The sequence below is a fragment of the Kogia breviceps genome, chromosome 12 (assembly GCF_026419965.1).
Source record: "Kogia breviceps isolate mKogBre1 chromosome 12, mKogBre1 haplotype 1, whole genome shotgun sequence".
NCBI classification, from domain to species: Eukaryota; Metazoa; Chordata; class Mammalia; order Artiodactyla; family Physeteridae; genus Kogia; species Kogia breviceps.
The window spans coordinates 40,856,592-40,964,076 of NC_081321.1; the positions used below are offsets into that span (position 1 = coordinate 40,856,592).

Below are 107,485 nucleotides of genomic sequence, written 5' to 3' on the forward strand. Positions count from 1 at the left end.
CTGAGCATGAAGACAACACTGAGAAAGCAAAGAATAAAGGTAAAGCATGAGAGGACCTAATGTTATATTTTGTACTCCTGGATCCTGCTATACCTGAAGTCATTTATTCCTAGATTTCTCCCTTCTTCCACTTTCTCTTTTTCTCCTTTTCTTTTCTATTTTCCCCTTCCTTTACTGTCTCCCTCCCTCCTCCCTCTATTCTTTTTTCTCCTCTCTTCCTTCCTTCCTTCTTTCTTGTTTTGGTTGAAATTTGTTTGTGTTTTTGTTACTTGCAATCCAAAGAATCTGACCAATAAACAATATGATGCACTGAGTTAACTTACTGCTATAGGAGAGAGGTAAAAGGGCTATCTGTGTTCATTTAAAACCAGGCCTGGCAGAGAGAAAGCAGAGAGAAACTCCTAAGAAAAACTTAGGAAAGGACACTTCTGACTCTCCAAGGAGCAGAGAGAGTTGAGTGGTAACTCATAGTGTGGCAGGGTATGGGGGGCACTTACAGATTGGGAGGGATGGACCACCCATCCTTTTAGGCTTTAACCTGTGAGATATGCTTGAACCAGACAATTTCCCAGGTAGGACTTGGAGATAGCTGGGAGATCAGGGAACTGGAGGGCTTCTGCTTGGGAGACATCCCCAAGTCTAGAGAGGCAAGAGGCTGTTTCAGGGTCTGGCCTATCCCTAAGCCCCTCAGGACATGGTGTGCCTCAGACCCTGTTCGTGCTGGGTGAGCAGAGAGTTCACCATTTCTCCACTTCGCTACTACATTAGATTCATGCCTGTTGACGTTCTGTGGCCAACGATGTCCCCCATGTTTGCTTTGGAGAGATTGTACAGAGTTCCCTAGCGAGGTCTTCCCTGTTGCATATAAAGAGTGCCTCTGTAACCTTCCTTTGTGCAAATCTTTGGCCATTTTCCTAGGGTTACCTGCTAGAAGTGGAACTTGCTGGGTCAAAGGCTATGAACATTATTAAGGTTTTTGATTATTATTCCAGGAGGCACTATTATCCATTACGAGAAAAGAGATGTAAAAAGTCCCCACCCTTGTCGGCTAGGAGAGGGCTGATGGCTAAATAACTAGAGTAAGAGGTGACCTGTTTTTCAGAAAAACAGAGTCACATCACAATAATAAATGGAATTAAGACCATAAAATGTGGTGTGGGTGCAGCAGATCACATAGCATTAAACAAATTGGACTGCCTGGTTCCCTGAAGATACATGGGTCAGAAAGCACCAGAAAGACCTAATGGGATTATCAGGGTGCTTCCTTGAATGTGGGAAGTGTCAGGACAGGAACAGCTGAAGTTGCATTTACTGAAGGCGACTTTTGTGTAAATGGGGTTAGGACCGGAAGAGGGTAAAGAACTAGCAATTCTCTCTCAGGGAGCTCTTTGTTTAATGAGAGAGATCACCAGCTACAAATCCAATTATCCCAGGAAGGAAAGTCTGTCCTGGCGTAAGCAAGAACGTCCTAACAGGCTATCCACAGTTGGAATGGTTAATGCACATGGAAGCTCCGTGGAAGCTGTAAAGTGTCGCTGGCTTGGGGTGCAGTGGTAGGCACTAGGGAATCAGAGATGAAAACTCAGTCCCTATCTGTGAGGAGATATCAGTCTACTGCACAAACCTTCTAGAATGAGATAAGAGCCGTAATGTAATAGAGGGATGTATGCAGGAGGTCCAGGATGGCACAAAGGAGGGAATGATGAACTTCCCTGCTGGAGGAAGAGGCGAGGTGACCTGGTTTGAGAAGAATGAGTAGAAGTTTGCCAGGTGGGCAAGTGGGGGAGACACAAATGGAGGGGCATACGTGTGACCTGGGTGGCCCCCAGAATGTGGAGTGCAAATAACATGCCCCAGCTTGTCCCCAGGATTTAGTGCTCTAGGTCCCTTGGCCTGCCAGAGCAGATCCAGAAGCTTAGCCTGGGGCCCTCTGAGGCTCCATTCTCTCCTCAGCATCCCTGTGGTCACTAGTGTTCGGTAGCAGCAGAGCTAGAGGGGTGCGGGGTAGGTGGGCTTGTTGCAGAAGGGGGCCAAAGTTAATGAGGAGGAGCCAGCCTCAGCCAGCTTGTCCTCAGGGCAAAGTTGGAGGCATGTGAAAGGACGAGGGTGCTGCAGCGATGTCTTGCCCTGAGAGTGTGTCATTCTTGCACTCCTGGCTGGACCGGTCCGAATTCCCTGTTTAAAACTCTTTTGGTTTTTCCACCAGGCCACTTCTAGCCCGTAAGCAGCCTCCTGCCCTAGTGGTGTGGAGTGCACAGATTCTAATCGTAGACGTATGTATTCGTTTCTTATGACTGCTATGACAAAGTACCACAAACTGGGTGGCTTAAAACAGAAACTTATCGTCTTACAATTCTGGAGAAATCTGCAGGGTCATGCTCCCTCTAAAACCTGTAGGGGAACCCTTCCTTGACTCTTCCTCGCTTCTGGTGGTTTGCCATCCATCTTTGCCATTCCCTGGACTGGAGACACATCCTTCCACTCCTCCGTCTTCACGTGGTGTTCTCCCTGTGTCTCTCCGTGTCTTCACATGGCTGTCACTTTATAAGGACACCAGTCATATTGGATTAGGGACCTCCTCTACTCCAGTGTAACCTCATCTTAATTAATTCAGCCTGCAGTGATCACCTATTTCCAAATAAAGTCCCATTCTGAGGTCCTGGGGTTTAGGACTTCAACATATCTTTTTGTTGCTGTTGGTTGGGTGGAGGCATAATTTAACCCATAGCAGCATCTCTCAGACACACGGCAGAGCTTGCAGATGGTAAGGAAAGTCTGGCAGCTCCCAGGGCTCTGAAGTGCAGCTCAGGGGTGACAGCCCGGGAACACAGTGTTTACATCTTTTTTTTTTTTTTTTTTTTTTTTTTTGCGGTACGCGGGCCTCTCACTGTTGTGGCCTCTCCTGTTGCGGAGCACAGGCTCCAGACGCGCAGGCTCAGCGGCCATGGCTCACGGGCCCAGCCGCGGACGCGGGATCCTCCCGGACCGGGGCACGAACCCGTGTCCCCTGCATCGGCAGGCGGACTCTCAACCACTGCGCCACCAGGGAAGCCCTACATTTTTATGCTTGCAGACCCAAGGATGCCTGCAGTTGTGGCTACAGGAAGGTGTGGGCTCCAGGGAGCTGGGGCTCTACCACACCTCAATGATGCTGGGTCTGGAGGAGGTTGTAGAGTTGAGTCCCTGTCAAGGGAGCCGTTTGGGGGCTCTTTCACAGCCATTCTTCAGGGAAAGAGGCCCCCAGTGTAATACTCACTCCAGAGCGTTTTCCTTCCAGAACAGATAAGGAGTGAAAAGGGATCTAGCTAGAGACCCAGTTTTTTTTTTTTCCCAGAGTTTTCCTAGATATTTTTGTTTGCCCATTAAAAAACTAAACCTTGGGCTTCCCTGGTGGCGCAGTGGTTGGGAGTCCGCCTGCCGGTGCAGGGGACACGGGTTCGTGCCCCGGTCCGGGAAGATCCCACGTGCCGCAGAGCGGCTGGGCCCGTGAGCCGTGGCCGCTGGGCCTGCGCGTCCGGAGCCTGTGCTCCACAATGGGAGAGGCCACAACAGTGAGAGGCCCACGTACCACCAAAACAAAACAAAACAAAAAACTAAACCTTGTTGGTAATTTTATTGTGATATCCTGTAATTTATAGATGAATAAGAAGAGGATTAGCAGCTTTAATAAAATTGAGTTTTTTCTACCAGATGCAGCGTGTGCCTTTCAATTTACTCAAGACTTCTTTTGTGCCACTCAGTAGTTTTCATATTCTTGCATGTTACTTTTCTGCTTGATCTCTTCATCTCTTCATTATGACTGTAATGGGAATCTTTTCTCTCATTCTATTACCTAATCAGTTGTGCTCTGTGTTATAGGGAAGCTATTGATTTTTGCATAATAATCTTGGACCCAGCCACTTCTCTGATGCCTCTTGTTTGCAGAAGTTTTCAATTGATTCCCTTAGGTTTTCCAGGTTTAGAATGATATAATTTAGTCTATTCCATTCTGATCTATTTTATTTTTTTCTGTCGTCAAGTTCTGTTGGCTAATTCTCGCCCTATCCATTAATACTGGTGATTGTGGTCATCTTTAACTACTTTCTGACTTTACTGGGAATACTTCTATTGTTTCCCTATTAAGAATGGTGCTGGCTTTGATCGTTCCAGTCAGAGTCACCCACAAATGCATCTGCGCTTGAATTTATTCATCTTTTTTTCTTTTTTAAAATAAATTTATTTATTTAATTTTGTTTGAGTTGGGTCTTCGTTGCTGCGCAGGCTTTCTGTAGCTATGGTGAGCGGGGGCTACTCTTCGTTGTGGTGCGCAGGCTTCTCATTGCGGTGGCTTCTCTTTGTTGTGGAGCACGGGCTCTAGGTGCGCAGGCTTCAGTAGTTGTGGCTCGTGGGCTCTAGAGCGCAGGCTCAGCATTTGTGGCACATGGGCTTAGTTGCTCCGCGGCATGTGGGATCTTCCCGGACCAGGGCTCGAACCGATGTGCCCTGCATTGGCAGGCGGATTCTTAACCACTGCGCCACCAGGGAAGTCCTATTCATCTTTTTTAACGAAAGGTATTTGTTTGAAACTTTCTTGTCTTTCCTTCCCGCACCCATGGTTTGGATTTTCTATCTCTTCTAACAATCTTTCTTTTTATAGAGCATTTGCCATTTAATTGAGTTTTTCAGTTACTTACATAGAATTGAGTACATTTTCTTTGCATCAGTGAGGTTATTTATATCATCTCTTATTTTTCACATTTATGCTTTTTTCACTTACCTGCCCCTCCCCACACTATGATTTGGTTAGCTGATGGTTTATCTTTTTTTTTCTCTAAAGAATTAGTTTTGAAGATACATTTTCCCAGATTTATTGAGATATATTATTATATTGACATGTAACATTGTGTAAGTTTAAGGTATACAACATGATGATTTGATACATATGTATATTGTGAAATGATTACAATAAGGTAATCCATTACATCACATAACTTTCAAGTATATAGTGCAATATTTTTAACTATAGTCACCAGCTTTACATTAGATCCCCAGAACTTATTCATCTTATGACTGGAAGTTTCCTTCTTTCTTTTTTTTTTTTTTTTTTTAAAGAGAATTTTATTTTATTTTATTTTATTTATTTATTTATTTTTGCAGTACGCGGGCCTCTCACTGTTGTGGCCTCTCCCGTTGCGGAGCACAGGCTCCGGACGCGCAGGCTCAGCGGCCGTGGCTCACGGGCCCAGCCGCTCCGCGGCATGTGGGATCTTCCCGGACCGGGGCACGAACGCGTGTCCCCTGCATCGGCAGGCGGACTCTCAACCACTGCGCCACCAGGGAAGCCCTCCTTCTTTCTTATGACTATGTAATATTCTTCTGTGTGTGTACATATCACTTTTTAAAAAACTGAAGTATAGTTGATTTATAACGTTTCAGGGGTACAGCAAAGTGATTCAGTACTATATATATACATTTATATATATATGTATATATATATATATTTTTCAGGTTCTTTTCCATGATAGGTTATTATATGATATTGAATACAGTTCCTTGTGCTATACAGTAGGTCCTTGTTGTTTGTATTTTTATATACAGTAGTGTATATCTGTCAATCCCAAACTCCCAGTTTATCCCTTCCCCCCTTTTCCCCTTTGGTAACCATAAATTTGTTTATGTCTGTGAGTCTATTTCTGTTTTGTAAATAAGTTCACTTGTATCATTTTTTAGATTCCACATATAAGTGATATATGATATTTGTTTTTCTCTGTCTGACTTACTTCACTTAGTATGATAATCTCTAAGTCCATCCGTGTTGCTGTAAGTGGCATTATTTCATTCTCTTTTATGGCTGAGTAATATTCCACTGTATTTATATACCACATTTTCTTTATGCATTCATCTGTTGATGGACATTTAGGTTGCTTCCATGTCTTGGCTGTTGTAAATAGCGCTGCTATGAACACTGGGTGCATGTATCTTTCCAAATTGGAGTTTTTGTCTTTTCTGGATATATGTCCAGGAGTGGGATTGCTGGATCATATGGTAACTTTATTTTAAGGAAACTCCATACTGTTTTCCATAGTGGCTGCACCAATTTATTGTACATTCCCACCAACAGTGTAGGAAGTTTCCCTTTTCTCCCCACCCTTGCCAGCATTTATTATTTGTAGACTTTTAGATGATGGCCATTCTGACTCCTGTGAGGTGATACCTTGCTGTAGTTTTGATTTGCATTTCTCCAATAATTAATGATGTTGAGCATTTTTCACATGCCTGTTGGCCTGTCTCCTTTGGAGAAGTGTCTATTTAAGTCTTCTGCCCAATTTTTGATTGGGTGGTTTGGTGTTTTTTGATATTGAGATATATGAGCTGTTTGTATATTTGGAAATTAATCCCTTGTTGGTCGCATTTTTTGCAAGTATTTTCTCCCATTCGGTAGGTTGTCTTTTCGTTTTGTTTATGGTTTCCATTGTTGTGCAAAAGCTTTTAAGTTTAATTAGGTCCCATTTGTTTATTTTTGCTTTTATTTCCATTGCTCTAGAAGGTGGATCAAAAAAATATAGCTGCGGTTTATGTCAAAGAGTGTTCTGCCTATGTTTTCCTCTAGGAGTTTTATAGTATCCGGTCTTACATTTAGGTCTTTCATCCATTTTGAGTTTATTTTTGTATATGGTGTTGGAATATAGGACTTTTATGTCCCTTCCAACAATATTCAGAGAACAGGGACAAGAAGTTCTGGAGAGATGCCAACAGATATCTAGATTATAATCAAATTGTTGGGACTTTCCTGGCGGCCCAGTGGTTAAGAATCCACCTTCCAATGCAGGGGACGCAGGTTTGATCCCTGGTCAGGGCACTAAGATCCCACATGCTGCGGGGTGACTTAACCTGTGCGATGCAACTCCTGAGCACTCGAGCCACAACTACAGAGCCCGTGTGCTGCAACTACAGAGCCCATGTGCCACAACTACAGAACCCATGTGCTCTGGAGCCTGAGCACCACAGCTACTGAGCCCGCTTGCCACAACTAGAGAGAAGCCTGCATGCTGCAACGAAAAGATCCTGCATGCCGCAACAGATTCCACATGCTGCAACTAAGACCCGATGCAGCCAAAAATAAAATAAATAAATATTAAAAACAAAACAAAACAAAAACCAAATTCTAACGGCCCTTGTTCAGTTTGCCAACCCCAAACAAAGCTGAGTGTTTCTATATCTGCTTCAAGGCTGGATTTTTTTTCTCTGCTATTCATTGACCATCTCATAGTCCTCGTTGTTTGTGGTAAATCTAGCAAATACTCTTTCTTTCTTATATTGTATAAGAAAGGACCAGAGAAACTCTACCTTCTTTTAAAAGGAGGCTGGCCTTTTCAATTTGGCAAAAGATTAGAGGTAGAAAAAGGTAAAACCATGAGATACATTCAAATTCTATGTCTAGTCCCTTTTGCCCCAGCCCAAATGCTGAATAGGTCTCTTTTCTTTTTTATTAACTGCAAAATAAAAGGCCTCAAGGGGTGTTTCAATTTGAGTAGAAGTAGCTCAGGTTGAATTTATATCTATGTCAGATAATATGTTTCTAGAGATAAGAGGCAGTAATAGTTATTTTCAGAACTTCATGAGAGTTTGTTCAGTAAACTAATGAATGGGTATCACTGACAAGCTTTCCAAAGTGGAAATTATATGAAACTGTAATCTGATGGGAAAGGGTAACAGAGGGGAAGCCCTTGGTTTCTGCTATGGGGAGTTCATGTCAATTCTAAAGGAGATTCACAATTCACTGTTCAATTGAAGGCAATTCAACTTTATGCAGGAAACGGCTGAATGGAATTATATTTCTAAGAATCCACACAATGAAGTGGAAAGCCTGAGTAGTTCTTGACCCAGCTCTGCTACTAACTGGCTTGGGCAAGTCCCTATTTTAGGCTCATTTCAGCTTTCTAGTCTGTGAAGTGTTCTGTATACATTTACAGACACGTTGGAGACAAATGAGATAAGGTGATAAAAACACTGAGCATATAGAATTATACAGATGTGGGGTATTGAATTTGCAGCCACCTTAAGGATATACTAGGCCTACTGGCTACAAGTGAAATAAGAACTTCCCTACTTAGCATAACAAGCTCAAGAGGTCTTATCCCCAAGAAGGTAAGATATGGAGTGAAACCACTGTAAACAGGCTTGATTTCTAAGGTTTGGTTAGAAACGGATAAGATAAATGTATTTAATGAATACAAATGTGTTCAAATCTGATATCAAGGACTTGGCAAGTGGTCCTTCATTAACACCTGTTTCTCCTAAATTCCTGAATGACTTCCTTCCTATGTGGATCTGGAAATCCCAAAGTTTTTTTCTTCAAGGCCTGCTTTTCTGTTTTGTTCTGATCCCTCTAGAAGTCCTTTCCTTCTGCCTGTGTCCAAATATCTCAACTGTAATTCCAGAGAAAGCAGAACGTAGGTTTCTGCCAGTTTACGTGGGTTCCGTCTAGCAGAACCTTACTTTAGTCTGGAGCAAGGTGTAAATGAGTACAGTATAGGAAATTTTTTAAATTCTTTCTTCTTTTTTTTCTTTTTTTTTTTTTGGCTGTGTGACTTTCAGGATCTTAGTTACCCGACAAGGGATTGAACCTGGGCCCATGGCTATGAAAGCACCCCCGACTGGACCGCCAGGGAAGTCCCCAGTATAGGCAGTTTCTAGGATGATGATGACAAGACATATGGAGGGAGAGTGATTTTCCCAGTCAAGAGTCAGTTTTTGTGGCGCTTCATTGTTCTTGCCTATGATGTGTGGTGTCCCAGGATGGCAGCGTGCTGTGAACAAAGAAAATCGTATTCCGTAGTCTCTTTTTAGATATGCTGTGACTTGGTAAGAGCTGAAGGCATATCATGCACCTGCGTACCTTTTCAGCTTGACAAAGAATAGTGTCTCTCTCCCGCTCACCACTCCCTTCACAGGAAATGCTCCCAGACAAACGCACAGCAAGCCCTAATTAAGTCTTTCCTCGGATCCTGATGTCTTTTCCTCCAACATTTCCTTGGGTGTAGATGTATAAGTAAGAGGAAGCAGGAGAAAGCAAATCAGGTATAAGATGCACCCGGGAATTGGGAGCTACCTAACGGTAAGCAAAGACTAGAACCTCTGCCCTGGTGGCTCTTTTGACAGTTTAAACAGGGCAAGAAATATGATAAGTTGATGGAGAAATTAAGATGCTTTAGATGGAAAAGTTGGTTGCAATGATGTGAGAACACTTTTCTCAGACCTTCTGAGTTTCTTGTGTTTTCGCCTTTTTCGTCTCTGAATAAGAGAATTTCAATGTTTTCCAGCCAATATTTAAAAATAACATAGGCGCTCTTTCCCTGCTTCACGCGGAGGGGAAGCTCGGGTGCATTCAAGATTCGGCTCTACCTGTAACCCACCGCCATGGCCGAAGGAGGCGTTGCTGCTGGAGGTGTAATGGATGTTAATACTGCTTTGCAAGAGGTGCTAAACACCGCCCTCATCCACGATGGCCTAGCATGCGGAATTCGCGAGGCAGCTAAAGCCTTAGACGAGCGCGCCAAGCCCATCTTTATGTGCTTGCATCCAACTGTGATAAGCCTATGTATGTCAAGTTCATGGAGGCCCTTTGTGCTGAGCACCAAATCAACCTGATTAAGGTTGATGACGACAGGAAACTAGGGGAATGGGTAGGCCTCTGTAAAACTGACAGAGAGGGAAAACCCTGTGAAGTGATCGCTTGCAGTTGTGTGGTGGTTAAGGGCTATGGCAGAGTCTCAGGCCAAGGATGTCATCGAGGAGTACTTCAAATGCAAGAAATGATCAAATAAAAAAACTGGGCTCTTGTTTCATAAATTAAAAAAAATAATAATATAGGTAAGGTGCCTAGTGGAAAATTTGGGTTTTTTTTTTACTTACCTGAAAAGAGAGTCCCACAGATTTTACCATGTCCCCAGGGGTTCAAGACCTAACCTCTCCTCACCAGTCTAAGAACACTGGTATTAGAGAAGGAAAGATCTAGAGACAAAGTTGGAAGGATAGCCACCTTTGGAAGCCATGAAGAGAGGGTGGGAAGCTACAAAAGTTAGGGAAGGACAAAAGCCCAGGCAGGCAGCCCCATGGGAGGCAGTAGGTGGTTAAGCATGTGCACTCTGCAATCAGATATATCTGAGCTGAGAGCTCAGTGTCTCCATGTATTAACTGTGCTTGCTGCATGAACTGGGGCAACTTACATCTCTAAGCCTCAGTCTTCAGTGTTCTCATCTGTAAAATGGGATGATGGAACCTACCTCATAGAGTTGCTGCAAGCCTCCTTGCTTCCCTGTGGGGTGTGTGTGTGTGTGTGTGTGTGTGTGTGTGTGTGTGTGGTCTCTGTCTTTACCCATATTTTGTATTTTCCTGTCCATTTTATGACTCGTAGGCCAAGAATTCTGTGCAGCCCTCAGAAGTTTCTGAGTTCTGTTTTGATGTTCTTTCTGCTTTCTTTAGAAGAATAATCAGTGTGAGGTGGTGTCCTTGGCTGAAAACCCTCCTTCTAGCTCCTCCCACGCCTCTTTGCTGGCCAGGTTGAGAGCAGCGTATCTGCACTTTTCCAAGCAGTATAGGGAGCAGTAGTGGCTGGGAGCCTAGAACCTGGAGCCTGGAGCCAAGTGAGCTAGCCTCCTTTGGGAAGGAGAGACCAAAACAGCCCTGGGAGGGGAGAGCCTATCTTCAGCTCCCCAGAGAGCAGCAGCCTCAGGGCAGCCTAGTTCCTTTTGTAATTTGCACAATAGACCAGAAGATGGGGCTCTTGACCCTGAGTCAAGGGCCAGAGGCTCTGACTTTTTCTACATTTGAACTGGAGGAAAATCAGACCCACTAGAGCTCCCAGGAATCTTCTACTTCCTCATTCTCCCTGCCCTGACCACTCATGCCCACTCTCATGAGAGCACCATGGGAGCTGGCTTTCTAGGGAGTGGGGAATGGAGGACACATCTTCCCTTTGGTCGCCATCCTTGGCCCCTCCTGAATTACCACGTTACCAGAGTCAGTATAAATGACCCCCTGCCTCACGTTTCCCCCTCTAACCCATCTTGCCCCCAGTGGCGGATTTCAGCAATGGTACCATTTATATAGGACAGTGTTGCATTGTGGCCAAGAACTCTAGAATCAGATTCATCCTTGACTCATCTCATCAGATGAGACTCTCCTCACCTCCTCAGAGAAGCCCCCCTGACCACCCCATCTAATGTAGCTCTCCCCACCCCCGTGCCCGTTACTCTTTCACATAACTTTGCAATTTACTTCACAGCAGCTCATATAACCTGTAATTGTCTTGTTTTTTTTTTACTTGTTTGCTGTCTCCCCACTAGACTGTAAGGCTCAAGAAGTCAAGACCCTGTTTGTTTTATTGCTGTTTCCCTAACGCTCGATGCTGAATACATAGATTCTCAGTAAATATGTTCTGAATTAATAAATGATCAAATCCCAGCTTAATGACTGCTTAACCTTGAGAAAGCTGCTAAACTTCTCAGCCTCAGTTTTCTTACCAGTGAAATGGAGAAATAATGGAGAGTTAGGAATATTAAATGACACAGTGCATTTAAACCCTGGGCCTGGTGCATGGAAGTGTCCTTTAAAATTTTCAGCAGCGTCCTACTCTCTATCACATGAGAGAAAAAAAAAGTCTGAACTAATTAGCTGGCTCTCTATAATTTGGCCATAGTTTTTTCTTTACCACAATTTTTCCTTCCTACTGTTCTTCTCTATAACTTTCTGCTTTGGTCCAAGTTGTGGCTATCCTGAATGGGTCATGTGCATTCCTATTGTTAAATCTTTGCCCAAGAATTGAGATGCTTGCTCTCCTTACCTTGGCTCGACCGTTTTCAGATTTAGCCCAAACCCATGTCCTCTGTGTCATGTCCCTAAAGTGTCCCAAGTCATAAAGATCATTTTCTCTTCTGAATTTTTATAAACTTTGTTGTCTATATTACTCATATGGCTCTTGTTTTATGTTCTATTATCTTGTCCTCATATTAACATATATCCTATTTCCCTGATTAGACTGTAAGCCCTTTGGAGATATGTATTTTATTTTATTTTTTAATTAATTAATTACTTTTTATTTATTTATTCTTGGCTGCATTGGGTCTTCGCTGATATGCACGGGCTTTCTCTAGCTGCGACGAGCAGGGACCACTCTTTGCTGCGGTGCACAGGCCTCTCATTGTGGTGGCCTCTCTTGTTTCGGAGCATGGGCTCTAGGTGTGTGGGCTTCAGTGGTTGTGGCACTTGGGCTCAGTAGTTGTGGCTCGTGGGCTCCAGAGCACAGGCTCAGTAGTTGTGGCTCACGGGCCTAGTTGCTCCACGGTATGTGGGATCCTCCCGGATCAGGGCTTGAACCAGTGTCCCCTGTATTGGCAGGCGGACTCCCAACCACTGTGCCACCAGGGAACTCCCTGTATTTTATTTTAGATTGCTCTGCATCTTCAGTGCCATTTGGGCTTGTACTTAGTAGGTGTTCAATATGTTTTTGGTTAGACTGAATTAAAAGCACATATATTCACTTATGTATTTATAAATTATGTATATATATTTGTACAACTTGTATAACTTACATATTTATAGCTATGTTCTATGTGCCCAGCATTCTTTTGAGGCTCTGTGGAGTACACAGAAGGGCATAAGAAAAATAATTTTGCCTTCAAAAACTTACAATATTATAGTAAGCTAAAGTCAACATTTAATGAAAGTACTTAACCACAGCATGGTAACTGCTATAAGAAAGTTATGAGGTGCTATGAAGATTCAGAGGAGGGAGTGATAACATCTCCTAGGGGTGTTGGGGAGAGTTGAGGTTTCTTGGAAGAGGTAGCCTTTGAGACTAACTTTGAAGGATGATTAAGATTCTGATGGGCAAAAATGGGGGTGAATTCCAGATTCAAGGGACAGGATTAGTGAAGTGATGAATTAGGGAAGAGACTGTGGTAATGAACACTAAGAAACAGAACCAACACCTTAAACCAGAGACCAGAAACATGATTTTGCCTCAGGGACACTGAAGCACAACCTTGTTTCAGATTTTAGGGCCAACACAAAGAGTGGTATGCAGGAGTTGAAACTTTAACATGCACCAACCATACTATTTTCCCCAAGTGTAGCTTCTTTGGAGGCTGAGGATGATTTGCAACTGTTCTTTTTCCTATAATAATGTGGACTCACCTACAGTCTGATAGTGGACATAAAGCAAAAACCCCGTTCCTCCTCTTGGGGACAGAGGATTGGCTGGATTATGGCCAGCCTCTCTTTTCTTTTAAACCCAAATCAAACTGAATGTGTTACTCATGGGTTTCTAACCTTGCCTTAGATCAGTAGTTCTTCTGTTGTTAAATAATTTGCCTTAGATCATTTCTCGGAAAAGCTGGAAGCATTTCTGTGGAATTATTTCAACAATCATCCTTAGCTCAACTCTGTGCTTGTACTGCCAACCTGAGACCCAGGGAGAAGACCTAAACTGCAGTGAGTCCATGGAGGGGATCGCATCACTGCCTGCCTGCTTCTCCTTAATACTCTTTAAGCTGGTCACTAGCTCGAGGATTAACAAGTAATTTTAGAAGGCCCTTCCCCCTCACCCTCAGTTCCTTCCTTCTGCAACCCCAAGGGATGGTTCCCCATAATTAAAAAATCAACACCCAAGGAACAAAATCACGATAGACAAAACCGACACTTTCTCAGTTTTCAAGGGTCAGGTGCATCCACAAATAAAACCACGAAATTTTCAATCTCTAGCAAGCAGTCGGAAGGACCTTCAAACCCAGAGGCCCCTGAAGGGAGGGAGGCGGTTTCCAAGGCAACCGGGCCCCGGAACGGTTGGCTCTCCCGGCTCCCTCCTCCTCCTCTTGGTAGTCCAGGGTACCGCCGGACAGCGTCCTCCGGTGCTCCGCGCCCTGATTGGCCGCACAGGCCGCGCGTTGATTGGCTGCGGCGAGGCCTCGCGGGCCGGCGGCTATGGAGGAGACAGCGGCGGTTGATGGTTGACTGTTGGCTCCAGGGTAGGGGTCGCCGCTCGGGCGATCTCCTCAGACCCGACCAGAGTGCGTGGACTGGTGACGTTCGGCCTGGAGCCCGCGGGCGAGACCTAGTTGGGCTCTGCCATGCGGGCCGGGAGTAACGAGCCGGACGGCGTCCTCAGCTATCAGGTAGGGCCCCGCCTCCCGCCCCTCCCCGGGGCTCAGCCTCCTCATCCTCTGCCCACCCTCCTTTCTCTGGCCCCGAGTCGGGGCTCCGCAGGCCACTCCCTGAGGGCGAGGGGAGGCCAGCTCGGGACACCAGGGGGCGCTCCGGGCGGTCGGGGATCGGGCCCGGGCTGCGAATGGGTGACCTTGGGCCAAAAGGGGGAACCGCATCCTTTGCGTGGCCGTCTGAGGAGACCTGGCGGCCCGCCGCCGGTGACCTCTGTTCTCCTCGTATCCTCCTTGCTGGGAAAGAGGCTGGCTTCTGGCCTTGCCGTGTCCTGCTGGAACGTGGGAGAAAGGGTAGCCAGGGACCTTGCTCTGGTGAGGCATGTCTCCTCGTTGTGTTTTTATTTCTGGGGGTTTCTGGTTCCTCACTAGCTCAGAGGAAGAGCTGGAAAGACTTGAGGCTGAGACCAAACCCTAAACCTTGTCAGTGTGGTCAGCTTTATGACTCCCTCCATCCAGTTGCACAGCCAGCTGTCAAGTTCTGGATAGGGAAGTGGAAATGGGCTGGGGAAGTGTTAAGGGGTCAGGAACAGGTGTTTATTTAAAGGAATGAGGAAACTAGGTTTAAGTAGTTGATAACCCAACTGTTGGGGTGGCTAATGTAAGGTGAAGCATTGGACTAGGGGTCAGAGACTGTTCAAATCCTACATCTGCCTCTCACAGACTTTGTGAACTTGAGTAAGTCACTTGCCTCTTTGAACCACAGTTTCCCCATCTAGCAAAATGGGAATGATAATATCAGCTTTGCTTACCTCACAGGGTGATTTTGAGGATGAAATGAGGTGCTGTTTGTGAAAGAGCTCTGTAAAATGATGTTTATTGTGTGGCAACCAGTATAGGAGTTGGGAGTTCATTGAATTCTCACTCCCCCCTTTCCTGTGCCCATCACGTGACGATGTGGTTACTGCTCTGGAAAGAGGTGTTGAAGGGAGGTCAAGTCTGAAGTGGAAGGCTGTGAAGAGAATGATGGGCCTTCTCAGAAGGATGACAGGTCTTGAAACAAGGACCATGTTGACGTCAGGATGGTTTCTGTAAAGAGGCAGAGAAAACTTGAGTTTGTAGCAAAAGGGGTATCACTGACTCACTCCTCTTCTTCCTGGTAGTAGTTTACTACTAGTTGATCCCATTGAATGTGTCTGTGTGTGTGTGTGTGTGTCTATGTGTGTGTGTGAATAACCATTTTAATCAGTCACACGAATAAATGTATTATGTATAAACTGTGATGTGTGCTTAGAAAGGAAGATATGCAGTGCTGTGAGTGTATATCACAATGGTTCCAGCTTTGGTCTCAGATCACATATTTTGCTAAGGAAGAAAATTTGGGCAAAGATCTAAAGAATAAGTGTCAACTGAGGGAAGAGGGAGATCAAAGGGCTTTGGAGACAAAGAACAGCAGAGGGGGCACATCTGGTTAGAAGACCTGAAAGAAGGCCATTGTGGATGGAGCCATAGGGAGAAATGAGGGGAATGGTGTGAGATGTACTCTGGGGTCATAACATACAGAGAGAGAGAGAGAAAGAGAGAGGAGCCAGAGAGAGAATGAGAGCTAATGAGATCATGATTACATTCTCCTCCTGAAAGATTTCTCTGGCTGCAGTGGGGAGAACAGGCTGGAATGAATGTGAGGAGACAGTGTCCTTAACATGCAGAATGTGTTCCAGTTGTATTGTCAAGATCATAATAACCCCCCGGCTTCTGTTAGTGCTCTGTGAAAACGATAATTCCTGAGTGCTTCTGGGATAGGACAGAAAATAATTATCTCTTTTATACCTAGTTCATGAAACTTTTTGTGGGCAGTGGGGCAACGAGAGAGCAAAGAATAGGGTGGGAACCGCAGGACCTCGAAAAGACTGAGTCAGGTGATGGGCAAATGGGTACTTGAGATATAGGGTGGAAAAGAAGCAAGGGTAGAAGGTGGAAAGGAAATGGGGGGGACTTGGGGGGGACACAGTCAATCGATTGAAAATTACCAACTAAGCCTCCTATGTGCCAACTGAGCTGTGTGGAAGGGAGCGGGTGTTGCAAAGTGAGCAGACTGTGTAACTTGTTGTAAACTGAGATTCCAGGCATCACATCTAAATAACCTAAGTCTAGGCTGTTTTCTCTGGTTTGGACTACTGTGCTGGCTCCTAACAGTTTCCTTCTGCTCTTCCTTCTACAGTCCACTTGCCCCATGGCAGCCAGGGAGAGTTTTTTTTTTTTTTTTGACTGCGTTGGGTCTTCGTTGCTGCGTGCAGGCTTTCTCTACTTGCGGCGAGCGGGGGCTAGTCTTTGTTGCAGTGCGTGGGCTTCTCATTGCAGTGGCTTCTCTTGTTGTGGAGCATGGGCTCTAGGTGCACGGGCTTCAGTAGTTGCAGTACATGGGCTCGGTAGTTGTGACATGCAAGCCCTAGAGCACGCAGGCTTCAGTAGTTGTGGCTCACGGGCTCTAGAGCACAGGCTTATTAGTTGTGGCACAAGGGCTTAGTTGCTTCATGGCATGTGGGATCTTCTCGGACCAGGGGTTGAACCCGTGTCCCCTGCATTGGCAGGCAGATTCTTAACCATTGCGCCACCAGGGAAGTCCCAGAGAGAGCTTTTTTTAAAATTAATTAATTAATTAATTAATTTTTGGCTGCGTTTGGGTCTTCGTTGCTGCCCGCGGGCTTTCTCTAGTTGCATTGAGCAGGGACTGCTCTTCCTTGCAGTGTGCGGGCTTCTCATTGGGGTGGGTTCTCTTGTTGTGGAGCACAGGCTCTAGGTGTGTGGGCTTAGTAGTTGGGGTTCGCGGGCTCTAGAGCTCAGACTCAGTGGTTGTGGCACATGGGCTTAGTTGCTCTGTGGCATGTGGGATCTTCCCGGACCAGGGGTCGGACCCATGTCCCCTGCACTGGCAGGTAGATTCTTAACCACTGCGCCACCAGGGAAGTCCCCCAGAGAGAGCTTTTAAAAACACAAATCAGATGTCATATCCTATCTGGAAACCCTTCAGTGGCTTCCCAGTGCACTTTAGAATAAAATCCAAACTCCCTATTGTGGCCTACCAAGCTTCACTGTGACCAGGGCCTTGCCCACCCTCCCTGATGACCTCTCATCCACTCTCTCACCACGCACCCCTGCACTGGCTATCTTTCTGTTCCTTCAATATGACCAGCTCCTTCACGCCTCAAGAGTGTTGTTCTTGTCATTCCTGTGGACATTCTTCTACCTGGGCCTTCTCGTGACTCAACTCAGATGCCCCCTCCTCAGGGTGGCTTTCCTTGGCCTCGACTCACAGTTAATCTCTTTCATATGATTCTGCTTTCTTTTCTTAATAACATATATAAGTTACCTGGAGTGTTCTTGTTTTGATTTCTTGATTACTATCTTTTCAAATAGAAGCTTCATGAGGGCAGGGACCGGGTTGAAAATCTTGTCATTTGCACAGTGCCTGGTATAAAATCTGTGCTCAGTTGCTGAGTGAATGAACGACTCTCTTGTGTCCAAAGTCAATGTACTTCTCTTTAAGGAGCTCCTGGTCTTGTCAGTATCAACCCAGAGCCTCAGATGGCCATTGCTTTATTACACAAAAGCTCTCCTTTCTCTGCTGCTGTGCCTTCGCTCAGGTATTCTAGCTGGAAAACTTTTCCCCTCCTCTCCACCTAGAATATTCCATTTGAATCTTTAACGTCTGGCTCGACATCACCATCAGAATTTATCACTCCATCTTTTTTGCTCACAAACCACCACCACGTGCTATAACTTCTTCCATCCCTTCCTTGTGGAATCTACATGTTCATCTCTGCTGCTAACCTGCCAGCTCCCTTTCATATTGTTGGTTATGTAAGTTAACTTGTATTGAGTGCTTGCCATGTGCCAGGTACTCTGCCAAGTGCTTTCCGTGCATTGTCTCCTTTAATTCTCTCAATAACCCTGAAACTTACATGTCCTGATTATGCTTATGTTCCAAATGAGGAAACCAAGATGTAGAGTGGTTAAGTAACTTCTAAGAAGCGGCAGAGCTGGCCGTCTCTAAAGAAGTGTCCTTAATCCCTCTACATTCCCGTGGCTTGTGTCTCTGACACCTAGACCGGTGACTGATTAAAAATGAGCGCTTAAACGTCTGTGGGAAGATACGTGTGGCAAGGTGTACAAAGGATGTATTAGAATGGGAAGAGCTGGAATGAAGGAGGCCAGCTAGGCGGCTGTTGGTGGAGTTTAGGATGAGTTAATGAAGGCCTGAATTATTGAATTTTGGTGAGATCTCTGGAGGTGGTTATTGCAAATTTAGGAGTCGGTGAGCTCTTAAAAGGGATAGTAAGAGTGGAAGATCATAAATCTTGAGGGAGAGCTCCTAGTTTGGACTGGAACTAGGGACAACTTGTAGCTTCAAAATTCTCCCGATCAGCACTTTCAGAACTGAGCAGAAAGAATTTTTGGAAGAGAAGGCTGGAGAGGTTGAAACCAGCAGCACTTGAGCCAAGTGGTGCTGGGAACCACAGGGAGGTTCAGAGAGGGTGCAAGTGGCGGAGAGGGGAGCAAATGAATTTGGGCAATTACCAAGGCTTTTGTGTGAATCAGGCTGGCTCAGAATGGGAAATTTTGAAGAAATCTTCAGAATAACAAACCCTGGTGAATGGCTGATAACTGGGAAGCTTGGCGGATGGAAAGAGAGTCACACTTTATGTTTTAAAGTAGACCTGAGAAACTCTCCAGTGCTAGTGCTCAGCGGCCCTGGCACGCGTTTGTGCTCCATAAATATTTGCTGAGCGAATGAATGGCTCTGTAGAGAGCGGATAACTTTTCTGAGGGTCATGGTCAGTTCATGGGAAGCAGTCAGTATGTATTTGCTGAATGTTACTGAACAAAAGTATCAACCATAGCAGCTTCTCCTCTTACTGCCTTGCAATGTACAATCCATAGGCCTCCAGCCCCTCCCCCCACACTAGGTGTTCCTTTCCTGTGTGGGAATTGGGCAACATGTGAGCATTCTCTTTATCTGGCATCACCAGCTCTACTGGGGAGCTTCAGTAGGAGAGGTGTGGACTTTCCTGCCAAGCAGAGAATTGAGGCAGGCTGGGGGGACAATTCAGTTTGCAAATTTACTTCCTTTTGAACCTGTAGATAATTGTCTTAGCTCATGGTTTACCTTGGCAGGGTAGACAGGGCTCTCAGTTAAGCCTGCCACAGCGGTTATCAGGACACAGAAAAGCAATGTGTTCTAAATCTGCTGCTAGGTAACAGCAGCAAATCTGAGATAATGGAGAGGTTGGTTGTTTCCTGTAAGGCAGTAACACGTTTACTCTGGTTTTGCTAGTTAGAAAGCCACTAATGTATGTATTAATGTCTATTGCTGCCCTAACAAATGACCACACATTTACTGGCTTAAAGCAACACAAATTGATTATCTTAACAGTTCTGTAGTTCAGAAGTTCAGCACAAGTCTCATTGCGCTAAAATCAACGTGTTGGATGGGGCTGTTTCTTTCTGGAGCTTCTAGGGGAGAATCTATTTCCTTAACTTCTTCAGCTTCGTGAGGCTGCCTGCATTCCTTGGCTCACAGTTCCCTTCCTCCACAGTCAAAACCGGCAATACAGCATCTCTCAGACTCTGCTTTTGTCATCAAACCTCGTTCTCCAGCTGCACTCTTCTGCCTCATTCTTCCCCTTTTAGGGATCCTTGTGATTACATTCATCCCACTGGATAATCCAGATAGTGTCCTTATTTTAAGGTCCACTGATAAGCATCCCTGTTTCCATCTGCAACCTTAATTCCCCATTGCCATGTAAGGTAACATATTCATAGGTTCCAGGGATTAAGATGTGCAAGTCCTTTGGGGGCTATTATTCTGCCAACCACGATGTGCTAGCTAGTAAGTTGTATGGAACAGGAGTGACTACAAGTGGGGTTCAATAAAAAAGTCATGAGAAACCAGAGCCACTTTGGAATTTTAGGCCCCTAGCAGGCTGCTGAAGAGTCAGAATAGGAAGCTCATGGGTGTTCAGGAGCTCACGGCCACTGAGAGGGGGTCTAGAACAGCTGCATACATCCTCATGGAACCCCTTTTTCTTGCTATAGGTTGTCTGCATTCATTGAGGAAGTCAAATTGAGGGCATTAGAGAGTTGGGGATCTGTGGGTCAGATTCAGTGATGGGCTCTACAGGGGGTCAGAATTCATGGGCTTTCTGGATGAAGAGGGAGTTGGAAGTAAATAAGGAGATGGAGAAGCATTGGAATTCTGGTCAGTAAAGGCAGTGTGAAGTACAAGGATTTAAGAAGGTAATAATATGTCAATCTTGAGCTGTTTTCACTGTGGACATTAATCCATGATTAGGTGACCAGAGCTCTCTAAAATGACCAGGTTCTCTGCTTTTGGCAATGTTAGTGTATGATGTTAATGCATTGTAGTATATAATGTTAATACAGAGAGACTTGAGTTGACATTCCTCCTATCTCACTTAACTCTTGTGAGATCTTACTTAGCCTTGATTTAGGACTGTTGTGCAGATTAAGTGAGGTAAGATGTGTAAAGCACAATGCTAGGTATACAGAAAGTGCTCAGTAAATATTTGTTCCTAGTACTAATTGTGGTGACTCAGTTTGTTGATTAGAAACCCTGGAAGTCACTTCTGTATTTGTTGATTTAAAAATGATTGTGTATCAGAACTCAATAAATACTTGACTCGTTGTTGTTGCTGTTGTTGTTGTTGTTGGGTGGGGGGGGTAGGAGGGTGTTATCTGAAAACATTGGATAAAAGATGAAAGGGGGGGACTTCCCTGGTGGCGCAGTGATTAAGAACCTGCCGGCCAGTGCAGGGGACACAGTTCGAGCCCTGGTCCGGGAAGATCCCACATGCTGTGGAGCAACTAAGCCCGTGTGCCACAACTACTGAGCCTGCGCTCTAGAGCCTGTGAGACACAGCTACTGAAGCCTGCGCACCTAGAGCCTGTGCTCCACAACAAGAGAAGCCACCGCAATGAGAAGCCCGTGCACCACAATGGAGAGTAGCCCCCGCTTGCCACAACTAGACAAAGCCCCTGCGCAGTAACGAAGACCCAGCGCAGCCAAAAAATAATTAATTAATTAATTAAAAAAAAAAAAGATGAAAGGGGCTTTGGAGGTGAAAGAGTTGGAGACTGATTGCAGGAAAGGAGGCCGAGCTGAGTCTGGCAGTACTAATACCCTGCAGGTTCAGAGTGGAGCCGCAGTGAGGGGTCAGGGAGAGGGCTCAAGGTGGGCTCCACTGCCTGCTGCTTCCCCCTCGCCTGCAGCCTCTGTGTCTGCTTCAAGGATCTGGGGCCATTGTGTAAGACTCAGCCCCACCCCTGCCTTTTAATTTGTCCATTAACTGTAAGTGAGAATCTGATCTGCTACTCAGCTATAATTCATTCATTTGTCGAGGCTTATAACAGTGCTTTCTTTCTCACGATGTGCCTTGCAATTTCAATGTTTTAATGTGTATTTAACCCTCTTAGTTCTTTTTGTCTTACTTAGTCCTTCAGGTAGGCACCCAAGTCAATTCACATTTACATAGTGGGTCATTCTTATGAGCCAGTAAGACATACAGAAACAGGGTCTTTTCTCTAGTTCATCCTTCTTTCCCTCCCTCCCTCCCTCCCTCCCTCCCTCCCTCCCTCCCTCCCTCCCTCCCTCCCTCCCTTTCTCCCTTTTTTTTTTTTTTTTTTTTTTTTTTGCGGTATGCGGGCCTCTCACTGTTGTGGCCTCTCCCGTTGCGGAGCACAGGCTCCGGACACGCAGGCCTAGCGGCCATGGCTCACGGGCCCAGCCGCTCCGCGGCATGTGGGATCTTCCCGGACCAGGGCACGAACCCGTGTCTCCTGCATCGGCAGGCGGATTCTCAACCACTGCGCCACCAGGGAAGCCCCCCTCCTTTCCTTTTTCTCCTAAACTTATACAGTGTGGTTCTCATGATTCTAATATTTTCTGAGTCACAAGCTCCCCTGAGAATCTGATGGAAATTATGGACCCTCTCCCAAGAAAAATGCACCCTCACACATAATCCTCTGAAGCCCATTCATAAGAGCCCTGGAAATCCATGGTTAAGAAATCCTCCCAGCCATAAATAATGACGGTATCAGAGGAAGTAATAATCAACTGGTGAGGAATCTGCAGCAAGCACAGACCAATGAGACTTGATGTTCCTTTCTTTTCATTTTTTATGATTTTAAGCAAACTTTAATAAATAGTAGAGAGACTTGAAGTACCCCACGGCCTGGCTCCAACAATGAACAACCTATCTTGTTTCATTTATGGGTCTACCCATTCTCCAGATCCCAGACATCATATAATTAAGTATGTATCACTTAAGATTAAGGGCCCTTTTTAAAAAAAATGACATAAGGGCTTCCCTGGTGGCGCAGTGGTTGAGAATCCGCCTGCCGATGCAGGAGACACGGGTTCGTGCCCTGGTCCGGGAAGATCCCACATGCCGCGGAGCAACTAAGTCCGTGAGCCATGGCCGCTAGGCCTGCGCATCCGGAGCCTGTGCTCCGCAACGGGAGAGGCCGAAACAGTGAGAGGCCCGCATACCGCAAAAAAAAAAAAATAAAATAAAAAAATAAAAAAAATAAAATAAAAAAATGACATAATCACCATATCACAATACAGGCATACCTTGGAGATATTGCAGGTTCAATTCCAGACCACCACAATAAAGTGAATATTGCAATAAAGCAAGTTGCACAAATTTGCTGGTTTCTCAGTACATATAAAAACTATGTTTATACTGTACTGTAATGTATTAAGTGTGCGATAGCATTATATCTAAAAATGTACATACCTTAATTAAAAAATACTTCATTGCTAAAAAATGCTAACCATCATCTGAGCCTTTAGCAAGTCATAATCTTTTTGCTGGTGGAGGATCTTGCCTTGATGCTGAGGGCTACTGATGGATCAGGATGGTGGTTGCTGAAGGCTGGGCTGGCTGTTGCAGTTTTTTTTTTTTTTTGCGGTACGTGGGCCTCTCACCGTTGTGGCCTCTCCCGTTGCGGAGCACAGGCTCCGGACGCGCAGGCTCAGCGGCCATGGCTCACGGGCCCAGCCGCTCCGCGGCATGTGGGATCTTCCCGGACCGGGGCACGAACCCGCGTCCCCTGCATCGGCAGGCGGACTCTCAACCACTGCGCCACCAGGGAAGCCCCGACAGTAATTCTTTAATATAATCATCTACCCATCCAGTTAATTAAATTTATGTTAGCACCTTATAGTTTTTTTAAATAGTTGGCTTATTTGAACAGGATCCAATCGAGGGCCACACATTCACATTCAAGCGTGACCTTTCAAATACTCTGGCTGATGGTGTTTGACAATGGCTCTGTTTTCTTTGGCAGGACAAAGAGAGTGGATGAACATTTATTCAGTGACTTTAGACTGTGATTAACCAATCTAAACTAGGGAAACAACAAGTTGATTTTCAACCTGAATATTTTAGATGATTGGCCTTGCTCTTTATATTTTGCTTTTCTAGTCTTAGAGTCAAGAAATCAGTCATCCCTCCCGCTGCATCACAGCCCTGCTCCAGATTCCTGCTGTGTTCTATGCTGTGTGAGGTGTCTGTGGACAGTACTAAGCCTTGTAATTAATTGGTCCCTGCCCTCCAGATATACAAACCTGTGGGGAAGCCAACATGAAAAATTACTCGTATATATGTATATGGGTATACATATATATGAAGTTTTATGAGGAAATATATATCATATGAGAGTTAAAAAAACTAATAAATATTTACTCATCAAAATGTGTCGGATACCCACCACATACTGGACATTGTACTAGGGGCTAGGTACATAGCGGTGAACATAAGACACAGTGCCTACCCTCCTGTAACTTACAGGAGCACAGGTTACTTACAATGGTAAGCTACTGTATTAGGCTCTGGGAGAACAAAAAGATGAAAATCTGTGACTCCTGCTGTCAGGAAATTCACAGATAACAAATAACTCTAAAATAAAGGTAAGTTTTTTCCACCTAAAAGTTACTCTTCAGAAAGGACTTGACTTATTTTATGAGAGTCTTTACAACTTAGCTGGAAGTGAAACTGACATGCTCTGGGAAATTGACTCAAAGCATCTATGGTAATGAGGAAAACACTGATGTTAAAGATGTATCTGAAGATTTTGAATAACATTACTTTATAAAATGTGAGAAAAGTAGTATTTCTACGTTAACATATTATTTTACGTATCTGTAATCGTTTGTAAATATTTCAGTATGAATACTAAAAGATAAGGATTCTTTAAAAAGTAAGCATAGTACCACCTAAAGAGAAAATAATTTCTTTAATATCATAAAAGATAAAAGTTTCTGATTGTCTCAAATGTCATAACTTTAAAAATTATTTTATAACTAACTAAAAATTATTTTAGTTAGTTTAAATCAGTATTCAAATTAAGTCCACATATTGAGATTGGTTTGTTGTCTCTTTTAAACTATTGGTTTTGCCTTCCTCTCTCTCATTCTCTTCTTGCAATTATTTATTTTAAAAAAGATAGCAGGGAGAGGATTTGTTCTATAGCTATAGAGTTTTCCATTGTCTGGATTTTGCTGATTATATTCCTGTGGTATTTTTTCCCCACTGAACTCTGTTTCTTTGTATTTTTGGTAAATTGGTATTTGGATTTAGAGTCTTGATCAGATTCAGGGACAATTTATTTGGTGAGATTACTTCATGGGTGGTGATAAGGTCTCCCATTAGGAGGCACACAGTGTCTGGTTGTCTCTCTTTCTGTGATATTAGTGGCCTTGAAAATCAGTGCAGTCCATGAGGGATTGCAAAATGGCGATGTCCTAATTCTAACATTCCTTCTTCATTCTTTTCTATAATAAGAAACTTCTCTCATCTACTCTATGGTACCACTCTACAGTACAATTTAAATAGGAAAGCCGGGATAAATTTTTATCATTTTGCAAAATAATGAGTTGGTTTGCTAGTATTATCCTCCAGTGTTGACCAATTAGCTAATTTTTAAAGTGACATGGTGAACTCATGGATTTACACATATTTGATATATTCAATATGTTACAGTTGTTACCCTTACTGATGTTCAAATTGTCCTGTTTTTGGCAAGGCACCTCTCTAAGTTGGATCCTGAGTCCTTTTGACACAACCCTCGTTGTCTTTTAAGAGAAAATGGCATTTTAAGAGACCACAATCTAGGTGCTAATGATACTTATTACTATTGGCTGATCATTTTTTCTAGGCCTTTAGTCTGGACAGAGCTAGGAAATATAAATTTACAAATTTTAAAGCATTTAAAGATATATCATTGTTGATACTAACAGTGCTTCCAATTCAAATTCAGGACTATGTGTCCTGCAACTGTATCTGCTTTCACACCTGAGAACCCCAGGTCTCAATCACACTGAGAATGCCAGAGAAAGTTCACATAATCACTCATTTATTTTATCTCACAATACACAACAGTCTCAGAAAAATAACACCAACACTACAACCAACAATATGACAACTAAAAAGCAGTTTAAGATCGTTTCAAATTCTTTTTGTCCTTAGGATATATGTCACTAAGAACGTTCAGTCAGTTATAACATTATGGTATAAAGTTACTTGGAATAAGTTCTCTTGGAATAGTTATGCCATCACTTTGGCACTTGTTTTCAATTTGTGGGAATTGCTTTTTAAAATGTAAAATTTTGGTTTTTAAAAAATTAATTTTGTTCTAAAATTACGTAAAAAATGTGCAAAATAAGTTATCTTCAAAGAAATTTAGTTTCTATCCTTATCTTCTTTACCCCATTCCCTCCCTCCTCTGTAGGTAACTATTTAAAAACATCTTTTACGGATCATTCTTCCTTTGTACGTTTTTAAGTGTAAGCAGATGTTTTTGTTCCAACACCCTTTCTTAGATAAAAGTTAGCAAATTAAACAGTTTCCTCCACCTTGCTTTTTATTTATCTTTTTTATTTTTTATTTTTTTAAAGATACGAGTTTGTATTAAAATTACAAAAATGTAACATTATTAAGGTATGATTCATGCAAAGTGCCATGTTTCTGAACTAAAATAAATGGATAAGGATGGAACCTAACAAGTATTAGACATGTAATTCAATACTTAAGACAATTACAAGTGATTCAGATTTAGTTTAATTTTTAAAAAAGATCATGAAATCCTTTTTGCAAGACTCTTGAAAATGACTCCTACTGAACAAAACGATAGAGAGAAAACATTTCAACAAAACATTTAACAACCACAATGCTCAAGTATTTAAAGACAGAGATCTAGAAAGTAATACATATTGATTTACTTTGCATATTGTAATTACCTCTGACATTAGTGATTCTTACTATCATGGAACCTCTCCCACAATAAGCATACATCACAAACATTTTGTACATATTTCACAAGTTCACAGCCCTCCTGAGAGCCTATTCATGGACTTCATTTTGAAAAGTGGTAACGATTTCCAGAAATTGACTCATTTTCTCATATACATCCTAGAAATGCCACCTTCTCACTATCTTCCATTTATTTTGGGAGCAAATCAATGTTACCAGTTAAAAACTACCTAGAATACCAACGAGCACTAACATATCTGGCTTGAAAACATTTTATTAAACATTTTTGGACGTGGCTTCCTACCTTTTAAGTATAAAAAAGACATTTCAATAAAAACAGATATATAATGAAGTCATCTTCCTTTGTGTGAAGAAATATGAATGAACTGTGCATTAATATTTAAAAGCAAAGTAGTTCACTGCCAAAACTTTAAATGTCTCAAGAGCACAACAAATTCTGAACACACTAAGATCATGGTGCTACTTCAATATTCTTGGGAATGGTGAGTGGTTAGTTGGTCTATGGTTTAGGATCAGTTTTCATGCTTTTTTCTTGAGCTGCTTCTACCTTTGAGAGCTTTTCATCATTGTCCAGTGTTTGCTTAAGTTCATGGAGGATACTAAGAAGAACGTAAAACTGTTTCTTTCTCAATTCCAGCGTATATTCAACACTTTCTTTAATATGTGAAAGATGCTCTAATTCTTTTCCCAGAGCCTCTAGTTTCTTTAATGTCTCACGTCTGCTTGGAAGACGGTGGATCACTTTTGCCAATGCATCATATTCTTGGTGATTTTTTCGTATTCGTTTTGCTTGAAGAATTTGCTTTTTGCACTCAGCAATTTTTTTACGTGCTCCAGCAATGCTACATTCTGTTTCTTTGTAAATTTTTTCATAATTTGCCATTTCTCTGAGATTCATATTATATACCAGCAAAGTTTTGCCCATTGAAAATTCACATTGGGACAGTGTGCTCAGCATACATTGGTACTGGCTGTATTCCTCTTCCTGGGATCCAGAGTTGCACCATTTAATGAAACTTTTCACTAGCAGATTAATTCTCCGATCATCTCCAGCGCCCTCTCCATCAATTAGGAGACGCTTCCGTATGATTTCGTTGTCGGTCACGGGTCCCATGGCGTGGGCGGCGGCGGCGGCGGCGGCGCAAGCTCAGGCGGCGGTTGGCGGCGACTGAGTTCAAACTCCCACAATGCAGCCGGGTAAACAGCTATGGAGGCGGTGGCGCCTGAGGCCGTCCGCGCCGCCGCCGCCGCCGCCGGACCTGCGCTCCCCGAACTCCCCGGGGGCGGCCGCTCCACCTTGCTTTTCAAACTTAATATTATATCTTGGAGATTATTCCATGGTAGTAATAATATATAATTTAAAATATGCCTATAAAACTAAATTCATAAATAAAATACTGTAAATTGACATTTGACTATTTTAAATACTTCCCTAAAAGTTTGGCCTCGAAAACTGTTTTTGAATCTTTTCATTGGGAAAATGGATTGCTTTATATTCAGGCTTGCCTTATTTGGGAGCATAGGTGGTCAAGTATAAAACATTAGAACCGGAAGCTGGAAATTTGAGCAGGATCTACAAAGATGGTGAGGATTTGGTGTGCTGGAGAGATGGGGAAGGACCTGCTAGATGACCAGACAGTGTGGAATGTGTATGGTGCCTACAGGATCAGAGAGCCTGGCTAGAGCTGCAGGTTTGGTAAAGGAAATTGTCAGGGAAATAATTATTTGAAATAATTCAGGATCTGGTGAGGGTCTTGATAAGGTAGATGCCATTATCTTTGTTCTTTCAACAAAGATTTATTGAGCACCTACTATGTGAAAAGTCCGCAGGGTGCTGGGGAAACGGGAAGCAAGATATGGTCCCTCCCTTAAGGAGCAGAGACATTTCATTACCAAGGAGAAATACAGTGTGCTATGGGGGCATACTAATGGGTAGTCAGGGAAGCCTTCTAAGGAAGTGCATTTAGGCTGAGATCTATGGGATGATGAATAAGTGTTAGCTGCTGGTGATGGATGTGGGAGTAGCAGGGAGAGGGTGATAGTTCTAGGCCTAGGGGCAGCCCTCAGGGAAGAAAATGAGTGTGGTTCCATAACTGAAAAAATGTCCTCTATGTTTGAAAGGGCTGGACAGTGGAGGATAGAGAGGATGAGAGATGAGAGTGAATTCGAGAGAAATTGCAAATGAGGACTTGATAAGAAAAAAGAACTGATTCCTGGAAGGCATATGATAGGCACTCAATACATGGAATAGATGAATAAATAATTTTGAGATTTCAAATGTGTACTAAGAAATGATGGAGTCATGGGTAGGAGTAAATAAATGCATACAGGGTACTAGTTTGGAAGGCAGATTAGTTGGGTTTTAGACACATGGATATTGAGGCGTGACATTCTGGCGGTTTGTCAAATACTAATCTTCACAGCTTCAGGCTACTGTTGAAATTGTAAGGCTCAAGCGTGGGAAACAAAAGATAGAGTGCTTTTCCTTGGGAATTATGGTTAGAAGAAGGAGATGAGACTTAGGATGGGACAGAAGAGCAGGGTGGAGAATTTCAAGGACAGAGTGGTAAACAGAGAGGTCAAGGAGACCAGCTTGTACCAAATGAGACAATGTGGTTGACACCACTTGCAAAATGCCAACATGTTATACAGATGTATGGGTGGAGTGGGGAAGGGTGGGAAAGGCACAGGATCTGTAGTCACAAGACCTGGACTCGGTCCTTGCTCTGCCTTTTACCATATTTCTGACCTTGGGCAGTAATTACTTAAAATTTTCTGAGTATCGGGCTGCTTATTTATGAAATGAGAAAGAATGGTTGCCATGTTTGCATCTCAGAGATATTGTGAGATTGAAATTAAAAATATCTGTAAACCATTGGGTTTTCCCCCTCAGTGTTGCATAAAGGGTGTGGCATACACACAGTACTTGAGTGAGTGTTTGTTTTTTTTGGGGGGGCCGCACAGCATGCAGGATCTTAGTTCCCCAACCAGGGGTCGAACCTATGCCCCCTGCAGTGGAAGCGTGGAACCCTAACCACTGGATCACCAGGGGATTCACTTGAATGAGTGTTTGAATGAATGTATGGGTATTACTGTGGCTACTAACTTATGTTTCAACAGAGACCAGATGAAGAAGCTGTGGTGGATCAGGGTGGGACTAGTACAATTCTCAACATCCACTATGAGAAAGAAGAGTTGGAAGGTAAGCACTGCTGTTCTATGTACCGAGGGAAATCAGCAAGAGGCAGCCTGGTTTGGGAGGAGCAGCTTTGCCATCAGGAGACCTGGGCTGGAGTCCTAACTCGTCTTCACTAGCTGTGAGACCTTGGGGAAAAATCACGTAATTTCACTTAGCCTCATTTTCCTCATCTGTTAATAAAAGTAGGGATAATAATACCTGTCTTACTGTTAGGATCTAGTAGACAGCTTGTCAGACAGTGCTTTCAGCACAGTAAAGTCCAATATAAATATTAATAAATGACCTATTCCTTGAGAATGTGAAGCATTCAGATCAGTTTATTGATCCTTGACAACTAACTGCTTGGAAATATAGATACAAATTTATACAAAAGAAAAGAAAATACAAATAGTTTTAAAAACTCAGTTTGGCCATAAAACCCTGTTTTTACCCCATTTCCAGTGTATGCTCTTCCCATTCCAACTATACCCATTTCTGCCTGGTGTTTTCATCTAAACAAGAAAAGGGAAAACTTACACATGCACCTATAACATATTTGCTGAGAGTTCACAGCATAGAGTTGTACAAAAACCCACTGAAGCGGAAGGGAAGGAAGAGGCCTTTTAATTGAACTGCTCTATCTAGTTTACCTTATCAAGGCTCTTCTTCCTTTCTCTCCTCGCCCCCCCCCCCCCGCACTCCCCCCATGACCCTTTTGTGCTGTCCTTCTGCTTTCCTTTTCCCCACGGAGCCTAGTTTCCTGATAATGATGGCAATGCTCAGTTTTACTAAAGAAAGGCTCGCGCCCACTATAGCTTGAACGAGAACCCACATTTGGCTCAAAAGCCTTTGTGCAATCTCTGCAGCATCTCCTGCAACATTGAAGGCTATGATACAGCAACTTTCTAATGACTGAGACAGCACGTGAAGTGTTCTCTCTGTACTGCTTGTTCCTGTGCTGTTGGTTTTTTTTTCCATCAAAGTTGTACAGTCCCCAGAGAAAACTTGTCCTTTGGATGGGAGAGCCAAAGCTGTAGAGGCTGACTCATCCTCTGGGTCTGTTACCATGAGAACTTATGTGTGTGGCTCTGTGGAGGTCAGTGGAGTTCAGACATATCAAGGTCAAGCTTTCGAAGTTATTTTGACCAGATGGAAGAGGAGCCAGTGTGGGTTTCAGCAGTTGGGAGAAAGGGGAAGAAGGAAGGGTGTGGAGGTGGGAGGCTAACATTTGTTGCATGGCGCAGTGTGACAGGCATTTGATTAGGCACTTTGTGCAAGTTGTCTTTTTAATCTTCACAGCAACCCAGGCAGGTAGGCATCATCCCTATTTTACTTGATGGGGAAACTGCTCAGGGTCATCTAGCCTAACAGCAGGTGAGGCTGGGATGGAATTCTGCTCTTTCCACTTGCCACACTGCCTGCAAGGGAGGACGGTACCCAGCGTTAACCACCCAACCTCAACTTCTTGCTCCATCATATGAACATTTTTATGTGTTGCCCCACCCCTCCTTCTGCCCTGATAATCCTATTGCCTCCCTACCGTCTCACTGTACCGTGGGGGTACTTTTACTTTTAGTTTAGTTGTCTGGGCCCACTAGACCTTTGCCCTCAGCAAAAAGGTAACCATTTATGAACACTCTTATCTACTTGGGAGTAGAATAATAAGCCCGGGCAAACACTCTTGGATCCCGAGGACTGGATTCCATTACAGAGGTCAGCTGAGTAATTGGCAGTAGAAGCATCTTCTCAATATGACATCATCTATTCCTTACGTAATATCCAAAAGAAGGCCGTCTGTGATGATGGCATTGCTAGGGGAAAACAGTCCTTTATACATAGACCTTTTGGAAAACTAGAATCTTATTTATGTTAGCACTTAAAAAAAAAAAAAGCGCTACAGGTAATGGAGGACAAATAGTGCCCACTCCTCACGCCTGATGTGGTTCTCAAGTAGCTCTGGAGAGAAGAAGAGGAAGTTGGGATTTGCTGTGGGATGGGCTATGCTCTGGGCCCCGCCCTGACTCACTCCGAGGGCAGCCCTAGGGCTCAGTGAGGCTGCACTCAGGGAAGTGCTGTCTCTTGAAGGCGTGGAATAAAATCAGTCCCACTCTGATGGAAGACAAGTAAATTGTTCTAACTGTGTTCTAATTTGCCATGTGTGACATGATACAAGGTTCTGCGGCTGCAGATAAAGCTCTGGGTCTTCCTTCCCCTTTGTTCTATACCCTCCACACCACGTGACATAAACCATTTTCAGAACTACTTATGAAATGTAGTCTCTGGACATTGTTAGAGACTTGTAAACGTGTTTTTTTTTTGCAAAAATTAACTCCATCAGCAGGAGAAGGTTAAAGCAAACAGTAGGACAGATTTCCGAAGAGAAACTCACAAAGAGCAATAGTCCATGATTGCTTCAGTGGACTCTCCCAGTCCCGGAAGAACACCGAGCAGTGGCTTTAATTAGAGGAATGGCTTTTTCTGTCTTTTCTGGCAGATCATTATTCCTGATTAACTACTAGACTAATGAATCCTAGAGTAAGTTTGGTACCTTCTAATAAGTTTTTAACAGAGGTAAGGGCCATTTGGCCTCAGTTATAAGTTGAAAAAAAAAGGCTTGAATGTGCTCCACATGTTAGACTCCCCCCGCGGTTACTGACTTTGTGTCAACCTGAAGCCCAGGGGATGGGACACCCGTCCGTGTGAGCTAACGAGTTCTGTGCGCATGCTTGATAAACAGTGTGCTCGGAATGTACTAGACCTCGGAAGGCCCAGGTTCCATCTGCAGGGTGGGCTCCCCCTGTGATTTCTGTCCTGCTCTACAAGGTTCCATCCCAGTTCACTAATGATTGCTCTCTGTACGTGTGTACATACTTATTTAAAAAATAAATTCTAAAATTTCATCTTCTAATAAATTTTTACTAAATGAATACTTGTATTTGCACACAGTCCCCAGAGAGTAGGTTTGACAATAACTGGAAAAAAGACTGGAAAGAAGGCAGAATTTAGGTGAGTAGGTAGGTAGATGAGGGGGATGAATGAAGGCTGTGGGTAGGAGAGCAGTTGAAAGGCCAGCAAAGTGACCACAGGATTGGTTTAGTAAAGTCGCTGGGCTGCAGAATCCCATTAGATGGACTGGATTTTATTGGTGCTGTATTCATTTCCCAGTGTCTATTTGTTTGTCTTCTTTTCTGATTTCACTCAGAATATCCAAGTCCCTGCTTCCAAGTCTCCAGCCTAGAAACTGATGCCTAGTTTTCTGCTAACCACTCGGTCGTTCTTAGCTCTGTGTCCTGCTGGGGCTTGTTTTCATTTTTGTCTGTCTCTCTGTCTCTGGTGTTTTCAAAAGTCAGGTGCTGTGGTTGGCTAATGTTTGTGGGAACTGATTGGACCAAAAACATTTCTTAGAGAAGGAAAAGTCTTCCTTGGTAACTCTTTCCAAAAGTCCCCTTATCCAGGAACTCTTCCTGGAATAAGCTGTCCATCCTCAGGCTGGCTAGGACCTTCTCGATCATCCCATGCCCTGGTGAGTATTTCATCCACTCGAAACACATTCACTTTGGTTACACGTTCCTGTTGTGACCCCTTTCAGATCAGAGGCCTTCTTAGTTCAGGTTGTGTACTCCTGAGGGGATCCTAAGGGGTTATGTTCCTGGGAGGCACCTAGGAGGTATTCCATTTTCTGAATATTTGTGGAGGGATGACCGTGTGGAAGATACCGTGCTTCGTTATGTGAGGGATTCCAGGAGGAAGAAGGTCTGACCTGGGACTTTGAGGAGCTTGCAGATGAATAGCGGGAGAAAGACTGATAGATGCTTAACTTTAATACAAGGCCTAAGATAAGTTCATAATAGAATGCTAGCCAAGGACTCAGGGTTTACAGGAAGGAGGCAACATCTCTGATCAGGGGGATCAGCAAGAATAGCAAGAAGGAAGGTGCATTTGCAATGAATCTTGAAGGAGTGAGGCAAGTCAGCGTCTGGAAAGCATTGGTACATCTGTGGAAGAGCAGTTTGGTTGAGGTGTAGGAGAGTGTAAGGTGAGGGTGGGAGCATCGGCTGAGGCCATGAGGAGGAGACGGAGTCAAAACCAGGCTGTTGGGCTTCCCTGGTGGCGCAGTGGTTGAGAGCCCGCCTGCCAATGCAGGGGACATGGGTTCGAGCCCTGGTCTGGGAAGATCCCACATGCCGCGGAGCAGCTGGGCCCGTGCGCCATGGCTGCTGAGTCTGCTCTCTGGAGCCTGCAAGGCACAGCTACTGAGCCCACGTGCCACAACTACAGAAGCCTGTGTGCCTAGAGCCCGTGCTCCGCAGCAGGAGAGGCCACCGCAATGAGAAGCCCGCGCACCACAACGAAGAGTAGCCCCTGCTTGCTGCAACTAGAGAAAGCCTGAGAGCAGCAATGAAGACCCAGTGCAGCCGAAAATAAATAAATAAAATAAAATAATTTATTAAAAAAAAAAACCAGGCTGTTCTGTTGTTGGGGTAGATGCAGAAGGTGTACATCTCTAGATTTTTTTTCTCGCAGAACATTTATTTGGTGTGAGCATGTGTGGGATTTCCACTTTGATCTCTCTTGAGATGATCACTCAGTTCTTTTAGAGAGCTTTCCCTTTGTTTCCCTGTTGAATGTATAATTTGTTCTAGAGGAAGAAAAAACTAGAAAGGAGAGGCTGGGGCCCGAGCATGCTGGAGCATGAAGGATCCTGACTGTAAGAGTGAGCCGTGATCAGAGCAGTGCTTCCGGAGGATTTGTTTGTAGGATCGAATTGGTGGGGGAGGCAGGAAGGAGGCCACTGCTGTTGTCAAAGTGGGAGGAGAGAAGGTCTTGACATCTCTAATCTATGGGATGGAGTGCTGAGGGGCAAGGTGGAAATCCAAGGTAATGCTGAGATTTCAAGCCTGGAAAGTTGAGAGAATTCCATGAACAGAAACATAGAAGAAGTGAGTATGAGTGATTTGAGATGAGGATGGTGAGTTTGCTTTGGAACATACTGAGTCACTGGAGATAAAGATTTGGGGATCATTTGCAGAAGTAAACTTTGAAATCAGGAGAGCAAATATCACTAAAAAGAGAGAAGAAAGGGACCAAGGACAGAAACCTGGGGAACCTTCCTTTGGTGGATTGTGCTAAGGCTGGAGAAGCAGTCAGAGTAGTGCAAGTGAGCCAGGGAAGGCAGTGGTACAGATATGGGAGAAGCCCAGACCACCAAGGGGAGGAAGTAGTCAAGGGATGGGGCTGCTGCCTGGAGCACGGTGGGCTCTCCAGAAAGTCTTTTGAACTGAACTGAGAGAGACGTAAGATGGTAGAGATTTGGTGATTTAGTGGGCTTTGGCGTCCCTAGTGAGGGCAGTTTCAGTGGAGAGCGGCCACATGCAGAGGCTGTGGAACAAGGGGATGGTGAGGAAAGGGAGCTAGGTCGGTACACTGTTCTTGAACATGACTTGACAGAGAAGGGAAGGGGACAGGCAGAAACTTGGGAGAATAGCACTGCACTGGGAACATTTCTTTTTTATTTTTATTTTAAATTATTTATTTATTGAATGAAAGATTCTTTAAATCGTTATAGTGTGCAAAAGTTTCACACACATGATTTCATATAATCCCATAAAAACCCTTTTTTCTCCCTACTCCTGTATTGCCCCTCCCTCCCCCCCCACCACTGGTAACTACTGGTTTGTTCTCTATATCTGTGAGCCTGCTTTTTTGTTTTATTCACTAGTTTGTTGCATTTTTTAGATTCCACATATAAGCGATATTATAGAGTATTTGTCTTTCTCTGTCTGATTTATTTCACTTAGCATAATGCCCTCTAAGTCCATCCATGTTGCTGCAAATGGCATTGTTTCATTCTTTTTATGGCTGAGTAGTATTCCATGGTATATATGTACCACATCTTCTTTATCCATTCATTGGTGAATGGACACTTAGTTTGCTTTCATATTTTGGCTATTGCAAATAATGCTGCTATGAACATTGGGGTACATTTATCTTTTCAAATTAGTGTTTTTGTGTTTTTCAGATCTATACCCAGGAGTGGAATTGCTGGGTCATATGGTAGGAATATTTTCTTTTTAGGTAAGAGGGACTTGAGAAACCCATGGAAGGGATGGATGGATGGAAAGGAGAGACTGAGGATAACTGATGGAGTGGGACCCAGTGGGGTGGGAGGTGATGCTCATTAGCTTGGAAAAGAGGAAAAGCTGGAGGAGGAAAGTGAGTCTGACTCAGAATGGAGGGAGTTCCCAGGACAGGGCCTGTCTTTTCAGTACAATATGAAGCAAGGTCACCTGCTCAGAGGAAGTGTGGGTAAGGTTGTGGATTTGAAGAGAGTGACTAAAGACTGTAACAGCTCCTGTGGTGGAAGATGTGTGGGGGCAGCCTGAGATCCAGAGTGTCGAGCAGCAGTAACTGGGCAGAAATGGGGGAAGATCACTGCTCTGTGTATCCAGGTGTAGCATCCCTGCAGCTACTGATTCTGGGCTCCAGGCTCACCAGGAAGACCGGGGAAACCAGGTGGAGGTGAGAGAGGCCTGGAAGTCAGGCACAAAACAAAATAATGTTTATGGATGGAATGAGAGGGTAGGAAGGAGGAACTAGAGAGGAACACTATGGAATCACTTACTTTCTTTTCTTTTTTTTTTTTTTTAAACTTTTCTGATACTTTTTTTAAAAAAATTAATTAATTTATTTATTTATTTTTGGCTGTGTTGGGTCTTTGTTTCTGTGCGAGGGCTTTCTCTAGTTGTGGCAAGTGGGGGCCACTCTTCATCGCGGTGCGCGGGCCTCTCACTATCGCGGCCTCTCTTGTTGCGGAGCACAGGCTCCAGACGCGCAGGCTCAGTAGTTCTGGCTCACGGGCCCAGCTGCTCCACGGCATGTGGGATCTTCCCAGACCAGGGCGCGAACCCGTGTCCCCTGCATTGGCAGGCAGATTCTCAACCACTGCGCCACCAGGGAAGCCCCCACTTACTTTCTTGTGTTCCCCTCTTTTTGTAAAATATTTAATATCTCTCCCTTATGCTCCCGGCCTTATGCCCCTTCTGATTTGTAACTAGTCTCTCACTGCTATTCTAGATGGTGCAGAAAAAATATAATGGAAACTGATCCTGGAATTTACTGGCTGCTGAAATTGATTCCAGGCATCATGTTAAGCATTTTACATACATTTCTTATTTGCTTCTCACAAAAATCTTCTGAGTTTAAAGAATAAGCTTCAGTATTCCTTTTTAAAGACAGTCACAGAGAGATTAGATAACTTGTTGAGGGTCACACCGGCTAGTGAATGATAAAGTCAAGTTTTGGACCCGGGCAGGTTGACCTGAGCACTTAACCACTTTCTCAAATGGCCTCCCAGCCGAGACCTGTGGTAGGTGTCATGGCGTGACTGCATCATGTTTTATCAATTGCTCAAATGGTTGTAGTAGCAACAACTAGCGTTTGTTTCAGACTCTACAGTTTGCAAATCATGTTCACGCCCATTATTTCCTTTGATCTTAACAACATTCCTGTGAGGTTTGCAGCCACGTACAGGACTGAGACCTTCAACTCCTCCATCTCTACAGCTTCAGTCCTGGAGGTCTTTGAAGTTTTGTCATTACAGCGTTGTGACCAGGCCAAAGGACTGTACTCTTTTTCTTCTCCTCTCTCATATATACTAGCCTCCTTTTCCTAAAGGAGTTCTCTCCACAGACCTTCTGCTTCTTTTCAGGTCATAGGACTCTGTACGTGGGGGTCCGGATGCCGCTGGGCCGGCAGAGCCATCGGCACCATCGAACCCATGGCCAGAAGCATCGGAGACGAGGGCGGGGCAAGGGAGCCAGCCAGGGGGAGGAAGGCCCCGAGGCCCTGGCCCATGGTAACACCTCGGGAGGGAGGGAGGGTGGGTGTCCATGCTGGGAGGCCTGGTGAGGCCGAAGGGGTGTGGGATGGACATGGAGCAGGGGGTGGTCTTGATTCTCTTCCATAGACTTTCCCCAGCTTGCTTCCAAGAAGAAGAAATGCCTCTGAGAATCAATAGTATCTTCCTGAAAACTTCACATTTCAGGCCCCCCAAATCAATATCATAGAAGGTGAAATCATTTGCTAGAGAATTAGCCATTCTTTTTGATCAAATTCATCAGATTTCTAGTTTCTCACGGGTTTTCTTCAAATGGTCTTACTTAATAAGTTTTTCCTCCCATGAAACTGCTTCCAAAGAATAGCTTTTTTTCTGGGAATAAAGAAATCTTTTTGACCGGAGTTCAGGATTATCTTCTGTATGTTCCTGAAGTTGTGAGGCCCCCAGGTGAGCTGAGTATTGGCAGGATGCTATTTCTGTTCTAAGCTGAGGCTGGGAGCGGACCTTTCTCCGTGGCTGATTTTCCAGACACACCATCTCAGCGTGTTCAGTTCATTCTTGGCACTGAGGAGGATGAAGAGCATGTGCCTCACGAGCTGTTCACAGAACTGGATGAGATCTGCCTGAAAGAGGGAGAAGATGCCGAGTGGAAGGAGACAGCCAGGTGAGGCCCTAAGATAGCCTGGGTCAAGATTTGCTTGGGCAGGCAAATGTGTACCTTTCCGTGAGTGACAGGCCTGCCTGCCTTTTATTTCTTCATGGGAGACATGGCGACTGACATGGGGACTGATGTTCTAGGGTCCTCTGTGGCAAGTCTTGATGTTGGCCTCTTTGTCATGTCTGTGGTAATACCTATGTCAGTTGACCTTGAGCCCGGGATTGGTGACAGAAACACAGAACGTTAAGGGGGTCCTCTCTTACTGGTTCCTGGGCTCTTGATATTAAAGGTCTGGCTTATAAGATGCCTGAGGGGGCCACCTTGGTTTAGACCTAGCCCAGAAGACATAACGTAGGTCCAGCCTTTTCCTGTGCGTGAACCGTAGCATCATCTGGGTTTTAATTCACTGGAAATTCCAGAATTTTTGAGACACCCTATCGGACAGTCCAACTTCACAGACACCTTTGGGATTATAGCCAGCCCAACAGTAGGCCTCCCTGGATTAGTTGTAGAGTGACTATGCTTGTCTAAGGCCCAAACCCCAGAAGAGCCGTCAGATTGACCAGAGCTGTGTCTAGGGCTCCTCCAGTGACTGAAAAGTGAGACTTCTGGGTGATACAAAGCCGGCGTGCCTGAGCCTCAGGGAAGAAGGTGAGGTGGGTAACCAGCAAAGCATGGCTCCACCTCTCATTGGAACAGCGCTTCCTGGATACCTGCTGTATCCGTGGGTGTGTTCCCTGGGTAGAGAGGATTAAACAAGCCAGTCAACCTGGTACCAAGCAAAGAGGCAGTTAGCCTTGTCATTCTGTCTTTGCCAACGTCTGAAGGTCACACAGATAGGCTTTTTATTTTTTAAAATTAATTAGTTAATTAATTTATGGCTGCGTTGGGTCTTCACTGCTCCGCACGGGCTTTCTCTAGTGGCGAGCGGGGGCTACTCTTCGTTGCAGTGCGAGGACTTCTCATTGCGGTGGCTTCTCTTGTTGAGGAGCATGGGCTCCAGGCGCGCAGGCTTCAGTAGTTGCAGCTCGCGGGCTCTAGAGTGTAGGCTCAGTAGTTGTGGCACACGGGCTTAGTTGCTCCGCGGCATGTGGGATCTTCCCAGATCAGGGCTCGAACCCATGTCCCCTGCCTTGACAGGCGAATTCTTAACCACTGCGGCACCAGGGAAGTCCCAGGTAGGCTTTTTAAAAAGATAAATATTATCATTTTATTAATGTGATTTGTCAGTATATCCAGATGATATAGATTAGATCTGTTATATTTTAATTGCATAGGCAATGCGTGCTCACTATAGAAAATTAGAAAATAAAGATAAGCAAAAAGAAGACGAAAATTACGTGAAATCTACCAAGCCAGGGATAATGAGGAATATAACATTTGATGTCTTATACATGTGTGTGTTTGTATTTTAAAATTTTTCTTTAAAGAAAAATGGAATCAGTTCTGCACTGTTTTATAACCTACTTCGTTCACTTACCAGTGTACCCTGAACGTATAGATTAGATTACAGTGTTCAATATGATATTTGGGTATCTTTCTTTGTGGCTTACGTTAAAAACTCTCTCCTGAAAATTCCTCACTTTCTGTCTTTAACATCTGGTTGTTTGTAATGCTTCCAGGTGGTTGAAGTTTGAAGAAGATGTTGAGGATGGGGGAGAGCGCTGGAGCAAGCCTTACGTTGCAACCCTTTCACTGCACAGTCTCTTTGAGCTAAGGAGCTGCCTTATTAACGGAACGGTCCTTCTGGATATGCATGCGAACAGCATAGAAGAAATCTCAGGTAAGGTTAGGTGAGAGAAAACAGAGGCATGTTTGTGTCAATTAGGAAGAGTGGTATAGAGGAAAGAAGAAACTGCCTGTGTGTCCTTGGGCAAGTCACTTACCTTCCCGACCTCAGCGCCCTCAACTATGGGATGGGTTTCAAACTAAGAAACTACCCTACCTATTCCACAGGCTTATTATGGGATACAAATGACATGATGTGAAGTCTTCCATTTGCCTGTTCATTTGGCAAACGTTTATTTTGTATCTATCAATGCTTGATAATGTGCTAGGCACAGGAGAATAAAGATAAGATACAATTTCTGTCCTCAAGGAGCTCCCCTTCTAGTGGGGAAAATAGCCATGGGTACAAGAAAAGAGCTCTGGTTTGGTAATAATTAGAGAAAGGGGCAACTGGGAGTTGTGCAGAGAAAAGGGGGTTAGAGTGAAAGAGAGATTTTAAAATATGGCAGCTAGGGAAGACACGTATGAAGTTGAGCCAAAGTACCCCCACTTCTTCAGCGAGACGTGAAGGGGAGATGTCTGATGGAGTTGCCTGGTACAGATGAGTGTAAGTTACTATGTTAGGAATGGAGTTTGATAAACACCTGGGTGCATGTGAGGATTTTCCTCAGCTTGGCTTTGTTTGACTGGACAGGTTGAATAAAGATTCTCCAAACCTTTCTTCATTTCAAGTATCCAAGTAATTCTGCCTCTCTGGGATCACATGGGGACCCAGGGAGGGGTCAGTACTGATGGGATCTGGTGTCACCTCCGAAGGCCCTAAGGGAAAGTTATTCCATGCTTCTTCCAGTTTCTAGTGGCTCTAGGTGTCCCTTAGCTCATGACTGCGTAACTCCAATCTGCCTCTGTCTTCACCTGGACTTCTTACCTGTGTCTCTCTCATAAGGATATTTGTCAGTATCATCCAAGAAGATCTCATCTTGAGATCCTTAGTTACATCTGGGAAGACCCTTTCTACAAATAAGATCACGCTCACAGGTTCTGGGGGGTTAGTACATAGACGTATCTTTTGTGGGGGGAGGCACCGTTCTACCCACTATGAAAGCCAAGAGAGGAGAGAGTTTCAATTCATCAGTGTCAGATGCTGTAGAGAGGTCAGGTTAGGTAAGGACCAGAAATATCTGCCAGATTTAGCAACTGGAAGGTTGTTGATGATTTTATTCAAAGCAATTTCATTGAGGTAGCCAAATTGCAGGGGGTGAGGAATTTTTCTTTTGAGAACTTTAAGAGATAGGAGAGAAAGAGAGAGAGAGAGAAAGAGAAAGAGAGGGAGAGAGGAGGCAGTAGATAAAGGGAGACCTGGGGTGGAAATTCTCCTTCTCCTTTTTTTTTTTTTTCCAAGATGAAGGATCCTGAAGCATGTTTATAATATGGGGCAAGGAACCAATCAATATAAAGGTTAAAGATAGAGAAACCTGGATCTTCCACTTGAATATTTGAAAAAGATTTTCTTTATTTATTGCTTCTAGCACTTGGATAGTCATGGATGGAGTTGGAGTTGAAGATAGATTGGAGTTTGGGGGAGGTGGGGGGATGGGTATGTAGGGTTGAAGTAAAACTGCTGTGGTTCTTCACATTAGGTACCTGAGGTATTCATGTTAGTGATAAGGATAAGTAAACAGTCTCAAGTGTTTACTGTGAATCAGCACTTTATACATCTCATTAATTTTTTATAACAACCTTCTAAGGTAGGTGATAATATTAGCTCCATATTACAGATGAGGAAACTGAGATACAGAGAAGTTATCACACAGAAAGTGGTAGAAGTGGGATAACTGTGGACCTTTAGCGCTAGAACCCATGCTGTTAACTGCTGTGCTGACTGCCTCTCAGTAGCAGGTATTGGGATTTTTTCCCCCTCAGTTCTGCCGGGCTTGGCAGGTAAAGGTTGATGCTTGATGGTAATTATGTGGGGTGCTTAATCAAGAACAACTTAATTATTCTTGGAAGTTCCACCTTTACATAGTCATTTGGAGTTCTACAGTTATAGTTTCTCTTGACAATCACAGCAATGTTAAAATCTCTGAGAAAGGGAACGTAGAGGAACTTTGGCAGATGACAGAACAAAATGGTAATAATGTGGACTTTTGAGTCAGACAGTCTTGGGTTTGAATCCCAGCTCTGCAACTTAGTAGCTGTGAAACCTTGGGGAATTTTGTAACGTTCAGGCCTCAGTTTCCTGATCTGTAAAAATTGTTATAATGCCACCTACTTCTCAGGGTTTTTTATAAGGATTAGATTAGATAATTATGTAAAAAGTTCAGAGTGTAGTTCCTGGCACATGTTAAATGCTCAGTAGTTTCCATTTCTAATAATAATGATTTGTTACGTGAATAATGTATAATGTGTCACAACTGCTATCGTCAAATAGCTCTTTCAGGCACTGAAGCAGAGACTGTACATCAGTGACCCTGGTAGAACTGCTTCCCCCTACTCCTTGTCCCTTGCCCCTCACCCGACTTGACCTTGGTCTCTTTGGGTTCACTGACCATCAATTTGAGTGTTCATGTTAGCACATGCTTTCCAGACCTGATCCTGGACCAGCAGGAACTGTTCAGTGACCTGAATGACAGCATGAGGGTTAAAGTACGGGAAGCCCTTCTCAAAAAGCATCATCATCAGAATGAAAAGAAGAGAAATAACCTCATCCCCATTGTTCGCTCCTTTGCTGAGGTTGGCAAGAAGCAATCTGATCCACATTCAATGGATAAACATGGTAAGATTATTAGGAGTAACTGTTTTCTCTTTTGATTAATAAGACATTTAGGAACTAGTTGGAGATGCTAAGTTGCTAGAGGGTAGGGGCTATATTTCTCTAATATGCTTTCATGCTCACTTAGACACAGTCCTTTTGGTGGATAGGCACGATGGGTGGCTGGGGCTGGTGACGGTCATCTCTTGTGGCACTAGGGATGCATGCCTCAGATAGATCTCAGTGGACCCCAGGGAAGAAGTTTGTGCCCCAGAATGGCCTCAGAACTGACGTGGCTTTGGGGAGGTAGCCACATTAGGGATAATTCGGGGCCAGAGAAGTTCAACTGGAGCTTTTTAGAAGTAAACGAATGTCTTAGATTAGGGAGGCAAAATGCAGTAGTATAAGCTCTTGAGTCAGATTTCCAGGATGGAGATTCTGGCTTCACCTTTTGCAAAGTGTGTGACCTTGGGCAACCTCCTAAACCTCTTTAAGTCTTGCTTTCTCCTCTGTAGAATAAGGATAATAATGAGAGCTGCTCCCTCAGTCTATAGTGAGGCTGCAATAAATTAATTCATGTAAAGCCCTGGAGCCAGGCACCTGGTGGGTTGTGAACATTCAGTGAATTTCAGCTGCGGACTAGTTTCCTTTTCTGGGGCCTAATCCATGCTGGTCTCCTTGTCCCTACATTTACCGAGTCACAGTGTGCAGGGGTTGTGCCTGGGAATCTAAGTTTTTAAAGAGTTCTCCATAGGACTTTATGGTATGCACTGCTGGTAAAGGGTTACTGCCTTTAATAGAGGAAGAAAAGAGGATCACAGATGCTTCAGGAAGAGGGTGCAGGAGTAGTAAGACCTCTGTTCCCCCCTTTCCTGCTAACTGGTAGGTAAGGAGATAGGGGTTATGTGGGTCCTCGCTTCGTAGTCATCTGGACCACTTCTCTATGGGGACTTTGCAGGAGATAGTCATAGCCAGCTGATGACGGACGGGGCGTGTCAAAGGGGGAAAGGGCAGGACTCGGAGAATTCTGTTTGATTTTCTCCAAATAGGTCAGACTGTGTCTCCTCAGTCCGTTCCAACTACAAGTCTTGAAGTAAAAAATGGAATGAATTGTGAACACAGTCCCGTGGACTTAAGCAAGGTGAGCAGAGACGTGGAAGTTGGCTTACAGGCCTAAGCAGATCTCTAGTGGAACCCAGAGTCTCATTGCTGGAAGCTGGATAAGCTTTGGCCTTTCAACACCCTTTCTCCAGGACCAGAGCCCCTTCTGCAGAAAAGGAGGCCCATCTGCTCATGTCTTCTTCCTTCTCCAGCCCAGACCTTTCTGACTCATCAGCTTGTTCCCCAGATTCAACATGCTGAAACCCACTAGCCACTGATAATCCTCCCTGCCATACACCTCCTGGTGTTTCAGAACTATTTTCTGATACTTGCTCTCCGGTAGCTCCTTCTTAGCCTCCAAGGGTTCTGCAGAAGCACTATCTTTGCTACTGTCTCCTAGAACTACTTTGTGGTTGAAACTCTTCTTGGGGACTGTGGCTTGGTGTCTGAGGCCTCCCGCAGGAGCAGGGCCCCCTGCAGCTTCCGGCTCAAACTGTGATCTCCCTGCCGCCAGCCTCTCCTTGCTCTGGTCTCTCCCCTACACTGTCTTTCCAAAATGCAGATAGTGTCATGTCACTTCTCACCTCATAAGGCTCCCTGAAACCTCCGACAAAGCATTCCAGTATTTTAAAATGGAAACAATTCGACCTGGAGCTTCAAAAACATTCTTCTTTGGGGAGGCATGGTGTAATGGAATTCAAATCAGAGCCCCTGGATTTAAATTGTCTCTCTTAGAAGCTCTGTCGTCCTGGGCAAGTCAACTTCACTTCTCTGGGTCTCAGTGGCTCCATTCATTTTTTAAAATAAAAAGTGAGACTAATTAGACCTTACAGAGCTATTGTAAGGATTAAGTGAAGTAGTATGAGAAAACGTGTTAAATCAAACATGATTTATGAATGTCAGTTATGAGGAGGGTGATGGAGGCGTGAGGTGATGGCTCCCACACTGTCAGGGGGTGCTTTGGATTTTCAGGTCGACCTTCATTTCATGAAGAAAATTCCCACTGGGGCAGAGGCCTCGAATGTCCTGGTTGGAGAGGTGGACTCTCTGGGCCGCCCCGTTGTCGCCTTTGTGAGGCTGTCTCCGGCAGTCCTTCTCTCAGGCCTGACAGAAGTGCCCATCCCAACAAGGTAAAGACCTGGACCGCAAAGCTCAATGCGTTCCGTCCGGTGTGCAGGTTTGTGTGTGCTCTGGTGGAAGAAACCAGCTAATGCCAAAATGGAGGATTAGTTAATTTGGGGAATGCTGTTTAAAATTCAGCAATGATCTCAGAAAACTGGGGTATATTTGATCAACCTCTGTGTGGAAGAATTGTAAGACTTTTAAGGCTATGATGGTTCAGTGTCTATGACCTTGGAAGTGGAGAACCAAAGAGTGTTCAAGGGCCACTTGCTTGCTGGGATGGGAAGCCTGTCTTGCTCTCCCTGTTCTGCCAAACTCTATCCCAGGGAAACGTCTCTGACCAAAGGTATTGATGTCTCTTTCCACAGTTCCGGCAGGATTTGTATGGTTTGCAAGTATGTCCACATTTGTTCAAAAGGCTATTCATGCGCTCTGAAGGTGGTGATTCAGGTGATTCAGGGCCCCATTAATTACAGAGTATTCAGATGTCCGGGACACAATTTAGACTCCTCTACAGGGCTTGATCATTTCAATTGCCTTATCCCTCTCCTCTCCCCATCATTTTCTTATTAGAGCAATGAATGTGATTCAGATAACCTTGAATTTGCACTACAATGCCATGTTTTGAAAAAGTGTCCTTCCCATAGAAAGGAATTGTGTCTATGGAAACCCTGAGAATTATAACCACATTATTGAATGGAGTTGTACAGGTGGCTTCCAGTGCCTACAGTGGAGCTATTAGGTCAAGGCTACTCATATTGCTCCATCATTAGTCTGTCTCCTTTTATTGAAGGTACTGTGATGATTTCTGTTTGATAGGAAAGAGAAATGTTCTGCTGTTTAGAGAGGAAAGATGCCACTTCTTTATATTTACTTACATGATTTAATCCTTTTTGTGTGTTGCCAGATTTTTGTTTATCCTACTGGGTCCAGTAGGGAAAGGTCAGCAGTACCATGAGATTGGCAGATCCATGGCCACCATCATGACAGACGAGGTACTCACACCACTTCTGCTTTTCATGCATTCATCTTGTAAATGTTTATTGAGCATTTACTCTGTGCCGGGCATTGTGCTAGTCATTGGGGATAAAATAATTATAATCGTGATGTTTGCTGGAAAGCAGTGCAGGTCACGTCTCAGAGGACCAAGCCCTCTGGGGGATTTTTCTTCCTCTGTCATCTCTCCCGTTTTGAATAATCAAGGATGCAGAGAAATCTTTCTCTGGGAAAATTATTTTTGCTGAGTAGGATACCTAGAGAGAAAGATATTAAGGCTGACTTAACTTTCTAGATCTAGAAGATGGTTAATTAAATGCATCCAAGCTATTTACATAAAGAAACCTCACCCCCATTTCACGTAAATGAGACCAGTTAGTGTAGAGGTCAGGGGGATGCTCTCTCGGGCACTGTCATGTGAATGTACCAGGGTGACTAGACGCTTTGGCTGCCGTGGTCCTGAACCCCCACTGCATCCCTGCTGAGGACTGTGCTGCTCAGGTAAGTTGCAAAGTAAGGCCTTAAAAAGGCATATGTCTTAGCAGGCAGAGGGGCATGGGCTGTGTTTTATCAGCTCTCTTTGGTTTGGAGGCATACTTCATGAGGAACCTTTATTAGGAATTCCATCCAGTTTTTTCTACCCATTATGATCAGGAAAATTCCTCATGCATCTTGGCTTTCGTTCCATTCTTTGAGGAGATAACAGAATTATAAAACTTTAGAGTCATCTTATCTCTTTCTATACTAATAGACATATATTTAGTTCTTTTTGACTCATCTCATCTTTAGATTCATTTTTTTATTGTTTTATCCTTGCACTTCTCTAAGTGCTAAAGTTATCTACATTTCAGATCCCCATGACAGGGATAAAAATCAAGAGGTTTTATTCATCTTTCACCATATCCATTGGTGATTGTTTTAAGTAAAGTGACTTTTAGTTTTCCTGAGGATATTTTTCTTCTCTGTAGATCTTTCATGATGTGGCATATAAGGCAAAAGAGCGGGACGATCTCCTGGCGGGGATTGATGAGTTCCTAGACCAGGTGACGGTGCTGCCTCCAGGGGAGTGGGACCCCTCCATTAGAATTGAGCCACCCAAAAACGTCCCTTCCCAGGTAACGTATGCACATGAGCCAGTGGTGGCTTAGTATCACTTACTGAGTGCCCACCATGGACAAAGCAAAGACCAGGCGGGTGTATGCTAAATAAGTTGAGACGTGGTTCTGTTTCTGGGCACCTAGAATGTCAGAACAGTAATAAAATATGAATATGCAGTAGCATAGATTGGCTCAGGTGTGATGGGGTCAGTCAGGATTACCCTGGGATGCATTTTAAGCCAACTTTTGAAGGATTGATGTAGAATGGCAGAGAGGAGAGGAGAGGACATTTCTTGGGAGCATGTCATGAATGAAGCCATTAAATGAAAAGAGGTAGATGTATAGAGAGAGCAAATAGAGTCCCTCACACTTTTTTTGAGAGGTTAAAGATGGAAGGGAACTTCTACTGTACATTAGTCCCCAGGCCAAGTGCTTTACATATGCTAATTCAACCTCCCCAGTAACATCTCCATATAGGTATTGTTATTCTTTGTTTTACAAATGAGGAATAAAAAAACTATCTTCAAGGTTTTAAGGTAAAGATTACACACAGATTTGAAACTTGAATTTAGGTCACATCTGATGCCAAAGCCTCCACTTTTCTGTCTCTGGGTGAGACAGAGTTAGGTATCAGCGGAGAGGAGGAGAAATTTTTTTTTTTTTTTTTCAGGAAAGTCAGTAAACTCCTCCAAATCAGTAAATGCATTTGAAAACTATAACAAACAATTGGGTATTTTGGGGCTGCTTTTGGATTTTCTCATCACCTACCACCCACCCCCAGCAGGAAAGACAGAATACAGGGCTGAGTTTGTTAATTTTGCCGTCTTCTGTTAAAAGGAGAAAAGGAAAATGCCTGGAGTTCCAAATGGAAATGTTTGCCACATAGAACCAGAACCACATGGGGGCCACAGCGGGCCAGAACTTCAACGCACTGGGCGGTAAGTTCTGGAATGTTTCACAGCTGATACTGCTTACCGGACAGAAGTTATATGAAGGAATGAGGCATCCTCTTTACTTTCAGCCTTCTTCACTGTAGTATCTTTATTGGCTGGGAATCACTTTTCAAATGGAACCACTGACTATAAGTAATACAAATATATCAAATATTATACTCATTCATTCAAATTTCTCAAATCACCTAACATGTTCTGTCTCACCTCCTGGCCTTCCCCCAGGAGGTGAGACAGAACACGTTCCCTCTGATTTGAACACTTGTCCCCTTCCTCATTTCCTGGCTGACTGCTTCTTATCCTTTGACGCAGCTTAGGTGTCACTTCCTTTGGAGAGCCATGCAGGACACTCTTTAGAGGAGGTTAGGTGTTCCTGCTAGGTGGTGTCCCAGCTTTGAGCTCTGTCCCCTGCCCACCCGCCACCCTCCCCCCAGCCACCTGTTGCAGTCCTGATCATACTTTATTACTATTTATTGATTCGATGTCTTTCCTGCCAGAATGTTTGCTCCATAAGGGCAGAGACCCCATTATATTCGTAGCACCCAACACAGTGCCCTGCACAGAGTAGGCACTCAATTACTCTCTGGTGAATGAATGAATAAGTGAATGAACGCTTTTAGAATGATGTCTGTTCCGTAGCATGAATGGACAGGGTATGGATAAATATTGAATGGTTAAGAAACCCCTTGAGGTAGGGAAATAGGTACTATTTAGGTGTGTGTCTCAGCATAGGCAACCTCTTCTGGGCCCAGATTTTAGGACAGATGTCCAAGGAGGAGGTTCTCTATGGTAGGTGAGGAAAGCAGGTCCCCAGGCTGGGAGGCTTTATATTCCAGGTAGGGAAGCAGTAAGAGAGGATGATATTTTGGGTTGGAGTGGCATTCAGAAGTGTCCCCCAGATCGTGGGAGAAGGTTCAGTCTATGGCTCTGGCTCTGTAAGTTGTGCTCATGTCTAAGAAGGATCTGTTGGGCGGAGATTCTCAGGACAGGACTCAGATGATGGAAAGGAGCTTTTACTTTCCTTTATTCTATTGCTTTCACCTTATTTTTTCCTCCTTGCTTGAAGTTGCTTTCCTTATTTCCCTATCCTCAGTACCCTGCCTAATGGAAACTCAAGGTGGTTTTTTTTTTTTAAATCGTGGAGAGCGATTTATTTTTGCATTCTTGGAAATTCAGGGAGACAAAGGAGAGGAGACAGAGAAGCAGGAGAGAATGGCACTTAACTAGTAGTGTCCTGATGGGGAGTATGCATCTGGTGGAAGGACTGTATTAGAGGGCGGGGAAGGATAACAGCTCTGGGGAGTGATCACCGGAGGAAAGGAGGAGCCTTTTGATGGAAAGGGTCACTGAAAGGAGGGAGCAAGCTCCAAGAGTAAGTTTCACATTTTCTTTACAGTTGGAAGAGGTCCGAATTGGGTGGGGAAGCCTGGTATTGAGAAGCAGTTTGAAGGAAACATCTGTCTTTAGAATAGTTTCCAGGATTGAGACTGTCTTAGATGAAGTGGTGTTTTTTTTAAAATAAACTTATTTATTTATTTATTTATTTTTTGCTGCGTTGGGTCTTCATTGCTGCACGTGGGCTTCTCTTCGTTGTGGTGTGCAGGCTTCTCATTGCGGTGGCTTCTCTTGTTGTGGAGCAGGGGCTCTAGGCGCACGGGCTCAGTAGTTGTGGCATGTGGGCTCAGTAGTTGTGGCTCGCGGGCTCTAGAGCACAGGCTTAGTAGTTGTGGCACATGGGCTTAGTTGCTCCGCGGCATGTGGGATCTTCCCGGACCAGGGCTCGAACCCGTGTCCCTTGCATTGGCAGGCAGATTCTTAACCACTGCGCCACCAGGGAAGTCCCAAGATGGTGTTTTTTAAGGGAAGGGTCTTGGGTTTGGATTTGATAGAATTTCAGAGTTATGATTTATCTTTTTGACTGTAAAGCCAACAGCTTTCCTCCAAACACATAATCCTTGCAGAGGTGAGATCTCATCTTTCTTTCAGTGTCTGAAAGAGGAGAATAAACTAGGTGGGCAGTCACTTATAATCAGTTCCACATGGGGGTTTGGGAGCTCATTAGATTGGATCTCAACAGTTATAGAATCTTGGAAATGGTGGCTATCATCCCAAAAGAAAATCCCGTAGAGCCACGACCGACATACACTTAATCAGCAACCCCAAGTACCTTTACTTACAAATTCAAATGGGGTTTGAGGAAGTTCTCCCATAATGTCGAGTGAGGAGCTGCTGGAATTAACAAAGCTGAAAGGAAGGGTCATCTGGACTCAGAGCTTCACTCTGCTTACTGTGGGAGATGCTGCTTCTTCCTGAGCTCTCAGTCCTCAAGACACATGACCTTCCTCCCCTTGTAGCCTTTTAGGCCAGGTGACCTAATGCTCATATTGGGGATCATAGTTCATGCCAGCTCTGGCTCTTTTCCCAATCTCAAATTACGTAGGGGTGAACGTGAACCTTCCCCTGCAGATGGACATCCTAGAATTTTCTGGACCTTCCTGGACTTCACTGACTAAAAATGCATTAGCCTGGGCTTTATAATTCTTCATACCTTTAGCTGTGTTTCTTTGAGGTGGGGCACAACCTGGGGGTGCCATCCTCGTCGGATGGAGAGGTATTTAAGATGCGGTAGTGTAGGCTCTAAGAAGGTGGGAAAGGAGGCAAAGTTGAGAATGGTCTGAGTTGTGTATGATCTGACCTGCCAAGCCAAGGCTAAGACAGTGTCTTGGGGCTCCCTGATGTTGACATAGGCCATGATGCCAAGGCATCATGGCCTATGTCTGACTAGAGTGTTCCTAGGCCAGAAGCTTCACAGCAGAGAGGATACTCTGCAAAGGGGTTTTCCAAGGTAGATTTGTGTACCTCACTGGGGAGGCCACGTTTGGGAAGGGTTGATGAAGAGAAGAATCAGGAGCTGCTATCTCGATGATCGCCCCCCACACTTCAAACAGGTTTCTTCCAAAGCACAGCAGACAAATGGATGGCTGGCCTGTCCCTAAAGCCCTCCTGAGAGGGCTTCCTAAGTCAGTGCTCCAGAGCCTAGTGACCCCTACACGGGTAAGTCCTTTCTTGCATCAAGCTTAAATTCATATCCCTGTGTGCCTCCTGCCCATCCCCCCACCACCCAAACTTGAACACCAAGAGTAGTGTTGAAAGGGAAAGGAAGTCTCAAATGTGGAGGGAAGCATCCGTGTCTGATTACTATCTGTGCTAGATGTGCTATTATGGTCTGCGTGAGCGAGGGACGAGGCTGACGCCATAAACAGTATTCGGAAATCATTTTGTTAATTTATAGTTACACCATCAACAGGAGCCTCAGATCTTTTCTCTCCCCTTTCAGTCACTAGGCAGACAGATGTCCTTCCTTTCTGTGGCTTCTCATCAATCCGTTTCACATAAATCTTTTGCCCATTACTCACAGACACTCCTCCCTGAATAATGAGCCTCCCACATCCAGGAGGACCAATCATGGCAGCATCATAGGGTGAGGCTCATTACTGTAGAAGGTGATTCTCCCAGAATAATACCCTTCAGAGGAAGGTCATTGGTGACTGGGAGGTGATATTCACATGGTACTAAAGATGCTATGTTGGCTAAGGACCTAGAAACACTTGAATCTTGCCCCAGACTAATCATGGTTGCCCGTAAGGTCCTTGAGGGGCTATCCACTCAGAGGAGAAAGCAGGACCAAGTGACATTTTATTACAAACTGTAACCTTGGTCCCAAACCCTGAGGCGGAACTCTTATGCTCTAGGTTAGACCCTGTGGATGGCTCCTTACCTCAGCTAGGTTTGCTAGACAGGCTAAAACCAAAGCGGGTCACAAGGCTAGCTTTGCCTTTCTCCCCTAAACCCAGACCCAGATTGTGAGTTTACTGCTGTAAGGTGAAGAAGGATGAATCCCAACTGTGCCCCTCAAACCAGAGGAAAAGAGCAAGTGGGTCAAATAGAACAGCATGTGCCCTGTGTCCACCTGCTAGATGAGAGAGGGAGCTTTTGAATGGAGAAAGAGCTGGCTGGGCCTTCTCCCCTGGCATACAGGTCCCTGGCCTTGTGTAACACAAGGGCAAAGAGAAAGAAAGAGCCAGCCAAGCCTCCTTTCATGAGAGAGTAGCTTGGTTTTTTGTTTTTTTAGTTTTTTATTATAGAAAATTTCAAACATAAACAAGAAGAGAGGACAGTGTAATGAACCCCCCATGTGACCATCAATAGTTTTCAACATTTTGCCAATCTTGTTTCATCTATTTCTCCCCCACTTAATTGTTTTGTTTTTGTTTTCTAGATTATTTTAAACCACATCACCAGTAGCATGACATTTCCCCTGTAACTACTTGAGCAGGTATCCCTGTCCGATAAAGACATTTTGAAAAACAGCTATCATGCCATTATGAAATCTAACAAAATTAACAATAATTCTTTAAATTGTCTCATGTTCAGTCCATATTCACCTTTTTGTGGTTGTCTTAGCGACATCTTTTTAGAGTTCATTTGTTTGACATAGGATCCAATGGAGGTTTGCATTTGGCGTTTATGTTCCCATTCTGTAACAGCTCTCCTCCTTTTTTTCCCTATGTCATTCATGCGTAGAAGAAACTGGGTAATTTGTCCTGTAGAACGCTGAATGGCTCTCTTTGTTACTCACCTAACAGCTTTTACCCTGGTGCAGCGATTCCACTCTTAGAAAAAGTGCCCCAGTCTGGGAATACTCCTCCTCCTTAGGTGTAGGACACCTTGCTTTCGATCTGTCTCATGCTTGGGAAGTGGAGAGGGCTCCCGAAGTCCTGCCACCAAGTCCTGTTAATTCTGCCTCCTGATTAGCCCTTGAATACACACACTTCTCTTTCTAATCCACAGCCTCCTGTCTTGCCCTGCGTTCCACTCATTACACCCCCACCAGCGTGATCCTTCCAGAATGCCTGCTTACTTATGCTGCTTCCCTGTTTACAACCCTTCAGTACTTGACACACAATTGGGATAAAGTTCTGATTCCTTTTTTACAAGGCCTCTGTGACTCAGCTTTTCCAGCATCTCCAGCCTTGTCTGTTGGTATTTGCCCCTCACACTGCTTATCCAGCCATAACTCTTTCAGCACCTTGAGCCCGCCATGTGCTCTCTCATCCCTAGGTGTCATCCCTGCCAGCCCCTCTGCTTCATCTGGCTAACTCCTGGTTCATTCTCCAGTCCCCACTGCAATGCCCGTCCCTGTTCTTCGCTGCCATTTGCTCCCTCACAACACTGCCTGTCCCCTGCGCTAGATTGTTGGTCCTAGAGAGAAGGGCTGTGTTTGCCTTGCTACTGCTGCATCTCCAATACCTGGCACAGTGCCTGGCATGAAGTATCTGCTACTACCTGTCAACTGCATGAATGAATTATTATGCTAATTTCTCAAGAGTAAGGTGGGTAGGTGTTCAGAGTAAGAAAGTACATGTGATAGGGGCTTTTTATCTAGAAAATGTATAATAAAACTAACAATTTTAATACCCTGATGCTTTTGTACCTTTCTTCCTAACATCTCAGAACTTGAAGTTTGAAGCTAATACTTAATTTCGTGTTGAATTTGGGGAACTTTTTACTGAATGGGTAATATGCACACCCAAATTAATCCTTTTATGCTTGGGATAATCATTCGAACTCATGCCCTTGGTTGCAGATAGAATCCGTGCTGGCCCCAGAGAGATCTCTTGAACCTGGGGTCACATTGAAGCCAAAATATTACCTGTAATTCAGAGCACATCTGAGGTGCTTTCAGATGTGTGCTGTTGACGTGCTTTCCTGGGAGAGGGACTGCGTTAGAGGCCTGTCTGCCATGTTTCCGCAGGCTATTTGGGGGCTTGGTGCTGGACATCAAGCGGAAGGCCCCCTGGTACTGGAGCGACTACCGGGATGCACTCAGCTTACAATGTTTGGCCTCCTTTCTGTTCCTGTACTGTGCCTGCATGTCACCTGTCATCACCTTTGGGGGATTGCTCGGAGAAGCCACCGAGGGGCGCATAGTAAGAACTTTTAACCACTTCTAATGGTCCCAAACAAGAGGAAAAATTTTATGATGGCAGCCAAGTCCACCGGGGCAGGGGGTGGGATTTCCTGGGAGAGGACTGAGGAGATTGGATTCTTCCTACTGAATTACTGTGGTCTTCTGACTTCATGCCAGGCAGCAGCACAACTCTCCCTTTAGAACAGACCCTCTTCTGCGTGAATATCAATTTCAGTAACTGATTGCCCAGTTGCATTGCCCATTGCTCCAAGGATGGAAAATGATATATCAATGTCATATGCAAATAAGATTTAAGGTGACTCTGTATGACAGCCCGTAGTGTGAATGGTATCATTGTGCTTTTCTATATATATTTATAAATACTGAATTGAGTCATGCAGAACAGGACTTAGTTAAGGAATCATATGTAGATGGATTTGGGCACCTGAATTATCAAAGTGGTCTCCGTTTACAGGAGGATTAGACTGTGTACACATCACTCTTGCTAAGATGAAATACAAGCGAATGACTTGTCAGGCACACTGGAGAGCTGAGTTGGGGATGGACATAAGCCTGCATCACTCACTGCAGATGGGCTGTGGACTCAGGGATAATCTTTTCTTCCCCTCTCAGAGTGCAATTGAATCCTTGTTTGGAGCCTCCATGACTGGGATTGCCTATTCCCTGTTTGCCGGACAGGCTCTCACCATCCTTGGAAGTACTGGGCCAGTGCTTGTGTTTGAAAAGATTTTGTTCAAATTCTGCAAGTAAGACATTTGGTTTTCTGAAAACTCTATCTGGATGTGTTAGTATGCTGTTAGGATTGAATGCCAGGGTCCTAGTGAGTATAAGTAGGCAAAGAACATTATTTGGTCTGTTGCCCTGCCCCTAGGTAGGACCATACCTGAAATAGCAGATCTCTTGGCCTTAAAGAGCTTTATTAATATCCTTCAACCGCTATTGAAGTCTTGACTTTTTATCTTTAAAAAAACTTTCCCTAGCTAATCCAAACTCCTCCATTTCCATTTCCAGTCAATTTTTTTTATTCTATTAATTTTTATTGGAGTGTGGTTGCTTTACACTGTTGTGTTAGCCTTCACTGCACAACAAAATGAATCAGCCATACACATACAGATATCCCCTCCCTTTTGGACTTCCCTCCCATTTAGGTCACCACAGTGCATTAGGTAGAGTTCCCTGTGCTATACAGTATGTCCAGTCAATTTTTATTTAAAAATTAAAAAATTTTTTAAAAAATTTTATAGACATTTTCTGTTTTAATTTTAAATTGGAGTATAGTTGATTTACAATGTTGTGCTAGTTTCAGGTATACAGAAAAGTGATTCAGTTATACATACATGAATGTATACATACATTCATTCTTTTTTAGGTTCTTTTCTCATATAGGTTATCACAGAATATTGAGTAGAGTTCCCTGTGCTATATAGTAGGTCCTTGTTGATTATCCGTCTTATATACAGTAGTGTTATGTGTGTTCATCGCAAGCTCCTGAGTTATCCCTCCCTCCCACGTTTCCCCTTTGGTATCCATAAGTTTGTTTTCGATATCTGTCTGTTCCAGTCAATTTTGAATTTGACCTAATACTCCCTTTTCATATTGTTTGTGGTGATGGGTGTCAGCAATGCCCTCGTTTCCCATCTTTTACTATAAAGTCTTTTTCTTTCATTTTGTATTAGAAGTAGGAGCATGTGGAACAAGGGCCAACTCCTTTTTCTTAATTGCAAGAATAGGATCTTTATCACGTCGGGCAGTGATGGCAGAAGTGCGTGGCGGATAGTTTCCACCTCCTCCACTGTCTCTGTCCTTAATGTGGCAAATGCCACCCATAAAGCAAATCTTTGTCACACCGTCCCAGGGCAGCCTTCAGGAGTGAAGTGCAGTCAGAATTAGGGACAAACTGGGTTGCAGTACTGGAAGTGAATAATAAGAGATGAACTAACCATGTTTCTGACCCTTTGCCTCCAATACAATGGGTCAGAATGTAATGCCCTCCACCCCTGATTTTTGATGAACTTTGGTTTTGTTTCAGAGACTATGCTCTTTCATACCTCTCCCTGCGAGCTTGTATCGGACTATGGACCGCCTTCCTGTGTATTGTCCTTGTGGCAACTGACGCCAGTTCCCTTGTCTGCTACATTACCCGCTTCACTGAAGAAGCATTTGCCTCCCTGATTTGCATTATTTTCATCTATGAAGCAATAGAAAAGCTGATTCACCTGGCAGAGACCTACCCCATCCACATGCACAGTCAGCTGGACCACCTTAGCCTGTATTAGTAAGTATGCTTTCTGCTGCTTCTTTTTTTAAAAAATAAAGTGAAGGACCTGAGTATAATGGCTGAGGTAGTGTGCCAGGCAGTACTTGTAGCTTCTGTTAAGGAAGTGTCTTGGCCTTCTGGGAAACAGAGCTCAGACACGATGTGGAGACCTGGGGGCCTGCCAGAGGAGAACAGTCAAAAGTGATGATGGGGAAGATGGATTAAGAGTGAAACTCAGAGGGGACTTGAGAAGTGCTTTCCAGAGCATGTCTTTTGGGTCCAGGCATTGAGACAAAAGTAGGCTGCAAATGTAGCAGGGAGAATTCAAGTTAGTTGTTGGGAAGAACTTCTTTTGCAAGGACTTGTGAGGCCTTGGACCACATCAAGATCTCTGTAAATATATATAGGCTACTCTTAGGCATTATTAGGTAGAGAATATTAATAATTCCTTACAGATCCACAGGTCTCTTACTCTGTATGCTAAAGATCTAGAAATCTACTTACTTACCTAGATTTCAACTCAAGAGATTGTATTTTCTTCGGTTATTCAATATGGTTTGGATCAGTTGGAAAAGGGACATAGTATTTGACTGTGTTTTCAACCCTCTAGGAGAGTCTGGTCCTATAAACATTTCTTCTCTGGAATAGTGTTCTCCACATTATGACTAAATAGAATTTTCCTCATCCTCTAGCTTTGAACATCAAGTTCCCTCCTTCTGGCTGTACCATTCTGATGTGGAAGGTCTGGTTGTGAAGCGAACAGGGTCAATCTGAAACTGCCTGAGCAGAAGGCACACTGCATGGAAGTGCCTGCCAGCCGGCCACAGATACACTTTTCTAGATTCTAGCTATCCTTTCATTCACCCTTTAAAAATCAGGACTCATAAAACATACATTAGAATTTAAAAATGATTTTATTACAGAATAATCACCATTAGGGAGTATAATCTTTGAAGCCTAGTGGATTGCTGATTGGCATTACTCCATTGGTTTTGGAGTAAGGTTCATTCTTTGACCTTTTTTAATCATTCATTTATTCATTTAACAAATATTTGTTGAGCACCTACAATGTGCCAGGCACTGTTTAGGCTCTGGAAACATAACGGTGAACATGACACAAAGGATCTACCCTCATGAGGCTTATATTCTAGTGGGAGAAGACAGACAAAAGTGACCAGCTCTGGACTGAGTAGACTTTGAATCTGGATACTGTAGTTCTTTGTTAATAAAGCTCAGTATGGTATTTTTCTTGTATTTCCATTGCATTCCACTGTCGATTCATATAGAGCTGATATGAAGCTAGAACTCCCCAATTCTTCAAGTGATTTTATGTTAATTCATATTAACATTAATATGTCAATACGTATTATGATACATATTAATAATATGTATTATTATACTACATATGTTAATAATATTGATATTAATATATTAACATAGCAACATATTAATATGTTGATACATGTTAATAATATGTAACATAATACATATTAACATAATATGGAACTGATTTTTTAAATGGCCTTAATTTAAAAAAAATTATTTATTTAGGCTGCATTGGGGTTTTTTTTGTTTTTTTTTGTTTTTAACATTTTTTTTTGGAGTATAATTGCTTTACAGTGGTATGTTAGTTTCTACTTTATAACAAAGTGAATCAGTTATACATATACATATATCCCCATATCTCTTTGCTTTTGCATCTCCCTCCCTATCCCACCCTTCTAGCTGGTCACAAAGCACTGAGCTGATCACCCTGTGCTATGCGACTGCTTCCCACTAGCTATTTATTTTACATTTGGTAGTGTATATATGTCCATATATACACTACCACTCTCTCACTTTGGTCCCAGCTTACTCTTCCCCCTCCCCGTGTCCTCAAGTCCATTCTCTAGTAGGTCTGCGTCTTTATTCCCTTCTTGCTCCTAGGTTCTTCATGAACATTTTTTTTTTTTTAAGATTCCATATATATGTGTTAGTGTACGGTATTTGTTTTTCTCTTTCTGACTTACTTCACTCTGTGTGACAGACTCTAGGTCCATCCACCTCACTACAAATAACTCAATTTCGTTTCTTTTTATGGCTGCGTAATATTCCATTGTATATATGTGCCACATCTTCTTTATCCATTCATCCGTCGATGGACACTTAGGTTGCTTCCAAGTCCTGGCTGTTGTAAAATAGTGCTGCAATGAACACTGTGTTACATGAGTCTTTTTGAATTATGGTTTTCTCAGGGTGTATGCCCAGTAGTGGGATTGCTGGGTCATATGGTAGTTCTATTATTAGTTTTTTAAGGAAACGCCATACTGTTCTCCATACTGGCTGTATCAATTTACATTCCCACCAACAGTGTATGAGGGTTTCCTTTTCTCCACATCCTATCCAGCATTTATTGTTTGTAGATTTTTGATGATGGCCATTCTGACCGGTGTGAGGTGATACCTCATTGTAGTTTTGATTTGCATTTCTCTAATGATTAGTGATGTTGAGCATCCTTTCATGTGTTTGCTGGCAGTCTGTATATCTTCTTTGTAGAAATGTCTGTTTACATCTTCTGCCCATTTTTGGATTGGGTTGTTTGTTTTTTTGTTATTGAGCTGCCTGAGTTGCTTATAAATTTTGGAGATTAATCCTTTGTCTATCGCTTCATTTGCAAAAATGTTCTCCCATTCTGAGGGTTGTCTTTTCGTCTTGTTTATGGTTTCCTTGGCTGTGCAAAAGCTTTTAAGTTTCATTAGGTCCCATTTGTTTATTTTTGTTTTTATTTCCATTTCGCTAGGAGGTGGGTCAAAAAGGATCTTGCTGTGATTTATGTCATAGGGTGTTCTGCCTATGTTTTCCTCTAAGAGTTTGATAGTATCTGGCCTTACACTTAGGTCTTTAATCCATTTTGAGTTTATTTTTGTGTATGGTGTTAGGGAGTGTTCTAATTTCATTGTTTTACATGTAGCTGTCCAGTTTTCCCAGCACCACTTATTGAAGAGGCTATCTTTTCTCCACTGTATATTCTTGCCTCCTTTATCAAAGATAAGGTGACCATATGTGCATGCATTTACCTCTGGGCTTTCTATCCTGTTCCATTGACCTATATTTCTGTTTTTGTGCCAGTACCATACTGTCTTGATTACTGTAGCTTTGTAGTATAGTCTGAAGTCTTGGAGCCTGATTCCCCCAGCTCTGTTTTTCTTTCTCAAGATTGCTTTGGCTATTCGGGGTCTTTTGTGTTTCCACAGAAATTGTGAAATTTTTTTGTTCTAGTTTTATGAAAAATGCCAGTGGTAGTTTGATAGGGATTGCATTGAATCTGTAGATTGCTTTGGGTACTATAGTCATTTTCACAGTGTTGATTCTTCCAATCCAAGAACATGGTATAGCTTTCCATCTATTTGTATCATCTTTAATTTCTTTCATCAGTGTCTTATAATTTTCTGCATACAGGTCTTTTGTCTCCTTAGGTAGGTTTATTCCTAGGTATTTTATTCTTTTTGTTGCAATGGTAAATGGGACTGTTTTCTTAATTTCACTTTCAGATTTTTCATCATTAGTGTATAGGAATGCCAGAGATTTCTGTGCGTTAATTTTGTATCCTGCTACTTTACCAAATTCATTGATTAGCTCTAGTAGTTTTCTGGTAGCATCTTTAGGATTCTCTATGTATATTATCATGTCATCTGCAAACAGTGACAGCATTACTTCTTCTTTTCCAATTTGGATTCCTTTTATTTCTTTTTCTTCTCTGATTGCTGTGGCTAAAACTTCCAAAACTATGTCGAATAATGGTGGTGAGAGAGGGCAACCTTGTCTTGTACCTGATCTTAGTGGAAATGGTTTCAGTTTTTCACCATTGAGGATGATGTTGGCTGTGGGTTTGTCATATATGGCCTGTATTATGTTGAGGTAAGTTCCCTCCATGCCTACTTTCTGGAGGGTTTTTATCATAAATTGGTGTTGAATTTTGTCAAAAGCTTTCTCTGCATCTATTGAGATGATCGTATGGTTTTTCTCCTTTAATTTGTTAATATGGTGTATCACATTGATTGATTTGCATATATTGAAGAATCCTTGCATTCCTGGGATAAACCCCACTTGATCATGGTGTATGATCCTTTTAATGTGCTGTTGGATTCTGTTTGCTAGTATTTTGTTGAGGATTTTTGCATCTGTTCATCAGTGATATTGCCCTGTAGTTTTCTTTTTTTGTGACATCTTTGTCTGGTTTTGGTATCAGGGTGATGGTGGCCTCATAGAATGAGTTTGGGAGTGTTCCTCCCTCTGCTATCTTTTGGAAGAGTTTGAGAAGGATAGGTGTTAGCTCTCCTCTAAATGTTTGATAGAATTCACCTGTGAAGGCATCTGGTCCTGGGCTTTTGTTTGTTGGAAGATTTTTAATCACAGTTTCAATTTCAGTGCTTGTGATTTATATTTTCTATTTCTTCTTGGTTCTGTCTTGGAAGGTTGTGCTTTTCTAAGAATTTGTTCATTTCTTCCAGGTTGTCCATTTTATTGGCATAAAGTTGCTTGCAGTAATCTCTCATGATCCTTTGTATTTCTGCAGTGTCAGTTGTTACTTCCCCTTTTTCATTTCTAATTCTATTGATTTGAGTCTTCTCCCTTTTTTTCTTGATGAGTCTGGCTAATGGTTTATCAATTTTGTTTATCTTCTCAAAGAACCAGCTTTTAGTTTTATTTATCTTTGCTATCATTTCCTTCATTTCTTTTTCATTTATTTCTGATCTGATCTTTATGATTTCTTTCCTTCTGCTAACTTTGGTTTTTTTTTTGTTCTTCTTTCTTTAATTGCTTTAGGTGTAAGGTTAGGATGTTTACTTGAGATGTTTCTTGTTTCTTAAGGTAGGATTGTATTGCTATCAACTTCCCTCTTAGAACTGCTTTTGCTGCATCCCATAGGTTTTGGGTTGTCGTGTTTTCATTGACATTTGTTTCTAGGTATTTTTTGATTTCCTCTTTGATTTCTTCAGTGATGTCTTGATTATTAAGTAGTGTATTGTTTAGCCTCCATATGTTTGTAATTTTTACAGATTTTTTTTCCTGTAATTGATATCTAATCTCATAGCGTTGTGGTCAGAAAAGATACTTGATATGATTTCAGTTTTCTTAAATTTACCAAGGCTTGATTTGTGACCCAAGATATGAATTATCCTGGAGAATGTTCCATGAGCACTTGAGAAGAAAGTGTATTCTGTTGTTTTTGGATGGAATGTCCTATAAATATTATCATTAAGTCCATCTTGTTTAATGTATCATTTAAAACTTGTGTTTCCTTATTTATTTTAATTTTGGATGATCTGTCCATTGGTGAAAGTGGGGTGTTAAAGTCCCCTGCTATGACTGTGTTACTGTCGATTGCCCCTTTTATGGCTGTTAGTATTTGCCTTATGTACTGAGGTGCTCCTATGTTGGGTGCATAAATATTTACAATTGTTATATCTTCCTATTGGATTGATCCCTTGATCATTATGTAGTGTCCTTCTTTGTCTCTTGTAATAGTCTTTGTTTTAAAGTCTGTTTTGTCTGATATGAGAATTGCTAACCCAGCTTTCTTTTCATTTCAGTTTGCATGGAATATCTTTTTCCATCCCCTCACTTTCAGTCTGTATGTGTCCCTAGGTCTGAAGTGGGTCTCTTGTAGACAGCATATATATGGGTCTTATTTTTGTAGCCATTCAACCAGTCTGTGTCTTTTGGTGGGAGCATTTAATCCATTTACATTTAAGGTAATTATCGATATGTATGCTCCTATTACCATTTTCTTAATTGTTTTGGGTTTGTTATTGTAGGTCTTTTCCTTCTCTTGTGTTTCCTGCCTAGAGAAGTTCCTTTAGCATTTGTTGTAAAGCTGGTTTGGTGGTGCTGAATTCTCTTAGCTTTTGCTTGTCTGTAAAGCTTTTAATTTCTCCATCAAATCTGAATGAAATCCTTGCTGGATAGAGTAATCTTGGTTGTAGGTTTTTCCCTTTCATCACTTTAAATATTTCCTGCCACTCCCTTCTGGCTTGCAGAGTTTCTGCTGAAAGATCAGCTGTAAACCTTATGGGGATTCCCTTGTGTGTTATTTGTTGTTTTTCCCTTGCTGCTTTTAATATGTTTTCTTAGTATTTAATTTTTGATAGTTTGATTAATATGTGTCTTGGCGTGTTTCTCCTTGGATTTATCCTGTATGGGACTCTCTGTGCTTCCTAGACTTGATTAACTATTTCCTTTCCCATATTGGGGAAGTTTTCAACTATAGTGTCTTTAAATATTTTCTCAGTCCCTTTCTTTTTCTCTTCTTCTGGGACCCCTATAATTCGAACGTGGGTGTGTTTAATGTTGTCCAAGAGGTCTCTGAGACTGTCCTCAATTCTTTTCATTCTTTTTTCTTTATTCTGCTCCCTGGCAGTTATTTCCACTATTTTATCTTTCAGGTCACTTATCTGTTCTTCTGCCTCAGTTATTCTGCTATTGATCCCTTCTAGAGAATTTTTAATTTCATTTATTGTGTTGTTCATCACTGTTTGTTTACTCTTTAGTTCTTCTAGGTCCTTGTTAAACATTTCTTGTATATTCTCCATTCTATTTCCAAGATTTTGGATCACCTTTTCCATCATTATTCTGAATTCTTTTTCAGGGAGACTGCCTATTTCCTCTTCATTTGTTAGGTCCGGTGGGTTTTCACCTTGCTCCTTCATCTGCTGTGTGTTTCTCTCGCTTCTCATTTTGCTTAACTTACTGTGTTTGGGGTCTCCTTTTCACAGGCTGCAGGTTCGTAGTTCCCCTTGTTTTTGGTGTCTGCCCCCAGTGGCTAAGGTTGGTTCAGTGGGTTGTGTAGGCTTCCTGATGGAGGGGACTAGTGCATGTCTTCTGGTCGATGAGGCTGGATCTTGTCTTTCTGGTGGGCAGGTCCACGTCTGATGGTGTGTTTTGGGGTGTCTGTGACCTTATTATGATTGTAGGCAGCCTCTCTGCTAATGGGTGAGGTTGTGTTCCTGTCTTGCTAGTTGTTTGGCATAGGGTGTCCAGCATTGTAGCTTGCTGGTCGTTGAGTGGAGCTGGGTCTTGGCCTTGAGATGGAGATCTCTGGGAGATTTGCGCTGTTTGATATTACGTGGAGCTGGGAGGTCTCTGGTGGACCAGTGTCCTGAACTTGGCTCTCCCACCTCAGAGGCACAGCCCTGACGCCTGGCCGGAGCACCAAGAGCCTGGCATCCACACGGCTCAGAATAAAAGGGAGAAAAGAAAGAAAGAAAGAAAGAAAAGATAAAATAAAGAGTTATTAAAATAAAAACCAAAAAATAATTATTAAAATTTTTTAAGTAATTAAAAAAAAAGAAAGAAAAAGAACAACCAAACCAAAAAACAAATTCACCAATTATAACAAGTGCTGAAAACTATACTAAAAACAAAAACAAACAAAAAAATGGACAGACAGAACCCTAGGACAAATGGTAAAAGCAAAGCTATACAGACAAAAATCACACACAGAAGCATATGCATACACACAAAAAGAGAAAAAGGGAAATAAAATATATATATCGTTGCTTCCAAAGTCCACCTCCTCAATTTGGGATGATTCGTTGTCTGTCTATTCAGGTTTTCCACAAATGCAGGGTACATCAAGTTGACTGTGGAGATTTAATCCGCTGCTCCTGAGGCTGCTGGGAGAGAGTTCCCTTTCTCTTCTTTGTTCTTACAGCTGCTGGGGTTCAGCTTTGGATTTGGCCCTGCCTCTGCATGTAGGTCGCCTGAGGGCGTCTTGTCTTTGCTCAGACAGGACGGGTTTAAAGGAGCAGCTTCGGGGGCTCTGGCTCACTCAGGCCGAGGGGAGGGAGGGGTACGGAGTGCGGGGCAAACCTGCGGCGGCAGAGGCGTTGCAGCAGCCTGAGGAGCGCCGTGCGTTCTCCTGGGGAAGTTGTCCCTGGATCACGGGACCCTGGCAGTGGTGGACTGCACAGGCTCCTGGGAGGAGAGGTGTGGATAGTGACCTGTGCTCGCACACAGGCTTCTTGGTGGCAGCAGCAGCAGCCTTAGCGTCTCATGCCCGTCTCTGGGGTCCGCGCTGTTAGCCGTGGCTCGCGCCGGTCTCTGGAGCTCCTTTAAGCGGCGGTCTTAATCCCCTCTCCTCGCGCACCAGGAAACAAAGAGGCAAGAAAAAGTCTCTTGCCTCTTCAGCAGCTCCAGACTTTTTCCCGGACTCCCTCCCAGCTAGCCGTGGTGCCCTAACCCCTTCAGGCTGTGTTCGCACCGCCAGTCCTCTTCCTGCGATCCGACCGACCGAAGCCTGAGCCTCAGTTCCCAGCCCCCGCCTGTCCCGGCAGGTGAGCAGAGAAGCCTCTCGGGCTGGTGAGTGCTGGTCGGCACCGATTCTCCATGCGGGAATCTCTCCGCTTTGCCCTCTGCACCCCTGTTGCTGCGCTTTCCTCCACGGCTCTGAAGCTTCCCCCCCCTCCGCCACCCACAGTCTCCACCAGCGAAAGGGCTTCCTAGTGTGTGGAAACTTTCTGTTGTGGCCCCTCCCACTGTGGAGCACAGGTTCCGTACGCGCAGGCTCAGCGGCCAAGGCTCACAGGCCTAGCCCCTCCACAGCACGTGGGATCCTCCCAGACCGGGGCACGAACCCGTGTCCCCTGCATCGGCAGGCGGACTCTCAACCACTGTGCCACCAGGGAAGCCCCCACCGTCTCTATTCTTTTGTCTCTGTTTTTTCTTTTGCCTTATCCAGGTACGTGGGGAGTTTCTTGCCTTTTGGGAGGTCTGAGGTCTTCTGCCAGCCAGCGTTCAGTGGGTGTTCTATAGGAGCAGTTCCACATATGGATGTATTTCTGATGTATCTGTGGGGAGGAAGGTGATCTCCGCGTCTTACTCTTCCGTCGTCTTGAAGCTCTCCTCGCTGCGTTGGGTCTTAATTGCTGGGTGCGGGCTTTCTCTAGTTGCAGTGCGCAGGTTTCTCATTGGGGTGGCTTCTCTTGTTGCAGAGCATGGGCTCTAGGTGCACGGGCTTCATTAGTTGTGGCTCGTGGGCTCTAGAGCACGGGCTCAGTAGTTGTGGCACACGGGCTTAGTTGCTCTGCGGCATGTGGGATCTTCCTGGACCAGGGCTCGAACCCATGTCCCCTGCATTGGCAGGCAGATTCTTAACCACTGCGCCACCAGTGAAGTCCCTAAATAGACAGTTTTTTAAGAGCAAGTTTTAGAATCACAGCAGAATTGAGCCGAAAGTACAGAGAGTTCCCACACACCCACTGCGCACACACACGCACAGCCTCCCCCACTGTCAACATCCCTCACCAGAGTGGCATGTTTGTTGTGGTCAATGACACATCATTATTACCCAAAGTCCAGAGTTTACATTGGGGTTCACTCTTGGCATTGTACATTCTGTGGATTTTGACAAATGTATAATGACATATCTGCCACTATAGTATCCTACAGAATAGTTTCCCTGCCCTAAAAATCCTCTGTGGTCTTCATATTTATCCCTCCCCATCACCCCAACGCTGGCAACCACTGATCTTTTTACTCCATAGTTTTGCCTTTTCCACAATGTCATATAGTTGTGATGAAACAGTATGTAGGCTTTTCAGATTGGCTTCATTCTCTTTGTAATATGCACTTAAAGGTCTCGTTTGTCTTTCCATGGCTTGATAGCTCATTTCTTTTTAGCACTGAGTAATAGTCCATTGTCTAGATGTACTACAGTACATCCATTCACCTACTGAAGGACATCTTTGTTGTTTCCAAGTGTGGAATTGATTTTTTTATACCTAAATGTAGGACTTTATGGCTTTCCCTATTTTCATTTTGTTGATTTCCTCCTATTATTATTACCTATTGAGATCTTTTTGAATTTTAATTCTGTGATACTATACCCTTAGAAGGCATGCTCATTAAAATCAGAGATGAAACAAAGTTGGTGGGAATGGCTGTATCAGTTGAGTATACCGGGAGCAGTTCAGGAGTGAAGCATGCTGCAACTGGGAAGCAACATGGTGGCCAGTGGGACACGTCTGGTCTGCTCTGGTTTGGATGCAAGAGGAGGCCGGGGGAAGCCAAGGAATGGTCAAGATAGTGGGATATTATCAGGGATAATGTAGCTTCCATCATAATTCCAAGAGGCTCTGATTTTTAGAGCAAGAATGTGATGCAGGTTTAAGGAGCAAGATACTTAGGCTTGGGGAGGCTGTTGAGAGCTGAACGGCGTATCCGGTCCTCCTTGCTATGTAGAGTGAATTTCATAGGAAGAGCCTAAGAGATAGAAACTAAGCAAGGAAACTACCACATCAGATGCCAAACTTGGTTGTCAGCACAATGTAGCCCAAGACCCACATGCCGATTTGAGCCCAATTTTAGTAATGGTTGACTGAAAAATCAGGTTGTGGTTGGGTCTCAATGAATAGGACCAACCTCAGGGATCTGAAGTGGGCAAAGGAGAAATAATGTGGGCTTTGGCCGTGCCTGTAGCCCTGTCATGGCTAGAAATGTTTAATTGAATACTTGGCTACTTCCCTTAGGAATTTTTTTCTTCTCCCCTCAGCTGCAGGTGTACCCTCCCAGAGAACCCAGACAATCACACCTTACAGTACTGGAAGGACCACAACATCGCGACAGGAGAAGTCCACTGGGCCAACCTGACTGTCAGTGTGAGTCTGGGCGCTGCCAGGAGGCTCAGTCTTGTGACCACCAGGTTTAAGGGGACCTTCTAGGTAGAAGTGGGGTAGCCCTTCAGCAGGCTCTGGCATTTACAGGAATACAGCTTTTTTTAAACTATTCTTACTGACTTTCCTTTCCCCTTCAAAATTCTCTCTGCATAAATGGAAAGGAGGACTACCTCTCTCTTCTCCCCCACATGATCCCACCCAGTGACCCTGCACTCAGGATGTGGGTGGATGACATCAGAGAGGGTAGGGGGGCATATCCAGGTTTTGTGGGGCTCGAAGAACATTCAAGTTTGGAAGTCCTCTGTAATAAAAATAATACAGATTGCCAGGGCCCTCCTAGAACCTTGAGTTTTCTTGAGACAGTTTCGTTTCCTTTGCAAAAGTGTTTTAGTTAGGACTCTAAGTAGTCACCCTACCTGCAAGCAAGAGCCCCACAACTACATGGAGGGCAAGTAGATGCTGCACGCAGCCTGAGCTTCCCAGCAAACGTGGGATAACAGTGCTGGCGGACTCAGCAGCTATTTCCTCCCTCGTGCCTGCCTTTCATCACCCAGAATACCTGTTCCTTCAGGAGTGCCAGGAGATGCATGGAGAGTTCACGGGCTCTGTGTGCGGCCACCATGGACCCTATACTCCCGATGTGCTCTTTTGGTCCTGCATTCTCTTCTTCACCACCTTCATCCTCTCCAGCACCTTGAAGACATTTAAGACAAGCCGCTATTTCCCAACCAGAGTAGGTAGCACGCTCTTGCATTTCTTTCGTGTTAGACTTCTAATATAACAGAGCCTGTTCTAAGCCTCCATGGTGCTTGTGAGTAGATTGGCAGGTGCCGAGCTCCAAATGACCTGATTTTGGAAGCCGTGGCCTTCTCTGCTGTGTCCAGCAGCATCTTTCATAGATGTGTGGTGTGGGATGAGGGGTTAATACTTAAGAGGTTTTGATTGAAAAGTGTCAGGTGAGTCTAAGGTGGTAATCGTGTTCTCTAAGAATGATTAAGTCTCATTTCCAGCGTGCTGGGGCAGGTAGCGAGCAGTAGCTGTAGCTGGCTCCTAAAGATAGTAAATTGGGATGATTGCTTGGGATGTGTAGGGCACCCCAGAGTCTCCTCCCTGGGATGGCTCTGGCAATAGTTTATGAAATCACTGACTTGGTCTGCATGACGGTTTGAAGCCTCAACCGTCTCTCCCTGATGCAGATGGCATTATTTGTGTCGTGACTGGTTTTGGCAGGGTGGAATTAGAGGCCAAGCGTAGAGTGGCTAAAGGGGTCTTTGCTTTGAGGAGGAGATCAATCAGGAGGAAATGGTGGTTTTTCTGCATGTGCGAGTCTTCAGTTGGACGCCTTTGCAGAGCAGGATGTGTGAATGGGTGAGGGCTCAGTGGCTGAGGCATTTACTGTGCACACGTTCACGACGAAAACACAGTCTCAGACGTCAGTCAACCTGCACAGTGGTTAAGGGAGGCGCATATGGAATAAGTTCTGGGGCGTGTTTCCGGTCTGGACAAATTGTGAACAAGTGGCATCTGTGTACTGACTACTTGCTCAGGCCCGGGTCGAGTGCTGCGGGGGATGCAGAAGAAGTTTAAAATATGACCTCTGTAACATACACACTACTATATACAAAATAGATAAAACAACAAAGACCTACTGTAGAGCCCAGGGAACTCTACTCCATATCTTGTAATAACCTATAAGGGAAAAGGATCTGAAAAAGAATATATATATGGAACTGAATCACTTTGCTGTACACCTGAAACATTGTAAATCAGCTATCCTTCAATAAAAAAATAATAAATAATAAAACAAATTGTAAAACATGTGAATTGTATCTCAATAAAGCTATTATATGATTTTTAAAAATATATGGTCCCTGCCATCAGATAGGAAAGGGGAACCCATGAAGCAACCATGCCCATAGGAGACAGTAGTAAATAGTTAGATGCCATAAGGGCCATAGGAGTTCAGAGGAGAGAAGGGCCCTGGGCCCCAGGCTGGTCAGGATGGGTTTCATGGTGGGGCAGCTACATTTTCAGAGAATTTATGTAACATTCAGAGGAGAACTAACAAAACTGGGGAAAGGGAGCTGGAAACCTCAGGTTTCAAAGGAAAGCAAAGTCAGATGAAGGTGTCAGTGATGTTACATGGGGCTAAGATATATTTGGTTCTGTCTCGTTGGAAGTTCAGAATGATGTGGGCACTGGGCATTTGAGGGACATTGTGTTTTATTAAAGCTACACTAAACTATAGAGTGGGAGTGTCAGTCCCCTAAGGGACAAAATGGTGATAAGTGCTATGGAGCAAAATAAAGTAGGAAAGGAGTACAGGAAGTGCTGGGATGGAGGGTGTGACCAATTTTAAGGAGGAGCATCAGAGAAGATCCGATGGGGAAGGTGATATTTGAGTGAACGTAAAGGAGGGAGCTACCCACAGGGTCACCTGGAGGGAAAGCAGTTGAGGCAGAGGGATGAGCAAGTATAAAGGCCCTGAGGTGGGAGTGAGTCTGGCGTGAGTAAGAAACAGCAAGGAGGTCTGTGTGGCTGGAGCAGAGTGAGTGAGCCAGGGAGCACTGGGAGCTGGGTCAGAGCAGTAAAGATGCCAGTGCATGCGGGCCTCACAGGCCAAGAAGGGTTCTGGGTTTTTTAATTCAGTGAAATGAGGAGCCATTTCAGGGTTTGGGTAGAGGAGTGATGTGATCTGACTTGTGTTTTAAATGATCACTCCAGCGGTTTTATTTTTTTTAAATTGATTTTTAAAAAATTATTTATTTATTTATTTTTGGCTGCGTTGGGTCTTCGTTGCTGCACATGGGTTTTCTCTAGTTGCGGAGAGCAGGGGCTACTCTTCATTGTGGTGGGCGGGCTCTAGGCTTGCAGGCTTCAGTAGTTGTGGCCCGCGGGCTCAGTAGTTGTGGCACATGGGCTTAGTTGCCCCGCGGCATGTGGGATCTTCCCAGACCAGGACTTGAACCCGTGTCCCCTGCATCGGCAGGCAGATTCTTAACCACTGCGCCACCAGGGAAGTCCCTCCAGCAGCTTTTAATAAGGACAGAGGCAGGGTTAGGAGTCTGCTGCGGCTACAGAGGCAAGAGTTGCTGGTGCCTTTGGTCTGGGTGGGAGCCATGGGGGTGGTGAGAAGGGCTCAGATTCTGGGCATGAGCTGAAGGCAGAGCCAACAGGACTTTCAGATGGACTTGATGTTGGGTCTGAGAGAGAAGAGGAGTGGTGCTGCTGCAAGGTTCTTGGCTGGCACAGCTGGACCTTGCTGGTCCCAGGAAATCTTATCCCAAGTTCTCAGAACTATCCTCTAAATGCTTGGCCGAGATGCTCTAAACAGAACTCCTCAGAGTTTGGAGTGGGTTCCGGTAGAGTCTGTCAGAGGATTCATTCTCCCCTGTCCTGTCCACACTTCGGGGATGAATTTGGGCATGTGAACAGTGTCCTGTTGTTTAAAAATGCTTGTATTAATTGAACCATAAAATTAAAGCATTCTTCTGAGGATGTTTAAGCCTTTCACAACACCCGAGTCTTTTCTATCGTATTTAACCTACTGAAACACGTCTCCAATCCTTTCTTGTGCCAGGTCCGCTCCATGGTGAGTGACTTTGCTGTTTTCCTCACTATCTTCACAATGGTGATTGTTGATTTTTTGATTGGAATCCCATCACCAAAGCTTCAAGTTCCCAGTGTGTTCAAGGTAAACAGATCTCAGGGTACTTGATGCCCTTACATAGTTTCATAGAATCTGGTCGCAACTTATTTCAGAGGCCTTTCCCCATCCTGATCATGAATTTTTTAGTCCTCTAAATCTGAACTTTGCTCCTCATGCCTCACCATTCAGAAAAGCAAACTCCTCAGGCTTGGCTGAGTTCAAGTCAGAAAAGTCAGAAAATCTAACGTTGTTTAATGAGTGAAAAGTATTATTTATTTTCATTAATGCTACTTATTGTTTTTTGTTTTTTTTTGTGGTACGCGGGCCTCTCACTGTTGTGGCCTCTCCCGTTGCGGAGCACAGGTTCCGTATGCGCAGGCTCAGCGGCCAAGGCTCACAGGCCTAGCCGCTCCACAGCACGTGGGATCCTCCCAGACCAGGGCACGAACCCGTGTCCCCTGCATCGGCAGGCGGACTCTCAACCACTGCGCCACCAAGGAAGCCCTACTTATTGTTTTTAATATGTGAAGATTTAAAACAATGGAATATGCATATTTACATAAATATATACCAGAGACTGTGGAAATATGGGTCTCTGGAATAAGTCTGGTTAACAGCACTTCATTGAGCATCAGCTGTATAAGGGTATCAGGAAGGATGAAAAGGCTCTTTGTAGGCCTCGGTCCCACCCCTCAAGAATCTTGCCCTCTGAGGAGGTGAACTGGCCCAGGAGCTTCATTCTCAGTCTAGGGCCCCCACCCCCACCAGAGTAATCGTGACATCTCTTCAACCCTCATTCATTGTTTGTATATCTCTCTATAATCTATACTGTTTATCCAAAAACCAATACAAAAAAGGAAAACAAATGATCAAAACATGGTGACTCCAAATCTATTTCAGTTTGGGGGCACTAACTGAGTAAACTGAGAAGATGCAAGAGCTGAGCTCAGTTCCTTAGGTCCCCACAGGGTGGAGAGGAGAGAAAACCTGGGTGTCCTCAGGGACCGGAGAGGAGCCAGGAGAGGAGAGAATGGGGGAGGCTGGGGAGGAGGAGGGAGCCGGAACGTAGGCCGTTATCTTGTAAACACCCGGCACAGTCGGCCTTCGTCTTCTCTTTCTCTCTCTCTCTCTCTCTGAAGTAGGCCTGGTTAAAAATACCTTTTTCCATATTGCTTGAAATTTTAAAATTTTATTTTGTTAAATTCACTGAAATGCCACCAGTTAGAAACTGATGGATTAAAAAACACCCTTTTTGAAAATATATACGTCCTAGAATATGTCATTCTCACCATTGTGTGAATGAGTGCAGTCAGCATTTTCTCTAATACCTGGCTGAGGTCGACCCTGCGGGAGGAATGGATTTTGTATAAAAATAACTAATCTGGGAGCATTAAGAAGTCCCTGGAAATGTTCCCTGATGGGTAGACTTAAGATAGTCAGAAGGAGCTGAATTTCTGGGACATCTGGGAAGAAGGCCTCTGGGAGGTAGGAGAGACGAGAGGGGAAATGGGAGAATGTCAAAGAAAGTGTTGCTCATTGGCAGACCTCACTTTCAGGAAGCAGAGAAGAAATTTTCTTCCTTCTTCTCTTCCCTATTATACCACATGGCCCCCAGTGACCAAGACCCAATCTGAAGACTAGTACTATTACTGATGGGGTAATGTCAGTCAGGGTTTAATAAGTTTTTGTGTTGACCTAACAATTTAACTACCACTTAGAACATTGTTACTAAGGAAACACAGATTCTGTAAACTTTCAGAACCTAAGCTATTCATAATTTGGGACTTGGTGACATTACTGAAGAGTCTTTGAATCCTAGAGTCATAACCAATATGGAACCAAATACTTTGGTTGTGATAGTCTTTGCTTTGTTCATTGAGTTTTGGTGAATTCTGGGCCAGTTTGTACCCCTGGCCTTTTATCCTCCATCACTACTCGCCAAACAAAGTGAACTTTTCTTCCTCAGAGTACCTCAGCATTTTTTTGAGATCTAGGAGAGTTTAGGAATTTTACAAACACCTAAATAAGGTTTATGAACAGTGGTCTTACAGGGACATCGGAGAGGGTCCTAGATCACACAAGTCCCCAAGTTCAGCAGTCTTGGGCTCCTTTCTCAAGTCTCTAGTGCCTGGACCCCTGTTTCACTGCTGATGGGAGGAGGTCCTTGGACCAATCCCCTGAAATTCCACATAACTGGTTCTACATTGCCTTTATTTGTTCTGTAGACATACATTATACGGCTTCTGGAGGGGAGCAGTGAGGAGGATAATCAAAGTTATTTATATTTGTCTTTGGAAGTCATTAAATTCTTTTTTGACAACAGATTTTGTTGTTAATTATATTTTACTTGGGCTAATGTTGAGCTAAAGTCACTTTTTCTGTACACAGGGGTTTGGAGAGTAGGGGAAGGAAGTGAAGTAGTAATGAATATTCCATAAGAAGTTGACAGTTGGGGACTGACTCTTTCAAAAGGGGATTTGGAACAAGGCCATAGATTTCCTGTATTTCATGCTTTTTTTTTTTTTTTTTTTTTAAGGATTCTCATTCAGGAATAAAAAGAATTGTGGTTGCTGTGATTCAGTTTGATCTGTTTTGCCCTAATGACTATAGTTAACTTAAAATACAAAAATCTTGTTTTTTTCCCTTTAGCCAACACGGGATGATCGAGGGTGGATTATTAGTCCCATTGGCCCCAATCCCTGGTGGACTGTGATAGCTGCAATTATCCCAGCTCTTCTCTGCACTATCTTGATATTCATGGACCAGCAGATCACAGCTGTCATCATTAACAGGAAGGAACACAAACTCAAGGTAACAAGAAGTTCTGACCTAGGACTAATAATGGCAGCCTATTATATTTTTTTAAAATTTAGGGTAAGCCTGTTTAGGTCAAGAACTGTAGAACCTGGGTAAAATCAGTCGTGGAAGGAGCTCATATGGGGTTTCCAGGGGTTTCCAATCCCTCCATTAATGACAAAGATTGGTTTGGAGATGAAAGTAGGGTAGAGCATGATCGTATGATGTGAAGGAAGCTTGGAGTCCATTACTCTTCTCTCAAACCTGTGAGGGAGGTTGGTGGGCAGAATTCCTGGTGATCCCCATGTAGCCACATGGTCTGGGTCACGCTTATGTTCCTGATGTTCAGGTCAGGGCTTGGGCCACTGTTTCCTAGAAACAGGTATTCTCTCATTGATGTCCATTATCGAGGTTTCCAGACTGAACCTTGAGCCCAAGGATTCTAGGAGGTAGGGTTGGTGCCAGTACATTTATTACTGAGAGGCTTCATGCCTCATCTCTGTTCCTTTCTTCCCTAGAGTAGGCAGCATCCATATTTGGCAAGGAATGGGGAGTGTTTATAGGAACCTGTTTATCTCTGACTCCTGTAGGGTCTACCCTCTAGAATGGTCAAGATGTGGCTTGGTCTCTGCTTACTCTGTCAAGAAAGGATGAATCTTTGAATATGTGAGACTAAGAGTGAGACCTGGGGGCACTTGAATAAATATTGGATATTGGCATGTGTAAGACCCGCTAAGGTTTCTCTTTCTTCTCTGTTCCCTCCAAACCAGGAGGGGCTGGAAGACTCTGCTGGAATCTCTGGACCCCTTCCTTCTTATCCATACACTCCTTCCTGCTTTGGGCCTGAGTCTCTTAGCTCACTGTCCTATGTCCCACTACAGCCAGCCCACTGATGGTGACGGAGACTCTGTTTCCCCACAGAAAGGATGTGGCTACCACCTGGACCTGCTGATGGTGGCCGTCATGCTGGGTGTCTGCTCCATCATGGGCCTGCCCTGGTTTGTGGCTGCAACTGTCCTGTCCATCACACATGTGAACAGCCTCAAACTGGAATCTGAGTGCTCTGCCCCTGGAGAACAGCCCAAATTCTTGGGTATCCGAGAACAGAGAGTAACAGGCCTTATGATCTTTGTGCTGATGGGCTGCTCAGTCTTCATGACAGCTATATTAAAGGTAACCATTCATTGATTCATTAGGTAAATATTGAGTGTCTGATTTGTGCCAGGAATTCTGTTAGGTGCTGGGAATACGGCATTACGGCAAACAGATACACATACAAATACCTGCCCTGAAGGAATTTATTCTAGTGGGATAAGACAGATAAGATGTAGTTAAGAAAGCAAACATGGTAATTACAGAATATGATGTGTGATAAAAGGAAATATATGGTACTCTCTGTGGTACTATAGAGAGTTAAGGGGAGGTGTTTTAGTTACTGTGGTCAGAGAAGGCCTCTCTAAGGAGATGGTATTTAAGATGAGATGGAGCCAGCCATGCCATGGATGGTGGGAGAGGGCATGGGGGGAAGGGAGAAAAGCAGTCTAGACAGGCTCTGAGGTGGGAAATAGTGATATGTGTTCTAGGAGATACCGGGGCTCAAGGGTGTTGAGTTAAGGCAAGAGCATTGAGATGAGATTGAAGAGTGGGCAGGGGCAGATCATGCAGGGCCTCGCTGACACTGGTAAAGGTAACCTTTGAAGGGTTTTAACAGGAGAGGGACATGATCCATTTAGTATTTTTAAAATATCTCTCTGGCTGATATCTAGAGAATAAGTTTTTAGGGTTGAGGAAAAATAGAGGCAGAGAGAGAGGTGAGTCTATTACAGGTGAGAGAGGATGGTGGCTTGGATGAGGAAGTGGGTAGTAGGGCTGCATCGATATCTTGGAGGAGATCCAAAGGTCTTGCTGGTCGACTGGATATGGAATGGGGTGAGGAAAATGGAAAAATCAAAATGCCTGCTAGGTTTCTGGCTTGACCATCTGTGTGGAGAGTGATGGCATTTAAGAGGGAGAAGACTATATGAAGGAGGAAGTGATTCCGTAAGGGGTGGGCAGTGGTCAGATTTGAGCGAGATGTCTGGGAGGCATCTGAGTGAAGAGGCTAGAGGAGGTTTCTGGACTAAAAATATAAATGTGGGAGTCAACAGCACATCGGTGGTATTGAAAGCCAAAGGAGTGGATGAGGGAGAAAGGTAGATATAAAAGAGGAGAACTAGAGAGAAGAGTCTAAGGATAGCCGATATTTAGAAGTCGGGTAGCGGAGGAGATAGCAACAGAGACTCAGAGGAGCTGCCAGCGGCGGAGGGGGGACACCAGGAGGCTGTGATGTCAGGGAAGCCAAGCAAGGGGAGTGATTGGTCAGAAACTGTCTGGAAAGATGAAGACTAAATCAAGGTCATTGGGTTTGGCAACATGGAGGCCTAACGGGACTTGACAAGAGCAGATTCATTGGAACAGTAGAGCAGAAGCTGAATGACAGGGGCCAAAGAGTAAATAGGTGGTGAGGAAGTAAAGGGCATGTGGGCAGACAACTCTTTCAAGAGTTTGTTTTTTCTGTGAAGTGGAACAGAAAAATGGGCAGTGGCTGGTGTGACATGTGGGGTGAAAAGAGGATTTTTGGACAGATGGAGCCACCTTGAAAATGAGAAAAAAAAATTCTTTTGTGGGTGTAAGAAGACCTGCATCTGGGAAAAATGGAATGAAAAGGAAAGCTCTATCTGCAAGCCCAAACCATTCTGGAGCACTTACTTATCTCCTTTGCCTCCTTTTCCCTCTTTTTGATGAATTGTCAAGCACCTCAGCCTGCACTGCAAATGCTATTTAAGGGTGAGAAGTGGGAGAGGTGGGAAAGGATTCTGAACCATCTTCCTGTCCCCTTACCTTCCACTTAATCTTGCCACCTCTCCTCATGGTCCTGCCCCCTTCTACTCTCTGTCCCCAGCCCTAGGTGCCTCTGGTCTAGGTGCCATCTGGAGGAGCCCAAAGGTCGCTGCTCCTCTGGGAATGTAACCATGAAGGCCTGGTGGTGGGCACTGCCTGGCCTTCCTGTAACTGTCTCAGGGGGATTCTTTTAGGAAACCATTCAATAGTTCTTCCAACCAGGTTAGCACCAAATTGAGATGTCTACTCACTCTGGAGCTGGAGCAACGTAAAATCTAATGGGGATTTTCTAGTTCAAAGAAGAATTATGTTTGGGAATGTTCTTTAGCCTCAGAATAAAAGCAAGTCGAGTTTAGTCTTTGCAAAAAGACTTTCCTTGCCTTGATTCCATAGGCCTCATTACTCTACCTCATAAAGTTGCTCCGAAAATTACCTAGATTGATATAATGTGATAAGTGTGTATGTATATTCAAGTGCAGTAGAGTAATGTTGATATTTCTCCCCAAATTATTCCTTCTCTGATAAGATAACCTCCCTACTCCTGCCCTAGAGTCTCTGGTTAGTAAAAAAGCAAATGTTATTAGTCTATATTAAAATACACCAAATCCCTGAGGAGATGATTCTGCAATTAGAAAAGATTTAAAAGGTTTCAGTTCTGTAAAAGAGATGCGTGTGTGTGTGTGTGTGTGTGTGTGTGTGTGTGTGTGTGTGTGTGTGTGTTTGTGTGTACCCATTTCCCTGGAGGAGGAAGAGCCAGATGGGGAGAAGATGTGGGACCTATGATTTAACCAGGACCAAATTACACTTAACGTGTAATCATTTCATTTCAGGACAAAATGATTTTTATCATTGTCAGCTTCTGTTTTTGCTTCTACTTCTAAATCATGTAAAGGCAGCAGAAACGAATGCAGCATCTATGCAGTGATTTTGTGACTTTGCTTCCTTCTTGGAGATTTGGAAGTTTATATAATCTTGAGTGTGCTATGGTACCAAATTTAATTTCTGGCCTTTCTGCCCTTTCGTCTTCAGTTTATCCCGATGCCGGTACTCTATGGAGTTTTCCTCTACATGGGAGTGTCTTCACTACAGGGAATTCAGGTATTGCATGGTTCAGCCAGGCAATGTCTTCTCTTGGTGAGCTCACCTGTCCTGACCAGGGAAAGGCAGCCTCCCTAGGGGAGCACAAACCAGTTCTTGAGAAACCATTTCCTAGTCTTGCTGCTTCAGCTATTTTAGACATTTCTTTGGACATTGGGCAAAATAGGGTCATGTTGGCATGAGTGCACAGAGACTTTCAGGGTGGCCTGACTCAGTGTCATGGTTCCCGTCATTCATCAGTTATTCAGCAGACAATTATGAGGCACGTATTAAACACATTGTGTCAGATGCTGGTAAACTTAGATCTGAAAGGTTGGTGAAGAACCAAACTGGCTTCCACACATGGACAACACTAGGTTTAGTGCCAGGCTAAAGTGTGAGGCGGGGGGGCGGGTTTAACTGGGGGTACATTGGTGAAGAGATTGGGGGGTCGTGGGAACTGCTCCAGGTAAGCAGGTATTACTTCCTGTCACACTCTGCCTTTTCCCATATATCAACTCATTCCTCTGAGTCCTTTGAACAGAGAGAATCAGGAGGTAACTTGGGTACCCAGATAATTTGATAATTTAGCCACTTCTTATACTGGTGGCTCATTCCTCTTTGTTATTTTACAATGTCTAGTGGTCACTCTTATACACTGAGTTCTAATGTGACTTTGGGCAGGTTATTTATTTATTTAAAATGAATTTTTATTGGAGTAGAGTTGCTTTACAATGTTGTGCTAGTTTCTGCTGTACAGCAAAGTGAATCAGCTATATGTATACATATATCCACTCTTTTTTAGATTTCCTTCCCATTTAAGTCACCCCAGATCACTGAGTAGAGTTCCCTGTGCTCTACAGTAGGTTCTCATTAGTTATCTATTTTATACATAGTAGTGCATATATGTCAATCCCAATCTCCCATTTCATCCTACCCCGCCCCCATCTTGGTAACCATAAGTTTGTTCTCTACATTTGTGACTCTATTTCTGCTTTACAAATAAGTTCATCTACACCATTTTTCTAGATTCCACATATAAGTGATATTATACGATATTTGTTTTTCTCTTTCTGACTCACTTCACTCTGTGTGACAGTCTCTAGGTCCATCCACATCTCTGCAAATGACACTATTTTGTTCCTTTTTATGGCTGAGTAATATTCCATTGTATATATATATATATATACCACATCTTCTTTATCCATTCCTCTGTCAATGGATATTTAGATTGCTTCCATGTCCTGGCTGTTGTAAATAGTGCTGCAATGAACATCGGGGTGCATGCATCCTTTCAAATTATGGTTTTCTCCAGATATATGCCTAGGAGTGGGATTGCTCGGTCACATGGTAGCTCTATGTTTAGTTTTTTAAGGAACGTCCATACTGTTCTCCATACTGGCTGTACCAATTTACATTCCCACTAACAGTGCATCAGGGTTCCCTTTTCTCCACACCCTCTCCAGCATTTATTGTTTGTAGATTTTTTGATGACAGCCATTCTGACCAGTGTGAGGAGATACCTGATTGTAGGTTTGATTTGCATTTCTCTAATAATTTGTGATGTTGAGCATCTTTTCATGTGCATCTTGGCCATCTGTATGTCTTCTTTGGTGAAATCTCTATTTAGGTCTTCTGCCCATTTTTTGATTGGGTTGTTTGTTTTTTTGATATTGAGCTGCATGAGCTATTTGTATATTTTGGAGATTAATCCCTTGTCAGTTGCTTCATTTACAAATATTTTCTCTCATTTTGAGGGTTATCTTTTCGTTTTGTTTATAGTTTCCTTTGCTGTGCAAAACCTTTTAATTAGGCCCCATTTATTTATTTTTGTTTTTATTTTCATTATTCTAGGTGGTGGATTGAAAAAGATCTTGCTGTGATTTATGTCAAAGAGTGCTCTGCCTATATTTTCCTCTAAGAGCTTTATAGTATCTGGCCTTACATTTAGGTCTTTAATCTATTTTGAGTTTATTTTTGTGTATGGTGTCAGGGAGTGTTCTAATTTCATTCTTTTATATGTAGCTGTCCAGTTTTCCCAGCACCACTTATGAAGAGACTGTCTTTTCTCTATTATATACTCTTGCCTCCTTTGTCACGGATTAGGTGGCCACAGGTGCGTGGGTTTATCTCTGGACTTTCTATCCTGTTCTGTTTGATCTATATTTCTGTTTTTTTGTGCCAGTACCATACTGTTTTGTTCATTGTAGCTTTGTAGTATAGTCTGAAGTCAGAGAGCCTGATTCCTCCAACTCCTGAGCAGGTTATTTAATCTCTCTGGGTCTCTGTTTTCCTTTTTGTAATATAAGATGGTCATATTTTCTATATCCAGAATGTTATGAGATTTCATTTTAAAAAAAATAAATTTATTTATTTATTTATTTATTCTTGACTGAGTTGTGTCTTTGTTGCTGTGCACGGGCTTTCTCTAGTTGCAGCGAGTGGGAGCTACTCTTCTTTGTGGTGTGTGGGCTTCTTATTGTGGTGGCTTCTCTTGTTGCGGAGCACAGGCTCTAGGCGGGTGGGCTTCAGTAGTTGCGGCTTGTGGGCTCTAGAGCGCAGGCTCAGTAGTTGTGGCTCATGGGCTTAGTTGCTCCGCGGCATGTGGGATCTTCCCCGATCAGGGCTCGAACCTGTGTCCCCTGCATTGGCAGGTGGAGTCTTAACCACTGTGCCACCAGGGAAGCCCCATGAGATTTCATTTTATTTTTTTACTTTTTAAAAAATGTATATACTTTTGGAACATTTTATTTATTTATTTATTTGGTTGCGCTGAGTCTTAGTTGTGGCAGGTGGGCTCCTTAGTTGTGGCTTGACGGCTCCTTAGTTGAGGCACGTGGGCTCCTCAGTTGTGGCACGCAAACTTTTTAGTTGTGGCATGCATGTGGGATCTAGTTCCCTGGCCAGGGATCAATCCTGGGTCCCCTGCATTGGGAGCGCAGAGTCTTAACCACCGTGCCACCAGGGAAGTCCCTATCTTTTTACTTTAAATAATCAGTGGAAAGCTCCAAACTCCTCAAAGAACAAATAAGAGATTTGGTCTTTTAAGCAGACAGATACCACTGGCTTATTTTGTTTTCAACACTCTCTGAGAAAGATCTCTCTCAGGAGCTACAGTGTGGGAGAGGAGAGAGAAAGCTGAACCCAGAATTAGAAGAGATAGGTTCAAATCTTGACTCTGTCACTTACCAACCTTGGGCAAATTACATGTTCTCTTTGAGACTCAGTTTCCCCTTCTGTCAGGTGGCAACAGTATTACCCACCTTTCGGAGCAGGTGATATAAGAGATATGAATGGGATTAACGAGGCCCAGAGAAACCACCTGAAAATACATGCCAGTTCCCTCCTTTCAGTTCTTTGATCGTCTGAAGCTCTTTGGGATGCCTGCAAAGCACCAGCCAGACTTCATCTACCTTCGGCACGTGCCGCTGCGCAAAGTGCACCTCTTCACCCTCATCCAGCTGACCTGCCTCATCCTGCTTTGGGTAATCAAGGCATCTCCAGCTGCCATTGTCTTTCCAATGATGGTGAGTTTCAAAAGGTATTATTCTTTATTTTAAAAAATAGTGATAAAATATACATAATGTAAAATTTACCATCTTCACTATATTTAAGTGTACAGTTCAGTGGCATTAAGTACATTCACATTGTTTGTGCAGGCGTCACCACCATCCACCTGCAGAAGGTTTTTCATCTTGCAGAACTGAAACTCTGTACGGATTAAACAATAACTCCCCATTTCTCCCTCCCCTCAGTCCCTGGAAACCACCATTCTAGTTTCTGTCTCTGTGAATTTGACTCCTCTAGTTACCTCATGTGAGTGGAATCGCAGTATTTTTCCTTTTGTGACTGTCTTGTTTCGCTTAGCATATCGTCTTCAATGTTCATCCATGTTGTGGCATGGTGAGTTTTTTTGGATAACAGCCGTCCTGATGGGTGTGAGTTGGTATCTCATTGTGGTTTTGATTTCCCTAATAATTAGTGATTTGAGCATCTTTTCATGTGCTTATTGGCTATTTGTATATGATCTTTGGAGAAATGTCTATTCAAGTCCTTTGCCCATTTTAAAATAAGGTGGTATTTTTTTTGTTGTTGAGTTTTAGGAGTTCTCTATATATTCTGGATATTAATCCTTTATTGATGGTGAGTTTTTGTTTTTTGGTTGGTCTTTGCAGGAGCAGCATTTTTTTGGGGACCTTGAGGTGTGGATGCATGTGTGTAGTAGTTTACCATGTTTACTTTTAAGGCTACTAGTTTGCCTGTCTGTTTGTCTGAATTTCTTTTTCTCTCTCTCTCTTTCATTTATCTGACATGGAGAGAACTCTTCATGTTTGCAGTAACTTGCATATTACCTCAAAGCAATATGGTTCCTATTTAGAATTTACTGCAATCAGAAGCGTCTATAGTGGTGGAAATGCACCATTTCAAGCCACTGGGAAAGAGGAAGAGGTTGGTCTAGCACTGATAGGTGACTGGGACATCCTTGCCTCTTTTCTAACTGAAGCAAGTGCTTTGGAAAGGAGACCAGGAAAGCTGAACTGTGTGGTTCAGCAACAGGTGACAACCTGTTTTCTAAAACTAGGGTGATGATGAAATTCTTGCCACCTGACCACCTCACTGTTCCATCTTGTCCTCTTGATGCCTTCCTGTCTCTGGCTCACTCTGTGTCATGAGGATGCTGAGATTTCAGTGGACTTTTTGAAAGTTACCCAAAGGGTGGGCCTCAGAAGGGAAAAGCCAATGAGGGTAATGTCTGGTACTCATTTAGGTACTTTTGAACTCTGTCTTACTGGGAGAATATTCAAGGGTGAGGAGTCTTCAGGGTTCTTTTCCCCTAATCTCCTAGATATATACCCTCCTGATGGGTTTCTCAATTTTGTCAGAATACATGTAGGGTTCTGCATTTGGGTGTTATGTTCAGGGCTTGAGTGTTTGGTTAAAGAAATAGCAAATTCCTGGCAGCTTCTGGGAGGGATACTATGAATTTTGGCTTTATTGGGAAAATAGTCATTGAAATTAGGGAGAAATGAATTGAATTAGCCTGATTTGCCCCATGCCTGGTCCGGTCACCAAATTTAGCTGGTGAATACCAGTCAGTCGAGGCAGGTCATTCTGAGTTATTATTGGTTCTCCTTTGGCTGAAATGGCCCTCATGGGGAGAAGGTAGAGCAGCAGTTGAGATCCCTGGTCGTTTCCATTGAGGAAATTAGCTGTCAGATTTTAGGTAAGTCACTTTCTCTCCCTGGGCCTCAGTTTCCTCATTTATAAAATGAGTGTCAAGCCAGGCCAGAGGGCAGAGACAAAAATCACTCGAGGTCCATGATGCAGGCATAAAGCAAGGATTTTGTGAGTAAATGTATAGGCAGAGGATCAGAGGAAATCCAGACGGTCCTTCAAGGCCCTCTCACCCTTTGGTGACCCATGTTTGGTTTGAGCTTGGCTGGCCCCACCAAAGCCATCTCCTGGAGAGGTTCGCCACCCCCAGACTGTCCGGTAGCCCTTCCTGCTGGCCTCAAGCCAGGGGAAGGCAGCTCTTAGGGCCATCTGCCAATGAAGGGTTCCTCTTTTCAATAAAGGAATTAAATTAGTTCAGTTAGGGAATCATCAAGTTGTAGGGTTGTTATGATGAGAGTTAAATAAACTATTGTGTAGAAAACACTTAACTTAGTATCTGGTTCAGAGAGCCTCAATAAAGGCAAATATTATGATTATTATGAGTTTGATTTTGCTTGACATGTTCTAGTCTGCTGTGAAAATAAGACTTTGCTTTTAAACTCCAGGGAGGAAATGAGCCCCTATAATTCACTTTCTTTATTTTTCTTCAGGTTTTGGCCTTGGTCTTCGTCAGGAAAGTCATGGATCTCTGTTTCTCTAAGCGGGAGCTAAGCTGGTTAGATGATCTCATGCCGGAAAGCAAAAAGAAGAAGTTGGATGATGCCAAAAAGAAGGCCAAGGAGGAAGAGGTCATAGTCCTTGCACCAACTGCAGACTTTGGGGCAGCTTCTAATTACAGAACATAGGAAGGGCCACATGAAAAGTCAGCATGTCTCGAATCCCAAGGGTTATATTTAGGAGTGGGGAAGATTACTCCAAAGATATTCTTAGCTGATGTCTGTCCTTCATCTTCAGATTTGATAACCGGTTGTTTTCCCTCTGTTTGTCTACAGTGTACTCATCAGGTTCACACTTAGAGTATGAACATGGAATCCACTCATTATCAGATCAAATGGCTCATGTTCTCCCAAAGGTCTAATTTGACAAGTATACAAAACCTATTATTTTCCAAGAGTATTTGTTACGTACCTAACTGCAGATGTTGTTGTGGTTTGCAAAGATAACTTGCATAGGACTTTCTGTCCTTCCTCATTTCCCTCAGCACTTGGCATCTGCCATCCACACAATGGACCTTCAATCAATGGCCTATACATGCAAAGAATGGATGTGTAGCAAAATGAAAATACCAGTCCAAGAATGAGCCTGAAAGTATTTCCAAATACAGTTAGTGCCTGAAATAGTGTCCTTTGAAATTCGTTTTAAAGGAATTTATTTTCTAAAATCTTGAATTTTAAAAATCTTGTATTATTTTTTCAAGCATTATTGAGATATAACTGATATATAATATAGTGTAAGTTTAAGGTGTACAATGCAATGATTCGATATATGTATATACTGTGAAGTGAGTACCACAATAAGGTTACTTAACACATGTATCACCTCACATACTCGCATTTGTGTGTGTGTGTATGTGTGTGTGTGTGGTGAGAAATTTTAAAATCTAATCTCAGCAATTTTCAAATATACAATAGAGTATTGTTAACTATAGATACCATGCTGGATATTATATCCCCAGAACTTATTCAGCTCATTGACCACCTTCACCCATCCCTGCCCCCTACGCCTGGAACTACCAGGCATTTCTGCTTTCTGTTTCTATGACCTCAGTTGTTTTAGATTCCACATGAAAGTGAGATTATACAATATTTGTCTTTCTCTCTCTGACTTATTTCACTTAGCATAATGCCCTCAAATTTCATTCATGTTGTAAATGGCAGGATTTTCTTCTTTTTTAATGGCTGAATAGTATTCCATTGTCTGTGTGTGTGTGTGTGTGTGTGTGTGTTTTATTGTGGAACATTTCAAATATATACAGAGGTAGAAAGAACAGTCAGTATTCATAGTTCCCTAATTGCCTTATTATTATTTTTAAGCATCTGTTTGAATCAGGATCCAGTAAGATTCATATATTGCAATTGGTTGATATATTTAAAAAATTTCTTTTGGGGTTCCCCTCCTGTCTTTTTTGTCTTTGACCTATAGGGTTTCCTGCCATTTAGATTTTACTAAATATAACTTTTGGTATCATTTAACATGTTTTCTGTCTCCTATGTTTCCAGTAAATTGTTAGTTGTATCTAAAGGTTTACTCAGATTCAGGTTCTTTTTTTTTTTTTTTTTTTTTTTAATACTATTCCATAGGTACAGATATTGGGTTGTCTCTCTTTTTGTGGTGAGTCAGATCTATGAAAGAACATAATTATACTCTCTTATAATAAATGTGAGAGAAAATTAGGTAGAAATTATGGTGATTGAAAAATGGGCTGGTGTAGACTATTGGTTTCATTTGATCCAAGATAAAGTAATGTCTCCTTTTCTTGCAGGAGGCTGAGAAAATGTTAGAAATGGGGGGAGACAAGTTCCCCTTAGAGAGCAGGAAGTTACTAAGTAGTCCTGGAAAGAACAACAGTTTCAGGTAAAACTCCCCCAGCCCCAAGGAGTTGACTGTTTTGGTGGTTGTGTAAATGTTCTGGCTTTGTGATGGGGGCAAATGCAGCTGCTGGTATAAAGAGCTAAACATTCAGCCTCCCGGTTCCAGCCTGTGAAAACACCTTTCCTCTCCCGGTTTTCTGAGGGCCTGCCATGCATTGGGCGCTATGCCAGGTGCTGGGAATCACAGGAGGACAGAGCTACGGGAGCCCATGTGCTCCCCAAACCAGTGGTCCTTCTGTCTCTCTCTGCCACCTTCCAAAGGTGAATAGGATGTAGTCTTTGCTTCTTAGCCTGGTGAGCATGAAATTCCCATGCTTTAGGCAAGCTGTTGGGGGCTGGGTAGAGACAGCCCTTTCCAGCTTGGCTCATGGCGGCTACAGTCCTAGGAGCCAAGGGGGAACCGAACTGGGATTCCCCAAATTCCTTACTTCTGCCAGCGATCTTAGCCCTTTGATGTATTAAACCTGTTGCTCACCACAAATCACAGGAAGCTAAACTGGTTCATTTGCGGTTTCATTCCTGGTATTTTGTTTCCGCTTTGGAAGAGGAACACAGAAGCTGAAAGAAGCTCAGAGGCGGAGAGGGTACAGAAAAGGAAGAGAGAGGAGATGTGGGTTATCTAGATGCTAGATAATTTACTGCTGAGTTATTGAATTGATTGTGGTTTATACTGAGGGGGAGATGAGGAAAGTCTTTTCTTTGGTTATTTATTTATTTATTTATGACAACTAAAAATAGTATATATTTAAGGTGTGCAACATTTTATATATATATATATGTAAAATGATTACTACAATTAAACTAACAACATATCCATCACTTACTATACTTACCATTCTTTTTTGTGTGTAGTGAGAACACTTGAGATCTACTTTCTTAGCAAATTTCAAGTGTACAATACATTATTATTAACTATAGTCACCATGCCTTACATTGTCTGCAGAACTTACTCATAACTGAAAGTTTGTACCCTTTGATCAATGTCTCCCCTTTTCCCCCACCCCCCAGCCTCTGGTAACCACCATTCAACTCTCCGTTGCTATGAGTTTAATTTTTTTTTTTTAACTTACCCCAAAGAAATGGAATCTTTGATCTTTAAGAAACTTTCTGTAAGTTGTCATGGAAGGAGCCATAGGCTTTGCATTCTCTACGGCAAAGCAGGAATCATGTTCCTTCTCTAGCAGATGCTGCTTCCCCTCTTGGCCTCTTAGAAGGAGAGTCTGGCATGTGGAAAAGTTTAGAGTACTGGTGGGGGTGGGTCTAGGAGACCAACGACTGGATTCAAGGTCTTGATTCTCCACTTACTGACGTCTGACCTTGGACAGTCTCTTAACCCTATGCTCTTTGGTTTCTACACATTAAAAATGAGGATGTTAATAATCTCTGATACTGTGATAGTTAAGATAATATATTGTAACAGTCCTTTGTGGACTACAAATGGAAAAGATCTGGCCATGTAAATGAGAAAATGAACAAAGAGTGCTTAGCACTGTGCCTGGCACACAGCAAGCGCTAAGTGGTAGCTCCTGATGCTGCCACTTCTGGCCTCATAGCGCTGTCACCAGCATCCCCAGAGGGGCCCTTCAAAGGAGAGCAGAACTGTGGGGGCAGGGCTGGCCGCTAGCCGGCACCCCGGCCCAGCCCTCAGCTGGGCCACCTTGGGCCACCTTGCTTCTCACACTCCGCCCATCTGGTTCCCGGTGCTCCCTCCCGAGAGCTGTGAGACAAGCTGCCTCCCGCCTCATCTTTTCCCTTCTGGTGGGTCGTGGGCATCATAGACTGAGATGTAGACCTTATTTGTATGTCTGACATTGACTGTCCTAAGCATTGATTTCAGATGTGACCCCTCTGAGATTAATATATCTGATGAAATGCCTAAAACCACAGTCTGGAAAGCTCTCAGTATGAATTCTGGAAACACAAAGGAAAAGAGGTATAATTGCTGATTTTTATTTCTGACTCTTAAAACTAGCAATCATGTTGAAAGTAAAATATGTTTTAGTTGTAAAGTTGAATTTATCCATTAATAGCACATCTAGGATTGTTGCTATCCCCACAGAATAGCTATAAGCCTGAGAAAAGCAAAAATGTTTTCTAACTATTTGAGCAGACATGCTGGTTTGAGCTGCCCATTTACCCAGGCCCAAAGTCAGGATGGAATTATTTTGGAATGTAAATTTACCTTGCTTTGTTCCCTTAATCCTCTTTCTAGTTCCCATTTCAAAATCTGTAGAGCATCTCTTTGGTTATTGCAACCACACAAACTGGAAAATCCTTAAAATATTTGGATAGTATTGATACAGACTTTAACCTCTTTAACTTATTCCATAATGAGAATTATTGTCAAGTAAAGATTTTGAAATATTAACTTGTAACTGTTTTCTTATTTAGGAAACTAAATTCTGAGTATTGTTTGTCAGTAGCATAGATCAATTTTTAATCTGGTTAATGAAAAAAATGGAAAGACTTGAGGCATTTTTGCCTACATTGAAGTAGGCTGTGTACTCAAATTACATGAATAATTTGGTCCAAACACTAAGTCATCAGATAACCGAAGGTAAAATCTTAGGTCTTATTTAAAGGCAACTTTTCTAGTTGAAAAAAAAAAAAAGCAGTAGGGTAGGTTAGGAGACTTGGCTTAGCTATTAATTCCATGTGTAACCTGGCAGACCACTGTTTCTGGTACTTGGTTTATTCAGTTGTGAAATGGGGGTAATAATAACTGTCTCACTCATAAGGCTGCTCTGAGGAGAAGCTGATGTGCTTTGGAAAGTCACAGCCACCAGTGGGTGGTAGTGATGGGCTATTTCATCGAATGGGTTAAAAGAAATCTGTACTGAATGTGAGTGAAATATAGAATCTTGTTTCCTTCAGAGGAAAATCCAGGCAGCTGTCGAAATGTATAACGCACATGGTTATTTTTAGTTGAGAACTAGTCTACTTGTAAATGAACTTAAAATATAGCCAGATCCAAATTGTGGTGACATCTTCAAAGTATTGTGTTAAGAGCAGGAATGAATCATGTGTTCCCTTTTTGTCTAATTGTAACACTTTTATTCAGTCTCTTCAACTAAAAGTCTTTGCTGGGATGGAGGATGTGGGCCGTGAGGTGCCACGGGGAAGTTCTGGTTACAGAGAAGATGACGAGTGTCTCAGAGAAGAAGCGAGCCCAAGTCTGGCCCTGACCTTGGTCCTGTCCAAGCCACGCGAGCATTCAGTTATTGGTGGTGTGCGTCGGAGGGCATTGCCTGGCATGAGTGTGGAAGCAGAAGACCACCTCCTGTTGGTACTTCTCCTCTTCCTTCTCTTTCTCTTCGGAACTGCCACCACTGAAGACCGAGCTTCCCCTTTGCCAGACATTGCCTCTGAAACCCTCTGCTGGCCTGCTGAGCCGTATGGATCCATTCTGCGACTGAGGATTTCCTCAGTGAGGTCCCTCTTGCTCAAGGACAGGGTGAGGAAGTAGGAGGAGAGTGGAGAGGAAAAGGAAGCCTCTCCAGTCCCATAGTGACTGCAGGCTCCTGGGCAGCCCCAGGCCTTGGTTTGGTTGCCTGCTCTGGGGGATGCTGGCCAGACCCAGAGGCCACCTGGAGGGTCTGCTCCGAGGAGGGTCAGCGCCCTGGGCGTTGGCAGTGCTCACCAGCACAGCCAGAAGATGCCTCTGGCCTGGTGCGTCTTCATCGCTCCCTAGCAGCAGCCTGCATAACTCACAAGAACCTTGGATGATGAAAGGGCCAAGAGGGACATTGACGTTGCTTAGCTCAGACAGGAAAAGGCTTGGGGGAAAATCAGTGATGGTGAGCGAGGATGAGCAGCTTCTCTTGACTTCACTGATAGAGTAAGAGAACAAGCTTCAGTGGCTACAGAAGGGATTAGTTTAGACACCAGGAAGGACTTCCTAGCCTGAAGATTTGTCATAGTGTCTGCTTTCCAGATATCTGGGAAAGGTTTGACTGTAGTAGTTTGTGAGTAGAAAAGGAGATAAGGTTTTTTTAATTGGCCATGTTGTGGAAACATCCATGTCCTGCTGCTGTCTCTTGAGGACACACTCTGATGCCATTCCTGGAGAGATCCAGGTGCTTACATAATGTCTCCTTAGCTGCCTTAGTAGCAAACCATCACCAACTCAGTGGACCAAACCACCTTCACATCATCCTGGATTTTTTTGTTGACAAATGTTCTGACTTTCAGATGTAAAAAGTCACACTGGGAAATGAACTGTAAGTGGTGAAATTAATTTTGGTATTTAGTTTAAAACTATATTTATAGTTTCTCTCTCCTCTTCTCTTTTGCAATGAATATCGAGGATTTGGGCTCCATTGTGTATAGACTTTCTCTTCCTTTGTGCACAGAATGTGACTAGCAAGCATGTCGGTACCCAGGGGATCTGATCAGTTCAGTTTCCATCCTGGAAAATATTTGTACAGTGGGACCGTCCCTCGGTGTGCTCTCCTTTCATAGGTGAAGAGTTGGCTACGTAACTTTATTGAATTTTGCATTCCTTAGACTCATAAATATATTAATGTAGTCTTACTCTAAGGACCTTTGATATTGAAGGAATCCTGCCTTTTCCTATTTCCCTCTCTTAGAGTCAATCCTTTTAATACACAGATGATTTTCAAAATATTTAACAACTGGTACAGGATGGGCACCAGCCACTCAGAACGGATGGATGCCTGCTGTAAACAAGCAGTATGTATGGCCACACCAGTGCCTGTTGGTTGAACGTCCCGCTGCTTTCAAATATTAAAATGACATCCCTTTGAATTGTGGGTATTGTTCCTGGCTTGTCTGATTTCTACTCACAAGGCTGTTTCAGGGACAGCCTCAGCATCCTTTCATGTGGTGCAGACAGGAACAGGCATGCTTCTTTGATCTATATGGGCATTAAAATCTTTGAGAGCCAAAGCTTCACATTTTATCACTTTAGGATAAATGTAATATTGTACCCATTTACCTACCTAATTTAGAAAAATCATAAGGCAACCTGTCATTGGGAAAAGCTTTCTTGCTGACTTTCCCTGTCCTTCTCTGCTTCCTTGAGCTTGCCTCCTTTTTCATCTTCTCTGTTCCCTGAGGACATCCCCCACTTTTCTTCCCCCATCTTGCCCCGCCCATCTTTTCCTGCCACTTCTGTATAGGGAGGGTGGTGACCGCTTCACCTGTTCCCCTGGCCTCAGCGTGGCTATGAGGGATACAGCAGGGAAGAATCCATCATGCAGCAGAACTACGTGACAGAGTCACTCAGAAAAATCTCTCTACTCACACACTGACGTCTTGTGATGCCCTGTGCTGGCAGGCTTCCTGAGAGTGGGGAGCCTGTCTTTGTTAACTCTGTGTAGTGCGCTTCCTGAGCCAGACCCTCCCAGCTTACTGTGCCTTTGGAACGTTAGCTACTTTGGAAGGCTGTGCCAGTCTTTTTAGGCTATTAGATTTTCTTCAAACCACAGCCAGCCTCGTTTGTGCTACATCTCGGTGGTAGGAACCATTCCCTACTCTTCCTCTCTTATCTTTCCCGAGTCCCACCCACCCCTCAGCCCCAGTCCTGGCTGCTTCCCTGCTCAGTGGCTGGTGACTATGGGTTGCAGAGTCAAGTGGGGTGGGGTGGGGTGTTTAAGGTAGGAAACTGGGACTGGTGGTGGAGCATCAGCCACGTGTATGTACCTGTGTGTGTATGCACGTGTGTCTACCAACAAGTGAGAGTGTATCCATGAGATTGCATTGCTGCTGCTAAACAACCTCGTGCACCTAAGCTGTGGGGACATCAAAAGAATATGGTCATTCTCCCTTCTAGGGCTTCCCCTCTCTATTCTGATAGAATTGCCTGAGGGCAAATACAGGTAGATTAGTCTTAGAAAAAGGTGTTTAAACTCAACATTAAGGAGAAACTGATTTAGGGGTAGAAAGCAGGCAGTTAGGTAACTCCCATGCCCAGGCTTGCTTGGGCCAGAGAAGTAGTCTACCTCTTTTCTGACAAGGGGAAATTTCAGGAGTCGTTTGAGTGTTGGTAGGGCAGTGCCCTTAGAGGCTAGCAGGGTAGAGTAGGAAGGGAGGGAGGCCAGGGATTTAAGAAAATGATGGCGAGTGGACTCTTGCTTCTAAACAGAAGAATTGGCACCACTAAGTGGGTGGGTTACGTCCTAGCCCATGACTTACAGAAGGGTTGGTTTAGATAGGAGGTGAAGGCCAGCAGAAATAGGCTGTGAAATTGCTCAGCGTGTCTGGTTGCAGGAAATGCAGGCTAGTTCTTTGTAGCTGTATATGATTTCAGACTTCTGATAATGGGATTATCAAGAGAGCTGGTCTTTACTGCACACAGCTCCTATCCCCCTCTCCTTGTTGGTATAAATTTGCCTTTGGGGTAGAGAGGTAGGGAACCATGTATTTTTCAAAAGGCATTATAAATAGTTGCTATTTCTATTTGTCTGAGATGTGACTGGCTTTTAAATTAGTCATAAATGTTTGATAAAAATCTGGTATATGCTAAGTCTTAGGTTTTGTTGACATCTCAGGCTGACAACTGTGACCTTCAAGAGGTCTCTGGTTTGGGGAATCTGGTTTCTGGTCATTCAGAAAACACAATTCCCAGTTCGACTCTATTTTCTACCTACTCAGTGCTCTAGTCTTCTCTCTTAATAGAGGAATCAGTAATTCTCCCTGCAGCTTCTCTGCCGACTTCAACGTCCATGTTCGGAGTCGCCACATTTTCCTGATGCGTAGGAGAAGGCTTGAGCCCAGGGCCCGTGGCTTTCATTTTAACCAGCGTCAGACATACTATTTAGTATGTTCACTCTGCTACTTAATCAGCTTCTCTAAATGTCTTCTTTTGCTGGAGAGTTAGTACCACCTCCGAGGATTTTTAATCACTCTCTGCTAGTTTGCTACTGCATTTTCCTCAGACTTCTCAGGTTCCCAAGCCACATCCTGGCAGGACATTCAACATGCATCGGATGTTCTCAGGCTTCTTGACTTTCTTTGGGTTGTAGCTGCCAGGTCTCCTAAGGTAGAAATCCTTCCTGTCGGCCCTGACTGGCCAAATGAGACAGCGTCTAAGTTCTGCCCCCTTGTACTGACTCAGCTTTTTCACATACTCTTTCCCATCCTCTCTGCCTTTTCCTCAGTCTTCCAAGTTTTCCTTGGAGGGAAGAAGTTCTTGGTCAGAGGTTCTAACCACCACGGCCAGTTAGGGCTGGTGAGAGGGGGAGGAGGCTGGACGGTTCTGGGGCTTCTCAAAAAGGTGAGACTTATGGTTATTTGCCTTATTTAGGATGAGGGACTAAGGATTCTCAAGCCCTCAGGGTCATCCATATTTCAGTGTAAATAGAGAAAGACATTCCAAAACCAAATAGAAGGGATTTTTCTGCCAAATCTACTCTTTATGATTCTTGGTGCCCTTGGGGTCTTGCATTAATTATAGAGAATGGGTAGTTGACTCAGTTCACATTTCTTTATCGGAAAGGAGGCTGATTTTCACCACCAAAAGAGGTGTGAAGTAACTATATGATTGCTTGAAGCTTGGAAAGAGGAAAGGAGTGTCACGTGAATCTTTTCAAGAGGAAAATTCAGAAAGTGGCATGATTCATCCATTAGGCATAATTCTTTTAGAAGATTCTGTGCTCAAAGGGAATGCAATGGTTTCTGATCCTTCTGGAAAGAAAAAGAATAGCATTTTCTTTAACCCGCTTTCAGCACTGGAGAATACAGAAGTTTTCTTCTAGCTGATGACATTAATATTTCTGAGAGAGAGCGAGCCCACTCACAGCCCTTTCCCGAGCCCAGCAGAAATCAGCAGAGCTTGGGTTCTCTTAGCAGGTTTGCAGTTGACTCCAACATGCAGGTTTTTCGCATGTGCAATAATGTTGGAAACGGAAGTACCAAACTGAATATGCAATTAACTCCTTTTGCAAAAGAGGCCAAAATCCTCCTCCCCATGCTTCTCTCCCATATTCACTCCTCCAAGACGATAAGCCTCCCCCTCGTTGATCTGTGTCTGTCTGTCTGATTGGTTAGATACAGCTGCCCTCCCAAGCACATGGTGTCAGGTGGAGAGCAGGGTGACCTTCCCACAGAAGGGGACATCTTGAGTTGCTGGTACATTTCCCTCGTTTTCTGTGTTCTTCTTTCTAGTAGGTCTCCTGTAGAGATAGAGATATTTTTGTTTTAGAGATTCCAAAGTATATATTTTTGGTGTAAGAAATGTACCCTCTCCACACTCCCTGGTGTAAATAGGACTGAGAACAAATGCGTCGCTGTGATAATTCCATAGCGATCTGTGGTAGGGGTGGGACCCCTGTCCCTCACCACCAAGTCTCACGGCCTGTGTCTGTGAACCAGGGGAGGTGACAGTGACGCCTCTACCTGCCCAGACCTTCCTGTGCTCAATGGGTGAAAAATAAAGTCTGTGTAACTGTTCACACCTGTGGTGTTCTTTGAGCTCGAACTGCGGGGCTGAGCCGAGGTGACCACCTTCCAAACTTGGGAAGGAGAGTTATGAAGGTGGGGGAATGCGTGGGGTCTGCTGAGCGGGCCTGAAGAGGGGCCTGTACACCTCTGGGTGCAGACCCTGAGCAGTCCCTAGGCAGAGCCATGGAAGAGGCTAGAGGGCCCTTTCTTTGGGGACCACTTAGATTTATGTTTGGGTGGGGACAGGACAGCATGAAAAGAACGCCCATTTTGGAGATACAACCAGGCTGATGAGACCAATTGCTAATGTTTAAGGACTCAACCACTGCGTAGAAATCCAGATTTTAAAAATCTACTGTCAAAAAAAAAAAAATCTACTGTCATTTCAGATAGTTTTGGTTTGGGGTGGGGGGCAGGGCAGGGGTGCTCCATTTCTCTTCCTCTCGAATCCAGTCACTGGAGGGATGGAGAAAAGGAAAAGAGGGAAGCAATGAATAAGAGTAGAGAGGTGAGTGAGAGGGTGAAAGGCAAGGGTGGGGGCAGAGCCAATCAGCCAGCTCTGTGGAATGTGACTAGGAGGGCTTCAGCTGGAAGCAACCTGAACACCAGCCCAGTGTGGATCTTGCAGTAAGGAGGGCCAGGGCAAGTGGGCTGTGGACAGCGGATGAGCCAGCTTTGAGGCCTTTCGTTCTTTGGCTATATACATGTTATGTCACTCTGTCTCACAGAGACGTGCTCATGTTTCATTGAGTAATGGGTGGTGTATGGGAAGGTGAGGGAATGGAGCCAGCTTTCATCCGTTGAGACAGCGGTCCCCAACCTTTTCGGCGCCAGGAACCGGTTTCGTGGACGACAGTTTTTCCACGGACGGGCAGTGGGCGGGGTGTGGCTCAGGCAGCGGTGCGAGCCACGGGGAGCCGCAGAGGAAGCTTCGCTTGCCCGCCCGCCCGCCGCTCACCTCCTGCTGTGCGGCCCGCTTCCCAACAGGCCCAGGGGTTGGGGACCCCGGCATTAAGACATGAAAAGCGCTTAGGACGGCACCTGGCACACAGTAAGCATAGAGTAAGTAACAAGAAGTCTGGAGGTGGGTGGTTCCTGGGTGGTCAATGGCAGCAGTCACATCAGGCTCTGGTCAGGTTCTCTGCAGTTGTCTTGGTTTTCCCCTCATAGTCACAAGATGGCTCCAGGAGCTCCAGGCATCACATCAGGCAGCATGACTCCCCAATACAAGAGAGGCTAAGGGGGCATTTCTCTAGCTTCTCCCTCTCTTTTTATGTTTTTTTTTGTTGTTGTTGTTTTTTTTACGCGGGCCTCTCTCTGCCGTGGCCTCTCCCGCTGCGGAGCACAGGCTCAGAGGCCATGGCTCACGGGCCCAGCCGCTCCGCGGCATGTGGGATCCTCCCGGACCAGGTCATGAACCCATGTCCCCTGCATCAGCAGGCAGACTCCCAACCACTGCGCCACCAGGGAAGCCCTCCCTCTCTTTTTAAAGGGGAAAACCTTTCCCAGAAGAGCTCCCCCTGCAGCGTGTCATTGGTCAGAACTGGGTCACATACTCACCTCCAAGATGGGAGAAGGGGATGGGATTGTCCTGTTTGGCTAGGACCAATTGTCTTCATCCTCTGGGGTTGGGCCCATCTTCCTTGACCATATTGCTGCTCCAATACTTGTACAAAATTAGGATTCTGTCAGCAAGGAATAAGGCAGGAGCTGTAAGCGATTCAATATCCAAAAGGGTCTGCCAAAGAATCCAGAGGAATCTGAACCACGGGGCCTCCTGCAGAGCTGGAGCCAGGCCGCAGCAGCAACAAGGAGCCTCAGGAGGCCAGGGAGCCTCCCCGCAGGTCAGTGGTTCTCCACCTGCCTCTACCTGAGAGTCACCTGATGAGATTTTTAACCTACTAATGCCCGGCCCCCACTCCACACCAATTACATAGACTCTCTGGGGATAAGTGCAGGCACTGGCATTTGTTAAATTCTCTCCAGATGATCCTTATGTGCAGGCAGGGTTGAACGTCAACTGCTATTACACTTCACCTTCAACTTGGCCTGACTCAGCTCGTCTGTGTCTGCTTCACTTCAAACCAGCTTTTCTCACCCTCCACTGTATGTGTTCTTCTACCTTACAGCCCTTCTGCAATATCCGTGTCTCTCTGCCTAACCTGTCCCAGCCTTAACCATCTCCAGATTCTTTCAGCTTCAATCCCTATGGCTCACAGCTTTCACCATCTCTGTATATTTCCAGAATCAGATTCCCAAGATTGAGAATGTGATTGGTCTCTGATCATCATTTCTTAGCCACATTGTAGGTCCCTGACCAGCCTATGAATCAGGGACCTTTGGGTCTGGGACCACCCCTGGGCCAACTGGGGGAGAATTAGGGTCAAGCAGTAAAAAATATGGCAGTTGAGGGATGTTCCTTCAGCAAGGGCTGTGACTTGTCAGTTTCTCTTAGAAGGAGACAAGGGCCAGGGAGACAGAGTACTTGACGTGCCTAGTTATCTTAGTGATGTCCAAGGCTGATCCCTGGGTTACAGACTTGGTCACAAGTTCACCCCTTTTACCTCTTGGTTGTGTTTAATTACTGGGACTCACAGGTACAGGCTTGCAAGAAAAATGGACAAGTATTCGACTGCTCCTTCCTTCAACCATTGCCCCCAAAGGTCCCTAGCAGAGCCCCCCACCACCACACAATCTCACCTGTCTGGTGGATGTCAGCGCTCACAAGTGGAGGGAGGTGCAGAGCTTCCCTGTCAGGAGGCTAAGGGGGTGTGATTGAGGCTCCCAGCAAGTGGCAGGGTAAATGACAAGAAGCCAGGAACAAGCCTACCTGCCTTCAAGTCCCACTCTGCCTTTACAGCTGTGTGACCTGGGGCAACGTGCTTCACCTGTGCCTCAGTTTCTTCCCTGCAAAACGGGAGTAATAATACCACCTACTTTATAGGTGTATGGCAAAGACTAAATTAATTAAGCACGGAAGGCCGGCCCCTCCCTGCACGACCTCTGTGCCTCCTTTAGAAGCAGGTCCACCCCTCTCCTGCCTTCCTGGTCCTCGGTCTTGCAGCTGTGTGGTGGAGTGGACGCCCTAGAGTCTAGGGGAAAGGGGTCGCGGTGTCTGTGTGGTTTATAGGTATTAACTCAGGAAGGAGGCTGCCTGGTCTCAGCCGTGCTCCCCAGCTCAGCTTCCATCTGGGGCTGTAGGGCGCCAGCCCAGTGTAAGATCATCTGTTCCTCATTCAGCCAGTGATCTTTGGGGGTACTCGCTAGGTGTAGAGGGGAGAGATGGGGTGACTAGGGACTTCCCGAGCCCTAAAGGGTAATGGCCATTTCTCTACTCTTACCAGAGTCCCCAGAGCCCCTCGGCACTCTCAGAAATTGCAGAATAAACTATCACCTGATTTCCCTAATAGACACAGTGGGTAAAGAGAAGATGCCCAGACCTTGACTGCTCAAAGTAGTGGTAAGTTTTCTAGTAACTTTGGGCTATGTGATTTGAGCTCTAATTTTGAGTTAGAAGGGCCTCCGTGTCCTCCTTTAACATTTCTATCATCACCATCAAAAGCCTTCCTTGGGCACCTCATAACCTACCACGCAGGGCTGAAGCCCTCACCAGAGAATCACTGGCAAGAGTGGCCAGCACGTTATGTGTGTGTGCCATGCCTGGCTAGATGCATCATGCGTACGTGATCTGATCCTCACAACACACGGAATGGGTACTGTTTCTCCTACAGCTGAGGAAAAGGGAAGCTCACAAAGATTACAGTATTTAAGTCCACACAGCTGGTATAGCAGAGACTTGAGTGAGCCCATGTTCATGTGTGTGGAATCTGTGCCCTCAGCTGCTTCATAAGGTTTCCAACTATGGGATCTGCATCTAAAACACATGCCCTTATATATACAGAAAAGGACAAGGGCAGACTGAGAAAATTATTATAGAAAATTATTATAGCAATGAGAGAACATACCAGTTACATGACTTTTAAACAGCAGGCAAAGTGGAGAAAACAAACAAAAATTCCAGAGAGAGTGCCTATGATATGGCAGGTATCCAACGATTTTCCCTTCCTTCCTTCCTTCCTTCCTTCCTTCCTTCCTTCCTTCCTTCCCTCCCTCCCTCCTCCCTCCTTCTTTCCTTCCTTCCTTTTTTTTTTTTTTTTTCTCTGAATGGCCAAGGGAAATGGTGACTTCTGGGCAATACTGGAAACATTTTCTCAAGAAGAGGAACTTTAGGATACATTGTTAAGATGTGAAGAACTCAACGGCTGATCAAATATTTGGGGAACCTAGGTAAATCATTGTTGGTGGCCAAATTGTTGCATCATAATCCACCGCATCCCTCTCCCTACCTTGGCTCAGGGGAACTGTGGTTTCGTGGTACCTGACGGTGGTCAGACCCCACAGAGACTCCTGTGTCTTCTTCAGAGGCTGTTGGAAAAACAGAGGAGGAGGAACACTTGAAGAAAATGGAGCAGAGACTCAGGGAGTCCTGGCAACTGGGTTGATCTCATCTTTGTCCTCAAAACTCATGTGTTGAGTGCCTACCAATGAAGGGGGTGGGGGAATAAAAGTTCTCAGAGGACCTGCAAAGCACAGTGGTGAGGACTGTGTGTTCTGTGGGATGTAGGAGGGGAACCTTTTAGAGCCCAGGTAGTCAGGGAGGCCTCCAAAGATGATACAGGAGAGAAGGAAGGAGAGGAGAGAAAGAAGACCATATATAGATCAGGTCCCAGAGGCAAGAATGCTAATGGAATATTTTGATGACAGTGAATTTGACTGGTTTGCCTGCAGTTAAGGGTTTTGTGTCAGAAAGCAATTGTACATGAACTTGGAGACAGAGGAAACAAGACCCCGAATGCCAGGTTAAGGAGGACCTTCCTATAGGTTCCAAGCCACTGTCTCAAGGGAGACGTATGCTCGTTGACGTTTTGGAAAAATTCATCTTGTGGCAGTGAGGAAGAAGGCTTGGAAGAGGGGAAATGATGTGGGTGGACCAGCATGAGGTGGTGAGGCTCTGGAGCAGGAGGGGGCAGTGGTGATGGAGAGGAAGGGCAGAGGAGGGAGAAAAATTGAAGGAAAAAAGCAGCTGGATGTAGGGGACACACAGGCGGAGTGGACATCACTCCACTGTCACACGTCTGAGCAAAAGGCATGAAAAGTGAACTCGTTTGACAGAGCTCCAGAGGACATAACTGGAACCAGCTTCTCTTCTCGGAAGGCCGAGGTGGGCTCAAGGTTTGGAACTTAGGGCTAACCAAGAATGGAATCCGCTGCCTCAGGAGCCAGGGCGTGCCCAGCTTGCGGGGGTGCCAGGTGGACGCCGGACAGGAACCTGCAGGTGTGGGAGGATGGACGGGCGGGCCCAGGACTCCGTGACAGGGATAGGGAGGGTGCCGCAGACAGACAGCATGGCCCGGGAGAAGGATGAGAGATGGGAGGGTGGTGATGAAGGAGTGGGTGGGGAACAGATGTCTGAGTCTAGTGGAGGAGCAAACGGTGCAGGGAAGAGAGTGAGTGGGCTGTAGTTGTCTGCTTTTGAGGCCAAGCAGGAGGATGAGGGCCTCAGCACTCCGAATGCCCACCGCTCTGGAGCAGGGTTTTGGGGTTATGTGGGTCCTGGATTATGTGGGTCTAGGTTAAAATTTGGGGTTCCATAAGGACACAAAAAGCTATTTTTCTGACTGCCTCCTGCTCCCCACCTGCTATGATAGGACCTCCAGGCCCTCTCAAAACCCCCAGAACCGACTCCTGTCTGCTCATGAACACGGTGACCTCAGTGACAACCTCCTATCCAAGCTCCACTCCCACTGCCGCCACTGCCACCTCCGTCACTTCTGTGGACACGCTGTGCCGAGCCACTGTGCACTGGGCCAGCACCCTTGTGTGCTGATGGCATTGGCTCACTGGGGACCTCAAGGCAGCAGCGCCAAGCTGCGCACTCTGATCCAGGGCTGAGAAGCCTCTCCTCACAGTGTTGTGTCACCCTCCGCCGATGGCTCCCCAAAGCTAAGTTGCCTCGGTTCCTCCAGTGGCCAAAGGGAGAGAGCCTTCATTACAAGATGGCAACTGCCTGGAAGGCCCAGGTCCCACAAAGAGGGGGACTGAAGAGGTTGACCCCTACTAATTCCCTGCCCCGGTCCAGTCAGCTGTGTCCAAGGTCAAGGTCACGTGGGCAGCAGAGGCTGTGAATAGGGGTCGCTCCTAGAAGGAGACATGGGTAGGACCAGCATCATTGCTCATGTAGCATCTCTAATATAAAAAGCTTCTGTACTTTAAAGACTCGGGATGTGTCAGACACTGAGCCAAGTATTTAAATGCATGATTCATTTAACTCTCACAACAATTCTTTGAGGTAAGCATTGTTATTCCTTTATTGCAGGTGTGGAAACTGAGGTTAAGAAAGTTAAGTGATGTACAGCCAGTAGATGGCAGAGCTAGGATTCAAACCCCAATCCTTCTGAGTCCAAAGCACATTGTTGCTCAAAACCACATCATTGTTCATTGTTCTGACCACACTGGTTCAGCTCATCCAGCTTCTAGGCCCAAATGACCACTTTGAGGGCTGAGTAATTTGCTTTGGCCATATCTACACTGACTTGCCTATTGATTCAACAAATAATGACGGTGCATTTACTCCGAACCAGGCACTGCCCCTAGGGCTTGGGACACAACGGTGAACAAATTCATGGGGCTTCCGGTCTAGAAGGGGCTGACACAAACGAGCACGTTACACTGAGCGGGGAGGCTGATCTCACTAACAGGATGGGCAGTTTGGAAAACTTTGTAATGGACCCCCAGCCTCATGGTCGTCACACGGCTCTGGGAAAGGGGGGGTCAGGAGACAGGATTGTGGCCTGACTGCCGTTCACTAGCTTCAGGTTCCTTCTCTGGGCTTCAATTTCTTTGTCAGTATAAACGAGAGGTCATGTTTAGATGGGTTTTAAAAAAATTTGTATTGAAATATAGTTGATTTACAATGTTGTGTTAGTTTCAGGTGTACAGCAAAGTGACTCAGTTATACACACACACATATACACATATATTCTTTTTTCGATTCTTTTCCGTTACAGCTTATTACAAGATATTGAGTATAGTTCCCTGTGCTCTACAGTAGGTCCTTGTTGGTTATCAATTATATATATAGTGGTGTATATATTTTAATCTCAAACTCATAATTTATCCCTCCTCCTCTTCCACTTTTGGTAACCATAAGTTTGTTTTCTATGTCTGTAAGTCTATTTCTCTATTTTTAAAATTTATTTTTAAAAATTTTATTTATCTTTGGCTGCATTGGGTCTTTGTTGCAGCTCGCGGGCTTTCTCTAGTTGCAGTGAGCAGGGGCTACTCTTTGTTGCAGAGCACGGGCTCTAGTCATGCAGGTTTCAGTAGTTGCAACATGTGGGCTCAGTATTTGTGGCACGCAGGCCTTAGAGGGCGCAGGCTTCAGTAGTTGCAGCATGTGGGCTCAGTAGTTGCGATGCACGGGCTCTAGGGCACACGGGCTTCCGTAGTTGTGACTTGCAGTGTCTAGAGCACAGGCTCAGTAGTTGTGGTACACGGGTTAGTAGCTCCGCGGCATGTGGGATCTTTCTGGACCAGGGATTGAACCTGTGTCCCCTGCATTGGCAGGTGGATTCTTAACCACTGCGCCACCAGGGAAGTCCCTGTGAGTCTATTTCTGTTTTGTAAATAAGTTCATTTGTATCATTTTTTAAGATTCCCCATATAAATGATATCATATGATATTTGTCTTTGTCTGACTTACTTTGCTTAGTATCATAATCTCTACGTCCATCCATTTTGCAGCAAATGACATTATTTTATTCTTTTTTATGGCTGAGCAATATTCCATTGTGTATATATATATATATATATATATATATATATATATATATATATATACCACATCTTCTTTATCTAATCATCCATTGACGGACATTTAGGCTGTTTCCATGTCTTGGATATTGCAAATAGTGCTGCTATGAACACTGGGGTGCGTGTATCTTTTCGAATTATAGTTTTCTCCAGTTTCATGCCCAGGAGTGGGATCACTGGAAAATATGATTAGATGGCTTCTTAACTCTCTTCCAAGTTTGATGTCCCCTGAGTCTATAACGAGGGCAGGAATTGCTTGGCAGGATCAACTCTGTGGTGAACCAGGAGCCACAGAGGTGGGACAAGCCCAGAAGACGGGCCAGGTGCAAGTCCAGGGAACCCTGTTTAGAGGACCAGAGACATCAAGGAGGATTCGGGCACGTTGGAAAGTGGAATCCAGTGGGTGAAAGCTTGAGGCAGCAGCACGAGGGTGAAGAAGTCGCTCATAGGACCTAGACCCTCAGGGACGCTGTTAGGGGCAGCCTGGTGCCTATCTATGTCCATGTGTGGTCCCCCAGACCTGGCATACTGGCCATGATGAAAATCCAAAATAAGGGATTTGTGGCCTCTGATCTGCCTGCAGAAGGGAGCACAGTTCCATTCATGTCATCACAGACTCAGCTTTGTATGAGTATTGGAAAAACTCTAACCAGAGGGAGCCTGTGTTATGTACTGTTGTGGTAGCCACACCCCCAGACACTGTGACCTTGCAGATCAAGTCCCTGGAACTGGGGTCTTCATCCCACTGGCAGTATCCCAACCAGAAAGGGTGGAAATGAGCCCCCATAGCGGAAGAAGGGACTGATCTAGCCCTCCAGATCAGCCTTCCATCATCTACATGACGAATATCTCACTACTGGTTATGTCGCCAGCTTCCCTGCAGAGGCGATGAAAGCTGGTCATCTACCTGCATCCGGGTCTTGTCCTTGCCACCTATTTCTCCTCTAACACAGCCCCTCCCCACATCTCCCATCCTCATTCTCCCCACTGGTTCCTTCTCACCCACCTCTCCCCTTGCACAGGGCAAACATACCGCGAGTGTCATATCTCAGAGGACACTACGGGGCCTCACTCTTCCCTTCAACCCCCAGTTCCGGGTCCTTCCTGGTTCCTGCTCACATCACCTCCTCACGGCGCATGTCCAGCAAAGCCCTCTACCGCCTCCCGCTGCTCTCCCGTCTACCTACTACTCTCAGCCTCAGCAGAGAACTGGAATTGGCTGAAGTATATGGATGCTGTTGGGCTATATCCATAGTTTAAAATAAAAGAAACCTTTCACGGAGCACAGTATAGAAGGTGTAATCAGTGGTATTTTATAGATCAGAGATGCTAAATAATTTTCCTGAAATCACACAGCTACTAGGTGGCAGATATGCCTCCAAAGCCCTTCCTCTTTCCATTACATTAATTTACCTCCCAGAGCCTGCAGAGGAACTTTTTTTTTGGCCACACCACAGGCAGCTTGCGGGATCTTAGTTCCCCCGCCAGGGATCAAACCCATGCCCCCTGTAGGGGAAGTGCATTGTCAGGGAATTCCCCAGAGGAAGTTTTCTTAAGCCTTTTAACCAGATGGTCACTATCCAAATATAAAATTATTTCATAATACTAATCATGCCTTTTCCTACTCTATATCCCGTCCCCCACAGAGAACCTGCTGTGCACATTCATAGGAAGAGATTCTCACCACCCCCATCCCAGCTCCTGGGGGTCATGAGCCGCTTTAGAGGCATGTGATTCCATGTGTGGAGAAGCCAAAATGCCCCTGTACTCAGCCACAAGAGTGCGTCTGAAAGAAAGGTTATCTGCCAGTGCCTTAGAGTGGGAGGCACAAATGACTGAGCCCGAATCAGTCAAAACACAAGAGAACAGACCTCGGGGTCCTAGGGGGAGAACAGGAGCCTGTCCTTCCTCTCTCCTTTGCCTGGGCTGTCTGGTTGGAACGCACCCAAGTTCCCCAGAAAGTAACTCTTCTTCCATTCAGTTTGTCCTGAACTGGAGCGGAGTGAGCGGGCCTGATAGCCCAGCTGATACTCCCCCGGCGGGCGCGAGCACGCCCACTGCGCAATGGGCATGCGCCGCGGTGGGGTCATGGTTTGGGACCGCTTGGTTTGGGTTGAGTTGAGATGGTTGAGCGTCCCCGAGCAGGATCACAGGGTTTCCAGCTCGGTCTCCCCACCAGGCTGAGCACCTACTGGCAACAGGTAGGGGTAGCCCAGATTCTTCACCAGCCCCCAGGGCTTCAACAGAACCCTTGCCGAAAAGCGCACGTTTTCCTGGTCCAGAGAAACTGACGGGTGCCAGGCTGGGTGAGGGCCTCCTCCAGACCTCCCAACATGGAGAAAAGAAAGAGTGGGTTCCCTACTTTCAGGGTTTTACCTGCTGTTTGAGCACAGTACAGGTGTACTTCAAGAGAAATAGGAACTTCAAGAAATATTTTAAAATGTAGAAAATCTGTGCCCAGATTCTGGGGGACTTCTTTCTTTTCTTTTTTGCGGTACGCGGGGCCTCTCACCGTTGCGGCCTCTCCCGTTGCGGAGCACAGGCTCCGGACGCGCAGGCGCAGCGGCCATGGCTCACGGGCCCAGCCGCTCCGCGGCACGTGGGATCCTCCCAGACCGGGGCATGAACCCGAGTCCCCTGCATCGGCAGGCGGACTCGCAGCCACCGCGCCACCAGGGAATCCCCGACTTCTTCATTTTTTAGGGAAGACCCTCCCACAAATACCACCAGTTTATTAGGGAGCAACTTCCCCCTTCCCTGTTGAGATTCACATCACGGAGGCGAGAGATTGTCTGTTGAGTACTGAGCATGCTCAGTGAATAGGGAAAAGCTCTGTTCTTTCTCTACCCAAACCCACGACACTTCTGACGCCAGATGTGTGGATTTTCCATACCAGGCGGTTCTGACACTAACTGCCTCACGTTAGCACAGACCCCACAGGTTAAGGGCTCAGTCCCACAAGACTGTCCCCCCTTCCCCACTTCAGACGCCAATCACAAGTAGTGGGTCCCCAGGTTACCCACAACCTCTGTCCGGGCTGGCTACAAACTTCCCACGATCCCTTCCTTGGATTTGATAATTTGCTAGAGTGGCTCATAGAAGCCAGGAAAATAGTTTACTTACTATTGCGGATTTATCTCAAAGGATATTTTACAGGATACAGGTGAACAGCCATATGAAGAGATACATAGGGTGAGGTCTTGAAGGGTCTCCAAGACAGGAGTTTCTGTCCCCGTGGAGTTGAGGTATCATCACATGAATGTGTTCACTAACCCTGAAGCCCTACGAACCCTGTACTTCTGGGGTTTTTATGGAGGTTTCATCACTTAGGAATATCAATTATTGACTCAACTTCCAGTCCCCCTCCCTTTTCCAGAGAATGGGGGTGGGGGGGACTGGTAGTTCCACACTTCTAATCATGACTTGGTCTTCCTAGTGATCAGCCCCCATCCAGGAGCCCACCCAGGGTCGCCTCATTAGAACAAAAGATGCTCCCATCAGCCAGGGAATTTCAAGGGATGTAGGAGCTCTGTGTCAGATGCGCCTGTAACTCAGGAAATTATAAGGGTTTCAAGGGCTCTGTGCCAGGAACTGGGAGCAGAGACCAATCTACACTTTTTCTATTACTTCACACTCAGAATTTCCCTTTCTGCTTTAGCCACACAGGTCAGGAGCGAAGGCAAGGCCTGGGACTTCAACCACTAGCGAGCCTTCTCCCTGCTTGCTGGGCCCAAACTCCACTCTCCATCTGACTATTCTTTCATCTCCGCATCTCAGCTCTGCCACTTGCTAGCTGTGCGACTCTGGGTAAGACACTCCTCGACTCTGGGTATCAGTTTCCTTCTCTGTAAAGAGAGGATGTTGAATTTCCATGAGTTTAAGATCACTTCCATCCCCATCATTTTATGATATATTTGAAATTACTCTTCTACAAGACAATGTACATATTATGTGTTTAATGTTTATTCTATAGTGCATAAATATCATACAAATGATGGTCACAGAGAGAATGAGTCTCCATGTTTAATCCACAAGCATCTACTGTGTATGAGCAGAGCTGATGCTGAACTGAGAGATACAGAAATGATGTAGAGTAACAGAATCTGAGGTGCTGGCATTGATGTGGGACTTGGGCATCTCAGGGAGGATGGAGTGAAGGCAGGGACAGCAAGTAATGACATGGAGATCTGCTTGCCTGGCTCCCTTGTTCTTGGGGCCCAGCAGCCACTGGGCCCCAGCATTAGACTGGAAGTCTACACCTTCCTCATTCCTACTAGTTCTAGGATGAATTTCCAAGGTCTTTCTTTCCTGGTAGAGCCCTTCCAGGGCACCACCCAGATGGCCACCAGACTCTGAAAACTACTGCAGCCCAATTCCACAGCTGTGTCTGCCCTGCCCCTTGGATTGAAATGCCTGGTGTGGATAAGTTTGCCAAACAGCCTTTGGACTTGGTTTGGCTGATCTCACTTGGGAGGAGAAGGGAGACAGGGCTGCTTCTTCTATCCTGGGGTTTCCTAGGGTCACTCTGTGTATTCACGCACAGGTTGCCCTGAAAGGTGCCCAGGTCAAAGGGGAATGGGAGCTGGAACCCAGCTCTCACTCCACTCACCATGCTGTGTGCCCCAACATGGCTGCATTTGGGTGGGGGAAGGAGGACCTTTTTCAAATTTGCACAAAGGCGCCCTAAGGGCTAATCGTGGTGGCTCTGCGTTTCCCAAGCTCCTGCAATTTCATCTGTTACCAACTTGGTCCATCATCCCTTCCCACATGTCTTAGAGCTCCTCACCTTTTTCTCGTCCACTGAAATGTGACTCTGGGACCTTCAGATCTGCCCTTGGGTGTTTCTTCTTGAACTCCTGTTTCCATCCTCATTACTGCCCTAGCTCGCTTCTCAGACTTCAGGCTGATTCTATCTCCACTTCATTGATTACCTGAGAACCAATATATCTGGGAAAAGCTGAGCTTCAGTGAAAGCAGAGTGCCAGAAGCAATAGCAGGAAAGTTCAAGAATAAACAGGAGTATGTTCCTATGAGAAAGAGGGTTTCTAAGGATGTAAGGAAAGGGACCGGTTAGGGAGAGGCCAAGGAGGACATGAGTCTGGGATAGGAGGGCTAAACTGATGGGCATATGAGAGTAAGAAAGCACTGGATCCAGAAGGGGCTCCAGGGGCGGAGCTAGTGGTGTCTGCTACCCTTCCCAGGACACGCAGCCTGCATCAGGAGCATGGCAGGAGCTGCAGACAGGGGCATGGGGTGGCAGTGGGTACTGCCCACAGTAGCTGCCATATAAGTATTTGATAAATACATATGGACACATATGAGGAGCTAGGGAAGGAGGGATTTGGGGACAGCGATGGGAAGGCCTACAATGAATATCTGGGTTCCTGAGAGCAGCAAAGGAGGTGCTGAGATACTGGGAAACGTCTCTTATGGGAGGATGAGAGGGCTTGAAATCTTCATAGGTTTTCCCAGAAGCTCTGCCTGGGGGGACAAAGTGTTCAGTCATGGGGAGACTGATAAATAGAAGGGACCTTGCAGAGAGTAGCAGATGCTATCGGTGCTGCCCCCGAACCCCTCAGGTCCCCTCACTGGCTCCGTGTCCACCCCCGGCTGCTTGTGTTCACTCCTAAGGGCTCCTGCCAACAGCTGTCTTCAGAGGGTAAAACAAGGCTCACGGGAGCTGCCTCAGCCAGGCACCAAGAGTGGGAAGTGCCTGTGAGTTTATTACGTCCCCGGGGTCAGTGGGAGCCAGTGATTGATGGGTGCAGGAATATGAAGGAATTGCCCCGAGATGGGCTACACATTACACTCCTGAGCTCCCCGCCGGGTTAGGCTGGGACTTCACCTGAAATCAAACACTGGCTTCTCCTTCCCTATTCTGCTTTCCCCAGCTCCTTACAGAAGTGGGAATGTTTCTTTAGTAAATCACTTGACCTGAGACAGCAGAAAGTTCAAGCTCCAAAGCAACCTGCAGTTCTTTATGGAGAAGGGACAAAATAAGGGGTGGCAGGAAAAGTTGAACCTCTTTCCATGGCAACCTAGAGAAGCATTCCTCTCCCCTTGCTCAGCTTGGACCACTGAAATCTGCCTGGCCTGGCTTCTCTAGAAGGGCATCATTAGTGGCCAAGGAGAGGAGGCACCAGTCTTTGGAATGCCCTGAGCTACAGGAAAATGATGGAAAATGCAAAATCGGTATCAATTTCAGGCAAAGCTAAAGGTGTAAATATG

The 107,485-nt window shown here is 44.5% G+C and overlaps 1 protein-coding gene and 2 pseudogenes across 1 annotated transcript; 2 read left to right on the forward strand and 1 right to left on the reverse strand.

Annotated features, from left to right (window-relative positions):
• The first annotated feature begins 9,399 nt into the window (after positions 1 to 9,399).
• Positions 9,400 to 9,822, forward strand: LOC131767481 (small ribosomal subunit protein eS12-like; annotated as a pseudogene).
• Positions 9,823 to 13,948: 4,126 nt separating this feature from the next.
• On the forward strand, positions 13,949 to 89,250 carry SLC4A8 (solute carrier family 4 member 8). The gene is made up of 25 exons (XM_059082766.2): positions 13,949 to 14,153; positions 29,612 to 29,693; positions 37,378 to 37,524; positions 38,035 to 38,170; positions 39,787 to 39,947; positions 42,480 to 42,668; positions 43,694 to 43,785; positions 44,718 to 44,875; positions 45,775 to 45,862; positions 46,832 to 46,978; positions 47,798 to 47,898; positions 53,726 to 53,900; positions 54,515 to 54,648; positions 55,932 to 56,177; positions 66,691 to 66,796; positions 67,386 to 67,547; positions 70,395 to 70,508; positions 73,113 to 73,274; positions 74,181 to 74,432; positions 77,169 to 77,237; positions 80,570 to 80,743; positions 83,042 to 83,179; positions 84,874 to 84,965; positions 86,820 to 86,915; positions 88,044 to 89,250. The coding sequence occupies exons 1-25, from the start codon at positions 14,109 to 14,111 to the stop codon at positions 88,054 to 88,056; spliced, it is 3,279 nt and encodes a 1,092-aa protein (XP_058938749.2). The 5' UTR covers positions 13,949 to 14,108; the 3' UTR covers positions 88,057 to 89,250.
• LOC131767477 (THO complex subunit 7 homolog pseudogene) lies at positions 26,970 to 27,605 on the reverse strand (annotated as a pseudogene).
• Positions 89,251 to 107,485: the final 18,235 nt, after the last annotated feature.

Coding starts and splice junctions, on each gene's coding strand:
- SLC4A8 (XM_059082766.2), top strand. CDS start 14,109: ATGCGGGCCGGGAGTAACGAGCCGGACGGCGTCCTCAGCTATCAG. Junction 46,979..47,797: donor CCAAAAACGTCCCTTCCCAG/GTAACGTATGCA, acceptor TTCTGTTAAAAG/GAGAAAAGGAAAATGCCTGG. Junction 83,180..84,873: donor AGAAGGCCAAGGAGGAAGAG/GTCATAGTCCTT, acceptor CTTTTCTTGCAG/GAGGCTGAGAAAATGTTAGA.